Below are 107,192 nucleotides of genomic sequence, written 5' to 3' on the forward strand. Positions count from 1 at the left end.
AGAAATTCCCCATCCACAGCTAGGAGAGCTCAGATTCTTTCTCCACATCCCCTCCCACAGGGCCCATGGCCCAAATGAAGCTAGTGGCAGGGGGAGGGGGGGCGGGGTGACCAGGTAACACCCCAAACATGGACAGTCCACTTCTTCCCAAATGAAAGTCATCTTTGCCTGTGCTACACATAACAACCCTGGAGCTGATAGAGAAGTTTCATTTATTTTCTGAAAAGACAACTCACAAGAAAAATGAGAAAAAAGACAACTGGGCACAAGGAAATCATATTGTGCAGGTGTCACCTCCCCTGGCCCTGCCCTTCTGCTGACTCACTCCGCTTGCCTCAGAGACAGGAACTCTGCTCGGGCTCAGAGGTGAGGACTATGGGCAGGACAGTGATGAGTTTGCAAGCCTTGGCCTGGAAGCCTAGCTCAGAGGCATCCTCTATCATCACGCCATCTGGGAGAAACACAATTCACCTATCCCTGTTGATTTATAGGAGGCTCAACTTAAAAGAATGAGGACTCCAAACAAGCCAAAGTCCAGAGAAAGAAATATCCCAGAGCCCCCCCCCAAAAAAAAGCACTTTTTTTTTTTTTTTTTTTGTGGTGCTGGGGATCGAACCCAGGGCCTTGTGCTTGCAAGGCAAGCACTCTATCAACTGAGCTATCTCCCCAGCCCCCCAAAATGCATTTTTATGGGTCAAATTTCACAGACTTTGGAGACGGAAAGGAGCTGATCTAATTGTCCCCATGAAAGCAGGGTAAGACCCGTGAGCTCTTCAATGGCCCTTCCACACATTTCTGAGTTGGCAGCTCGATCCCAAGACTCTTAAATTTGTACCTCAAAACTAACAAGGAAAAGAAGTGACTTTTGGACTTCACTGCCAGGTGACTAAATTGGAAGAGACCTGCAGCCACAATAAAAATCCCTCATGCTTCTTTTCTAAAGAACTGGATACAGAGTTTCCTGACTCCAGTAGTTATGGCTGTGATCCCAAGTAATCTTTCAATCCTTGGGTCTTCATAAAAAGGGAGCAATCCCTGAGCATATTTGACAGAGACATGTCTTAGATGGATTGGTTGGCAAGAAGAAGGACCTGTGCCAAGCTATATTTTGAGGGCCTGCCATTGGAACTTACATCACTGCTAGCAGAGCAAAGCAATAGTTGAGCAAATTCTGTCCGTTCTACTTTCAAAATATATCTAGAATTTGACTGCTTCTCTCCACTCCTACTATCACCACCCAGGTCAAAGACATGGATTCTAGCTCCATAGCAATACCCTCCAAGTAGACTCACTCCTTCTCCTGGAATCCTGCAGTCTGTTCCAGCGCGACCCTACTAAAACTCCATTCAGATCACGTCACTCCTCTGCTTACAATCCCCCAATTGCTTCTCTCACACTCAGAGTGAAAGCTAAATTCCTTACTATGAACTACAGAGTCCAACAAGATTTGGTCCTATGATACTGATTTCATTACCTGACACTCTCCACCTGCTCCAGCAACATTGGCCTCCCTGAGAGGCCCTGATGACGCCAGGCAGCCTCCCACTTCAGGGCCTTAATACTGGCTAGTCCCCTTATTCAGAATTTTCTTCCCCACCCACCCCCAGATAACATGGCTAGTTTTATAAATTTTTTCCCAAGGTCTTTAATCAAAAGATACCTTCTGCTAGGCATGGTGGCACACGCCTGTTATCCCAGCATCTTGAGATGCTAAGGCAGGAGATTGCAAGTTCAAGGCCAACCTGGGCAATTTAGCAAGACTCTGTCTCAAAATTAAAACATAAAAAGGACTGAGGATGTTGCTCAGTGGTAGAGCAGCCTGTATTCAATCCCAGCACCCCGCCAAAACAAACAAACAAAAAGACACCTTCTTAGGCCCTCTTGGCTACCCCACTTCTCCCACCTGTCTGACATTTCATACATGTAGTTCTCACTTTATTTCTTCTTAGCATTTAGCGCTTTTCAGTATCTGTTTTATTTGTCTCATTTATTGTTTTCCTTTCCCACTAGAATACGAATATGGCTGAATCTCCAGCACTAGAACAGTACATTGCACGTAGTATGGACTCAACTAAAGAAAGAATGAATGAAAGGATGGTTTAGGCAGCCATCATGTGGTAGCAGTGACTTTCTCTCCACCTGGGAACTAGGAGTCAGGCCCCCTGAGCATCCACAACCCCAGTTGTTGGCAGCCCTGTTTCCCTAGATAGATCAACAAATGGAGCCACATTCCAGTACTCAGACCCCTTTGGCCTGTTCCTCCTGTTTCCTTCCCTGCTCAAACCCACCCCACCTCAGGGATCATCCTATCAACTCAGTGAATCGTACCTTAAATAATAGCAATTATTCAACTAATGGCGGCACTTGCCATGTATTGGCCACGATGCTAAGCACTTTATGTAGAGTTCTTATTTATTCCCTTCTGAGGTAAGTAATATTATCCCCATCTTGACATGATAAATTGAAGCTTAGAGATGGCATTCAACAACTGAGTGATTTTTCTCTTCTTTGAGAAACTCTGACTGACGCCCAAAGGTGGGCTCAGGCCAGCCCTGAGGAGTAGAAACCAGACCCAGCAGGGCTGGTCCGTTTCCTTTTCCCAGAAATGTAGATTCAGATTCAGAGACACATGTCCTCATTTGAGGTCCTTCAAAGAGTGGGACCAGAACACCCTAGGCTGGTGGAGAAAGAAAAGACTCCAAGTGTGTTAAAAACCAAAGACGAAGAACTTTGCAACTCCAGAAAAAGCAAATAAAGCCTTGATCCACAGAGGCTCACACCAGACCTTGACTTTCAAGACCCGCCTGAGTCTCCAGCTCTCAGTTTTATGAGACTCTCTTATTCTTCCAATTAAATACTCCATTTTCATTAAGATAAATCAAGTGACTTTCAATGATTTGTAACCAAAGAAGCTTGTCTCAGAGAAGTGAGTCCTTCCCTGACCTCACAAGAAGGATGAGCGGGGCTCCAAAGCTCATTCATTTCTGTAAACACCAATTCATTCAGACTTGATCTGCTTCCTCGTGGCTGGCTGGAGGTTGTGGGGCTTCCCCACCAGATCCCATGGCCTTATTTTACCTCTTTCCACACCTAGTACACCCACTCCAACTGAGGTTGGAATCTCCTGCAGGGCAGCCTCAAGTGGGATGGGAAGTTCACGAGGAGAACGTGGAGGAAATAGAGAAGGACAGCACCATTCAGGTAGGGGTGGGAATCCCAGGGCGACTCCATGTTTTACTGAGTGTGGGGTCTGAGGGAGAAGGAGACACAGCTAGACCCCCCAGTGGGTGAAGAGGGGCGTGGCCAGGAAGGAGGGTGGCGACGGCTTAGCCTCTGGAGTGGGGACTTCATCCATGAGGCTTCCAGGTCCAGCTCTTTCCATCACCTGCATTCTTCTCATTCAGACTCGGTGCAAAGATGCCTCCAAGCCAGATGAAGCCCAGAGCAAAGTGGGTCACAGGCTTCCCTGGGCAGAGCGATTAGCGGCAGCTGCTCCCTTGGAGCCACTTGATGTCCGCAGCTGCTCCCTTGGAGCCACTTGATGTCCGCAGCTCCTGAAGCTCTGTTTATTGACTCTGTTTATTTCTCTAATTTGTCAAGTACTGTCTGCAAGCTCCAGCCTGCCTCCTGAGCGCTCGGCTTCTCTTTTGCCTCGCAGGCTTCACCAATTTGATTAGCACGCTCTGCACTCCATCTTTCAAGTCATTAATGAAAATACTGATGAATACTAGGTAAGTCAGTTCCCTGGGGCCTCTCCCCCACCCCGTCCTCTTCCTGTCTAGCTAACAATCCTCTTTTCAGATAACCTTGGCCCATTGTTAGAGAATTTTTGTTTACTTACTCATTTATTCATTTTCTAGGGCTAGAGACGGTGGCATAATGGTGGGCACGTGGACCATGCTTAACGACAGCACACTGTTACAGTTCTGAGCTGTGCTGGGGAAGCAGAGAACCTAGGACAGACTCCAGCCCTCAACAGTAAGACTGGGACTTAGAATAACAGAGGCCACTTATGAAACGCTTACTGGGCTAAGTATGGTGTGGACTTTCTCCATCCCTTGCTGGACATTATCCACACTAGGGGGGCAGCTGCTGGTAATAATTCTAAAGATGTTAGTAGGGATTCTAAAGTCAAAGTTCCTATTCTGGCTCTCCTACTTATTAGTTTCTTGGCCTTGGACAACCCTCTGTAAAGTTAGAATATTACTTACCTCATGGGGTTGTTGAGAGGATTTGAATTATTAAATAAGATGATACAGAAAAGGTACTTGGAGCACTGCCCAGCACATAATATGCATTCAACAAATGCTGGTGATTATTCATGTATTTCATGTAATATGATTACCCCATATGAGGTAAGTATTATTATCTGTGTTTTACCCACAAGAAAGCTAAAGCTTGGAGAGAATAATTTGCCCAAAGTCTTATAGCCAATGATGAGACTAGTGTCCAAGTCCAAATCTGTTTGATTCCATATCCCACTTGCTTTATTGTTGCCACCTGGAAAGAAAGAAGACATGCATAAATAATTATTTTATAAACTAGAAAAGCAAATGAGGTTGTAAAACACAAAATGTTTTCATGGCACATAGTAGGTTCTCGACCAACCCTACCAGCTGATGATGCTGACGATGATAAGATTCCAAGTGTCATACTGAACTTTAGAAAGAGTTTTAGGGTGTCAGAGGACAGAGGGAGATTATTTCAGAGCAGAGGAACAGTTAGTGACTGTCATGGCTGGGGAAGGTGGCATTTGAACAGAATGGGCGTGAGTGGGACCCAGTGCTGAAAGGGAACCACAGGCGCAAAGGCACGCGGGTGGGAATGTGCGGGTGTGTTTGAAAAGAAGCAGCAAGAAGTTCCATTTGGCTGGTATGTGGCGTATGAAAGGCACCAGTTGAGACTGAGCTAATTCAAAAGGCACCACAATGGCCTTGATGAGCCAGGCCTTGACCAAAACACTGGCCAAAGCAGAGGGGTTTCTCACAGTCCAAGAGTCTCTGAAACTCATACTGGGCAAAGAACCACAGAGGGCTTGGGAGATAAGGCACGGGATCTCTTTAATGTTCAAGCAAGTAACTCCCAGCGTTCCTACACAGGCAGGGCTAACATTCAGCCAACGTGTGTATAAATATAGATTTTTTTAAAAATATTCAAGCATTTTTCTTCCAGGCTGGTAAATGGCACCGCCCTGAGCCACCGGAGACCCCTTCCCCTGGACTTCAGGTCCTCCTTGATACACTGCCATAAAATGATTTTATGTCTGGCACTATTATGAAAATCACCCCAGGGGCCAGGGGACTTGGCTTGAGTATACTTTTGCATGGCATTTTAGTTGAATTGAAAAACACAACAATCCTATCAATGAACGGGGAAGCAGGCAGGGCTTTGCTGAGGCCGCGTGTAAGAGAGGCAGACCCAGACCCTACACACTGGCCTCAGATATTCCTCAGGTTAGGTCCTTGCCAGGAGCTCTCTCCCTGCTGAGTCACCGGGGCTGGGGCCCAGCCCTGCCCAGCCACATGACTGTTATGTGGGAGTCTTGTTCCTTCCTGAGCTCAGAGAGACCACAAGGTCTATTTCAGGACACAGATGCTGCCACCACGCTAGGTGCACACCTAACTGTTCTTGTGAGCTCCTGGTTTTCCTGCAATTCTTGGCATCACATATCTTGGATCTTGCCATTAGTTTGGTGATGCTTTAGAAGGTGCTGGAAAAAGAATCCTAGAGTTGGTTCTTGGGAGTTTGGGTTGAGGCATTTCTCTTCCTCATGAACCAGTGGTGGACTGGTTCGGCTGTTCCTCAGATCCCTTGGATGCCTGAGGTGAGAACAGGGAAGAGGAAGGAAGCTGGGATCTGCTCTTTCCTCGGCTACAACTTCTCCTGCCCAGAGCAATGGCCTCTCTCATCCCTGCAGTTCAATTTGATTGCTCCCACTAACCACAGTCAGCTCCTCTTACCCACAGCCCTTCACAAAGAGAGCAGTAGCAGGGAGGAGAGGATTCCGCAGGCGGAGCCCTGATGAGGCAGGGCCCACAGGTAGGTCTGCTCTCTGGGCAACTCCCAGGATCATGGATGTGGGTGATGCTTCAGGGTGAATGAATCCTTGAGTGCCGGCCCTGTGTGCCATCTGCTGCTCCACCCTTGGGAAGATAGCCCCATCACTGAGTCAGGGACACCAGAAAGGATCTCCAGCAGCTGCCCTCCTGCTGGATAAAGAGATTGTTTTCTTAGTGAAAGTCAGAACTTTCCATCCCTCCCTTACAGCGAAAGCAGAGAAGACACAGGGACACCCTGACCTCCTGCACTTCAGGAGGGGCTGCTGTCAGCTGTCAGAGGCTTTTGCAAGGGGCTTCTCCAGAGAGTGGAAACAAGAGCCCCCGGATGATATTAAGGACCTAATCAAGGGCACAAGAAACAGAGGAGGCATGTATAACTAATTAGAACACATTTTTTAAGATTAAAAAAAAGAAGAAGAAGAAATGGAGGCCGGAAGAGACACCTGAATGGTCTTCATTAGCAATCAGCCCTCTGTGGGCCGCAGTTCTGGCCTGCTCATCCTCAAGCAGGTTCCTGGGGCCACACACTCGGCCATTCAAGTCCTCTTCTTGCAACAGCCTGTGCTCCCTGTTCTCCTAGGCTGCTGGGCCTGGTGGTGGCCCTGTGGTCCTGGATTGTTGGAATAAATCAGCCCTTTCTATTCCTACCTCAAATATGCTTCTTTTCGAGTCTACTGTGCTGACTTGGGCACTGGCTCAGTCTTTCCTGATCACGACCAACATTGGCCTGGCCATTCTGACGCAGCAGACACTGATCTGGCCTCCCTCCTCCTCATTCAGGTCACCCTGCGATGCCCGTTGATTCAGATGCCATGGCTTGGAAGGGGACCTCTCCTACCAGCAGGACTCCTTATTGAGCCATAACACATCAAGTGTTTTTAAATTTAATTAATTAATTTATTTATTTTTGTAGCACTGGGGGTTGAAACCCAGGGGTGCTTTACTACTGAGCTGCATCCCCAGCATTTTTATTTATTTATTTTTTTTGAGACAGAGTCTTGCTAAGTGGCCCAGACTAGCCTTGAACCTGGGATCCTCCTGCCTCAACCTCCTGAGTCACCAGGACTACATGTCTGCCACTGTACCTGGCTTGACCAAAGTTTCCTAAAGGCATGAGATGCCAGGAGCCTCTCAAAAGGGCTACCCAGGTCCTGGCGAAGAAAGGAGCCAGAAGCAGAGCTGGGGACCAAGTATGCACACTACTGCCACAGGGCCCAGCATGCTGGCTCCCTGGCCCTGAAGCAGGCGGCAGACTGCTGGGACAGGCACAGACCAGGGGCAAGGAAAGGGAGGAGGGCCACCCCCACAGCCCCTGGGTCGCCTTGTCAACAGTGTCCTTTGGAAAATGCTCCAGAGAAAACAGCAAGAGTGAGACAAAGGATTTCCTTCCTCTTCCCTCATGTTAGGAATTCCCTGGAGGTTCTCTCAGGAGCCATGCGTCTGTCTTTGTAACAATCCTAGACACTGGTCAAAGTTTGAAACCACCTTATAAACAGGAAATGGAGCAAGAAGCCAGATAAAAAAGATGTGCCAGAGTCCGCTGCCCTGGGAGCTCACTGGTTCTGGTCACGGTGGGCAAGGCTGAGGAACAGATTTTTCCATGCTGTGTTTGATGACGTGGGAACTTGCACTCACAGTCCGGGGTCAGAGGAAAATGGAGCTCACCAGTTAGGGAAAGGGAGAGTGGGAAGGAAGATAGAGAAGCAGAGGCAGATAGGAGAGGTGGGGGTACAGAGAGGGAAGAGGGAGGCTGGGAAAGGAGGAGAGAGAGGAGGAGGCCGGGAGGAGGGAGGAGTAGAGACATGGACTCATCCCTGCCGCCTCATTCTCTGGGCTCCCCGTGAGCAAGTTCCTTACTGGCACCTATGTTCTCTGTACTCCACCCCTCCAGGTCCTTCCTGTCTCCCCCCTGGACCTGTCCCTGGATTCCACTAGTCTTCTTACCTTTGGTTTCTCTCATGTCCTGCTTATCTTTCTCACCACTCTAGGGTGACTTCCTATAATAATTTTTGCATGACATTATTTTTATCCTATAATTATTTAATTCCTAACCTTCCCCTTTAATTCCCATCTCCCAATTTGGTGTCCTAAAAAGACACGAGCAGCCAGGCAAGGTGGTGCACATCTATAATCCCAGCTACTAGAGAGGCTGATGCAGGAGGATTGCAAGTTCAAGACTAGCTCAGGCGACTTAGCAAGATGCTGTCACAAAATAAGAAATAAAAGGGGCTGGTGTGTGGCTCGGTGGTAGAACGCCCCTGGGTGCAATCTCCAGTACTGAAATTTTTTAAAAAATAAATAAATAAAAAGAGATGAGTGTTTCATAGGCTAGACCTCAGGTTCCAACCTCAGCACTGCTGACATTTGGGATGGATGATTTTTATCACAGGGGCTGTCCTCTGCATATTTGGATGTTTAGCAATATGCCTATCCCTCCCTCACTACTCCCACTTGTGGCAACCAAAAATGTCTCAGACATCAACAAATGTCTCCCGGGGGACAACAATGCCTCTGGTTAAGAACCCCTGACCCAGATTCAAATTCTGACTCTGTCACCTACTAACTGTGTTCCCTGGAGTGAGCGGCATCATTTCTCTGAACCTGGTCTCCTCAACATGAACACAGGGCTAATCACACTTACCTGGTGAAGCCGGGGTGAGAATTAAACAAAATCATTCTAAAAGGTAACACACCTAACTTATTTGTTCTTTTTCTCAGTCTCCATTCTTCCATCCCAAAGGCCCTGGTAGTAATCATCACATAAAGTACAATCAGAGAGTCTACCACAATCTAGCCCTCTCCTGCAAGTATTAGTTAGAATTTAAGTTCACCTGTTATGATAACAGGTAATAGAGCAGTGGATTAAACTAGACAGAGGTTTTCCCAAGTGGAATAGAGAGAGGAAATTGAGCCAGACTCATCCTTTTTTATCAGGAACCTGCTTCCATAATGATGGCATTAGCCTATTCATGAGGGTGGAGCCCTGGTGGCCTGATCACCTCTTATCTGTCCCCACAGTGCAGTTCAGGTTCAACGTGAGCTTTGGAGGGGCTGCTCCAACCGTAGCAGGCTTCCATGTATGAACCGGGATGGGGCAGGCGCAATCTTCAAACCCACAGCAAGCACACTGTAGATGCCCAGGAAATGTTTCTTACCTGATTAAGAGACAAGATAAGCACGCTGGACTAAGGGCTGCACACAGGACCTCCTGCTTGAGTTTCGACCTGGCTCCTCCTCCTCTCGCTCCTCTTTGGTTTCTCAGACTCTGTTCCCATTCAGTGCTTCTCGTTCTTCTCAGGCTGCTCCTGCTTCGAGTCCTTTATGAGTTCCTCTACCTCTGACCATCTTTTAAAAACTGAGTGTTCCTCAGCGCTCTTTCCTCCTCCCTCTCGGGTCTCTCCACGTTGATCTCATGTGCTCCATGGCTGCAGCCATCCTTTGTATCCTGATGTTCCCAGATCCCTCACTTCCACGCCCACCTCTTCTGAACAGCTCATTGAAAGCATTAACGGATCTATTTGGATATGGTACTAGCACCGTCACCTCAATATGCCCCAAACTGCAGCACTTACCAGCACCCTCTTCCATTCTCTCCACCAGGATAGTCCATGTTCCCAGCACACAAGCGTGCACACGCACACACACACACACACACACACACATACACCCTTCTCTTGAGCTCCTCAACCCTAAGCACTTCCTCAGGGTTAAACTTTCCCTCGCTCCTATATCCAACCCCCCAGTCCCATCAGTTTTACCTTCTCCATACTTCTTTCCATCCCTCACCATTTTACTTTGGGCCACTGTACTCTGTCACTTAGATGACAAAAACAACCTTCTTTCTAATTCATTTGCTTTGAATCCACTTTCCTCTTCAATCCAACCGATACTCTAAAACATAAATGCAATTCCGTCACTCCCCTGATGGAAAATTTTTAAGGACTTACCATTGACCTGGTACAAAATTCCAAATTCCTTAGTCTGGCAAGAGAATTCCTCGTGCTCTTAGCCTTCTCCACTGCAGTTCGTCTTTCTCGCCCAGAGCTCTACACACTGAACACTCCCATTAAATCACATCACTTCTGGTTTCCCAACAAGTCGAGGCTCTTTCAGCCTCCAGCTACTTCGCCTGCCTGGACTCCTCTCCTGCTTCCTCTTCTTCCTAGTGGAGTCTTATGCACATGTAAGACCTCAGTTCAGACACTGCTTGCTCAGAGAAGCCTACTCATCACCTGAGAACCAACTCCTCTGCACACCCTTCCTGGATCGGACTCCGTCCCCTACCTTCACATCTATCCACACGCTCCCTGACAGCTCCTTTCCTACACCTGAGTTCCACTTACATCTGTTCATAGCTTCACTAAAGCCTTTATCATGCCGTAATTAATCTTTGCTCTGCTGTCTCTCCTGCTAGTATGTGGGCCCCTTCAGGACAGAGCCTACTACGTCTGATTTCTGTGCTAGAAATCTCTGTCCTTCCACATCCCCTCTCTACCCGTCTCTGTCCTTTTGAGCCCCATGAGGTTGACCCACATGAACTACATCAAGAGAGAAAAGAGCTGCACACTGGAGAGAAGAGCATAGCTCAAGGTTTTCACATCACCTGCTAGATGAGACCCTCAACTATAGGTCACAGCTGACTTCTCCACCTGACTCTGCTTCAGGACTCTGGAGATTTCCTCTCCTGATCCCCTGTGCCTGGATTCTGCACTAGCCCGTGCTTTCCTCACGGGTTGGTAGGGTTTTTGAAAATAGTCTCTTGCTGAAGCTCTCCTTACTTTACAAATTATCCAATTTAAGTTGGCCAAGACCCCACCAATTTCTTCTTTTAGTCCCTGGCAAAGAGTCCAGTGCCTAAGTGGTGAATGATTAGATGAATGAATAAATGAACAAATGAATTGAGGAAAACAACCCAGGTCAATGGCTCACTGGCTTATTCAACCTCCATTTCACAAAAAGGAGAAAGATTTCTCAATTTAGGATGCGGCACTGAAGTGAGAGAGCTTTAGGGTCAGCAAAGAAGGGGATCCTCAGGACTCCGAGCAGGTGGTATGTCTGGGGAATTGGAAAGGTACTCTTTGGCAGGTGCCCGTCTGTACATGCAGACCCTAAGGTTTCCAGGGGACCAGACTCCCAGGAGGGGGAGTTCATTTACTGCAGCGACCCTGTGTCAGGAGGCTGGGAGGGCTCTCATACCTTCCTTTTCTTTCTCTTGGTCTCAGTCCTAGAGAAGGGATTGGAAAAATCACTGGTTTGTGGCCTCTTCCATCCTCCCCCTCAAATCCAGCAGCCTGAAATTCAAGCTCTAGAGGTGTGGGAGGGGAAAGGCCGGCGGTCATCAAAGCAGGGTAGACGGCTATGGAGCAGAGCCGGCAAGGCCACGGCCTGCGGGCAGGAGTCTCTGTGGTGACTCACACGCCACACAACCCGCTGTCCTCTGACATTCCCAGGGAGTTGGGGCTGGAAAGACCTCAGTGCTCACTAAACCCGCAGAATCTGGCGCCTGGGGAGGAAAACTATTGTGTAAGATTGCCCAACAAGTTAGGGGCCAAGCGATGTCACATCCCAGGTCTCCCCACAAAATTACCACCTCATTTGCCACACGATGCTGGCTCCTAAGGACAGGGAGACTTCCAAGATGTCAGGTTTCAATGGAGGGGTCAGGCCCACAAAAGAAGAGGGGCAGACAAGCACCCAGGTCTGCTACACTGTGTAAAACTTGGACTCAGTACTGGTTGGGCTGAGGTAAACCCGGGGCACGGGCCACACAGTGTCAGGGTTAAGGTGCTGGCTCTGAGCTCACTCAATAGGACCTGACCTGTGTGTGACCCTGAAAGGTAAGTCAACTTCTCCAAGTCTCAGTTTCCTCATCTGTAAAGTGAAGATAAAAAGAATACTACCTCAGAGGATTTTTGTGGAATTAAATAAAGTGATCCTCGTAAAGCACTTAACACGATTTAAAACCAACACTGAACAAGCATTTAATATATGCTATTACTTATATTTGTAGCAATTGTCTTGTTTAATGACTCACACTTTCCTTTTAAGAGAGGAAGGTCATGAACTCAAGTAAGTCACTTGTTGAAATGTATGTATTCATGTGTGTTAAGCGTCCGCCACAGGCTGGACACTGTGGAGATACAGCAGGAAATAAGGGCAGCAAAAATCCCTGCGCTCAGGGAGCTTACATTGCACTGGGGAAGACCACAGACAGAAAACAGAAGTCAATGGTGTAAAATGCCAGAGAGTAATTCCTACCGAGAAAAATAAAGCCAGGGAGGGGATGGGTTGAGGGAGGGACAGTTGCAGTTCAGAAGGAAAATGATCATGCGTCCACACGGGGCCATGGAAAAGCCTGAAGAAGGCAAAGGTACAGGACCATAGATCCCTGAGGGAAGAACATTCCAGAGAAAGGGAAGCATAAGTGCAAAGGCCCTGAGGCATGCACCAAGTGTGGCTGCTCCTACAGCTCCATGGATTCCATGTCTTCAGCCATGGGATTTAAACAACCACGTGTCAAAAATACTTGGGGAAAAATGCATCTATATTGAACATGTATAGACCTTTTTCTTATTGTTAATCCTTAAACAATACAGTGTTAACAACTACTCTTGCATAGTATTTTTATTGTATTAGTATTGTAAGTAATCCAGAGAAGATTTAAAAGTAGATAGGAGGACGTGCGTAGGTTATATGCAAATATTACACCATTTTATGGAACGGATTTGGGCATTGGAGGATTTTGGCATCCATGTGTCAGGGGACAGGTCCTGGAACCAACTCTTCACAGACACTGAGGGACACCTGTATGGTAAGGAAAGACTGGAGGCTAGAGTTCTGAAACAGAGGAACACAGGGAGGGGTATGAGTAAGAAAAATAGCCAGTGCTGTAAAATGTGGTGCTAGGAACTGATTCCTAAACCCTCGCCAGAGAGGATCTCGTGGGGCTCAAAAACAGTTAACAGGAAGGATGGGGGGAATTCCATTTGCAAATAAGTATGATATCTCTATCTTCAAGACCAAGAATCCAAAAGGTAAGTTTGAAGAAGGACAAGAACATATGAAGAGGGCCAAATAGAATATTTTAAATGAAGCATCCAAGATATCCCAGATCTTAAGCAGGCACAAATGCTTTTTGATCCCGAAGGTCTTCAGATATTTTATCTTTAGCCACCTCTAATAAGGCAGCTCCTTCATTGACCTGGGAAAGGGGAAACTAAGGGTCTTAAAAATCCTTTACCTATCAGAGCAGCAGCAAGGTCCAAAGCCTAGGTGCAGAAAGCAGAGCAGGTGGTAGGTGGCCAGGGGGTCATAGTCCTTATTCTTGGGCAATCTTAGAACCCCCTATCTTATGGTTTGGATTTGAGGTGTTCCGAAAAAGCTCACATGTGAGACGATGCAAGAAGGTCGAGAGGAGAAATGACTGGGTTGTGAGAGCCTTAACCCCAGCAGTGAATTAATCCCTGGTGGGATTAACTGAGTGATAACTGAAGGTGGGTAGGGTGTGGCTGGAGGAGGTGGTCCCTGGGGGACATGCCTTTGGGGTATATATTTTATCTGGCCAGCGGAGTCTATCTGTCTCTCTGTCTCTCTCTCTCTCTCTCTCTCTGCTATCTGAGCATCATGCGGGCTGCTTTCCTCTGCCACACTCTTCCACCATGGTGTTCTGTTTTATCTCAATCCTGGAGAAATGGAGCTGGCTGGCTGTGGACTGAGACCCGTGAAGCCGTAAGCCCCCAAATAAGCTTTTCCTCCTCTACAGTTGTCCTGGTCAGGTCTTTAGCCACAGCAGCGGACAGGTCGACTAAAACACAGTGTGCGCTGGCTTTCCTGTCCTGGGAGGAGGACCTCCCTCTTCCCACCCACCTCAGAGGATGTCGGGTGGATTAAAGAACCTCTTGAAAGGGTTGGCTTCCACTCCAGATAATTGTCAGGTAAGTGCACAGGGTCTTCATGGTGGCACGGGCCTGTGCAGGCAGGCAGAGCTGAACAGAGGAAAGGGCTCCCTCTGGGAGGGCAGGAACTCTTACAGGCCATTACGCGCCCCACTAAGTAAGTGGCGACCTTCGCCAAGGTGAGATGGCTTAAAAAGTGAACTGATATCTACCCTTTCACAAGGCTCTTTGGTTACCTGGGCTATAATGTTCTCTTCTCTGTCCACGAACCCTCTACAGCAGCATCACCTCACTTCTAACAGAAAGACTGGAAAAACAAGCACAGATTTCAAAAAGCATGGGGAGGGAATTCAGGGAAAAGGAAGGGGGATGGGGTGAGTGGAGAAGAGGTTGCCCTAGAGCCAAATGAGGGGCCTGGGGGTATTCCAGAAAGGGCCCTGTGCCCAGGATCCAGTGCTAGTCATTTCCAAACACCACCGTCGCCGGCGAGTGGCCTTGAACAAGTCAGTTCATGCGACCAGCCCTCAGATTTCTCAGATAGAGAGTTGAAACATAGTTACTATGTTCATATGCAGCTCTTCAATCCTATGATTTTAAGCAGAAGAAATTGCATGAAGCATTTGTAATAACCGGGATGGCTAATAACTGGGCTGAGATGCTCAATCTGTTTTGGATCCAGAAACTCCTCCAACTGAACGTCACTGCCACAGCCAGATTTAGACCTAGATAGTAAGTGGCGACCTTCGCCAAGGTGAGATGGCTTAAAAAGTGAACTGATATCTACCCTTTCACAAGGCTCTTTGGTTACCTGGGCTATAATGTTCTCTTCTCTGTCCACGAACCCTCTACAGCAGCATCACCTCACTTCTAACAGAAAGACTGGAAAAACAAGCACAGATTTTCACACAGACCACACATGGAGACACACACACACACACACACACACACACACACACACTTATTGGGGTTGGCTATTTTTACCTGGAACCTGGGGGCCCCAGAGGGAAAATATACAAATAGAGCTGGGGACACCTCCACACCCAGCCCCTGAATTTTAATATCAGAGGATCATTATCTTAAGCTGCCTCAACAATTCGGTATCCCAGCTGGTGCCAACTGAGCCCTCTTGCTTCATTATGTACTTATAGCTCCACCATTTAAAATCCTGGCAACCGTGTTCTCTGCTATTAAAAATAAACTAACCACAGGCCTTCGTTGTGCCCCCGATACTCTGTTAGAGTTTTTTACTGCTGATCCCCCTTTTCCCCATGACACTGCTGTCGCTAAACAGCCTCTGCCCCACTTCCCAAATGCCTGCCGTTTACTTTCCAACCTCAGTCAACAGGCCAAGGGTCAGGCTTTGCTTACTCTCAGCCAGGGCCTCCAGGTCACCTTCCTCCCATTTTCCTCAATTGAGAAACACAAGATTCCAGAACTAGGTTGGCACTGTTGAGTGGATTTGTATCACCAGTGACTTTGAAGATTGAAAGTGAGGTGTTAGCCTCCAACCAAGAGGAGCTTTCATTCATAATCAGCTTTTCCAGGTTTATGAGCAGAAACTGGAATTTAACAATCCTAAGTCACCACTAGCCAGATTCACGGGAGACAGAGAACCCTGAATTCAGAGCACTTACTTCCACACATACCCCCAGAGCAAACATTAGTCAGTCCCAACTACAATGTTTTTTTTTTAAAGATTGGACCTAGGGCACTCTACCTCTGAGCTACATTCCAGCCCTTTTTATTTTTTTTGTTTTGAGACAGGATCTCACAAAGTTGCTGAGGTTAGCCTCGAACTTGTTATCCTCCTGCCTCAGCCTCCGGAGTCACTGGGATTATAAGCGTGTGCACCACAGCGTTCAGCCCAACTACACATTTTTTGGGAGCCCCTAGGAAGCAGAAATGTGATCAGGCTTGAAGTTTAATCCTTGAGCAAATGTTTCCACTTCACTGGGGAGGAAAGGAGGCACTGTGTATGTTTAAGGATGGAATCTCCACATCAAAACCATCAGCACATTATATTGTTATATTGTGCGCATGTACAAATATGTAACAACAAATCCCATCATTAAGTACAACTATAATACACCAATAAAAAATGTGGAAAAAATTCATCAGCACAACCTGGGTGCTCTATTCCAAAAATGATGAACACTTTTCTCCTCCTTTTCATGTCTGGTGCCAAGACTTCAACCCATCATTATTTCTTGAACTTCAGATGGACAACTGCATGACCTCTCACGGCTGCAATGACTGACCCTCCAGCCAGTCTCTCCTCCACTCTACAGCTGGAATGATCTTTGCAAAAATCAAAGTAGCTGATGTCACCCCTGGCTGAAAATGTTGGTCACTTTCTACTTAGAACAAAACTCAGATTCTTTACCAAGGCCTACACGACCGTGGGTACTCCTTTCTTGATAGATTCCACATCTTTAAGATCTTGGCTTCAATCAGTGGTCCTTGGGACTAATTTCTCCCCACAAAGGACATTTGGTAATGTCCAGAGACATTTTAGGCTGTCACAAATGAGAATAGGGGGTGCTATTGGCATCTAGTGGACCAAGGATGCTGCTAGACATTCTACAACAGTCCCCAACAACAAAGAATTGTTTGGCCCCAAACGCCAGTAGTGCCAATATTGAGGGATCTGGCTTAAATTCATTCTTCAGAGTGCCTTTATCTGACCTTCTTTATCTGAAGTTGTTTCTGTATCCTGCTAACTACAACCTGTAGTTACGTTTTTCGTTGTTGTCTGCATAGTGATTATAAGCTCCACATCTCAGGCTACATACAGCTCTTGTTCAACTCTGTTGTCTCAGCACCTATCACTTAGTCGATGCTCAATAAATATCATGCAGAGAAGAGGGACAGGAAGGAAGGAGAAAGGGGAAAAGACAAGGGAAGTCACGGTGACACAGCATCCCTACCCCCTCTGAGCCTCTCCTGGCATCGTGTGCACCTTCATCTGCGTGTGGAAAATGTGCCATTCAACTCGGCCAATTGCACTGACCATGCTTTACTAGACAATAAGCCAAGTGGACCTAGAAAGCTTTCTGCATCTGGGGGCGGGTGTGGGAGGATGGGCATGAGGATGTTATTTTTTTTTTTTTTCAGAATTGTTTTTTTTTCTCTAACAGGTGCACTTGAGAGAAGAGTCGTGTCTATTTCAGTCTCCACTGTCACCCCAGCACCTTGATTCATGCCTCCCACCCAGATATTAGGTCCCCCAAAATATGTCTGAGTAAATAGAGAGGAAGACACACTTAAACCCCTGGCCTGCCGAGGAGGGGAGGGTCCCACATCACACCCACTTTTCTGGCAGCTCATGAGCTGATTTATGAAGCCAGACCCTGAGCTCCAGTGCTAGCTCTTTTTACTGGTGGCCCTTCCAAGAACATTGCCAATAAAAACTTCACCTGTGGAAGAGAATTTTGTCCTTTGTCACGTATTTCAGACTGCTTCTGAAGGGAAAGCAAATGTGGCTTCAGATTTTCCCAGTCTGAATCTTTGACAAAGTCAAAGTCATTTTATGCTATCTTGCCACCAAGAGGCCTAGCTAACTCCCTCAAAAGTTAACTCTCCCGCCCCCCACCAGCAGCCCGCACCCCAGCTGCTTCCTCCCCACCCAGCCTTCCAAGGGCCCCTGAGAACAAGCTGCAGGCTGCGGAGGTTTCTACCAAGCACTCCTTCCAGGGAAAACTGTCAAAATTTCACTTTTAAACCCCAGAGATTAATGTTATCTTATTAGCAACACAAAATGGGAAAGACTGAGCTCTTTCAGTTTAATCTGCTTAGTTTCCAAGGCTGCAGGGAGCTTCTCCAAGGAATGTGCTGAGCTTCTGTTAGCGGGAGTAACGACAAAAAAAAAAGGCCCAACATATTATTTGGCATAAACCTATCTGTCTAATTTACTTTGTAGAACGTGAATGATTAAGCCCAGGTTTGTACCTTTTTTTCCCTATAGATTCTACAAATATCATTAATATTAGGAAATCTTATATTGTACAGCTTAGGATCACAAATAGCAACTTTATATTTCTCTCTCTCTCTCTCTCTCTCTCTCTCTCTCTCTCTCACACACACACACACACACACACACACACACACACACACACACACACGCTCTGCTCTTTATTCTCATCAGCACCATCTAGTGGTGTTTTGCATGTTCTAACACTCTTATTTTTTGGTACCAGGGGCCACATTCCCAGTTCTTTTTATTTTTTATTTTGAGACAAGGTCCTGCTAAGTTGCTTAGGGACTAGCTAAGTTGCTGAGACTGGCTTTGCACTTGTGGTTCTCTTGCCTCAGTCTCCTGAATCACTGGGATTACAGGTGTGCACCACCATGCCCAGAATATTCTAACACCCTTAACAGTTACTGAAGACCCCAAAGAGCATCTGTGTATTGTTATAGCTATCACATTACTTTATCCTATTCGAAAACACAACTCAAACACTTTTTTGTAATTTTATTCTTTATTTATGGCACTGGGAGATTGAATACAGAGCTTTGCACAGGCTAAGCATGGGCGGTACCACTGAGCTACACCCTCAGACCTATTTATTTATTATTTATTTATTTATTTATTTTGTAACAGAGTTTCACTAAGTTGCCCAGGTTGGCCTTGAACTTGAGACTGTCCTGTCTCAGACTTCCCATTGTTGGGATTACATGTGTATGCCACCATGCTTGGCTATTGATTCATTTTTAAATAACAGTAATAAATCCACTAAATGTTTAAAAGAAATATCATTTAAATGAAAAAAAACCTTGTTTTCTAAATCAAAAAAATTATGAAGAGTGACATTATTCTATACTTTTGCACATCTCTTTGATGTCTGGCTTAATAAAGGATCCCTAAATTTCCATGTTCAAAGTGTTTCAATATATTGTTTTAGTTGAGACATATGAAGAAAATCCTCACACCAATGTGTAGTTGGAAAGGGGAGGGGTATTTTAATAGCCTTTTGAGATAATTGTGGAGAATCAATTCTCTTTTGAGATAATTGTGGAGAATCAATTCTCCTTTGATAGGACACCAAAACTCAACAAGTGTAGTTTCATCAAGCTTAGTTGAACTTTTTGTACTATATTATGTTAAAATTCACTGGTCTTGGGCTGGGGCTGTAGTTCAGTGGAAGAGTGCTTTGCACATGTGAGGAACTGAGTTCAATCCTCAGCACCACATCAAAATAAATAAATAAAGATATTGTGTCCATCTACAACTAAAAAATATTTTTTAAAAAATTCAATCGTTGGGCTGGGACTGAGGTTCAGTGGTAGAGCACTTGCCTAGCAAGTGTGAGGCACTGGGTTCAATTCTCAGCACCACATATAAATAAATAAAATAAAGATCCATCGACAACTAAAAAAAAAATCTTAAAAAATTCAATCGTCTCTCTTGGACTTTAAATGGATTTTTAATGTATGATTTTGTAACTCCATTCATCATCATTTGGGAAATATTCGTTCTTGGAGTCATACAGCTCTTCCTAATAGTGACACATTTCATTATATGACATCCACAAATCACGTTCCTTAATATCACTAGCAGTCTCATAGAAAGTCTTTGAAGTATCAAGAAACTGTCATGCTCATGATACTCACACTTTCCAAAATCCTAATTTTCACTTGTAAGCTTGAATTTTATCATTGGTAACAAATAGAGTTGTTTTTCTTCATTTTCAAGAAAACATATGCCAAATACTTGAGTCTGAATAACCATAGTTTGCTTGACAATTATTCTTTCATTTCTTCCATGTAAAAATAATGTTCCATGAGAAAAACAAAAAACAAACAAAAAAAAAAAAACAGCCAATGCAGTCCACAAGTCCCTCCATCAACAGGGGCTTCTCCCCCAGTCAGCCTTGTCCTTCAGTCTGCAGCCTCAGTGTTTGGTGTGAAAGTTGACACCATGTGCTGTAGCCAGGGGTCAGGATTTCGAAGGTCAGGTGACCTTGAAACACTACTAAGTACTTACTGCTTTATCAGCAACAGTCTTCAGTGGCCTGATATCTCCATTACTCACAGTGCCTGGCAGTGAAGAATACATGGCTAGGTGGGTGCGCCTGCCCTGTCGAGTGCTAAGGTGCCAGGAGTTTTCCCTACGGTGTCAACACAGTCAAAGAGGCAAATGGTTTAGTGAACACAGTTTTGTCCTCACATATCCTCAGGGATCAATGGACCAAACTTTGAAAACCATTATTCTCCTAAGACAAAGTTCCCCATAAGATGGGTTGTGGGCGCAAGGAGGAAGGGGTAGTTATATTTTGAGTTCAGTTTCATTTGCTCAGAAATGGGTGCAGGGAGCCACCCACGGCTTGTAGGTGAACCCAACTTGGTTGAGCTATTAGACAGGAGGACCTGGCCTGAGTCATGTGGTTATCCTGCATTGGTTCACTGCCAAAGTTCAAATGCAAGCCCTGGATGTGGGAATGACCCGCTAGAGCCAAATGGCTTGCTTAATTCCACCCCCTATCCTGTTTTTCTTGAAGAAGCTCCTACCAGTCCCCTTTTCATCTGTACCTCTATAAATAAAGCAAGCGCAGGCTCTTTCCTTTATTAGCGCCAGACCCTTCTGAATGGCTCAATCGGTCATGCCCCTGCCTTTAAGATAATTCTGTCTTCTGTCATTTTTTTTGATAAATAAATGTCATAGCTTTTATTTCACAGCAGCCTATCCCTCCTATAAGAACCCTTTCCCTCGCCCACACCAGACATGGGGTGAGAGACAGGCCCAAATAAAATATCCCCATGCATGAAAGCCACCCCTTGAACCCCTCACTCCACACGTTATTTCCCATTGCCCACTTCCCTTCCTGGTTCCCCATGAAGTCTCCTTAGAGACACCTATTTTCCTCACCCTGAGGGGGGATTAAATAGAGCAGTTAGCACCTAGCTGGGAGCACCTGCTCTACCTGCCACCTCTGCAAAAATTTGTCCTTTTCTCTCTCAGTTATTAGCTAACCTTAATCACCATGATAAGAAAAAGCTACCAGAACAAAGTACCCTGCAAGATGAGGAATGCAAGATAAACGAGCTGGCAAAAGATTTAAAACAAACAAGCAAACAAACATTTACATGGGTTGTTCCCAAATACTTTGCATTCTCATTATCATCAGCACCCAGGAGCTACTTAAATCTTACACACCCTTCAGGGCTCAACTTAGACATTACCTCTCACCTCTGTCTCTCTGTTGATTTCTCTTTCTTCCTCCCTCCACATAAGGATTTTCATAGAGGGTTACAGACATTTAGATACAGATTCTTAGCACCTTAACTGCTGCCTTTCCTGATTTTTCCCACTAGATGGTCAGCTCCAAAAAGGCAGCACTCTTTTACTGCCTCCTTCACTCTCACGGGTTTTAAAACACAGAGGTGACCTGCTGATAAGCTTTGGTTTCAGGTGGAAGTTTGTAGATGGAGCCTGCCTCTCCATGCATCTTACTGCCCTAAGAGTGCCTCACCTGTGACATGTCTGACCCCAAGCAGAACTGGAATTGCCTAGCATCCCACATCCCAGAGAGTAGGCCTCAGTAAATATTAATGAGAGACTCAAAGGGCCATGTCTTTTCTTTCCAGATTGTGTAAGGCTTAGAGCACGATGGGGATCCATACTTGTTTAACTGGCTTTCGCTAACCATGGCACTCAGGACTTCTTTCCATTTGCAGGTGTCCCGTGGTGCTTGGTAAACATCTTCATTGCATTCCAGGGAGACTGCCATCTTCCAAGGGCAGAATTGGACTTCTATTCCATTCTTCTCTTTCCCTTTCTTTTCACCAACTCTCTCTTTCCGCTTTCTCCCAAAGTCCACCACTTAATTATGTGACCACTTAATTAGGCGATCGTCTGCTCAGATACCTCAGTGGGTAGCAGAAAGTGCTCATGAGCAGGATAACCCTCTCTCAAGCAGGAGGCCTCCATGCCGTGGAAAGCAAGTCTTACAGGAAGCAGAGAAGGTCTCAGTATTACTGGTGGCAAGGATTAGAGGCCAGGAAATTGTAATAGGAGTTTGGGAAGGTAGATAATGTAGAGCGGTCCCTCCAGGTCCTGCTGGAGGGTGTATCCCTTCCTGCAGGCACTGGGGTGTGACATGATCAGACCTGCGTTCCAGGAGCATATAGAGTTCCTAAGGTTGATCTTCTGTCCCAACCGTCCCCCTAATCACGAAGTGACTGAGTGGCAATGTGTGATCGTGCCAGGAGGAGGAGCCAGGCAGAGCAGATACCCACCCTTCACTGCCACCCCACCCTCTGTGCCAAAACATGTTCTCCAACTTAAGCTAGTTGGACTAGATCGGGTGGGGACTGGAGGGCTCAGAGGATTAGGACATCAGTTCCAGCCTTGAATGAAGCACATTCCATAGTCAAGTAAACAGGGTGTGGTGACCCCAGACCCTGATCAGCTTCTTTTGTGGAGGTGTGTGTGCTTGTGTTCTGATCTGGGGCCCTGTGTTCCCACCCAGCTGTGCCCTCTGGGAGACCTGCGTGGCTCCTCCTCCCTTAGAACCTTCTCTGTTCAGGAGTCCTCACTGGATTCTGCTGGCAGTCTGCAGGTAACTCTTCTGGCACCATCTCTCCACTAGGTGGCAGGGATGAAGAAAAGGGGGAAGGAATTTCCATTAGGATCGAGAAGCTGGTTCCAGCCTTGGCCCCAATTGTACTTTTCAAGACTAGGGCTTCTGGCATCACTTATTTTTTTGCGCAGGGTAGGAAGCAGCCTTGAAGCAAGTGGCCTGGGCCTATGGAACATCTGTAGAAGAACCTAATATTCTGAAAAAGTCTCCCCAAACCATTTCATTTGCTCTTGTTTTGCTGAATAAAAAAAGTAACCTATGGCCAGGCACGGTGACACACACCTGTAATCCCAGCAGCCCTGGAGGCTGAGGCAGGAGAATTGAAAGTTCAAAGTCAGCCTCAGCAACTGGGCAAGGCCCTCAGCAACCTGGAGACCCTGTCTCAAAATAAAATATAAAAAGGGTTGGGGATGTGGTTCAGTGGTTGAGTGCCCCTGGGTTCAATCCCTGGCACCAAAAAAAAAAAAAAAAAAAAAAAAAGTTTGAAAAGTTCCAAGAGGTCATTTTTAAACCATCTGTGATACTTCTCCACAAAATAATACCTGACTTTGTCTTTTTCCTACCAAGTGTATTTTTTTTAAAGATGAAAACATATTTTCTGTATATCATTAGAATCAAATTGTTTTTTGAAGATCTTTGTTATCCTGCCTTCTAACTTACACTTTACTGTTTCCTCAATCATCCTTGAATAATCTAAGTTTAGTGACTATATAATAGCTCATTTGGTTGATGATAAAACCAGAGATAGGAACCTAGGGTGAGATACTGAGAGTTTATTTTTTTAAGAGAAGAGTGTTACCTGATACTGAAGCCAGAATTAAGGACAGGTAGTTAGTGTAGAAATAGGGAATCAGGTCAATTCGAGGAAATGGAGGCCATAAAGTCATCTGCCTCTGGAAATTGGAGACTGCCCCTGGAAGAATGGAATGTCAAGGATCTCCGGAGTCCATTGATTACCAAAATTACCTGCCTTTATCAAGGACTGCAAACAAGGGGCTGCTAATTAATGCCCCCTGGGCCCTCCCCCTGCCTATGGTTTCTCAGTAATGCAAAATCAGGCCTAGTCACACATAGGCAGGAAGGAGAGATAAGGGGGGAGAGAACTGGAGAACAAAAGAGAATTTAACCTATAAAAGATGTAGGGTGCCCTCACTTCTTGGGACTTTTAGAACATCAGCCATGGCCCCCTTCTTCCTGCCGGGAGAAGTCTGTATTATTACCTTTAAATAAAACCTGCTTAATATGCTTGCCTTGGCGTGCTTCTCTAGTGTTCAATCTTCAACATTAGAAGGAGCAGAACTTGGCACCGGTAAATGGCGGTATCAATACAAGAGGGAGCAGTTTTACCATCTCATACCTCCACACCCCTTCACACTCTAGGCCTCAACTCAGGTGCTGTCTCCTCCATGGAGTATCCTGGGGAGGCCAGCTCAGGCTAACCCAGCCCACGTGCTCCCACAGCACCCTGAGCACACGACATTAGAGCACTGACCACATTGTATTAAACAGAGTTCTTTATATTTCAGTCTCCTCCATCAGATCATAAGATCTTTGAGTGGCATGGCTCCATCTGAATGAACTATAAATTTCCAATGTCATCTGACACCAGACAAGAGAAGGTACTTCACCAATGCCTGGTGAACGGGAAGTCAAAGCACTGTCCCATTGCAAGGAATTCGAACTGTTCCTTAAGTGGTCATGCTCTCTCTTTCTCATATTCTTATGTTGAGTGAGGAAGAGGGTAGAGATAGACTGAAGAAAAAAAAAAAGGCCTTGAGTCACTAATAGTAATTTCAATGCTCTTGTAAATAAATGTCAGGTTGACTTGTAAATAAATCTTTGTCTGCATCTGACTCTGATGACACAATTGTAGATGCTAGAATCAGATAAATCCCAGCTCCATGATTTGCTAGTGTTTTCCTGGGCATATTGACTCTCTGACCCTCATTGTCTTCACTAAATTGGAGATAATAATGGATGTTGAGATGTTGTAAATGAGATCATGTAGTGTTATGGTTTGGATCTGGAATGTTCCCAAAAGGCTCACGTGTTGAAGGTTTCATTCCAAATGCAGCAATGTTCAGAGGTGGGATCTTTGGGAAGGGGATTGGATCATGAGGGCTGTAACTTCATCAGCAGATTAATCCACTGATGGATTCATCATTTGATGGCAGTATTGGGAGGTAGTGGAAATGGTAGGAGGCAGGACCCAGTTGGAAGAAGTAGGTCACTGGAAGGATACATCTTATCCCTGGCCCCTGCTTCCTCTATCTCCCTTCTGGTCACCATGAGGTAAGCAGCTCTGCTCCATCCCCTTCTCTACCATGATGCTCTGTCTCACCACAGGCCACAGCAATGGAGCCAGCTGACCATGGACTGAAACTGTGAGCCAAAATAAATCTTTCCTCCTTCCATTTGTTTTTCTCAGGTATTTTGTCACAAAAATGAAAAGTTGACCAACACATGTAGTTCAGGTCTTAGTGCAGTTCTGGCATATTGGACTAGTTGTTATTATAAGAAATTACTGGGCCCATGTTAGAGTTCTCGGGACAACATGAGCAAAGAGCTTTCCAGAAGCACGCAGCAATCGTTACCCATGCTAACAGAGTATGGCACCTTTCCATATGGTGCTAGCAGAGTTTGGTCTGCTTTATGAAAGTTATCTGGATCCTGATCAAACTTACCTTGAGGTTCAGCGCACAGTCCCAGCATCCTGCACAAAACTCCGCCTCAGTCATTCTTTCCCGGGTGTCAGAGAATGGGGCAAAGAGGTTAGGACTGAAATGAAAGGTCACAGCATTAAAGTACAAGGTTGTCTTAATTTTTAAGTTCAGAAGCTGTTTTTCTACCTCTGGTTGAATGATGAAGTAGGGGACATAACGGTAAAAAACGGGCCCCAGCAAGAGTCCTCCTGTCTACTCCATCCTCATCTCCACCCAACCCAAAGTCATCGAAAGCGGCAGCACAAAGGCTGCTTTGTGACCAGCTTGCTCCAGAAGAGGAAGTGGCTCACCCAGTGTCACACAGTGTCACACAACTGTCATTAAGAGGATCAGAGACACAGGAATCCTTGACTTTCGGCCAGCAGATCTATCTACCTGTCTACAGCTTCACTCGTGTTTGTCCTCCTAGTCCCACAACCTCACCAGGAAGGTCAGGGTATAGGAAGGAGCAGGAGGTAGCACACACTCATGAGGGGCTCAGAAAATCCAAATCCATGACCTATGGTAAAATCAAGTGTGTGAGAACACCGGCATCTGGACAGGAGCCGCTCAGCAGCTTCTCCCTCAAGGCCATGGCCCTGCTGGGGCTCCAGGGACCTCAGAGAGTCTGCTCACTCGCATCTTTTCTGCATCTCCATCTTGCTTCATTGTTTTTAACCTACGTATAGGGATTCTTTAGGAACAACCCAGTTACTTGGACATCTGGTTTAATTAAACAGAAAAGGGAAAGGACAAGTTTACAAAGGACCATGGCAAACCAGAAGTAATTCATTATAACAGTTTTATTCAAGTCTCTGTGTGCTCTGGTGCGGGGACCAGGCTGAGATCAGCATTACACTGTAATACAATAAGAGGTTTAGCCATTGAACCAAGCCTGCTTGGCATCCCTAGTTGACAATTTACAGTACCTTGAAAATAGAAGGAAAAAAAAAAAAAAGAAAGAAAGAAAGAGCCAAAGGAAAGAACCCACTAAGTTTCCTTCAGGACTTTTCCATCTTTAAATATTGTTATGGCACACAATAACTTAAATCCCAAAGCAAAAATGGGAATTTAGGACACAGGGTCAAGTCACGTGGATAAGACATTGGTGCAAAGAAGATCTAGGGATGAAAACGAGTTGCTAATTACAGAGGAACAAGCAAACACATATATCAACTTTCACTTTACCTGGACTCAAAGGCCCTAAGATGAAAATCTCAAAGAAAGCATTTCTGTGAATTAAGTAAAATCCATCTCCAACTCATTTCCTTAAAAATCCTCTAAAAAGGAGTCTTAGACCATGCTATGTCTGTGGGTGGACATGTGTGGTTGCAGACAAACGTGCAGAACAGGTAGTGAGAAGAAGCAGAGGGGAATGTGAATGAGTTTATCACCTGCTTGCTACAGCTAGGTACCAGGGGCCTGTGGCTCACTGTGACACAAAGGCGGCGGCCTGATTTCAAGTTCCCCAGGAGGAGGAGACACACTACAGTAAGGCTTCCAAGCTCAAATGGGGATAAAGAAAAGTGGGGTGAAGCTGTAATGAAGGGCCACAGCGGGGCAACTATGGGCTGGAAAGAGGCCCGCAGCCTTCAGGGGTGCTGGCAGGAGAGCTACAGAATTGAGCTACATGTTCAGCTTGTTGCGGCACAAATCCCTGAAGAATCGTGGAGAGGAAGTGGAGTAGACAGCTACCAAGAACAGAGAAGTAGCTGCGCTGTGGGAGGCGGCGAGTCCAGCCACACAGGCAGATGGCAGATGAGCCGAGGGACACAGCTCCTCCTTGGACAGAGGACAACCTCAAAGCCTAGACTGGCCTGAGCAAGGCTAAGTTCATTTCACAGCTTCTGAACAGTGGCCTAGAAATGTGCTCAGAGGAGAAAGAGAGGACATTAGAACCACCTAGATCAGCAACTGGCTTCCCAGCCCCGTGACTCAGGCAGGTCATATAACCATCTGAGCCTCAGTCCACATAGCCTCGAGTGGGGGTAATACCTAACTCCCAGAATTACTATAAGGAGCCGAAAAACATATGTGTAGAAATCCTGAGGACAGTGTCTCCCACATAGCAGAACTTTAATGGTTTCTTATCATTTATTATTAGCCCCTATATCTAGGCCAGGATAAATCCATGCCTCACTCTGACAGCGATGAAGAAAAGGGCCACAGCCAACATGGCTTTTGAAACTTGTGGTTGAATAAGTGGTGAGAGTGAAAAGATGCCAGAGATAATTTTGAAGGCTCACCCTCGGGCACAGTGCTAGGTAGGGATTGTGCTCTTATCATGTGAGGGCCGAAAACCTCCATTCACTGCTGAACCCTTGAATCCAAAGACGCCCCAAAGAGGTTTCAGATGAGACTCCACAGGACCCTCTCTGCAGTCATCATCCCAATCTCCTACCCAGAGTGGCCTCCGAGAGCCTGAGGAGCAGCCAGAGAACACCAAGGAAAGGTCACCCCGAGTTACAGGTCCCAAGTGGAAAACGGGGTGCTTCACTGAGGTTAAGTCAACGCCTTCCTATCAGATGTGAACATTCCCAGAGAGCTTCCGGCCTCACTTGGGACTCAGGGGAAGGGAGTCCAGAAAAAAAAAAAAAAAACGAAAACACATACTGTGCTTCACGATGCTGCCGAAGCGTGGTTCACAGGTCCAGGGGAGGGGCAGGCAGGGCCAGAACTAGCGGTACTCACCTTAGAGGTAAATTTAAGGGGTCATCAAAAAACTAAGTAATCAAGGGATAAATCATATTTCGATGCAGTACTCTAAAAAAATAAAAAAATTAAGGTAAAAATCCATGATGAACACAATATCAATACATTACGCCAGGCTCTGCCCAGATAGGTGTCTAAGTAAGGACTTCAGACATGTGGGCAACACATTAACTTTTGAAAACTGACCTTGAACTTCAGCAAGGACAGAACAAGTAACAGCACATCCAGCGGGCCGTTGCTTGCCAGGAGTCCTCTTACAGCCATCTGACCTGACTTCAGAATGCCAGGAGGTCTATCTACCCCACGCATCCCAGCAGGGAAGTCTTGTCTCTGAACCCCTGGACTACAATCCAGTATCCCAGCCTGAGACATCCATCCAGTTGTCACATCCACGTCTACAAATCAGTCTAGTAAACCAGCCAGTGGGTGTTTGCAGGGAGGGCAGGTCAGACTGGTCAGGAGGGAAGATGGGTCAGGGGGAAAGCGGATCTGTTTCCAAGGGGAAAAGAGAGGTGTGGAAAGGCTCCCAGCTCTGCTAGCCAGCTGGGCTCTGAGCCTCCAGTTTTCAGCTCAAAGTCCAAAGCAGGTTCAATATAGTGGACGCAGGGAACCACAGGTAGAAAGAATCAGGAAGGGCCAGTCCTACAGGCTTGAGCTCGGGGAAAGAATCCAACATTCTAGAGAGCCAAGACCAGGACTCCCCAAGCGGCTAGGGAGGTCAGGGTCCTTCCAGCAACACACAAGGACAGAGTGGGTGGAGCCTGTCAACACCTCCTCTGGATGAACCAAAATTCTTAGATACAATCTGAGAAAATCAATGAGAGACTTATCTGGCCTGAAGAGCCAGTCAGAAGCCCTGGGGTTGGGTCAGGCTAGTTAGGCATCTATTAATCAATCAGTCAGGATTTCAGCTCACCTCCCACCTTCCAACACCAGCACCTGAGGTGGAGAGCACCCAGGTGGCAATGCCAGGAGATAGCTCTCCTCAGAAGCAGCAGTGGGGTTTCCTTTATATGGGGTTTTTATTAATTTGAATTAATTATTTTTTGTACTATGGATTGCATCTAGGAGTGCTTTATCACTACGTTACATTCCAGTCCTCTTTATTTTTTATTTTGAGAAAGAGTCTCACTAAGTTGCCAAGGCTGGCCCAAACTTGTGATCCTCCTGCCTCAGCCTCCTGAGTCACTGGGATTATAAGTGAGCACTCACACTCCATCTTGAATTCTTGATCTAGGAAAACACTGTTTTGCCTGAAAGAAGAGACATTTGGAAATGCGTTCCTAATAATAACTGTATCTTGACAAGAAGTCATTCTCCAGTCAAGCCAAGGAGGCAAGTGATACCATATGAAGTATGGGTGAACCATATGAAGCCACCAAGATTGGACGGTTTTTGACCCATGACAATACATACATTCACATACATTCTTTTCTCCACCAAGGGAAGCGATCTAGCGAGGTGAGGCTTATCACCATTGGAGCTCCAGGACCATATATTTAAATGACAAAGTCTTAATATATTATTTTTAGGCTGATCCCTAACTCCTGGGCTCAAGTACTCATCCTACCTCAGCCTCCCAAGTAGATGGGACTACAAGTGCATGCTACCGTGTCTGGCTAGAAGTTAGAAGGGTTTCTTTAGCTAGGGAAGGCAGTCACATCCCAGTTCATCTGGGCTCCTGAGGCCCAGAGTGGGAAAGACATTTGCAAATTCACAGCTAGTAAGTGGATAGCTCACATCACCAGGTTCTTACCACCAGGTTTATTTATGTTCATAATGCACTGGGGGCTACGCCCGCCTCTGCCCCAGGTTCCCAATATGGCAAAGTTCTCAGGAAATGTTTAGACTGAACAAACAGCAGGACTTGCTTCTTCCCCTGAGTCCTTCCAGAGGGCGTGAGTGTCTCTAACCATCTCTCCTCAATACCTCATTCACAGGCACAAACTCAAAGAAACACACCATGAAAAGTACAAGGTTCTGCATTCATGGGGGCCACCAGACAGATGGCTATTTCAACCATCCACTCTTCGGTCCCAGCTGCTCTTTGCTCTAGGAAAAGTAACCCTGGGCAGGGCACAGTGGTGCATGCCTGCAATGCCAAGGACTCTGGAGGCTGAGGCAGGATGGTCACGAATTCAAGCCCGGCCTGGGCAACTTAGCAAGACTCTGTCTCAAAATAAAAACTAAAAAGGGCTGAGGATGTAGATCAGTGGTAGACTCCCTGGGGTTCAAACTCCACTACTGGGAGAAAAAAGAGAGGGAGGGAGGGAAAAAGAGGTGAGCTCCATGAGTTAGGAATGCTCAGGAGGTTATCTTCTTTGCCTGAGGGGGTCGTTTCCAATGTGGGCACTATGGAAGGTCAAATCAAAGGTCAGTTCTAGATGTAAAGGTCAGTTCTAGATGTGTCCCTGAACAACACTGGCCTGGGGGGCAGGGGCTTTGTGAGGAACCCCATACCCTGATGCATGATATCCCCCAGGCAAGGGGACCCTTTCCCAAAGATCCTCCAGTAGGAACTGGCCTTATGATACCAGACTGTGGCTCTTGTCAAATCAGACTGTAGTGCTGACCCCAAAAAATTAAGAGAGAGCAAACTGTCACTCTGATACTGGCACCAAACTGCCACCTCCCATTTCCTCCTCTGTAAGACACAAATGGTGAGGATGGCCACCCTGCCAGGTGAAGTGGGGGGTCAGGGAAGGATGTGGGTCAACACCAAGTGCTACACAGTGTGGTCGCAGAGCACATGCTGGCCATGGTGCCCATCAGTCACACCGAGTCAGCTCCAAACCACTCCTCTTCCAGAAGTCAAAGGATAAAACAAAAGCAAAGTCCCCTGAGGCCAGGGTGGCAAGAGCCACTGTCAACTTCAGCCAATTCATCCTGCAGTGATGGAGGAAGCTTCCTCTAGGGGCGGCAGGGAGCCCTGCCTCACTGACCTTCTTCCACTGCCCTTGTGAGGGAAGCGTGTGATAACGGCTTTCAAAGGAAGGAAACCTGAGAGGGGTTAAGGGGCAAGCCTAAGGTCACGCAGGGTGGCAGTATGGAGCTACCGTGCTCAGCCTCAGAGCCTGGTGGCTGACTCGACAAGCAGTCCCCACAGCCTTTTCATTTCTCTTCGCTAGAATCATCTTTAGGCATTCTCCCCTTCTGTTCCAGAAAGCATATCAAACGTAGAAGGAGGCAAAGCTAGCACTATTCCTTATTGCTCGAACGTGGGACGTCGGTGTTACCATCATTACTGCCAGACCCTAGGGGCGCCAAAGGATGCTAAGATAAGAGCAGCCACCAAAGCCTATGGGAAAGAAAACCTAAGGACAACTTAGACATCTGTTCAGCTCCTGGCAGCAGTTTGGATCCCCAGGGGGTCAGTGGAGGACAATCAAGTTCAGAATTAGCAAGAGGAGCTGAAGGACCCAAGGGGATGGTGCGGAGAATATACAACCTACTCCTGTCACCATCTTCCATATAGTGACACCTGGTAAGAGCAGGACAGTAGTCTCTAAGAAGAGGTGAGGGAAGGGAAAGGGGGAGGCGGCTATGGCTGCTCAAGTGGCCTCATCCGCAGTTTCAAGCCTACTCCTGGCCACCATCAGAGAGCAAGGAAACCTGAGTGGACAGAAGCCCACTCGAACCGCTACTCTCTAGCTCTTCACGCCCTCACCAGCCTTGCCCCAGAGTGGCAGGCAGGGGCCAGGCTTGGAGGACCGACAGGTGGTGACTCCTCCCTATCGCCCTGCAGGATCACAGCAACATCTTCAGAATAACCCAGCTCTCACTTCTTCCAGGTTCAAGTATTTCCTTAGTAAAGACCCAGCCTTCCTTTGTCTTTCCCCTGGGTGGACGAGTAAGAACTGGATTCAACCCTCACTTAAGGGCAGGTGCCTGTCTTGCAGTTTACGCTGTATCCATTACACTACGTCTTTCCAAGAAAGACGGCCACAAACTAACAAAGTGACAAAAAGTAAAAAATGAGCAAAGGAAAAATCCCTGCCACAGAACACAGTCTAGAGCCAGCATGATTTGGATGGCCTGTGGGCTAAAGCCTGTCTAAGGGCTGTTTAGTGGAGCCAAGGGCATACAGGTCACATTCATGGCTTAGGGGCTGAGGCTCTGGAAGGCCCAAGGGAAGCACACAGCCATTTTCCCCAGTAAGAGTGAAGAGCCCTCACTGGGTTGGCTCGAACTGCTCATAGGAATCACATTTTTTCCTCTCCTGACTGAGGAGTAGGGGTATGGGGGAAAACGTAACCTCACACAGGGCTGGGGATGTGGCACAATGGTAGAGCACTGGCCTGACAGGCGTGAGGCCCTGGTTTCAACCCCCAGTCCTGAAAGAATAACAATCACCTCACATATTGACTTCGCTGAACCAAGAGAAGGAGAAAGATGAGATGTAGTAAAAATCCTGGGTGACAAAACCAGGAGCCAGGGGCCCTCAAGCCTCGGTGGGGGTCCTTGAACCAAAGGGCGAATGGGCTCATAAAGCAAGGAACACTGAAAACCAAGGTCCCCTCTTGAGTCCTCCCCAGGGCAAGACTTCTATCATAGTTACAGAGAAAGAGCAGTGACCAAATCTGTCCCATGTGCCAGTCGCACCACCTCCCCACCCTGGCATCCAGACAACAAAGGAACCTGCCGACTGACCTCCAACATCACCAGAGAATATTCCATGAAAAAGGCAGTAGAGCAACATTTACAGTCTTGATGGAAGAGGAGCAGGACCTGAGGAATGTACTTCCAGTCAGGCTGTCACTGCCACATGAAGATCACTGCTCACATACAACACGAGAAGCCTCAGAGGAGGACAGTGAAGAAATATATGAGACGTTTTTACCAAAGCTCAACATTCAAGTTCAGGACACAAATACGGGACAAGTCAGAGTTGGCCTCTGTTGTCCTTTATACCCAGCTCACAGTGCAGAGCCCAGCAAGAGGGCTACCTGTACACAGAGGCAGAGGTGGCCTAGGTCAGTTTCCAGTCCTTGGGACTTGACGGCTATTATACATCAACAACTCACTGAACACCTTAAAAACAGCATCAATTTGCCACGACCATTTACAGCAGGTATTACGAATGGTGTCACAAAACGAATGGCTCGGTTGAAAAGGAATCCCCACCTTTCCAACTCCCAGTGTCTAGGACCTACCCCGTGTGCTATTCTGGTGCACGGAGGAGAGATCTACCAACCAACCACAAGACCTGAAGCCCATGAATTCCAGGGATTGGAGGGAAGACCAAAGGAAGGGAGTAACACATAAAAGATCTGACAACCAAAGAGATGAACACAGAACTCAGTCTTCAGAACTGGCACCAGAAAGCACACCAAGAAGCTATTCCTGGGATGAGCATACATTTCTATCAGCACATGGTGTGACCGTGTTCTGACCCCAGGAAGGCAGATGGGGGCCCTTCAACAGGTGCTGGTTTCTGCCCTTCACTGTTTCCAAAAAACAAACACGTATAGACTCCACCACCCTCCTCACTGTAACTTGACTACACTTCCTCCTACTCCCTCCCCTTCCCTCGATTCTCACTAAACCAGTTCCCCTTACCACCTGTAGGCTCAGATACACAGACGGGGCACCTGGAAGTGCAGGTAGGTAGTGCCAGGTCCGTCAGCCCTTATGGCCCTACATTGGGCTAACTTGTCCCCAGTCCTCAGTTGGCACAAAAGGATTTGGGACACAGGACAGCTTACACCAAATGAGATTCCATTCATGGGTGCTGGGGGGGACAAGGGAAGAATAGCAAAATCAATCACAGAACATCCAATACTAGTGTGTGGGAAGGTTGAACTCAGGGCTAACAAAGAGACCCCCAGGACAGCTCTGGGCATACCCAGCTGGCTGAGGAGAAGCAGCAGACAGATTTGGCTGGATGACTCTGCAGGGTCACCCTAAAGGCGAGGAAGACTGTGGAGGGTGGGGGACATGCACGCACCCCTCCCTCCCCTACACAGCCAGAGCTGATGGCTGCAGCCCCTCCAGTGGACATGGGTAAAAAGGTCCTGCAGGGCAGGAGACCCTCTGAAGTGGCCCTGTTTCCATCCCTTCCATCTTCAAAGTGCATTTTCAGTGCAAGAAGTAGGGCTGGATCTCAAGAGGCCCCACTCTGAGAAAGGACTGTACCAGCCAGCTCCCTCTATCTCCCCCTGCGTCCCCCTTGCCTGCCCCTCCCCTGCCCCTTTTCACGCTAAGACCAGAATTCCTGCTGGATCTCGTAAGCAGTAGGCCTGTGTGTGTTCAGTTCGGCTCTGCACAGCGGCACAGTACTGTCCTGACTCTGCCCCTCTGCGTCCAGGTCCAGAAGCGTCCGCTCTGCGGGGGGCAGCGGCCCTGCCTGGAATGGGAGCAGGGCCGGCAACCCAGGCCGCTCCTCCACAGTGCTGCTGCTGCTAGCAAAGCAGGAGTCCAGGTTGCTGGGTGTCTCGGTGCTGGAGCTGTTGGCTGGGGAGGCGCTGCGGGCATGGCTGGGGGACACAAACCACCAAGGGTCTAGCCGTTGCCGATTGGCAGAAGGACGTGGCCGAGGCAGAAACTCCAGAGTCTTGGGTCTCTCCAGGGTAGAGTCCTGCTGTGTGTTCCAGCGCCTTGGGGTTGGGGGAAAGACCACATTAGGGTCAGGGAGCCGGGGGAATTCACCTGGGTCTCGGCTGGGACTGGGGGTTTTCAACATTCCTGGTCAAAAAGACAAAGGGAGAAGCATCAGATGATGGCACCATAGTTCTGGGTCAGAGGTACACTGCTCTCCCCACCCCTACCATCTCCCCATGCGCTTGGAATAACAAGAATTAACAAACATTTACCAAATACTTACTGTGTACCATACAACAGTACCTAGGCCAAGGTCCCTGTATCCAGTAACAGTAATGGGACATAAGAGTGTCCTATCTATAATGAATTAACTAAAGGCAGGTGCTGGCAAAAGAGCCACAAACTGGTCACACATGTTTGTAAACCAAGGCTCACTGGAACACATTGTGGATACACTCAAGGCCTACTTTTCAACCGCAGCAGCACAGCTGAGTGGTCACAAGAGAAACTGCACAACCTGCAAAGCCCTAAATATTTACCCTGTACCCAGTTTGCTGATCCCTGACTTAAGGAAATATCTGTCCTTCACTGTTCATCATTTAATAAATGTGATAGGAACAGAAGCCTAAGTAATATGGAGTCTCTGTTCCCAAGGAGGTAAGATACCTGAGTATTGAAAAGCCTATGAGAGGAAGGGCAGGTCAGTGGTAAAGTGTAATTGTCACTGACATCTGATCTCACTGAGAAGGTACGGCCATGCCCCCGGCTCCCCCTGGACTGGAGCTGACTCTGAGTTGGTCTTAGGTATTCCAGGGAGCAAGGTGTTGGCAGGGGAAAGCCGGGTTGAGAGTGTGTGTGCCCGGGTGTCCGATGCAGAAGGAAGGGTGTGCACGTGGGCAGTAATTCACCTGGACATGTCCCCATGTCTGCTGAGGAGGTGAGTCAGGATGAGTGCTGACAAGCGAGCAGATGGACAGAAGCTTACCTTATGAGTGTGCTTGAGCTAATGTCATAATGCGAGACCAGCAACCAGCTACGTGGTGGAAAACACCCCTCCCACGTGCAGCACAGCATTCCTTCCTAGTGCCTGTAGCACCCTCAGGAAATAACCAGAAACTAGACTCCTGCCCTTCCTGGACCCTGCCTGCGCAGCAGTGCTCTACCCTGACCCAGGGCCTGGACGTGCCAGTGCAGTACCAGGTCTGATTCTTCCTAGAACCCACCTGTCTTCTTTCAGTTGCCAGGACAGATCCCCACCCTGCGGCTCCATCCAGCCCTGGTCACCTCCCTGACCTCAGATTACTATTTCTTGCTTGGCAGAGTAAGAGGTGGAACGGGACTTACTCAAATCCAGAAGTGGAAGGAAGAAATGAGGTACCTACACCCTCACTCCCTGGGAGGCACAAAAGACAGAGAAAAGAGGAAGCAGCCAGGACTCACCTGCTCCAGGGCTGGGGCTCAACCCGTTGCTGGAGGGGCTCCTGCTGGCTAGGAGAGCTACAGGCTTAAGGGCTCCATCAGAAGGAGTCCGCCGGTGACCACTGGGCTGTGTGGGGGCCGTGAGGGTGACGTGGGTGGGAGTCAGGGACTGGTTAGGGTCTCGCTTGAAGCGCTCCACCCGCACATTGACCAGTGGGTTGTGGGTGCACGGGGTCAGGGGTGGGGCCTCGACGGGGCTGACTGGCATCTCGTACACCACGATCTCATCGCTGTCAGAGCGCAGTAGGGAGCGGGTGGAGTTGCACTCGGAGATGGAGGAGAGAGAGAGCAGGGTCAGGGAAGCTGAGGGGTCCCCCAGCAGCAGCATGGGCTCTTCCTTCTTGAAGAGCTTTCGGGAGGGGGGGCTGGTGCTCCGTCGAGGACGGCTGGCCCTCTGGAAAAGACCTTCACGCCTCTTCTTCTCCTCCCGGGCTGGCGGCTCGGGCTCCTCTGGGGGAAGCAGCTGGCACCTGCCAGCTTCCAGTAAGTCAAACCCTAGGCCTGTGGCTGCCAGAACAGCCCCACAGCCAAGCAGAGCCACCTCACAGCGGCGGTGGTGTGCCCCACTGCGTCTGAGGCTGTTGGTTGGTGTCAGCTGAGGGGTACTGGTGGCTGAGTTGACTGGGGTGGGCTCCTCATGGACTCCGTCACTGGGGGGGCCATCCCCATCCTCCCCACGAGGAAACGGGATACAGAGGTAGGACTGGTCAGGTGAATGCTGTAGACGACTCTCTCCACTCCTCGGGCCTTCGCTGTCCTCATCCTCTGTGCAGACCAGAGGATTGGAGAAGAAAGAGATATGGATACAAAGCAGCAAGAATAAGAATCTGGTCCTTTCCCCCAACCCAGGTCTCCCGACTCAGTGTCAGCGACACCAAAGTCAAACAGCCTGACTGAATCGGTAGGACTTGGAACTGACATGGAACCAACAGGGCTGTATTCCCTAATATTCAGCTGTGACCAACACAGGGAAATTAATCCACACATTCCAGAGCCCATTTTCCTACTTGTAGGAAAGAGGATTTGCTAATTTGCTACTTCTTTGGTACCTCACCTGTGTGTGTGTGTGTGTGTGTGTGTGTGTGTGTGTGTGTTGCTGGGGATTGAGTCCAGGGCCTCATACGTTAAGCAAGTGCTTTATCACTGAGCCCCACAGAAACCCTTAATACAATACACAGCATGAGTCTCTAGAACACTGGATAGAACAGAAACATTCCTAATGCTTTTGTATCTTAAAATTGGAAGGACTTTTGGATTTCTAGAATGACAGTCTTAAAGACTAGTCTCCACGAAGGATTAGAATCCACTACAATTGTCTCCATGGAATGACTTTAGAAATCTACAAAGATAAGAATACTGTCTGAGAGAGGACCTGGAGAAGAACTTACCCACCATGCAGTAATCAGAGGATGACACTGGTAAGCTTCCTGGAGGGAGGACTCCAGTGTCTTTATCACCACCCCCCACTTTGTGGGCTCCCCACAACCATACATAAGGAAACAAGAGTCAGGGAAGGGAAATGTCTGATTCAAGGCCTCACCCTCTTCCTGCCCTAAGGAGTCTCTAACTGGCCTCTTGGGATAGGAAGCCATGACAGCAGGAAAAAAATGCGATTTAGAAAGACTCAATGAAATGGGGACAGAGCACACAAAGAAAGGACAGAATGGGTGGCCAGGAGTTAAAGATAAAAGTAAAAGATAAGACAAACCCCATGAAGTAGTATTAGGGGCCCTTAAATAGTCCAGGAAATGGCCAAGAATTCCCTGAGGGAATCGGAAGGGAACAAAGACAGGAGCAGTGCTTACCCATCTCCATGAGGCTGGTGAACCCTGGCAGTGCCGGGCTGCTCCTCGGGCCCTTTCCCAGGTTGGGGGCACTGGACGACCACTGTTTGTATCCATCTACCAGGGATTTGAGGCTGAAGAAGAGGAAATGAGAAGACCATCAGAAGTGGCCACTTCCCTCACCCCAGTCTCCAAGGGCCTAAGGAAATGCCTTTCCTTGTTTGCCTGACCACAATGAAGAGTCCTGGGGTACAGGCAGCAACTCTTACTGAGTCCACCTGCTCCACAAACAGCTCTAGGGAAAGAAGAGCAGCAGTCTGACCCACCCACTTCACATGCTGTGGAACTGTGGAAAAAGCTGAAGGGCAGATAGAATCAGGACTGCCTAGTGAATGGGGGTCCTGTCTGATCCCTTCTTAAGGGAGAAAATCCACAAACACTGAACACGACCCACTTGTGACATTAGAAATACTGCAATGCAAAGATAACACTTGCAATTCAAAGCAAGCATGGGCAGATGATCCAGCAGAAATGGACTAGGCTGCTCCACTCACGCCACTGCTCAATCCCCCTTTCAAACTTCTGGCATGCTTAGGCAACTTCCAAAGCCATCCATTTTTCAAAAAGAAAAATCAACCAGCAATGCATCACCAACCGAGTGCACTTTGGGACAGACCTATGTGGGTAGTACGTTATGCTGTACTCCGGCCCTCGGCTTGTGTGGGGATGGAGAGAAGAGAGTATCAGCTTGCTTCCGAATCCCTGCAATCAGCTCATTCAGCAAGCTGGTAACTCTCCAAGGATAGACTGGGTATCCCACAAACCCCCTAATATCATGGGAGAATCAGAGGCCAGGAGCACTGGTCTTCTTCCCTAGAGGACAGTAAACAGGAGCATTGAGAAATCCATACACTGTGGTGGTTTGGGGGATCCCAGATTATAATCAGAGGTGGCTTTTTTTAATGCTGAAGACCCATTCAGCAAAAGTCCACTCTCCCCAGAGTCCCAGGCCACTTTGAGTACAAAAGGACTGACCTTTCCCCTGACCTTCATAAGTTGTTTCAAGTGCTAAAAGAAATACCAGTGGATTAAAATGCACTCCAGCATCCACTGGCTTCAACCAAAATAAAGAGCCAGGGAGAAGCACACTGGGAAACCCACAGCCTGGGACTTCCAACTGGTAATTTTATGATATCACTTCCAGCTCTGGATCCAAGGAAATCCAGACCAGAGAGTCAAAATCAGTGCTCAAGACTGAAGGATAAACAGCTATGTATCTTCTCCCTAAACTAAGGATGCCAGGAGTCCCCCAAATACTGGAGTGGTCGAGAAAGTGACAGATCAACACAGGAATTTTCCCAAAGTGCACAATGGTATTGCTCTTAAAAAAGAAAAAGAAAAAAAAAAAGTCAGCTCTGCCCTTGCGGTAATGAGGCCTGATTCTGTGGGGTATGAGAACAAGGAAATGGAAGGGCGATCGCTGCCAGCCCAGCTGGTGAAAGGGTGAGGATGAGACTCACCCCAAGTGGAAATGTGGAGATTCTGATGGGGTACTTAAGCCATTAGCTCTCTCCCGCCTCTGAGGGGATCTTCAATGAATAAAGAGAATCAGCAGTGAGCTCAGCTTCTCCCACAGTCCAGATCCCAAGGCTGGGCTTGAGCTGTGTTGCTAGTCACCCTCCCCCTGTCCAGTCAGCAAAGTCCACACCAGGAAAGAAACTGAACAAGATGGCCTGCTTGAGCTGCTTCAGGCCCAAGTCCTTCTATCTGTAGGGCGGAGGTCCCAGGGCCACTGCAGTGGGGGTCTGTGACTCCAGATAACCAAGCTGTCCAGAGACAAGTGTGTGTGTTTCCTACAGAGGTATACATGTGTTAAAAGTAGGAAGTGAGGATACACTCACTTAACATTACTCAATCCAAGAGAGCTTACTGCCATTGCATATTTTCTTCAGTCAACAGGCACTAAGATTAGAAAGACTCTCAAAATTTCCTGTAATCCCAGCAGCTCGGGAGGCTGAGAGCAGGAGAATTGTGAGTTCAAAGCCAGCCTTAGCAATTTAGCGAGGCCCTAAGCAATTCAGAAAGACCCAGTCTCTAAATAAAATATTAAAAAAGGGCTGGGGATGTGGCTCAGTGGTTAAGCATCCCCAGCTTCAATCCCTGGTACCAAAAAAAAAAAAAAAAAAAAATCTGACATCAGAGAGATTTTTGCTCAGGACTAGATGGAATACACTTTTATTTCTTTAATAGGAACTGAGAATCACGAAAAATTAAACCATATATTTTTAATTACTTCAAGAGTTATGAGGATAAATCTATGTAAGAAGAAAAGTGCAAGTTAATATTCTGTAATGTGAAATAAAATTAATTTACTACCAAGATAAAAGGTACCTTTGTTCCCTCTTTGGGTAGTAGGGATTGAACCCAGAGTCACTCTACCACTGAAATACATCCCTAGCCCTTTTTATTTTTTGAGTCAGGGTCTTGCTAAATTACTGAGTCTGACCTTGAACTTGAGATCCTCTTCCCAAGTAGCTGAATTACAAGTGTGAGTCACTGTGCCCAGCAAAAAATTTTTCTTTTAATTTTTTTTTTTTTTGTACGTGGAGATGGACAGAATGCCTTTATTTATTTTTACATGGTGCTAAGGATTGAACCCAGTGCCTCACACATGCCAGGCAAGCACTCTGCCACTGAGTACAGCCCCAGCACCCCCACCCCACCAATATCTTTAAATGAAGCAGAAACAAAGAAATAACTGGCATCCACAACCAGCCTGGTTAACTCCATTTGGAATTATAATGTCAGGAAATAGCAAGTGACTGAGGGTCACTGAGTTGCTCAAACCCAGCTCAACTCTTGTCTAGCCCGGTGCTCGAAGAACCACCTGGGAAGTTCCAGCTCCTACAGGACTTGGTAGAGCAGAGTGGCATGTCTAACTTTTCTCTTCACAGGCATCCAGTCATTTCTAAAGCCTGGTTGCAGAAAAGTCAATCCTTCATTTTCACCCTGAGCTCAGATCTGACAAGGGAAATGGATTTTAGACATGGAATTTTAGTATCTAAAAGATTAGCAAAGCCATTTACAGGTTCAGGGCACCCATAAACCTAATATCCAACCTTAGACACTCTTTGGAAAGTCACTATAAAATGGTGAAGAAGACTGCTGGTTACGTCACACTTAGAAAAGTCAGCAAACACTACTGGTTTAGAGTCTAACACTAAGAAGTGAGACAGCCATGCGTTGGGTATGTGAGGAATACTCACCCTGGCCAGTATGTACACGTGTTCCCCATGAGCCTGTGAATCATCTAAGTACTTCACAAAGATGAACTCAGTTCATCCTCACATTAGCTCTGTGGGATAGGTACTGACATCACCCCCATCAACAGAAAACACAAGCTCGCACAGCAAGCCTGGGGGAGCCAGACTCACGTGGGGTGGTCTGGAGTCAGCCCTCCACCCCTCCACTACTACACCATGAGTGCACTCGGGAGAATCTGCCTCTGGCCTCAAGCACTGAAGTGAGGACACAGCACATTCATGATGCCAAGGACCCCTGGGCTTTTCCCATTGGGGTGTAGTCAACGTGACTCTGGGGTGAGGCCTGAAAGAAGTTCTAGTGGCCCCACTGTTACTTCTACCAGGGCTGGTTACTCTGTCTGCCCCTGCTTCAGAATGAGCCTCCTGTTAACCTCTGCTCTCTCTTCTCTTTCCTATGAATAGTGAGCCAGGTAGGAGTAGAACACTCAGACAGAACTTCCTCTATTTCCTCCATGCTTGGGCTACTTGCTGAGCATCTATCTGTAGGGATCAGCAAACTATACTTGTGGTTGACATCCTGCCAACCCCTTGTTCTCCTAAAGTTTGACCGGAATGCAGTCACGCCATTCATTTACATATTGCCCGTGGTCCATGGATGTTTCTGTGCTCTGAAAGAGGAGTTCAACTGTTGTAACAGAATGGTATGGATCTCAATGCCTAGAATATTTATTATCTGGCTCTTTGTGGAAGAAAGCTTGTCAACTCCTACCCTAGGAGGTTCCTGGGAACCAGGAGATTGGAAAACACTGCTGTAAAGACCAAGAGGTTTATAATTTCTCAGAAAGCACTGAAACACACAACAGAAAAAGGGTGTTTCATTTTTTCAACACTGATGATAGAACCCAGGGACACCCTGCCACTGAGTTACATCTCTAGCCCTTTTTTCCAGCCCCCAATTTGTTTTTGTTTTTGTTTTGCTTGGTTTTGTTTTGTGTGATAAGTTCTCACTAAACTGCTGAGGCTGGTCTGGAGCTCCTGACTTCCTACCTTGCTCTCCTCAGTAGCTGAGGTTACAGGCATGTGCCACCATGCCTGGCTTGTCAAAGGTATTTCATATGGTATTTTTAAATGATGCACCCATCTTCACACTAGGGAGAATTTCACAGCATCTGGCTCTTACCCTTCATCCCCCGAGGCAAGCTCCTTCTGCCCAAGGGTCCCTGGCCCCCATGTTCGTCCCTTCTTCTTTGGGGCCCTCTTCTCTTCCTCTTCCCCTTCCTCTTTTGGGATGACTGAGCTCCGGCCCCAGGTTTTGCTGCTTTCACCTGGTGTCACTGTGAATACCAAGGTTATATAAGATTCAGAGAAAAAAACAGACAGGGCCCTCCAAAACTAGCCTCCTACTCCATCAGACAGTCACAAACATACTTGGAGCTGTAGGGAAGTTAGACCTCATCAGAAACTCTGTGCCTAAGTGGACTCTTCCAAGAAAGCAATGGAGTCCTCAGCTACCAATCATTTAACTCTCAAAATAAAAACGTGGAAAAACCTCAAGTGTTACAAGTCCAATATAAAGCTGGAGCTCAGCCAACCAGACACCAGAGTTCCAAACCGAACTTGTGTTGTTGGGGGGAATGGGATGGTGGGGGAATGAAGAGGTTGCTGTTGGGGGCAGGCGGAAAGGGTAAGGAAAATGTGGAAGAACAGAACTTTCAGAAAGACAGGATAGAAAGGAAGAAAATAAGGCGTTCCAAGGCTAAGGAGAAGGGGGTCAGGAAGAGGGGGAGAGGGAAAGGAATAGAAAAGGGAGGAACACTCTTCTGACATGGATACCTCAGAGAAAGAGCTGAGACACACAGGCCACGGGGACGAGGCTCATATGAGAAATGAGTGAAGTGAGCCAGCTACCCAAAAAAAAAAAAAAAAGAGAGAGCTGAGGCCTCTGAGGCAAAACAGGAAGCATATGGAAACTGCTGTCAATTCCAGTCAACTCTGGTCACAGGAAAAAAGGCACCCACTGATGGGATCTGAATTGTCAAGGAAGGTCAGAAACCCAGGATTTTTAAGTGAAATCTATCTTCAAACTGGGAAACAATTCATTCATATATACCCACATTTACATATATAAACACAGATGTGTATATTGTTTTAAATAAATTTTATAGTAAAAACAAAATAAGCCTCAAAACAAGTGGCCCACTATGCAGTTCATGACACGTTTTCTCTGGATCCATGAAAATGACTTTGGAAAAGCCATTCTTTGGGAAATATGAAAAAGTGAAAAAATAGTGTCCCAAATAGGGCAGAGAGTACACTAGGTCTCCAGGCCAGGGCACCAACCTATATCTACCTCATATACCAGTTTCCAAACTTGTAACTCTCTAAAGATCCTTCAACACCCACAAATCCCTTTGCTGATATTTAACCAGGAGTGAAAGGTAAAGAAGGCAGCAGCAAAGTCCCTAGAGAGAGGCAGGGGTAGTGCTAAGGGTCTGTGTACACATGTGCACAAACACACACCGGGCAGAAGCTATGGGTGGAGCAGGCCTGGACCAGCTGGTGGTGCCCTGGTGTGTTTGGGGCCCCATTTAATTTGAGAAACAGTCTCACACTGGATGGCTCGAAGGCGGGGAATGATGGTGGGGCTTGCAGGAGGGCTGGAGCGGCTGTTGATAAGACTCTTCCTCTTGTCCATGGTCGGGGAGGCCTGCACCGTGAACTTGTGCTGGAAATCTGCTTGAGGAAAGACAAACACATGAGTATGCTTTAGACTTATCCCACCATCAAACTCATTTAAGAGAGCTGATGTCTCCTGGCACGCCTGAGAGACAGGTCCCAGTTCCCTGAAAAGATCTGTTTACCTGAGAAATGTTCTCTTGCAGAACCATCTCTTTTTCCCGAAGGGACATGGCAAGATGAATGTATGAACTGATGGAAAATCTACTATCTGAGTGAACGTCATTAGGCAATCTTTATAAAGCTCTCTATTTAGTGTATACAGATGAAGCGACTACATATTGAGAACAGCTTTTAGCTCATGAGAACTTGTTGATTATTCTAGGGAACAGAACTCAAAATTCTCTATTTCAAGTGATCTTCTCAACAACCAACACAGGGAGACTGATGTTTCTCATTAAGTGTGGGCAGAGCAGGGAATCCAGGGACCAAAGGAGATGGGTCAAGTGGCCTTGATTCCAACATAGTCCAAAGGCACAGAGAATGTAAAACTCACTGCTCTGAGTGTCTGAGTTTCAGTCCCCTCACCTATAAGAAGTATGACACACAGCTCCTTGTCTGTACCCTGGTCTCCCCACTAAACTGTGGTCCCTTTGCAGGTAGGACTAGAGCTTCTACACCTGCATCCCAAGTAAACAGCAATATGCTAGCACAGGCTAGATGCTCCAGAGGTTCCTAAAGACTCTATGCTATCTGAAGAGAAAAAAATGTGCACCAAGGAAACCAGCGACTGTGTCCTGTGAGCACATTCTCTCAACCTCACTGAACCAGTTCCCTTGTCTGTGCCTAGGCCACCGTCCTGAGGCTTACCATCCTCCACAACTGCTCTCGGCAGGCCATTCTTCCTTGGTTCCTACACTTCTAACAAGCTTGCTTCCTGGGACCTGAAGGATTCAGAGCATTTTTATCTACATAAACACACACTTAAGCACTGACCTCCTTCAAAGGACATATGACACATCACCAAGATTCCATTTCCTATTTCTCTGCATTTTCCCCGAGGCTACAATATCACAAATGATGTACCTTTATTCATTCAATGCATTTCTGAAAGGTTATGTGTAAATCTTAAAATATAAATTCTTACACATTAAACCTAATCTCAACTATCCTCACAGAACTAATTATTTAAAGAAACCTTGAGGTGAGGGGTTTTACAGAGCCAAGACTCCTCTAATTTCACATACACAGTCCTGGGATTTTCTCCCTGGGGTGTAAACCTCCTTCTCCAGGTTTGTCTACAGTGGGATGCGCCTGGGTGGGCCGCCATGCTGCAAGCAGCCTGGACCTGGCGAGTCTCTTCATGTTGTGTTCTCCGTTCACCCCGTCCCCAGCAGTTCCCCTGGAGTAGGGGAGACTTTCAGCAAGCCGGTCGGTCCACTGAACAGAATGGCCCATGAAAACAGGTGACATTCAGCCACAGGTCCCACGAACTCCTGCCACCCCAGCTCCTCGCCCCACTCCCACGTCAGGCCCCCAGCCACTGACCAGAGGGCAGGCTGATGCGGTTGCCATCCTTGAGCTTCAGCCGGCTCTTCCTGAACTTGCCCTTGCGTTTCTTCACCCGGGGCTTCTCCTGGCACAGCTGGTGGATGATGATGTTGAGCTCCCGTTCCAGGATGTCGATCTCCCGCTCGGCCAGCTCCTGCTCCCGACGCCGCAGCAGCTCCTCCTGGTTCTTCTGCTGCAGTGCAGCCCGTGTCAGCTCCTCCTCCCAGGTGCGGAGCTCCTGCAGAGTGGGAGGGACCATCAGGAGGAAGAGTGGGGTCCTCAGTGCAGAGGGGCTCTGGGGTAAGGCCTGAGAGCTCTCCAAGGGCTCATGCTCATGGCAGCCTAGAGAGCCCTCCCATGATGCCCGGTGGAGATAGGGGGCTGAACTGTGAGTTGGTAAGTCAACATCTGAGCATCCTGAGTCATGGGGAAAGGAAGGCTCAGAACAGCCACTCGGAGATACAACCCGAGAAGCTAATGCTGAGGGCCAAGCTCTAGAGATGGGCGCAAGTGGAGCAATGAGCGCACCACAACTAATATGAAGTTAATAGCACTGACATCATAGAGGACAATTATTATATTTTTGCATAAGACAAATAATATAAATTATAACAGAGTAGGCACAGACTACTGCTCTTCAAAAGCTAGTTATTATGGCTTTGACTCTTTCTAGAATAGTAGTGCCCCCTTGACCTTGGGGCTATGTTCCAAACCCCAGTGAATGCCTAAAGCCAGATAGTATCAAACCCTATGTATACTATGTTTCTTCTACAGCACATGTCTATGAAAAAGTTTAATTTATGAATTAGGCACAGTATGAGATTAACAACACTAAAAATAAAATAGAAATAGCAATATAATAAAATCACCAGCATCACTACTCTAATGCTTTGGGGCCATTATTAGGTAAAGTGTTATTGAACATGAGCACTGCTAGACAATGAGCTGATCTGATAACTGAGACAGCTACTGAGTGCTGACAGGCAGGTAACGTACACAGAGTCAGAGAGATGGCTGACGTCTCAGGTGGGACAGTGAGATTTTACCCCCCTGATGAGAATGGCATGCAATTTAAAACTTATGGATTGTTCACTTCTGGAATGTTCCATTTAATATTTTTTGGACCATAGTTGACCATGGGTAATTGAAATCACAGAAAGCAAAACTGTGACTAATGGAGTGGGGGTGGGGTGGAATACCATAGCTACTTGCTGACAAAATATGGCTTTTGTTTTTCTTACTGGCATATACAATTTATAATTATTAATATTATGATTTTATTGACCAAAAGAAAGGTAACCAAGAGTTACTGGTTAAAAATCTATAAAGAGGGACGGGGCTCAGTGGTAGAGCACTTGTCTAGCATGTGTGAGGCACTGGCTTCAATCCTCAGCACCACATAAAAATAAAAAAAAATAAAACAAAGGTATTGTGTTCATCTACAACTAAAAATATTTTTTTAAAAAATCTAAAAAAAAAAAAAAAAAAAAAAAAAGCCAGCTACTCTGGCAGTCCTAGCTGGAATAGTTGTGATAGAACAGCGATCATCCCATTCAATGGCCAGTTCAGATCCAAGGTCTCTAAACATTTGTCAAAAGCTCACTCCACTCCCCTGAAGAACACTCAATATTGGACTTGCCAAATTGTATCGTGTTCAGATTGTCATGTTCCATGAGTCTAATCTCTTCAGATCAGCTCCAGAAATTATTTGTAAGTCAGTTGTGCAGGGAACAACATTGATACTGCCAAGAACACAGATTTTAGAATCAGAAGGCCCAGGTTTCAAGATCCTGCTATCCCACTTACTAGCTCTGTGTCGAGGATGCCCCTGACCCTGAGCTCTGACATGGAAACAATAATACCTTCCCTACATGCTGGTGACAGGACTCTGGATAAAAAGGATAAAAAGGTATCATCAGATCTCCCAAGTGATAAAATTGGGACCAATAAAGCAATGTACAATTTTAGCTATATACAATTTTAGCTGTCATATTGCTGGTAACTTCCCAGCTTCACATAGTGCAAAGCGAGAAGGGAAAAAAAGAAATTAACCAAGTCTCTGTGGACAACCCTCAGGTCCCTGTGCTGTATCCCGTAGACTTAGGTGTGCCCCTACAGCTAGCCACATGACTGCTCATGACTGGCTTTGCCTGTGTGGACAGTGACTGCTAGAGACATAGCAAAGAGGTAAAGGGGCTATTTGAGGAATGGCCACTAAAGCAGAAAGGTAGATCTCTAGCAGGCCAGGAATCTCTGAACTCCCCAGTTGGTTTGCACTTGGAATGCTTTCCATGAAAAAAGGTCCCACAGATTCAGACCCATGGCATTCTTAGCCCATATTCTGTTTCCAAGTCTGACACCAAGACCCTGGGCAGGATATTCTGACTGGTGTTCTCATGCTGAATTATCCCTATATGAAGTTGATGTCCTTCTGAACATTCTTCTTCCACTGTAGAACCAAGAGACCTTCTCAGAAGCCTCTCATATTTTTGGCTGGCAGGTTGAGATACCCCATGAGCAGCTGCCCAGTAGTGCTCTTCCTGTGGCTTGGACAATTAAATAGATACCCAACAGGAAGGTGGTCAGGGCAGGTCAGAAGCAGGGTGGTCAGACCCACTTCGTCCAGAGGCCCCGGTGGAAAAGGTCCACGGAGCCAGAGCATGCCTTTTTTCTCTTTTACCTTTTCTTTGGCCCTGAGTTGGTCAAACATCTCCTGAATCTCATGTTTCCAGTCATCCTGCAGGCAGTGGAAGGAGTCCTTGGGCATTTCAAAGAAACCAGACTCCTCTATGGTGGTTAGCTGGTCCAGGATACTCGTAAAAGATGGTCGTGAATGGGGGTCGGGATTCCAGCAGTCTGAATGGAACATGTGAGAAAGCTTGAGTGGACTGAGAGGAACAGAAGGCTTAGGATTATTACATGACTTCATTTACCAGAAAACTATCTCTTCTTTCTCCTTCCAGAAACAGACTGGAATTTAGGTAACCTCAAGTAGGACTCAAGAAGGTAAGCAGCCTGCCCAACATCACAACTGTAGAGCGCAAAACAGGAAATCAAACACAGCAGCTCTGCGCCCATCCATTCTGATGTGAATGGAGCATAAGGAAAGCAAACCCAGAGTTTTCTGTGCAAAGTACAACTAGCACAATCAACCCTGTTACTACGCAATTCAAGTCTTGACAAAGGGTAACTACACCCTGAGCCTCAATTTCCCATAAACACATGAGGGGCCTTCCTCCACCTCAATAGAATGAAGAGAGGGAAAAGGGAAAAGTGGGAGTCAGGAAAAGCCATTAACTAACAAGGTGGTCAATTATCCACTTAACCTCCATCAGCTTTGTATTTCTCACTTACAAGATGGTGGCATTTGACTAGAGGACTTGAGAGTTCCTTTCTTCCCCAGTATTCATTTCTATACGTAAGACAGAGGTCCTGAAATAAAACTACTGTAACTTCTTATTTTATAATAATAAGATACTGAAGTACTGGTCAGCAGGTTTTAGTTACTAAATTACCTTCTACAGACACTGGAGATGAGCAGAAGGGACCTGCCTCTGCAGGGTGCTGCCATCCTTGGAAGTACTTCTTCCAATTGCCCAAAGGACTCCTCATCGGGTGACTAATACGTTCTCTCTTTCTTTAACTGATCTTGTGAAACTGGCCAACATCTATCAAGTGCTACGAAAAGGTAAACAGTCTCCAGTTTTGTTCAGGCCAGGGGCTACTTACCTTCCATGAGTTTGGCAAAAGGTTCTGGGCAGGTAGAAGGAATAGGAAGGGCAAGTTTGTTCATGGCCACTCCGTAAGCCACTGCTAAGCCATCGATGCCTCGGAAGGGCACCTCGCCAGTCAGCAGCTCCCAAAGCAGCACCCCATAGCTAGGGACAGGAAGAAGACAAGCAATGTAATAACCACAGCTACGACTTCACCGAAATAGCTCCCAAGGTTGCATCAAGCACCCCATGTTCTCTCCAACCACAGGAACGCTAATGAAACAGACCAACCAGTTTAATAGAAAAGGGAAGCCACAAAGCCTACCGGCTAAAGCAAACACTCTGGAGTCAAGCACACTTGGTTTCAAAATCTATTCCATCATTCCCAGGAATGCCACCATAGGCAAATTACTACATTTCTCTGTAAGCCTCTAATTACTCATCTGTGAAGAGCAAATAACATTTATCAGTCTCAGAAGACTGTCACAAAATTAAAAGACCTACTAAAACTGAATAAGTGCTCAATGTTCACAGCTATTTTACTGTTGTTAATGAAATAAACTAAGAGGAGGGGCAATCTCCCTAACATAATTTTTTTCTGTTTTAAGAAAATGTCAGTTTTTGTAACAGATACACTTTCCGGTTTTTTTTAGCTTTAGAAAAGCAAACAGTTCACAAGTCAATATAGATTTTGCTCCTGTAAAAGGTTTCTTTAAATGCCCTCTAGGTTAATTAGATTCCTGCCCCCAAATCAGTATGAGTGGGTCCTTCACAGAGACCTCTGTTTCACCAGGCACAGCACCTGGGTGGGGGCAGAGCAAGCAGTGTGTCAGCTGTGAGAACTGCAGTATGCCTTCCCTATCTTTCAGGTTCATGTAAAGAATTTCTCAGGTCCTAATAGAGAACGCGGCACAGAAAGCTCAGTGGAAGGATTGTTCTGTGAGTTCATAAAAAATCAGGCAAAATCACATAGCATTCAATTCTTTTAAGAATTAAGTCAGAATGCCTGTAATCCCAGTAACTCAGGAAGCTGAGGCAGGAGGATCCCAAGTTTGAGGTCAGTGTGTGCAACTTTGTGAGACCCTGTCTCAAAATAAGACATTAAAGCTAGGTTGGGGGGCTGGGCTTAATGATAGAGAACCCCTGGGTTTAATCCCTAACACTACCATGAAGGAAAGAAGGAAGGAAGGAAGGAAGGAAGGAAGGAAGGGAGGGAGGGAGGGAGGGAGGGTCAGAACAAGAAATCATAAGGTTATGAACTGCCAGAAGGCTGAAGAGTGAAATGTCCCTCACTCAACACCAACCTCAAATTTCTTGTAATGCTCATCTGTAGTGTGCATCCAGCAACAAAGGTCATATTAATACAAAAAATAACAAATCTAGTAGATTAGCAGTGCGCTAATAAGGCCCTTTAGGAATGTCATCTTGAATGCCTACAACAAGCCACTGAGGTGAGTACTCTCTTTATTGGGCAGATGAGGAAAGGAGTCCTAGACAAGTTCAATGGCATACATGAAGCACATACATGGAAGACATCGCGGTGGACCCTCAATTCCCTCTTTCTAGAATGCCCTTCTACTGTTTCTCTGCTTGGTAATGCTGAACATCTATCTTTCAGGATCCAACTCAAATACCCCACCCTTCATCCATTCATTTTAAACATCTAGTAAATATTTTCTAGGCATAAAGTTCAATGCCAGGCTCTGGGATACAAGATAAAAGACACAGATCTTATCAGAAGAGATTAGTGAGGACAGAAAGGATGACAGCTAGAATACAGACTGATGAGTCACAACAGAGATCCTGGGACACGAAGGAGGATCACTTAAATCAGACCAGGATGGGAACAGGACATGGCCCTTGAGCTAAGCCCTGACTGCTAAGTGAAGGAGGACCAGAGCCAGGGACAGGGGTGAGCATGTAGAGACAAGCAATCCAGACCATGGTTCTTTCTTAAAGACTCCCAAGTGATCTAGCCTGGCTCCAAAGAACAATGTGCCAACCGATGTGCAAGGGCATTGGAGTTGGAGGTCACCATGGACCATGGCTTTACCCCAGTAAGGCCTCCAGAGAGCACCATTTTCTTTATGTATCTAGACAAGGAGGGGGATTTCAGTGCTGGACACGCTGGGAAGCCTTTCCCGACATCTCTTGTGTGGGCCTCCATGCACTGTAGTTGTTTAAAGCCTGCGGGCTCCTAGAGGGCAGGGGAGACAGTTTTTAATCTTGGGATTCTCAGACGACCCTGGATCTGGTACACGGGTGCTCACAGATGTGTGAGTTGGTAGGAGGATGTGGGAAAGAGCACATCACCAGACGGTCCTGCAGGCTGCTCTGGTGTGCCACAGTAAGCCTTACACACCCTCAAGAATTGCACTAGTGTACTTCCTGCCAAACCTTTCATGTGACTTATCCAGACAGTGGTCACATGGGCAACTTCTACTGAGTGACCTTGAAGAAACTTCAGCATTGCTGCCCAGCTTCCAAGGTCACAGCCACTCCCATCTTCAGCTGCCTGCTCTTAGCATCAATGCCCACTCCACCCTGGAGAACAAAAACCGAAGTCCCACAGATCTCCCATCTTCCATCCAGTCTGGGACAAGCAGTGTCTGAGGCCTGAGTACCTGGAAAGACAGGGGAATGTTTCAAAGGCCCAAGCTTTCCCTGTTTGTGTACTGTATCCCTTTTGTGATGGTTTTCACATTGAGCCCTGAGTGTCCTGTAGAGATGTCTCAGGCCACCCAGAAAAGGGAGGAGCCTGGGATTCTACCTTTCTCAGCTTCAACAGGGCAGCTCTGCTCTAACCGGGCTTGCCTGTCTGCATTCTGTTCTGCTCAAAGGGCTCTACAGCTAAGAGAAGCGTGTGGACTGCTGCTTGAGTGTGCAATGCTGATGCAGAAAGATTTACACACCTGAGTCAAATGCCCATGCTACCACTTACCAGCAATGTGCCCTTGAGGAAGCAAGGTCACCTCATCTGTACAACAAAGACTGCAATATCTACCTTACAAAGTAGTTACAAGCAATAAATAACAGCACAGCCACTCCCCACCCCAAAATCACCATCAATGGCTAGTAAATATGTGCGGTTTCTACTCGGAAAGGGTCTGAAACAAGGAAGAGTCTGGAAATGATAAGGTAGAGCCTCAGAGTCTGGTGAGAGCCTTGCTGAGAGACACCATTACTCAAAGAGGCAGCCTTTCTGGAGATGATGTAATCACTCAGATTTCTTGTGCCAAGGTCCTCTTTGTTTTTACAATGAATAAATGAAGACTTGGTACTTCTTTGGCAGGAATAGGGTCCAAGAAAGAAAGTGGAGAAATACGAGTTAGGCAGATCTGAGTACTGGAGGTAGCAGGGCAGGAGAAGTCAATGTGATTGAACTCAGGTCAGTAGAAAAAAGGGGAAAAGGTTCTTCATCAGCAGTTTGGAAGGGCCAGCTCAGCTAAATCTGAGTCCCTCCCCTCAAGGTAGCACCACCGGACCCCTCACTGCCGAACCCAACTCTCTGTGAATTCACTCTTGGATTAATAATTAACCACCTCCAGAAGTTCAGTTATCCCTTCAAACATTACAGAGGGAGCGTGTGTGGGGCGGGAGGGGTGTTCAATTTTTCTGAAAGTGAGGAAAAGACGAGAGTGGACACAGCCCTTCCCAACTAGAGGCACAGCATTTCCCCTTATTAACCTGGGTCATCTCTAAGGTCGCTAGATTGGGCCATGCTGTCCAAGTAGAGCATTGATTTCCCTTGAATGAGGAGGGTGGGGAATTTCTTGCACTTGCTAATTGTCTGATCTCACAGTCCAGGAACCTTACTGATTACCTAATAATCTTTGGCAAAGAATACTGAACTAATTCATGTGAAAGCATTTTCAAAACCGTAATGTAACATACAATTTTTCTTCAGGTTGTTAGTTATTCAAACCAATAAATTGTTAACACATATATGTATGCAATATGTGTATCTACTGATGTCATAACATTCATTTATGTGGTAATATGTTCCTGCTATATTACATTTAAAGAACAGCTTATAAAACAGAATGATCCCATTTTAAGGGATGGGTGTCTCAGCACACAAATAAGGGCAAACATTGGGTTAGTTATACTCCATGTATGTATGATATGTCAAAATACAGTCCACTGTCATATGTAACTAAAAGGAACAAAAAAATTAAAAAAAAAAAAATAGGAGTGAGCATACCAAAATACTCATATAGGCTAGCTCTCAAAATAGTTTTAGGGTGATTTTCTTTTCTTTTTTTTTTTTTTCTTTTTTTTTTTTTTTTTCTATTTCTAATTTGTTTCTGTAGGAAATGTTTTATTATTATAATTTTTAAATTATTATTGTAATTTAAAACTTAAAATGACTAAGAAAATGCCTCCACCTCATCCCACACCACAGGTAAGACGTCTTGCAAGATGAGGCCCTTGGTTATAATAACTGCTCTTCCTGCACAGCATGACATTCAGGAAGAGGGTGCTCAGAGTACAGGAACAAGGATATACAGTAGGTGACACATTAACAGGTCTAAGATTGCCATATTTTCTTTTCTTCCTTTCTTTTCCTTTCTTTTCTCCTTCCTTCTTTCCCTTCCTTCCTTCCTTCCTTCCTTCCTTCCTTCCTTCCTTCCTCCCTCCCTCCCTCCCTTCCTTCCTTCATACCAGGAATTAAACCCAGGGGTGCTTAACAACTAAGCCACATTTCTAGCCCACCCCCACTTTTTTTGAGACAGGGTCTCACTAAGTTGCTTAGAACATCGCTCAGTTGCTGCGGTTGGCTTTGAACTTGTGATCCTCCTGCCTCAGACTCCCAAGCCGCTGGGATCACAGGTGTGCACCACTGCACCCAGCAAGTATTGCTGTACGTATATCAATGGGTGCACATTTTCCTCTGGTAAAGGTGAAGATCTTTTGGAGCCACTTAGATGAGTAGGCTTGAGGAGAGAGGGCTTAATATCCACATAATGGGTTCAATAAAATGTGTCTTGAAGAAAAGCCTATAGCACAGAAGCAGAGAAAGCTGGGAAGGAGGGTGAATTATGTTTTTTAAACTATGTTCATCAACCAAATTGGATCAGGAGGCTTAAGTCCTTGGGACAATTCTAAATCAGAGACCCACTGGTACACCAAAACAGAAAAAGAGACAGTAACAAGTGTCCAGAGGATGTGGAGAAACTGGAACCCTCACAAACTGCTCATGGGAGCGTGAAATGGGACTGCCATGATGAAAACGGTTTCTGGCTCCTCGAGAACGACGAAACTGTCACGTGACTTGGCAATTTCACTCCTTGCACGTCCCCAGAACTGAATCTATGAACACAAAACTGAATTCACGCTCACACACACAAAAAAACTTGCACATAAGTGGCCACACTCTTATTCATAAGAGCCCCAAAGTCCATCACCTGATAAACGGAGAAGCAACTGTGGCCTATTCACATGTTCATACACTTAAAAACCATCAAAAGAACAAGTTTCTGATGTAAGCTGTGAGATGGGTGGACCTTGAAGGCATTAGGCTAAATGTAAGAAGTGAATCACAAAAGAACACGTATCGTATGATTCCATGAATGTGAAATGCCCAGAAGAGGCAAAGCCACGGACAGAAGAAAAGCCCATGGTTGCTGAAAAGCAGCGGAAGGACAGATTGGAGAATGACTGATAATAGATACGGGGTTTCTTTTCTGGGTGATCAAAAATGTTCTGAAAATAGACCGTGGTTGTAGTGAGTTGAATGGTGCCCTAAAAAGATCTTGATGTTCTCATGTCTAGAATCCTTATTGGAATTAGGATTGTCTCTAGAGGGTGTGATCCTGCTGACACCCACTTCAGAACTATTAAAAAATACATTTCTGTTGCTTTAAGTCACCTGGTTTATACTAGTTTTGTTTCTGCAGCCCTAGGAAGCTAATAACAGCAGTGATCAATTCACAACTTTATATATACTTTAAAGAGGTTTTAACTGTATGTGAATAATACCTCAATAAAGCTGTTATTTTAAAGAAAATGTACACATACACACAAAGAGATGCTTACAACACATCAGGAAGAACTGACTTCATAGACTGATCCGTGCTGAGAAACTGTAGTCCTTGCTTTTGGATACCAAGGCAATACTGCTGTCCAATGGCCATGAGGATGTGCAGCCTGTAGTTGCTCGTCCTTCCTCAATGAGGACAAGACTTTTTAGATCCCTGTCCTTATGCCTCTTGGACTGATGCTTACTAGGGAGACGGTTGGTCATGTCTAGTCTGTAACCCTGCAGTTCTTGGGGCACACTGGGGGGGGCATCTTTTCCCATTTCTAGATCAATGTCCAATAGACCTCTAGAGCCTTGAGTAAAAGGTCAACTGGATAACAGGAAAAGGATCATTTCCAAGCCACCAAGAAAAAAAAAACAGATTTTCCAAGCTACCAAGAACAAAAAGAGACAGTACAAAGAATATTCATTGGATAGGGAAATTACAGAGAGGACACTGGATTAAACACTCCCCAAGTCCAACAGTAATGGCCACTGAAGTTGAACAATCTAGGCTTACCCTGGGGAAGATCTCCAGGAGAGACCAGTGTCCTTAACATCCAACAGGTCAGAGAGGGGAGAACATGATGACCTTGCAATCTACTGGCCTTTCCATGGGAGCAATTTCCAACACAAAAGAACCCACAAAGAGGGGATGTTTTTATCTATCTATCTATTTATATATTTATTTTGGAGGTACTAGGAATTGAACCCAGGGGCACTATACTAAGTCCCTAGTCCTTTATTTTTAATTTTGAAATTAAGGGTCTCACTAAGTTACAGTCTTGCTGAGTTACTTACTCACTAAGTTACTTACAGTCTTGCTGAGTTGCTGATTCTAGCCTCGAACTTGGTGATCCTCCTGCCTCAGGCTCCTAAGTCACTGGGATTATAGGCATGCAGTACTGCACCTGGCTCAAAGGGGTGATACATACCACATGGCACTAGAGGAATATTTTTTGTAGATGAAAACATCTACCAAAACTGTCTCTTGGCACCATGGAAATTAGTACAGATTGCTCTTAGGGTGTCACTCAGATCTACGAGGGATGCCTGCTTGGGGTAACCTAAGATCTCCAAGTGTGCAGCCAAAACAGCCCTGGGGAGCACACCCTCTGCACCTCAGGTCCTTACCTCCACACGTCACTGCCTTTGGAAAACATAGAGGCACGAATGACTTCAGGAGCCATCCAGGCATATGTCCCTGCTGCACTCATCTTGGTGGTTCGGTGCCATTCCCGAGCCAGGCCAAAATCAGTGATCTTCAGTATTTTGTTGCTTAAGTCTCCATTCTCCACCTTCTGCAGGATCAATACTAGACAAGGAAAGGAATACAGAAGAAAACAGTCTACATTAATCACAGGGAAACCACTAAACCCAAAGCCCTCCTGCCGTCCTCCTGGCCTCTGCGGTAGGTTCCTCATTCTGCTACCACAGACTGATGGCAGGAGCCGCCATGTGTTAAACATCTACACTGCATTCACTTTTGAGTCCCATATTTTATAGGCACAAATATAAATATGGTAGAGGATTAGAGGTGATGTCTCACAACAACCTTAAAAGGCAGCTACTTCAGGTTGAGCATCCCTAATCCAAGTAGATTTAGGAGTGCTCAACCAGTGGAGTCTGCACATATATTCTCAAACCTGAAAAAAATTCAAAATCTGAAACACCTCTGGTCCCAAGCACTTTTAGTACTCAACCAATGTTGCCATCTTCATTTCACAGATGAGGAAACTGTGACATAGAACTATTAAACACATCATCAAGGTCACCCAACTAATAAGCCAGGACTGAGTCCCAGGCGGCCTGACTCCAGAGCCTGCTCTCTTAACCTATAGCCCATTCACATCTTGTGAAGAAAGAGCTTGAATCACTGATGACCCTCCAAGAAGTAGCTACTTGGACTTCCTGTTTGCCAGGGTACCCCTGGGTTATAACCACTAAGAGATCACAGGGACTGGAGGCATGCACTGGATTTTCAAGGTTCTGGACAGTCTCTGGACAGTATCCGCAAACCTCTCCACAAGGAATGCTGTTGATTGGACAGCGAGCAAGTTCTTTGGCCACGTGGAAGCCAAGCCTCCATTCTCACAAACGGTATGGTTCCAAAGTCTCCATGCAAGCACAGCTGTTCATGGGGCAGACACTGGGTCACCTGGAATTCCGGACTCCATACGCTGCTGTTTAGAGAAAGGAGGAAGGTTCCCTCCTCATCCATGCCATTCAAGTCCAAATGGCAAGGGTAACAAAGGAATCTACTGCAGACAGAACAGCAACAAGAACAAGAGTTGACTCAGCCCTATCCAACCAGATCTATCCAGAGAAACAGCGAAGAAAGTGCAAAATAGTGCTCAGCCCTACATTTGCCTGGGTTCTCCAAAGGGCTTCCCACTAGCTCTGACTCCCTCAGCTGATTACCCCAGATGGCCTCCCAAGAAGGCTTCACCTTTACCTCTTTAGAGGTATTTGCATTAGAAGACTCAGTGTTCAAACTCTTATGTATCTAAAGAAAGGAATCCATGATGGATTCCTTTGGATGGGTATTTTAGGGCATGGGTTTGAGGCAGGGGCCTCAAGTCACAGCAGCAACAGGCCCATTTAATTGTTTTATATTGAAAGAATGTGGGTCAAAGGTCTGTGTCCTACGTGCTTCTCAGAAAAGCAGCAGCGCAGAGGGATTACCAGCAGCTGTAGAGCTGAAGGTACAAAAGAAAACAGCCACTCCTTAGACCTAATGGACTAAGGCTCTTTCCTCACACCCTCCCCCTCCTCCCTAGGCACACCCCTCCCCACCCCAGGCTTCCAGCATCCTGAGTGGGTACAGGCCTCCAAATGCTTGGGCAGATTTTTAAAAAGAAAAAAAAATCTTTCTGTATCTCACCTATTAACAAAAGATCTTTCCAGATTCTTCTGTGGCACAGATAATAGACAAGTGGACATTCAAACAGAAGGCAAGTGACATTAAGGAAACCCTCCATTCCCTCTCCAGAGCCAGCCACCAGCTACTGACTGTGTCTCTGAACACCCATAACAGAAGATTCAGGGAAGTCCTTCCCTTCCCCTTACATACTCAGTGGGGTTGGTACCTGGCACCAAAGTGGCTGGGACAGGGCACAGCAGGAGGAGGATAAAGTTTCATATTAGTCCAACCGTCAGCTTAAAAAGGACGGCAAAAAGGATGGGCCAAGTACAAGCCAGGGACGGTCTGTCTGAATGAGAATGTCTTCACACAGGATGGCTACACTTGGTTCCACCTAACTGCCACTGTCCCTGTTGCCTGACACCCAGCTGACCTGCTGAGGCCCCTGAAGGTATCTGACTTAGGAATCCCTGGTTTGGGAGTCCCACCTTTATCAAAGAAGAGAGTGTGTAATCAAAAACCAGTCAGAAGTCTTGGCAGAGGGTCACAGACTATAGTGTCCTGGAATACTGGTAGCTACGAAGCATCAGTTACTAATAATTAAAGCCCGTAAGCTTGTGAAAGCTTTCCTCTTTTTGTTTTCCTTGACTTTGTTATTGGGATGAAATCTGTACAACATAAAATTAACCATTTTAAAGTGAATAATTCAGTGGCATTTAGGATATTTACAGTGTTGTAGATCCATCACCTCTTACCTAGCTTCAAAACATCCTTATCACCCCGAAAAGGAAGTCTTATACCCATTCCCCATTTCTCCCCTCCTCCCTGTCCCAGCAACCACCAATGTGCTCTGTCGCTATGGATTTACCTTTCTGAATAAAATACAATATGACACATCTGGCTTATTTCAGTTAATAATGTTTCAAGGTTTATGCACATTATAGCTTCTATCAGTACAGCATTCATCTTTTTTTCAGTCCTCTATTTTATTTTGAGACAGGGTCTCATTAGGTGGCACTGAACTTGCAATTCCCCTGCCTTAGCTTCCTGAGTAGCTGGGATTACAGGTGTGCCCCACTGCACCTGACATTCAGCATTGCTTTTTATGACTGAATAATATTCCATTTTGTGTGTGTATGTGAGAATTTGTTTATCCATTCATCCACTGACATTTGAATCATCTCAGCTTTCTGGCTACTGTGAATAATGTTGAATATGTATGAATGTGTTTATGTGCCTATTTCAATTTTCATACCTAGAAATAGAATTGCTGAGTCACATGGCAATTCTACATCTAACTTCTTGAGGGACCACCAAACTATTTTCCACAGCAGCTGAACCATTTTACATTTCCACCAGCAGAATATGAGGGTTCCAATTTTTCCACATCCTCACCATCCTCACAACACTTATTTCCACCATCACCACCCTAGTGCATGTGAAGTAGAATCTTGCTGTGGTTTGGATTTGCATTTTCCTAATGGACTAATGATGGTGAATCTTTCTTCGTGTGCTTGTTGGACATTTGTATATCTTCTCTGGAGAAATGTCTATTCAATCCTTCACCCATTTTTTAAGCAGGTGGTTTGTTTTTTATTGTTGCATTGTAAGAATTCTCTATTCTGAACTCTTATCTGATAAATGATTTGCAACTATTTTCCCATTCTGTAGGCTGTCTTTTCACTTACTTTATACTTTTCTTTGATGTACAGAAGTTTTTAATTTAGATGAAGCCTACTCTATAGTCTTTGTTGCTCATGCTTTTGGTGTAATACCTAAGAATCCAATGCCAAATCCCAAGCCAGTAGGATTTGCCTCTATGTTTTCTTCTAAGACTTTTATGGTTTTTAGCTTTTATACTTAGGTCACTGACCCATTTGTTGTTAATTTCTATGTATCATATGAAATAAGGGTCCAACTTGGTGTGGTTATCCAGCTGTCCTAGCACCGTTTGTTGAAGAGGAAAGCTTTAAAACACAGAGTACAGTTTTCTTCCAACATGCTATCCTGTGCAGGCGGCAAAGGTTACATTCCAATAGTTTACACATCTGTATCACTATTATGAGTTTCTACCACTGATGAGCAGCTGTGACAATAACAAATTATTGTGCTTTTCATGTCTTAGAAACCACACACAGGAGAGTGTGTTGTGCAGCCCTCACTCTCGTGTTCAGGGCAGTAGAGAAAATACTGAGAACAATGAACGATCCCAGGCCTGCATCAAGAGGAGCCTGGCCAGGGTCAGGTGAACAAAGAGGAAAAGATGCATTTGAACCAAAGACCCGGTGATTGCCATAGATAGGAGCTTGATGGAGAACAGAGAAGTCTCCAGCCTTTTGTGCTGGCAAGAATGGTGGTGGTTCAACTGGAAAGTTGAGAAAAAAGCCCAGTTGAGGAAGCCAACTTCGATTCTGGCACAAGGTGGAGGCTGATAGTAATAAGAGTCAGTATAAAACAGGGAAGGGGAGTAGACAAAGGGAGTCCCAGGCTTGACACTATGTGATTCCAGATGAAGCCATAAACTCTATCTCGATTCCTCCTTATAGAAAATGGGAATAAAATTTAAATGCAATATAGTAATACAGAATCTAGCAGAGTGCCTGCCACATAAACAGGCACCCAGAACATGTTAGCTATTATTATTACGATTAAATACATTGTAGGTGGGACTCTGCCCTCAAGTATTTGCTGGGGGAAGCCTGGCAGTCCCTGACACATAATAACCACAATAAAGTCTTGCTGCATAAATAAATGGAATGTTTGATTAACGCTACCTGCTCATCACTTATTACACAGCTGCATGGTGCAGTTTACTTACATAGTCCCTGTTGATCCTTAAGTCAACCCTGTGAAATGGGGCCTGACCAGGCCAAAACAGACACAAAAAGTCAAGGCAGTTGTCTCCAGTTAGCAAGGGATGTGGAGGGGAACTGCATTCAGGTCCCTCTGATCTCAGAACCACATTCTCCACCCCTATGCCGCGCGATCCAGGAGCCAGAAACACGTTCTGTGTCGGTGAACGCCGTCCTCGGTTTCTGCCTGACATTAATGCTGTCCTGGCTGTTCTCCCTTTTCCTTGATTCTTCCTTCAGCCGAAACCAACTCCACACAGCTGAACACCAGACACACTCCTCCAATCATCCCCAGCCGCTGCCCCAAAGTGAGTCTCACTTTCTCCTCTAGAATGTGATGGGACCTCATTCTCTCTCTTCTGTATCCCAAGCCACACCCCCTGCAGGAACCCTGCGCAGGACCCGGCGTCCAGAAAGAACTCTGCCCTGGCTGGCCACAAACTTGACTGGAGGACCCTCTGCGCATCTTCTGAGACTATCTACTTCCCCGTCCTTTTGCTGCCAGGCATGGGGGGAGGCATGGGGGGAGGCATGGGGGGTCATGGGGAGAGGCTAGAGAATGAGTAACACCCCCCGCAGGGGTTCACCAGTGACTAACACGTCCAGTCCGCTGGTGCGAGGCGGGGGTGAGGGCTCCACAGAGAAGGAAGGGCTGCTGATTCCGCCCTCAACGGCCTTCCACCTTCTCTGAGGAAAGATGTGTGACAGAACTGAATAGCACGTCAAGACCAAGAGTGTGAGTAGGGACCAATACTTCACTACTAGTAAGATGATCATGGTTTTCCAAACTTCAGTAATCCAAGGACCCTGCTCTTATTTCCAGACCAGAACACAACCTAAGGCCTTTATTTGATATTTTTCTTTAGAAATGGACTTTTTAAAAATTACTTAAATTTTAGATTAGTATTGATAACTGGATAAACCATGTATCCGGACATTATGTAAACTGCAAAAATAATTGTTGACTTTCCATAGACCCTGCTACTTGCTAGTCAGAGTTCCGAGCCTCAGGCCTGCTTTCTCTGTTAGAAAGGAAGACTGGAAGAGTCCGGTGGGCACCAAATCGGACTCCGATCCTCTGCACACACAGGCAGCGGGTTGGCTTTCCACGGGAGCAACATAATTCAGTGCTGACCACCCAAAATGGCCTCAAGGCCATCGGCTGCTAGGAAGCAGAGGAAGAAACGCAAGGGGGCGGTTGAGGTGTCCGCTTGATCTGAGCTAAAGGCCTGGCTCTCAAAACTTGGCATAGCTGAGGACACTGTCCTATCAGGTCCTAATGGTAAACTCAGCATTGGCAGATGATTTGTCAGTTTGAGGTTTCTTATCTATTATTCATCTCCATTAGCACGGGGTCCTGATTTGCTAAATGCTTACCCTGGCACCAAGGCTCCTGTCCCCAGGCTTCCATAAGGTTTACGCAATTTGTTTGGCCCCCTCTCTCCCAGACGAAGCAACTAATCTGTTTTGAGAATTGCATTTTGTTTGATTTGGTCTAATTTGTTAAATGTACTAAAGTATTGTGCACATAGAAGAGTGAGGCAGAATCTGGCTAAGTTGCAGAGACAGTTGTTTGAGACAGAGTCTGGCTAAGTGCAGAGGATGGCTTTAAACTTGTAATCCTCCTACAGGTGAGCGCCTCCTTACCTTACTATCTTTTCTTCTCCCTCTTTGTTTTTCTTTTTGCTCTTCATTCTGAGATATATCACTCTGTGTTAATCAGCTTTTCATTGCTGTGACCAAAATACCCAATAAGAACCAGGTAGCGGAGGAAAAGTTTATTTGGAACTCATAGTTTCAGAGGTTTAGTCCATGGTCAGTCAACTCCTTTATTCTGGGCCTAAGGTGAGGCAGAACATCATGGCGGAAGGATGTGGCAGAGGAAAGCAGATCGGCTCATGGCAGTTGGGAAGCAGAGAGAGAGAGAATGGGAGGGGCCGGCACAAAACAGGATCCCTAAGGGCATGCCCACAGTGACCTACTTCTTCCAGGTACACCCTGCCTGACTTGCAGTTACCACCTAGTAGCCCGTTCAAAGTATCAAGTGGATTAATCCAGAGACGAGGTCACAACTCTGATAATCTAATCATTTCACTTCTAAACATTCCTACATTGCCTAACATGAATTTTTCAGGGAATATGAAAAATGCAAACTATCAGGGTCTCCTAACCCTTCTATTGATTTTTTAATTTCCCTATCATGGTTCCATCATTTCTAAGAGAGCTCTTTTTCAATTCTCTAGTTCTTTATTTTTTAAGCGTGAAGCACAAATGCAGCTGAGTAACATCTGTTCTGGCAGTACGGGTCTTTTCCTTTGCCTACATGTATTACTAATAGCTCTTTTTTATTTCTCTGTTCATTCTCTCCCAATATAGTTTGTTTCAGCTGTTTTTTCAATTTGTGTTTTGATCTCTGACACACTTTTGCTCGGAGGTATGGTCATTTTTGGTGGTCTGCTCATTATTGAGTACCATAACTGTGCTTCTGTTTAAAAAAGAATCCTTAACATTTTAAAGGTACATATTGAAATATTCACAAATATTACCGATATGGGTCGAAGTAGGCCATGAGGAGGGCGGGATCCCCGGCACGGGGCAGGCTTCAGTGTGTGGACTGTTACTTCCTCTCTCCGCTTTTCAAAAAATGTACCCCTATTATCTACTGCACTTGGTATCTCCAGTGTAGAAATCTGGTTTTACCTCTTCCAGAAGGAATGGCAATCAGGAAACCACATGGAGTGGAGGAGGAAGAGATCTGGGGGACCCAACTGTACTGCATATGATCTCTACCCAGTCTTTTTGATTTTAGCACCTTCTTTCCCCCAATCCCAGCTGGTCCCTAGACTTCTTAGGTTAATTGGTTTTTGCTTTCCCTGCTATCAGCTTAAAGTTACCTTTCTTGAAGGCCCTACATCTGTTACCACCCCTCCATCTGTTTTCCAGTTTCCAAAACTCAGGTGCTGTTGCCTCTACTCAGGTGTATCTAAGAGTCTGCTGTCATTTCAGGAGAGAGCAAGGGCAGATGTATCATCTGTGCATGTTCCATTTGCCACCCCGACGTGGAACCTGCCTCAGTTTTGCTTGTTTTCTTGGAGGAAAGAGAAGGAAATGAGAATGGTCTGTGTTCGGGGAATCTGCGAAGTCGTCTACCTTTTATGGCATGTTCTTCCATCTTTCCTGATAGACAGACTGTACTGGGGAGTGTAACAGAGGAAGGCACATGTGTACTCCTGCTGGTTCTTCCAGAGCCCAGAGTTCAAACACCGGATCTATGCCACTGCCTCCTCTCCTGCCTTAACGAGAACCACCTCCAAGTTGCAACAAGGCAGCAAGAAAACACCAACTGATGTGGGCCAGGATGTCTGGGGTCCACTCCCCACTCTGCACAGTCTGCAATAGGACTCCATTTCCCTAGTGACATGCTCACAGTCTGTAATTCCCTGAAAAGAGTGCCAGGCTTTCCCTGGGGCCTGCTCAGCTCCACCTCCCTTCTGAGCTGCTGAACAGCTAAACCCAAGGGCAAAGAGGAGTTAGGCAAGGTGACTCTAGCCCAGAGAAAAAGCCCCACTCCCCAGACACCGAAGCCTTCAGGCGCCTGAGTCAGCATTTGAGAGTTTGCTTCTGGCAGCACGCTGTCTCCAGTGAAGGAAGGAAGATGATCTCCAACCCCATTCCCAGCCAGCAGCCCAGAGTGCCAACAGGGCAGCTGCTGCACGGAGCAGGCCCCTGTGAGCTGACTCAGCAAGAGTCACGTGAGAAAGCCTGACTCATGGGCCACTACCATGCACGAGAGCACGGCCGGCATCCCCCAGCCTCTCCTGGCCCTGGCCCTCTGCCACACCATCCCTCCCAGCAAGGCAAAGAGAGGCCAGACTTGCTTACTGAGGCAAATGATTCACCACCTAGACACCCTGACTCCTGGCCTCAGCAGAGGTGTGGTGTCGCCTGGAGACGGGAGATGCCAGCAGCAGCTGAAGCCCCAGCTGGGTTCTGCGGTGTCAGCAGGGCTGCACCAGGTTCCACTGGCACAGCTAGCAAAGCTGTGCTTTCCCACAAGCATTCAGGCAAAGGCAGGCAGAAGGCCCTCAGGAGAACTCTGGAAAGGTGGAGAAAATTGAGTCCTTAGGGATCTAGGATCCACCTACTCTTGGTATAGAAGATAAAACCAAAGCAAATGGATGTGTGCAGAGGTAGCTCTCCTGGCAAAGGCAGAAAGCATTCAATTCAGCGAACTTTCCCTGTGCACCTGCACCAGAATAAGGCTAAACTGTCATGGCCTGTCTATATCTGTAACCTAAAGAGGCAATAACAGGTGCTCAATAAACATTTGTCTTGAATGAATAAATGCAAGCCATCACAAAGCATGTCTATCAAATCAGTTCAGGCACAGAGCTCCAAACACCTGTTCAAGGGCTTTATATCAAAAGAGTCTTCTATCAGAAGCTACATAAATGATTTTCCAACCTTTTAAAATAGGTTCTTTTGGCTTTAAAAAAAAAAAAGTAACTATGACACTAGTTTTACTTTTACAATGTACATTGGCTGATGAAAAGAAAAAATACCTACAACCATTGTTTCTGAGGCTTGAGTGTCAGGTCCTGGGCTAAGTGTTTACATCCATGATCTTATTCAAAGCTCTCAACAACTCAGGAAGGTAGGTATATTACTGTACCCAATTTCAAATGCGGAGACTGAAATTTAGATGGGTGGGTCCACAGGTTTAACAGGTAGAGGTCAGACACCATCTAGGTCTGAATGAAATCACATTTGGGCAGAGATCAGCATGCCATATTACACAGCCCCAAGAGAAGACTTGCAAATGAATTTGAATTTTATCAACACAATAACACCCATGCACATTTGAAAAACAGAAGTATAAATATTGATACTTTCTATAGATCGTAGTCCCTCCAGGGGAACCACTGATCTCAATACTGCGACCACATTATGCAGAAGGCAGCAGAGCACTGCTCCTGAGGAAGGGCTCCTCTACCTGTCTGCTGCCTTCTCACATCCAAGCAGGTGTCTCGAGGCCTCCAATTCTAGAGCAGTGAGCAGAGAGAAGTCTCCAAGTAAGGGTTAAAGGGGAAGGGCAGAGTCAGCTGTGTTTGTGAGCAAAAACAAATTGAAAACAGAACAGAAACAGACTGCAGCCCTGGTGGCACATGGTGGAAGGACTAACAAGGAATTAATGACAGGAAAACAGCCTGAAATCTGCGATCCAGACTGCTAGTTGCAGTGGTCATTCTTCACTCCTCTCACAGGAACAGCATCCACGACTTCAAGATGGGCACTCAGCCATGCATTGACGACACTTCCCAGTCTCCTCGTTCCAGGATGTAGCCAGGCAACTAAGGAGTGGCATGTGGCTGCTTTCTGCAACCTGTCTTAAAAGATACCAGCTCAGACCCTTTGGCTCTGGGTCTTCTTCACCCCTTCCTACCCTGTGCTGCCTGGAATACTAATGTGATGGCCAGAGGTGTAGCTACCATCTTGGACCACAGGGATAGGCCATGCCCATGAACTGGCAGAGCTGTGCACAGGTGGGAGTATGTCATGGAACTGACATGTCATGTCAACCATGGGTGACCCCCCCCCACCACCAGGTTTTTACATTCAAGAGAAAAAGACTTCTCTCTTATTTCAGTCACTATGACTTTCAGTGCCTGTTTCTCCTAGCAATCTAATTAATTTAGTGTTCAATTCTAACACTACAAAACCTCTTTAAGGCAAAAGAAAAATAGATATACTAAACTTGCAAATCTAAACCAAAAGTCAGGCAATAAGATCTCAGTATAATGTAGCCAAAGATTTGGACGGCCTCCCAAGATGCTATAAAATGAACCAAATTGAAACATATGTTTCAGCAGCATATTTTTAAAGTACTAAATCACATTCTATAATAAGTATTGACTTAACCCGTTCAAAAAAAGAGCCCACGTGTACAAAAAGCCCATATGTATCAGGCACTGCGTGTTCAAAGAGAAATCAAACCAGCACCTCCCCTCACGGAGATGACTAACCAGCCGGGAGGAAGTCAGAAAGTAAGAAGGGACAGAGCAGGGACCCTTCCTTATTTATTATAACCCTAATAATACACTTGGCTTTTAAAACTAGATTATGTGCACCTCACAATTTCGAAGAAGTTATATCCAAAAATAGTCAATAATGTACTGACTAAATTATAATAAAACAGTAATATACAAAAATACATATTTTTTTGTTTGTTTTAAGGATATTTGATCATATGAAAAATCACCTGAAGGATATACACCAAAATGCTACCAAGTGGTGATCTCTGAAAAAGGAGATTATAAGTAACAAGTTTTTCTTTCCATTCATCTGTATTGCTGAAATCATCTATGTGTTAAACATGCACGTCTGTTAATATCAAGAACTCATTCCTTTAAGGATAACAGTAGCAGCTACTATTTCTCGCATGCCTTCTCCATCCCAGGCACAACCTTAGGAACTTCACACACACGCTGCCTTACTCACTCCTCGTGGCAACCCTGAAAGTCGGCAGTATCCCCATTTCACAGGTGAGAAAGCTGAGGCCTGAAGGTTCAGTAACTTTTCCACATCCAGGAAGAGGAAAAGTCAGAACTGGATCCCCTGGATCCCTGCTCTGGCTTCTCAGCCCACTCTCCTTCCCTTATCCCATGCCGCCCCTCCACAAGCAGTTACATCTCCACAATACCCTCCGCTTCTCTACAAAACTGGTCTCTTACCCGCCAGTGTATGAAACACTGTTTGTCTTGGGGAAGTCTCAGATTGTAAACTAGCTGGACAGGAACCTCCCCTGATCCTATGTCCTGAATAGTCCAGTGACCACCCCACTGCTGGGCACCGTGTCAGCACCAAGAGTGATTTTCTTCCTTTCTTTTTACTAAGAGTGGTTTTCTTTCTTTCTTTTTTTTTCCTTTTTCTTTTGGTACCAGGGATTGAACCAGGGATACTTGACCACTGAGCCATGTCCCTAGCCCTTTTTATATTTTATTTAGAGACAGAGTCTCACTGAGTTGCTTAGGGCCTTGCTAAGTTGCTAAGGCTGGCTTTGAACTCGCAGTCTTCCTGCCTCAGCCTCTCCAGTCATTGGGATTACAGGCATGCACCACCATGCCCGGCCCAAGAGTGGTTTACTATAGAGACAGACTAATTGATAGATTCTTCTCACTGGCAGGGCCAAGGAAGGAAATCTGTGTCTGTAACAGACGAGAACTGGCAGGGAAGCTACCAAAGCTAGTTGTCAAACCTAACCTACCTCCGCAGCCCCTTCCCCTGGAACCCAGGGTGTCTCTGGAACCCAGAGTGCTCTTACGTATCCTTCTAGGGAAGTGAACCAACCTTTTATATTTAGATGACAAGCTTTGTAAGTTAAGACTAAATCTCTGAGAAACTCACAGACATTCAGGATCAAATTAGGACAGCTCTGGCAAGATGTGGTGGTAAAAGCTTGCTGGCAGGTAGTGTCTCCACGGGCATAATTAAGGACAAATGTGCGCTAGGAGCACCGTGGCTGAGAAGGTGCATTAGTGTGAAGACTGGGGCAAAGGTTCTGATGGACAGGACAAATAACCCTTTCCACCAGGTCTGAATCCACTTTAGAGGTTTTGAGTTTTGCTTCAGGGTCTGTATAGGCTGGACCCTGCGAACTCAACACCACCCTGTACAGGCTGACCCTGCAAGCTCAATGTGATCTTTGATTGACATGTCTACTGACATGCTGGTATACCCAGGCAAACCATCAGTAAGGTCAGCCAGAAGGCTGGAAGGCAGAAACTTAAATGCTCAAAAGTGCGAAGATAAGAACTAATAATGCAGAGGAATCCCTAGGCTCCAAAAGCTCTGCCCGCTCCATTAGAGCTCTACCCTCAAGACAGGTATCACAGTATTTGGTGCTAGCAGCAACAGGTAAGCCTGACACAGTCGATGGGGGCAGAACAAAGCATTCTCAATCCAGAACCTCTACTTTAATTTCCAGAATGCTCTCCCATCAGCCCTTTAAGACACTGAGCTCTAAGAACTGTGAAAGGCCTGGACCAACCCACCTCTCATTTCCTACCCATCAGCAGGGTCCCGTGACCTGGCCCAGGGCCTATCTCACTACTCCCTTCATTGGGATTCCCTGCTCCCACCCATACCAAATCAGCACCCACTTATCTTTTTTCTTTTCTAAAATGTGTGCCCTATGCAATGATTCATCTGCAGAAAGGGCCTCTAGAGAGTTGTAAGAAAGGCTGAGATTTGCACATCAGAAAGGTAGTGTGTGTCAACTCCCAAACCTCCAGACCTCAGCTCCACTGTGCATTGACGGCTTCCGTCAACCCTGGGGAAAACATTACTCACTGCTCATTCTCCCCAGGAAAGGACAACCATTCTTCTCACCCATGAACAGAGGAAAACTTCTTTTACAAAAGAAGACTCTCCTTGCCTCATCACAGCCTAGGATTCCCCTATTCAACTAGTCTGATGCTATTAGAGTGGTCAAGGGTGGACCCCTGAAGCACAAGGCTCAGACACTGACCAGGCTGTCACATGCCCAGCAGCTCAACCTTTGAGACACTGGGCTTTGCCCTCAGAAATATATGATCAGAACATCGAGGCCCCACCCTGACTGACTGCAGCCTCCACTGACTTTTCTGGGAAGGAGGTCCCAGCATCGTGGGTGCTGGGTGGTCAAGCAGGCACCTGGGAGAAAGGGATGTGGGGTAGATAAAGTCTCTAAAGTACAACCCACATTCCAGATCAGAATTTTAACCAAGAGAGATTCCATATTGTTACTCCAAGAAATCAAGACTCCTCCCAGGCAACACTCATGCCTGAGGATCTACAGAGTCTGGCAAGTAAAAGATGCCAAGGGCTTTGGTTACTGGAAGAGGCCAGCAGTCACCTGCAGAGGCAAAGGGAGAGCAAGAGAGGCTTACAGATGATCCTATAAAGGAGAACAGGATGGGGGGCTGGGGAGATAGCTCAGCTGGTAGAGTGCTTGCCTTGCAAGCACAAGGCCCTGAGTTCGATCCCCAGCACCGCAAAAAAAAAAAAAAAAAAAAAGAACAGGATGGAACGTCCCATTCACGCTGGCCCTCAGGCTACACCTGCAGCCATGGCCGCCACTACTGCTAGTACTTACTGGGCACTTACTACATGTCAAGCACCAAGCTAAGCTTTTTACATGCACTACCTCATTTAAAAACCTCAAAAGACATGAAACTTTAACCTTTATTGAGAGATGCAGAGGCTGTGGCTGAGCTATTACAGCCAGGAAGTGGTTAAGCAGGGACCATGGGCTCCAGCTTCTGTGTTCCTCACAATGACCTTATTCTATCCTATCTGCCCTTCTTGCTTGAACACCTGCTGTGGAAGACACTGGAAGTAGCAGATGTACACAGGAAAGGAGAAGAGAGTCAGAACATATAGTCGCTCCCTGAGCTATAAAGGAAGGACAGGGTTTGATCCAGGGAGGACAATCAGGAGAAGACCACTCTCAGCAGAGGGTATGAGGTGATTCCAGGCCAAAGACAGAGGGGTTGACATATCTAGGAAACAGTCTGTAGCTGGAAGAGAATCCACATGGAGAGAAGATGGAGCTGAAGGGCTGGGGCAGGACTAGAAGACCGCAGGCAGCACCAAGGGGCTTGGAATCTACCTTTGGAGTCTTCCCAGGTAGTTTTAAGCAGGAAAGTGGTGTGATCATTGTGTTTCAGCAAAACAACCACAATGCTGGCAGCAAGGACACTGTAACCTAACAAAACTGTCCAGATGACGATGAAGGACTTGTCACTAAGGAATGAAGTTAGGGATCATGGGAGAATCTGACAGTAATTAATTTCACCTACAGGGAGAGTGACCAATGAGTCCTAGGAAATCTGTCATCACCTCACCTATTCACTAAGGCTAGATACCCGCATGTCATCAGTTGCACAGGAAGCTAATTGCATTTAGCAAGTAGGACTTTTACTGGTCCCACTTTTCTACCTCTGGGATAATATCTACCCACCAACTCTTCTCTTCCAACAGGCACTGAAGTTTCCTTTCCCTCCAGCCTCCACAACCACCTAGGAGCTCAGTCCACTCATTTTCAGTTGCAGTCACCAACTCACACATTCCTGACGGCACTGAGTGGACCAGATGCAGTTCCATGGTTCCAGCATGTTAAGACCACTGTCTTCCAAAGCAGCTTCATCCTGCATTCACCTAAGACAACTGGCAAGCCCCCAAATCTTCAGTGCACTGTACTTGACATTGTCAGTCAAGGGCACATAGGCAACTCAGGGGATGGCACAAACCAAGAATGACACTAAAGGAGATACATCAATAGAAGAGCTTTCCAGGGCTGGTGAATGACTACCCCAGTAGATTCAGTCTTCAGACGGCACACTGCCCAGGCACGCTGAGTACTAACAGGACTGGGATACTGGAGCCTCATTTCAAACCCAAGAGTGTCCAGGGTGCCAGGTCACTCCCAATTCTGGCTGGCCATGAATATGTGCCATGGGGAGCAAAGGGAAAACCAGATGTATACACGTGGACCAGAACACGAGAAACAAATCAGAGCACTGACCTCCATTATGCACCCTCACCTCTGTTGGCCACATGATTCAGCAGCACTGATGTGTGGATTTCTGCAGCCTTACTGGGCTGGAGGATGGAAGAAGGCATGATAGGGAATGAACATATTTATAGGCCTCTATTCATCAGTCTTGAAAAACGACTCCTTGAGCCAGCCCCAGCTTCCCATGGGAACTTCACTCTTATCTCTTTCTTGGATACTGTGCCCCCTTTACACAGCTCCCATGCTGCTGAGTAAAAGCTTCTTGTGATTAAAACAGAAAAATAGGTGCCATTTTCCTGACCAAATCTCCCAGCATGTGTTTGCAGGATACCCTGCTCTAACATCCTAAAATATGACTACTTCAAAAGACGTCGACCTGGACACCTACAGTTACTGCCATCTTGTGCAAATTCAGTATGGATAACACAGCTGGGACTTGAGCCCTGAGCCTGGCCAGACACAAATGTCACCAGCAGGAAACAGCCAGAGGCATAGCTTTGGTGCAGCTACTGCCCTAACTAAAGACTCTGCCCTCAAACACCCACCTGCCTAGAGTTTGCCTACCTTACCAGTCACATGAACTAAAAGGAACTGCCAGGTCTCTGCCAGGCCTTGGACACACCCAGCATGTGCCAGACAAAAATAATACAAAAAGAGGAAGCACATTAAGCCCTTGATGGCTTTGTCCTTAGAAAGCAGCTCTTTCCTGGCGGGTGGACATGGGGCGTGCTGCCGCACAGTTCCCAGCTCTCATATGGCCAAGCTCTGCCTCAGCTCCTTGGTGGGCATGGAGGAATGTGTTTTCAGATTTGCACGTGATATCTCCCATGCTATGTGCTTTTCTCCAATGTAACCCTGGCACTTCTTCCTCTGAGAGGTGGGTCTGTCTCCTCCACTTGGATCTGGTTAGGCTTGAGACTCACTGTCACTAAGAGAATGTAATGAAAGTGACACTATGTGACTTCTAAAACACATTAGAAAAGATAGTGCAGCTTTTGCTTGTTCCCTGGAATGCTAGTGCTTGGAGTCTTGAGCACCACACAAGGCCAAAAGTCCCTGGGATAGCGAAGCTCATGGAGGGGATGCATGTGGGCAGTGACGCTGTCCCGACCTTCAAGCCCTCCCAGCCCAGGCTCTGGACCTGTGGGTAAACGACCTTCAGACAATTCCTGACTCCATCAGTGGCATTTCGGTGAGCTTTCCCCTCTTTCAGCTGAGATCCAGATGTTGAGAAAACAGGATAAAGTCATCCCTACTAAGCCCTTTCCAAATCCTGACCCACAGTCTCCATAAGCATCATAAAAAGGTTCTCATTTGAGGTGGATTATTCTAAAGCAAGAGTAATGAAAACAGTAGGTGACAAATTTGTGAGTCTAGTCATGTCTGCTGCTACCAGAGAAGCAGCTGCTCCTGGAAACAGAATCTTTAATAAAGGAGAAGTTACCTTTCACCGAGTGGTCACGCGTGGCACCAAGCTAAGAGCTTACATGCATAACTCTGTTATATGCATAACTTCATTCAATCTTCATTATAATACTCTAAGCTAATAGGAGGAGTGTCTTCATCTTACAGAAGAGGAAATGGACTCAGAGGTCGAGGATTTTGCCCAGTGATTCAGAGCCAATGGCACTATGCCGTGGTACACCCTCTGACCGTGTAGATCGAGAAGCTGTTTCTACATGGAAGACTCACTACCTGAGGCATGGTGTTTCTGTTCAATATTCCAGGCCTGGGAATTTCCTAAAGAAGTCAGGTGATGGGGCATAACACCAACAAATACCTGACTGAACTAAGGTAGGCCCCTCCCCTGGAAGGTCACAGCTACAGCCCCAACCAGCCAACTACAGCACTTCCTGAATCCAACTCATATTTTAAGGCCTGACTCCTACATCCAGGCCTTCCAGTGAATCTTGCCTTCTCCAGAATCCCAAATTGCCTGTCCCTGGTCTGTTATTCCATATTGTGCCATACTTTTCTGGTTGTTTGGGGGTGTTTACATAGTATGGCTCCAGAAGATAGAAAGAATGCAGTGGAAATGACATCTATATTACATACATGACTGACGTATCACATTTCCTACAGCATTGTACAGTAGCAGCTACATCCAATTCTCATGAAGACCAGCTAGGTCTTTAAAATGATTGAGATTCATAACCCACACATCATGCAAACACTCCAGACTCTGTGACCTGCACTTTACAGAGGGTTCCAAAGAAGAGAAAGGATCTTAGGGCAGAGGACGAAGCAGCAACACCTGCCGTAGGTATCACCTTCATCTCATCACCTTGCAGGGAAGGAAGCCCACAGACCACAAAGGCTCAAAATGCTGGGAGTGGCTATTCCACACCACAGCTCCTTAATGGCGTTGGAAAGCTACAAAACACAGATTAAAGTTTCCTATGAGTCACCCTGATCCTCTCCATCTAAAAGCAGGGAGGGACCAAACTTGAGCACCTCCTCAGGCTAAGCCTAGCACTGTTCTGACTCACCGTCTCTCAGACTACGTCACGGAGGCCTTTCTCACTTCCTCCCTCCCACCTCCATGCCCACCAGGGAGGAGGACAAGGCTGTACCTTCCTGACCTGCTCCAAAGATTACTCCACAAATCCTCTTCCCCATGAGAGTTCAGACTCTCACCAGGGTTAGGCAAACTTAAAAACCTCAGATTCTCAAGGCAGTAAACCTTTGTTGCCAGGGGAAAGCCAGTCTGTTCCTTTCCTTCCCTGCTCCCTGGAAAAGCAGGCCTAACAGGAATACCTAGAAACTGCTGGGAAAGTGCTCAAATGCCTTATTCCCAGCTCTTGGCAAACTCCCAGCTCAGGGAAGGCTTTGGAGTATCCCTTCCTGAGCAGAGACAGTCTTACTCTTCTCAGGAGGTCATTATCAGTGACCTTCTCGTTCTCAGGCTTTTCTCCAATATACTACATATCCAATAAGGCACCAAAAAGCTTAATAGGCACCTAAAATTGGCCAGATTCCTGGCCCATGCAACCTAGAGCCAAGCACATAAACCAAAGACTCACATGTCAGAATAGGGAAGAACTGTGTCCAATCAGGAGGAAGGGGGAAGACGGCATCCTAAAATCAATTAAAATGAGTCGGACTCTTATTTTTCTTCAGCAATCTAAGGAACCATAGGGTCTACAACACTTCTTCAAATCCCCCTTTTAAATCCTACTCACTGCCCTTACACAAAGAAGCTCATAAATTTCATGCTCAAGATTCCTTTTATTTCTTTTTTTGTTTTGTTTTGTTTTTGGTGCTGGGGATTGAACCCAGGGTCTTGTGCAGGCAAGGCAAGCACTCTACAAACTGAGCTGAATCCCCAGCCTCAAGATTCCTTTTAAAAGAGTGTTTCTCCTGGACCGAGTTTGCAGGATTCTAGTCAATGCACCCTCCCCTTTCAATCCACCACAAAAGTTCCAGTAGCAGCTCGGCCAAGATTCTTAGTGTGGGACAGGAAGAAACAGCCAATAGACTTGTCTTTGATAGCTGGGATGCTGTTCCACCAGTCATGGCTCTGAATGGAAGCAATGAGGAACAAATGGTAAAGTGAAGCGTGTCTGTCATGCTATTAATCTAAAAATCTAAGTGGGCACCACACAGCATGCCTAGCTGCCCTCCATGGGCATGACACTGTCACGCCGGTCAGACATGGCCCATCTGGCAATACGCTCAGCAGCAAAGGAAACGCCCCAGGAAGGCCTGCCTGCTCACCTCCAAGGTGAAGCAGAGCTGAAAACTGTGGCATCAGAATAACCACAGTGGACTCTGCCATTAGTAAGCATGTCCAAACCATTTTTCAAAAATGTTCACATCACTTTTCTGATTAAAAAATGTAAAATTCTCATGTCAGTCAGCATTTTTACCACTGTGATTAAAAGGCCCAACCAGAACAATTTTAGAGGAGGAAAAGCTTCTTTGGGGGCTCACGCTTTCAGAGGTTTCAGTCCATGGACAGTCAGCTGCATTCCTTGGGGCTCAAGGTGAGGCTGAACATCATGGAGGAAAGTGTGGCAGAGGGAAGCAGCTCACATGCTGATTAGGAAGCAGAGAGAGAGGTCTCCACTTGCCAGATACAAATCTATACCCCAAAGCCACACCCCCAATTCCCACCTCCTCCAGCCTCACCCTACCATTTCAGTTACCACTCGGTTAATCCCTATCAAGGGATTAATTCACTGATTGGGTTAAGACTCTCACAACCCAATCATTTCTCCTCTGAACCTTGCACTGTCTCACACATGAGCTTTTGGGGGACACCATGTCTAAACCATAACAGTTCTATAAACAATCATCTGTGAATTTATGTGAAATCTGTATGCTTTTCCTTTGTTTGAACAAAAACAAAACCACAACACAAACACAAGTAAAATCAAGAGCCCAATGAAGTGGAAACTTCTATTACAGCCCAACTTCTGGACAGCTGTATATAAGCATAATGATTTTGGTTTAGGACAAATACTAACAAGAAGGAAAGCTGAGGTTCAAATTATGCTTTTGGAGAGGGCCTGGGAAAGGGAAAATGAGAAACTAGCTCTCAGGTCCCGTGCATTTTAGATGTCAGAGGCTCCGGAGTGGAGCAGTGAGGGATCCCCCAGCTACAATTCCAGATGTGGGAATGACATACCCCACAAAGACACCAAGAGCAGGTTTAAAGTCAGATCTAGCCCCGTCATACCCAGACTCTGGTGAGTCCAGGGTCTGACCTGCAGAAATAAGGCACTAGGAAAGCATCTCCTAATGTGGTCTTTTTCCAAGAACAGAGTAGAAAGAGCACCACACAAGCACTCAAGGGCCCAGGATGCAAGTTCAGTCTCCACCATTCTTTACCTCTACTCTTAGGCAAAGCATTAAACATCTCTGAGTCTCAGTTTCCCCTACTGTAAAATGGGGATGCCAGCACCTTTGCCCAAGTACCTCAGTTAGATACTGTTTGAAATAAAATTTTGGAACACCCTATACAAAACATGATTATTATTTTTTTTTACTTTGTTTAGGTATTGATAGACCTTTATTTTATTCATTTATTTATATGTGGTGCTGAGAATCAAACCCAGTGCCTCACACATGCTAGGCAAGTGTTCTACCACTGAGCCACAACCCCAGTCCAACATGATTATTCTTCATCTCTATCTCCAGAAAATGGGTGGAAGGATGAGTCCCATTTATTACTGCCCCCATGAACAATTATCTAAGGAAAAATTAAGATAGTGTCACATTATTCTAATAAAGTTAAATCACCTGAGAGAAACTTACTTGGGGGGGGGGGATGTACATCCTTAGTTGATTTTCCACCACTAATTATTAGATTTGATAGGCATCTTTCCTTGTCACCAGCTGCCATGCATTTGGGAGAGGCAAACCAATTTTGTTATTAACTTAAACCAAGTAATTAGAAAGGGTAGGTCTCCTATCCTATGACAAGGAGAGGGAAAACAAATCACACAACTGTGACAACAGTAGAGAGATTATTATTGATCCACTCCAAGATTCCTGTCCCTAAGCACAGGTAGCCAGGAGTCCACTGCTTGAGAAATAAAAATTGTTTTTACTGTTTTTTTTTTTTTCCTTCCTAAAAACTATACCATCTAAAAGAGGAATCAACATGTTATCCTTCATAGCACAGTAAAGAAAATGATGAAGCCCATGTAAGTAACCAAGAAAGACACCCAGACTTCGCACCCAAACTTTAACTTCGGGGCTTATGAGCAAAAGTCCTGATTTCTCAGATGCGTTGTAGATCTTTATTCCACTATGTTTTGCAATACTTGGGGCTCAGCTGGAGCACGGGGCAGAGTAACAGATGCAGGTGCTGAAAGAAAGAACATTCTCATGAGAGGATTCTCATCAGCAGGACCTTCAGCAAGTCACTCAACCTCTCCTGACTACAGCTGTGAGGTTCCATAAGCTCTTGTCATATTAATAAGTCCAACACAAAGTTAAGAATGACTGGAAACTAAGAATGAATTGGACATTATCACCCAATGTGCACATATGACTACATGACCAGCGTGTTTCTACATCATGTACAACCAGGAGAAGTTATACTCTGCTTATGCATGTGTCAAAATGCATCTGACTGTCATGTATAATGAGAACAAATTTCTAAAAATTAAAAAAAAGAATGACTGGAAACTGGAGACTACCATTATCTTTCCTAACCATGCTCCTTTTCTCCTTCCTCTTAGATTCTTAAAGGTTAATGGAATGCAGAAACCAAAAACCATAAGTGTTCAGACAGCATATACACAGAGACTTGAACAGTGGGAGGAGATAACTTAGGTCGACAAGAACAGGAGAACCAAATATAAGGACAAAAACAGTTATGTTCACACAACAGAAACTGGGACATTTTTTTTTCAATGATACTTTTTCCTGTTACATTGCTTTATCATGCACATTTGCTTGCAAATAGTCAAAAAGGATTTGCAGAGAAAGGGCTAACTTCTAAGATCAGTCATTGCAGGGCCCTGCTGCTCCAGTGCCCCCAAACCTGCTCTAAGGGAGGAGGGGACAGTCAGAGGCTCCACAGCTGCACAATTCCAGAGGCAAACAGGCTTCCGACCATACAAGCTGCTCTAAGGAACACTTTCCTCTGGTGTCCCAGGCTCCTGAAAAGTTTATGAAATGGATAAATAAAAGCAAGGACTTAAAGAGAACGGATGCAACTTGTTCAGTAAAAGACTTTGAGTCCATCCAGAAAGGAAGTAGGGACAAAGTAAGGGCAAGATTTCTTAGTAACAGTGGAACTGCTGACAAACACTTGGACTACGTTATGCAAAGTCCTATATTATGTATGAGGTGGGTGGCGGGAGATAGGGAGTAGGGGAAAATGAAAGGAAGAAAAATAGTAACACTTTTGTTGTCCCACTGAGTTTCTTATGTTTTCATTAAAAAAAAAAAAATGATTGAAGGAGAAAAAAATTCAACCACATTTACTTCTAAGAAAGAAACAGGGTGGGAAGGAGACTTTGTTTTTCATTTCTATACTACTTTTGCCCATGTAAATGTATTACATTTTTAACTGCTAAAATCTACAGTGCAATTGAAGAGAACATGATTAAAACATTAAGAAAATGCAAACACAAGATAAAGTGTAACAAAAGCACAGCATAAATTGTGATCTAAATACTAAGAGAGCAAATGTACCAGCCAGAATCATACTCATGATGGTCAACATACTGAGCCCCTACTAAGTGTCAAGCACCACTAAAAGCTTCATCTAGATTGTTTTATTTAATCCTCACTTATATCCTATAAGATAAGTAGTATTATAATTATCCTATTTCACATTTGAAAATACTCAAGCACAGAATGTCATTTTTTTAAAAATTGTTTTAGTTAGTTATACAAGACAGTAGAATGCACTTTGATACATCCCACATAATGGAGTATAATTTCTCATTCTTCTGGTTATACATGATGCAGAATGCCACCAGTCATATAGTTATATATGTACATGGGATAATAATGTCTGATTCATTCTACTATTCCTCCTACCCCCACACCCCCTCCCCTCCCTTCACTCCCCTCTACCTAAACTAACTCTATGCTTCCCTAGCCAACCCCCCCTTGTGAATTAGCATCCAAATATCAGAGAAAACATTAGGCTTTTGGTTTTTCCGGAATTGGTTTATTTCCTTTAGCCTGATATTCTTCAGCTCCAACCATTTACTGGCAAATGTCATAATTTCATTCTTCTTTAAGGCTGAGTAATATTCTATTATATTATATAACACATTTTTAATCCATTCATCTGTTGAAGGGCACCTAGGTTGGCTCCATAGTTTAGCTATTGTGAACTGAGCTGCAGTTCCCAGCTAGCTAATACTAGCCAGGCAGGATGCATACCCAGACTCCGTGGGTCATCTCCAATGGAAACGGGGGTTTGTAGCCTAAATGTGGGCTCTAAAGAAGAGGTTCAGCAGTGTCTGAAGAATGTCTGTAGAGAGAAGTGGGATGCATGGAAAAAGACACAGAGCTGGAACCCACAGTGATCAAAACTGTACAAACACTTCTGGAGGACCCACTAAGTGCTGGGCACAAGAGACTTGGGAGCAGCTGCTGTTCAGTTGTTATAAAGAGTGCAAATGGGGCTAACTCTCCTCTACCTTCCAAACCAAGACCACAAATCTCAAAATAAGAGCTCTTGAGCCCACCCGGAATATTCCAGAGTCCTAAAAGAGTCTGTGCAATATGCATGCAGAGCTGCTGTGGGGAGCCGGGCGAGGATGTGCAAGAGGCACTCCCTTTGACCTCAGCAGCAGACTGCTGCAGCGGGGAAGGGAGGGAGAGCAATGTCCTGCCTTCCTCCTGGGGCAAAAGCATTTCAATTATCAACTGAGAGTCCAGCAGGGCCATAAACTGGCCAGCTGTCCAATTCAATCAGGCCAAACGTCCTAACAGGGCAAGGCAGCATTTTCCAGGGGCCCAGGCACTTGAAGGCTGGGTCCCCAGGGAGTGAGAGGTACAGGCCTTTTGCACAAGAGGCTCTTGCAGCAGCTGGAAGGAGCTGGTGGGGACTGAGCCCTTTCAATGGCTTCGTCTAAAATAAACCTGCCTGTTTTAGTGGGAGGGTTTAAAAATATGCCTGGCTGGCTTGGGGTAAGGTTCCCAAAACCCCCAATACTTTAAAAAGTAAGATCCACCCATATCCTATATGCACCTAAAGAAACAAGGAACAGGACAAAGTTTCTCCTTTGTAAAGAAGAAAGAGAGCACAGCACCATTCACTGAACATGGTGTCTGGGCAATGCCTGGCTGATACCATCTTAAAACAGGGCTGCATGGGCTGGAGTCGTGGCTCATGTAGAGCACTTGCCTGGCATGTGTGAGGCCTGGGTTCGATTCTCAGCAACACATATAAATAAACTGAATTAAAGATCCATTAATAACAAAAAAAATTAAAAAAACAAAACAGCGCTGTTCTTTTCTGTGTTGTCCCCATTTTACAGGTAAAGATTCCCAGTGCTCTGAGAGTCTAAGCACATGACCAGTGGCAGGTGCTCAAGAAGCATGTAGCTTAAATCCAAACCTGTCGAACTCCTCAGCCTGTGTCCTTTCCATGAGACCACAGTGGTTCCCAAAACCAAGCCTAAGGAGAAAAACACTTTTTTTTTTCTCATATCAAAACCTCCAACTTTCCTAGGAAGAGCAAAAGCCCTGAGGAGGTTAGGGAAAGGAACATGCAATCCATAGCTTTTAATACGGCCAATCTCTATGTCTCTGTCTGTACACTGCAGTTTCCTGAAATTTTATTAGTGAGTGGGAACTCTATAGGAACACAATTAAAACCACCTGCATGGTCTTGAACCCCATCTGAAAAAGCTGTGTTTATTCAGAAAAGCAGGCAAGAGGCAAGTGTAAGTCAAGCAGCAACAAAAAGAAATCTGGATGCCCTTTGCTCAGTTCCAAGGACAGAAGTGGCATTCAAGTAACTGTGCCTTGCATCCAGGATGAAGGATGTCCTTGGTCTGTTGTGAATCCCTGTCATGATTCATGTGACCGGAGCATCTTCTCTCAGCAAGGCCATCTGTCACAGCCTGGGCAGCAGTGGGGGATGGGAAGCACCTGCAGGTTCCTGTCAACTGTTTCTCCACTAAATCACTAGGCAAAGAGTCCCTTTCAGGAGGTTGAGACCCTGAAAGAAGCAGCCTGGAATGGGGGAACCTGGGCACACTACAGCCTAACACACAGATGCAGACAAACCATGTTGTCACTACCAGCTTCCAAACACACTGACATTCAAACTTTAAGTCCCAGAAGGACCTCAGACACCATCTCCTCCAAACCTCTGACTTTACAGATGAAGACTCCGAGGTTGAGAGAGATCACAAGATGCAACCAAGGCCATCGGGTCAGGTGGTATCAAAGACAGCACTGGGGCCCACATTCCTTCCACTGCCCCAGTTCACCTCTTACATGGACACCCAATTTAAATTCTCTTAAAACAGTGTGGATTCCTAACCTTCTTTGAGATTTGGATTAATGAAAGCTCTGGCCCTTTCCCTCTAAAATGAACCAACCCACATTTTACAAGGATTCTGTGGAGTGCACAGTCCTTGTGTTAACAATCCTTTCTTTCAAAGAGGAACAAAGTATGGTTCTACAAGAGACTGCCACACTACTGAAGTGGACTCCAGGTGGACTGGGCGCCTAGACCTGGGAAAGAAGCTACATTCTTCTCTTGACTCCACCGGAACACTGACATCCTGGTTTTGTGTACTAAGCACAAGAAACCCTCAACTACCTCCTCAGAATGAGGTGAAGGGCTAGGTAAAGGAAAGGAAATGTTTCCAAGAGATGTGGAGGAAAGAACAGAAAGGCAAGCTCTTGTCTTCCTAGAAATCCTTAAGTACAAATCTTGACCTTGAGCCAAGACAGGACCACAGCCTGCAAAAGGTGATCACTATTAGCTACCGCCACGTTTGCTTGCAGAGGTATCTAAGCAAGGAAAGACATAACAATGTATTTAACTTCCAAGGTAACAATAGCTCAATCAGAGGAAATAGAGGAAAGGATGATAAAGGACTTGTCTGGAGGGCTGGCGATGTGGCTCAGTGGTAGAGCACTTGCCTGGCCATGTGTGAGGCGCTGGGTTCAACCCCCAGCAAGCCTACGCACCTTTCAAAGTCCCTGTGCTGAACCAGACAACTCTCTGAGACTCAATCCTAGTCCAAAAACCCTTCCCAGGGTCATTCACATGACATGACATAAGCTTCTGCTTCAACACCATTACAAGCTCTATCAGTGCCTAAAAGATGCCCAGGGTCCCAAGCCACTTCTTATTCCACTTTGTAAACTGCAGAGAAGCCCCTGAAGGGACCACATAGGATGGAAAGGTAGGCAGGGCTCTAGAGCACTTGGAGAAATGAAGGCAAAAGTCCCACGAAAAGGTCAATTTCCCTCATGAACCCTCCTCAGTGGTCCCTCAGCTCCACCAAACACAGGAAAGGGCTGAGACAGAAGAATCTGGAGGGAACACCAAGGACGCCATTTGCGGCTGTTCTGCCCCACTCCTTGCCCCACTGTCCCTTTCCATTTGTCTCACTGACCCGCTCTTTGCTGCTTCAGATCACACCTGACACAAACTGCTCAGGCAGCTCTTCTGGAAGGTCCCTGCCAGGGCATGTCCCTCTATCAGTCATTCTCGTGGCCCCAACATCTCCTCTCCAGGGTGCTCATCAGTCCTGACTTTACATTTTCATATGACTTTGTTTTCATCAAAGTCCTTTTCCCTGACCCCACAGGGGGCTCCTTAAGGGCAGGGCCTGCGTCTGGATTTGCTTTCTGATATTTGTAACACTACATGCTCAGACTCCACATAAAAGGAAGCCATTGGGGAAGTGTAAGTGTAGAAAGAAAGAAAAGAAGAGGGCCAGGGAGGCCAAAAGGAAGAGGAAATTGAGGTCCCCAGGCCACACTGAAGAGCTGAGATGCTTGTGAGTGGGACCCCTGGCCTCACTGGTTTCTTCTGCAGAGTCCCACTCCCCTGGCTGACTGCTTGCTTCATTCTGGCTTTATTCACATGTGTATTTATTTTGGCTCTTTATTCACAGAAAATGTTTCCCATCACCTGAACACAATGCTCTGGGCAATGCCGTTGACTTCAGCTAACCTACAGTATACCTGCAACCAAAAGACTAATTCCAATTCTTTGATCACTTTTGCTCAGATAAATCCTCAAAACACGTTCATCGTCTTCCAACCCTCTATAAGAAGGAGCTTGCAAATAAGCCCCATGAGGAGAATTATGGGTGAAGAAGAGATTCAGAAGGACTCGAGTCAGGTACATGGGAAGCATATCATTTGAGAACGCTTTCATGAGACATAGAAAAAGTCATTCATCTACCTCCCAATAAGATGGGGAATTGGTTTCTCTAGCTGATACTTCACTGCCTTCCAGATACACTCTGGGAATGTTTTGTTGTTTCTTATTTTTTCACCTGTGGGAAAAACTGCTCTATGGCTTCTCCTCAACCTTTTCCCAGCAAGTCTGATGCCACTTTGGCCCTGCTAGCATGCCTGTGCCTTAACTGCTTTATCCAGAGGCAGGAATGTGCTCTGACACACATGCAGGAAGAAAATGCTAAAGAGCAGGATCCATCAGGTCTCAGGGTACCAGAGCTAGCAGCCAGCAAACTCCCAACCATAAGAAATTCTACCCAGAAACCCAGGCAAGAGCTTTGGCCAATGTCCAGCCCAGGTACGCTCTAGGCTTAAAACATTAGAACCAGCCAGCTGGGGCCAAGAGGAAGTTGGAAGCCCTGCCACCCTTGTGTTGCAAGAAAAGTTGTCTCCAGCTTTCCAACCTGGTGAACTCCAAGGGGAGGCTGGAGATGGGTACAAAGCACAAGTAGGGGTGAAAGGGGGTGCTATGTGGGCCTCAAGTTATAAGAGGAGCAGCCAATCAAACAACTCAATGAAAATGTGAAAGGCACTGGGAAGACCATCATGGGCAATTAATTCCCAAGCTGGAAACCAAAGAAGCTCTGAGCTTGGGCAAACTGGCAGAGAGTTGGGCCCACAGTGTAGCGGCCTGATCCCACAGCTCCTGGCAGTTGCCATCTGACTCCCATGAAAATATTGGCTGGTGATGTCTCCCTGCCATTCCCAGGGCTGGCATTTGGGAACAGTGTGGAGACAGAAAGAAGCAGAGGCATTCAAGGTTGGTAAAGAATGCACTATTAAATGCCATACTTGGGCATCCAAAACAGGCTGACAGACAAGACAATCACAAAGGATCAAAGGCCTGGGGAGTATAAAGAGGATGAAAAGCAAATTCCACACAAGTGAGGTATGAATGGCATCCTTAGATAAGAAAAATGGAATTTTTACACTTTGAAATCCTGTAGTAAAACAGCTGAAGCGATGTTTCATTCACTCATTTATTCAATCGTTTATTCTATTTATTCTATAGATACATTCATGAAGGGCACCTGGAACCACGTTAGGAGCGAAAGACACAAAACCTACTTGGAAACCTGAGGGATGCTCCTGAAATCATGGCCAAGAAGAGAGGAGACCAGGGAGTGCAGTGTGGTGACTACATGGCTTGTAGGCCAGCGCAGTGTTTTGATGTGTTTTCCACTGTTCTATAAATACCACAGGGGAGCACACGCGTTCCACCATGGTGCCCACCAAATACTCCACCTGCACTCTAGCTGCTGACTTACCCCACCTGGAAGGCATCTGACATGCAACTGCTGGACTAGTGGCTATAGCCCCTTGTTGCTCAAATATTCTTCAACATACCATCAGGTGATCCACATTTAGCAAATGGCTACTGAGCAGAGACTACAGCAAGGATCTGTGGTGGGCTCTCAGCAAGAGGAGCAGCCAGGTTTAACTGAGCACAGAAACCTGGGTAGGGCTTGGGTAGGCAGAGAGATGAGGTGAGAGCGCTCCTGCAAGCACAGCTGTTCCCACCTCAAGGGCCTCGGGCCTGGACTACAGGGTGTGTTTGGGACAGAGAGGAGACTAGTTCCGCTGAAGGGAAAAAGCGCCCCTGGAGGAAGAGGGAGAGAAGGCAGCGAAGACTTCAGGACAACTTCAAGCTGACACCTGACGAGAGGATGGTAGGTGTAGCCAGTTCCAAATCAAATAGAGGTCACTGTCACCTCTGCTCTTTTCAGCTACACATTAAGAATGAGTTGCTGGAAAGCTAAGGAAGGTATAGTCAGGAGAGAAATCGACCTTAACAAAATTGAGTGGAATGACATCATTCCTACTTGTCGGCAGGGCCACACAAATAACACAGCTGAAATACTTCAGCTGTCTAGCAGGAGTGTGCAGGCCATGGTGCAGCGATCAGGAACACAGCTGACAAAACTCGACCGGCAGCGAAGAGCGGCCTACGAGCAGTACGCTTATTAGGATATGTGAGCAGTGACAATATGTGCAAATGCACAGAAAAATACCATTTTTACCTTTATGTTTTTGTTTTCTAAGAGAAGGAAAGAAAAGGAGAGGCTTTTTACTAAGACTTTATAGTAGCTGAACGTTTATCACCAATTACTTCCTTTTCCCCATGACAGTCCCATGTGTTCATACTTTTTGCTTTATTACTTCAAAGTCTGCTAACATATAATTCGTAGTGTTATGCCCTCACATGACAGGGACCAAATCCAACTCTCTGGAATACCTATCAGTTATTTAATAATAAAATAAAAGTAATAATACTATCTTCCCTATGGGAAGACTTAAGATTTTTCCAAAGCTTTTTCATTTTTTCATATTATCTAACTATTTATTTATTTATTTCTCCTTTGGCAGTACTGGGGTTGGAACCCATAGCCTTATGCAAGCTAGGCAAGCACTCTACCACTGAACTACACCCCCAATCCTACTAATTTAACTTTTCTTTCTTTCTTTTTTTTTGGCCCCAGGGATTAAACCCAGGGGCACCTAACCACTGAGCCACATCCCCAGCCCTTATTTTGAGACAGGGTCTCACTAAGTTGCTGAGGCTGACCTGGAACTTAGGATCCTCCTGTCTCAGCCTCCAGAGCTGCTGGGATTACAGGTGTGCGCCACCACGCCCAGGCTACTTTTAAAAGAACTACTAAACTGCTACTCTGCCAAATGCCTTCATGCTAAACCACCTGCTACACAAAATCCTAAAATCCACTGACCTATCCCCAAAGGACAACCTTGCCACTAAAAGATATCCTTCACCAATGCCTTTACTAACAACCAAATTACTGGTTTCCCCCCGAATTTGATGAAGCAGGGAGATATAAATCCACTTTTATAGCCAGTGGCCTTTTACAAATAGTTTTAAGATGTGATGTTTAAGTTAAAGATTTGATGTGGTAAAGCAGTATAAGTCATTAGTTAAACCAGGGGTCTGAGCCATGTGTCCCATGACCCAGCTAAACTTATTTGGTTGCGTGATGCTAAATATCTGAGCAAACTGTTTTTCCCAATGCATATTCTTCATTAAGATTCCATGGCAAAGCCAGGCCTGGAGGCACAAGCCTGTAATCCCAGATGGTTGGGTGGCCAAGGCAGGAGGATCGCAATACAAGGCCAGCCTAGACAACTTAGCGAGACCTTGTCTCAAAATAAAATAAAAAAGACTGGCTCAGTGATGTAGTATCCTGGGTTCAGCCCCAAATACCACAAAATAATAAAAAGAGCCCATGACAAGACCTCTGGCTGCCTCCCAGTCCAGATGTGTTTGTCCTTGGTATCTGACCCTGATTATTAGCGGAACTCACCACCACCCAGCATAAAGCCTCTATTTCTGGCCTCCTCTGCTGTTAGTCACACTTAGGCGACCATGTTGTACTAGACCTCTGACCTAGACGGGAGGTCTCTAGGAGCACCTCAGTCTGTGCTTCTGCTTTTCCTCCTCCTTCAGGCCTGTACTTGGGTCCAATAACGGTCCTCCAGTAGCATTCTTGGACTTGGAGGCTATTGTGAGGATGAAAGTCACATACTGGGATGACAGAAAAAAAATAGGAGCCTGGAGCCCTGACGACACTGTGGAGCTACCCTGAAATCCTCCAGACTCCTTTTCAAAGACAAACGTAAACCTTACTTTGTTTTTATTTATTTATTTATTGCCGCACTGGGAATCAAACCCAGGGCTCTGCACATGCTAGGCAAGGTCTCTAACCCCGAGCTCTGTCCCCAGCCCTACCATCATTTTCGTCATTGTTACTTTGTTATGTTTCTTAGGTTATGTACAGTCAAACCTAAACTCAACTACATTATGTACCAACAATGTGTATGTGCCATACAGGTGATACTGCCAGTAAATAGCAAATGACTGTTTCAAGTAGGTGATCAGGATGATAAAGCATTTTAATATGTCACTTTTTACTAAGAGTTTATAACAGCTGTATGTTTATCACCAACTACTTTCCTTTTCCCACAAAGACGGTCCCCATATATTTATACTCTTTTTCTCTTTTAGTTCAAAGTCAGCTAACATATAATTCCTAATATTCTGCCCTCATATGAGAGTGACCAACTCTCTGGAATATCTAATAAAAACCAAGGAAACAGGACAGTGTCTACAAAACACAAAGAACTTATGATTCCTAAACTGAAGGCCATGGGCATGGAATGGCATAGCATCTTTTTTTTTTTTTGGTACTAGGGATTGAACCCAGCACTGAGCCACATCCCCAGCCCTTTTATACATTTTATTTAGAGACAGAGTCTCTCTGAGTTACTTAGGGCCTTGCTAAATTTCTGAGGCTGGCTTTAAACTCCAGATCCTCCTGCCTCAGCCTCCAGGGCCTCTGGGATTACAGGCGTGTACCGCCACACCCAGCTGGCATAGCATTTCTAAAATGCTTTTCAAATCATGCGCCCACTGCAATGGAATGAGAATGGTCAATGAGGCGGCCACTGGATATATAGAATCCTAGGCAAACATCCACCCCAGACTAATGTCAAAGAGCTACTCTAAGTCACGTGTGAGATTTACAGCTGGCATCAACATCAGTACCGACCATGAGGTCCAGTGTACCAGGCTCACTTCTGGTCATGTCTTGACAGGTCCTTCAAAATACTACCCTACATAGAAATCCTCTCTCTCCACAACATGCTGCCTGGAGGGTCCTCCAAAGGACTTAAGGACAAAGAAAAGATCAGAGCACTGTATTCTGCAAAACAGAGTGACATTTAGGCCTCCTGCCCTCTCCTACCAACAGCAGAACTTTGGCAAGGCAGCTTTTCCTTTCCAAGAGTCCAGAGTCCCAAATGCAAATCTTATAAAAGGTAAAATTTGTACAGCTATTTTGAAATGATGCTTAAATTTAAAACTTCATCAAGGAACTAATAAACTTTCACAATTTTATTATCCCAGCCCAGCTTTCTAAATAGGCTCAATTATGTAACATTAAAGCACTTTTCCTAATTCTCCCAGTATGATAAGGATATATAAGAAAAAATAAAGAAAATTCAGCTTCTATATCGCATTTTCTACCAACACATCTGCTGCTTCTTATATATCATACAAAGCAATCTCTAGGTAGAATACATTCTTTTTTGTTGTTGTTTTTGAGGTGCTGGGGATCGAACCCAGGGCCTTGTGCTTACAAGGCAAGCACTCTACCAACTGAGCTATTTCCCCAGCCCTGGTAGAATACATTCTAACAAGAGGTCACCAAAAGTTTGAATTTATTTAGCATATTTAAAGAAGAGAATTTGGGAAGCGGGCTGAGAACATGATAAAGAGATAAAATAATGGCTAAGGGAAAAAGAGAAATCAGATTTTATTTTATATAATTTAAAACCTCCAGTTGGGGATACAGCTCAGTTTGTATCCCCAACTGTCAAGCACAATCCCCAGCATCGCAATAAAAAAACAAAAAGTTGATGCTTTAAAAAAAAAACTCCACACACAGCATACTAAAAGGCATATCTAACATCCCATACTCTGGCTAGGAAGAAGTTCCTATATTATAGGGGTAGAGAGTACACAGGTAGAAAAAAGTAACAAAGGCTATTTTAAAGGAAACTGGAAAGTATATTTGTTTGTAAATATATATATGAATATACATATGTGTGTGTATGTGTGTGTGTATATATATATATATATATATACACATATAAAACCCCTATATGATTTTAAAGTCTAGAAAATATGCTAAATGTAAGAATTGATCTTGCAAAAGGAAAACACTGAATAAGCTCTCTCTTCTGTGTATCTGTTTCTAATTTTTCTATAACAAATACTACTTGTATAACTTTAAAATGCCATTTTTAAAGTAAACTGATTAACAAGAGCATCAACAGAAAAATAACCACACCTGGAACAACTTGGCACAAAACAAGGTCAGAAGAATTTCTGGGCTTAAAACAGAAGAATGCAGAGAGAATGAAATTCCTGGGGTCCGTGTCACCCCAAAAGTCCTTCAACTCAAATGTCCAGCTCCCTGGGATAGGATGCTCAAAGTGATCTTAAGCACACTCCTTTAAGCAACTGTATGCTCTCTACAGTCAGTTTAGGCAGGAGACAGCACAAATCACTCCACAAATAAAGTATAATCCTAGGTCCTCTGATTCAGCCTAGGTGAACTATGGAAATCACCACCAACTTGCTATTTAATTATACCTAACACTTGCTTTACAATCCAGTTTATGGATACTGGGTGTTTAATAAACAGTTACTTCTCAGTTCCCTGCTATTAAACACCAGGTAGTTATGGGATTAATTAATACCACCCCTGGGCTACCAGGAACTCCATAATAAGACCAGCCAGGTCATGTTCTCCAAACTGGCACTGCCACCTCAATCAGCTCCACAGTTTTCAAAATTAGTCCCTTCTTCTAATGGTCCCTTCTTGGGTGGGTACCTTAAATTGAGGTGTTTAGGCAGAAATTCAAGTAGGTGGTACAGGTCTGCTTTTACGTGCTGTCCCACAAAAAAGAAAATCCCTTTTTGATTACGTATACACTTCCCTCAAGGGGGAAAAATGTGTTTTTGCAGAACATACCAGAATTATACTTTGCCAACTGCTAATAAAAGTTCGAAACCATCCCAAACCCCTCAGGAGCCCCTCTCTTCCTAAACCAGTCTTCCCTGGCACTCAGTCCACTCCTGCATCCCCACTCAAGAGTGGAAGGTTTCAGGCAAGGTTCCACTGGGATCCACTCCTACTGAAGCCGTGGCCTCAGAGCGCAGGTGCCCTTAACCCTCCAGCCCGGCTCTTCCTACTACTCACTGTTGCTGGACTTAAGGTCACGGTGGATGATGGGGACGATTGCCTCATCATGTAGGTAGTTCATCCCTCTGGCGATCTGCACAGCCCAGTTCACCAGGATGTCCGGGGGGATCCTTTTCCCAGATAACACTCTATTCAAAGGCCCTCCACGAGCAAACTCCATGACTAAGCAGAGGTTGGGTTCCTTCAGACACACCCCCCTAAGGGCAATGATGTTGGGGTGCTTCAGCATGGCGAAGAGCTTGGCCTCTTGGCGAACGTTCTCTATGGTCTGGCTGATGTCCTCATCGGGGTCGTGGCGAGCTGCTTTCACGGCTACCTCATCGCCTATCCAGAAAGCACGATAGACCTTCCCAAATCCCCCAATGCCAATAATCTCTTCCAGGGTTAGCTCCGCAAAATCAATCTCTAACACTGAAAAGGAAGAAAGAAAGAAGTCAAGAACATCCCGAACATGTTTACCATTCATTTACCTCAATAGGTGAACATAACAAGTTTGTCCTTTCTCTGGACTTTTCGGTCTCCCCGTTCATTGTGAGGTAAACTCCAGAAGAGCAGGCACTGCCATCAACCTCTTTTCATTTGCATTGTTCTTAGTGACTAGCACATAGTAGACATTCAATAAATATTCACAGCATAAATTTCATGTGGAAAATCAGGGAGAATCCTCTATCAAGAACCAACCATTTTAACTACAGGGAACCTCAGGGATCCTTCTCTGAGACTTATTCACTTGGTGGTGAGAAACACATGATTCAGGGCCAGGGCAGATACACAATAGTCACACCACAGTTTGAGAAAAGTGTTTACAGAAGTCTGATAAGAGGATGAGAAGAGTCACTCACTCCCACACCAGGACAGGGGACTAAGAGAGTGACTGGGAAAAGGAGTCTCAAGGAAGACAACACTTGAAATGGGCCCTAAAGAATGAATGGAAGGCATGTCATCAGATGATGAAGGAGATCAGGGTGAAGGACAATCAGGCAGGGGGAAGAACATGAACAAGAACATGGGGCATGAGGGTATATGATATATTAGGAACCTGAGGGAGTCCAGTGTGCCTGGATCATATGCACTCGGATAGAAGATGAGGCTCAAAGTCTTTTGGGGAGTAACCAAGTAGTAAAATGCTTTCAAATCATTCTGAAGGGCTTGAACATCAGGCTGTAAATGACAGGAGTCACGTCATTTTCAGGAGGGTAGTGCTGTTTGACCTGTGACTTAGAAAGGACAGCAATTATGGCAGCCAAGTACAGTATAACCTGAAAGGCAAAAGGGCCACCAAGAAAGCCACGGTAGTGACCCAAGCGTGCTGAGCCTCAGCAGCAGTGAGGACGGGGGTACGGAGTCCACCTGGGAGACTTACAGAATTTGGTTCTACCAGGACCTGATGACCGAGATGTGTGGGAAAGGAGCCTCACAGGAGACATCTGACTCCAGCAGACACCAGCCCCAGCTCAATTCCTGATGCTTCCGGTATCACCCCAAACACTCATTCTCCTTCCCAAATCCAGAGTCTGAACCTGAGGTACTTGATTATACCTTTAGCTCTGTTTGGAAAGGTTTTCATGGGTAGATAATAATAGCTACCAGTGATTATAAATCTTGGGCTAGTTATGGTGTTAAGTGCTCTATGAGCAAAATGTTATTTTCTGTTTCTCTCACAAAACCCTATCCTCTGTCCTCTCCATCTCATTTGTCTTTACCTGGCTGACTTAAATTCATTCCTCTGATCTCAAATGTCAATTTCACAGAAGAACTTTTAGCCCCATGACCAAATGAAGTGAAGCTCCCCTACACGCATTGAACCCTTTACAATAATCTCCATTTTGCAAGAATCATCAAGGTTATAAATTACTTAATTACTTGTTGGATGACCATTTTCCTGCTGGATCGTGAAAAAGAACAGAGATTCTGTCAGCCTTTTTCACTACTGTACTTACCGTGCCAAATGTTTAGTAGGTGACCAAGAGATCACTAAAATAAAAATGAAAACAGCATCAACAAAAATCTACCTCAGCAGGAAATAAACCAAATTCAGATCTGCAAAAGTGAATTGGGTCATCTGAAACAAATACAGAGAATTATCACACTTTACTTAAAAAAAAAAAAAAAAAAAAAAACTAAGAAAACAAAGATATATTTCTGAACTTTTGGCAAGACCAATGGAGGAACTGCCCACTGCTGGCTGTTCTCTTCCTTACTTGGCCAGCCCCACAACACCCCCGCTCTCCACTCGGAGGCTGGTGGTGTTCAAAAATCTGTTCTTGCTTAATTATAGTACTTCCATCCTATCTGGAGCTGATATTCATTTGTGTTTTGCAATGCACTGGCAATCTGCACAAAGGAAACTCTTAGGATATATCAGATGAACTGCCTTTAGGTATATAAAGAGTAGAGACCATCTTGACCCCAAAAGTTCCAACTGTTATTATCTTGGGGCTGGGATAGAGCTTAGTGGTAGAACATGTGCCTAGTATGCACAAGATCTTGGGTAGAGTCCCCAGCACGACACACACACAAAAATGTTATCACCTCATCTGGAAGTTTCCCTGAAAAATAAATGGTATGGCAGATACTGCATCTAGCCACCAGCATCCATTCCAAAATCCTTCTAGCATGCAGATGCCAGAAAGTTAAAAACTACATTTCCCAGGCTCCCTTACAGCTAGAGTTCTGGGTGCAAATTAAAATTCTGCCAACTGGATGTACAGGGTTTGCAAGGCAGAAGTGAGGTGGAGACCATCTTCTCATTGCTCCTTCTGGTGACTGTGGCTGTCTGCAATAGCGTGTGAGTGTCCAATCACCAGCTCTGTAGATGTAGGAAGGCATGTTTCATAGCTAAGTGGTTGCCTAATCTCTCAGTCACAGATACAGCAGGGTGTTCTTGACGTCAACATCTTCTATGGCAGCTCCAGATTCTGTAACCTTCCCAATTAGAAAAGTGGCAGATCGCCTGCTAGGCCAGTTCTGCAATGTTCTGGGAGTTCTTCCCAGAGGTCCAGCCGAAAGCCTCTACTCCCAGAACTTCCAACAATTCTGTGAGCACCTAATTTTCTGTGCAAAATCCCTATCTTGCTTAAAATAGTTTGAGTATTTCTTAGTCCTGAAAATGAATCTTGACTGATTACTAGTTTTTGCCTCACGTCACCTATGTGAATGAAAAAGACACACCTATGGTAATGAGAGATTAGGAATCCTCTTGGAGAAATACATAAGTTAAGAGTCTCTGGCCAAAACGGGAATCATTCTTCTTCTTCTTTTTTTTTTTTTTTTAATTCCCTACCAGCCTTCACACTGATAAAAACTATGTGTCTTTTCAACAAATTTATTATCTTATTTCCTCAACTGAGCCTTTGAATTCTCCTGAAGGAACTGTTGTATTTTCTTTTACAGTCTCCCTTCTTTCCTCTGGTCTGAAACATAGTTGTAAACACACAGTAGGTGATCAATATTTATTTAAAAGCATGAGGCTATAAAAGATGTGATTCAGGACCAGGGTGCTGAAAGGACAGCTCCTCCAACAGCATCTCTCACAAGGCAGGAAACCTCTTAGGGTCAAACATAAAATCTCAGGGTTTTTTAAATGTAGTTAAGGAAATTTTATGCAGGTCTTCAAAAAAAATTATAGAACAAAAGTATAGCTTTCAAACATAAAAGACAGAAGATGGGGGGTGGGGTTGTTTTTTTCTTTTCTGCTTCCCTAAGAAGTTCCTTCCGATAGGAGTTAAGGAACTGGACCTTCAGTTACAGCAGCGAGTATGTGGGGCTCTTCCTCCCTTCTGCTCCAGTCAAGACCTGGTTTTAAACAAGAATCAGGTCAACCTGCATTCAGCACATCCTTCAGTTTCTGAGGAAGGATATTTCCAGGAATATCAGGAACAAAACCTTATTTCATTTTTGGTGTTAAGATGTTATTCCTTCTCAAGTGCATGCTTAGAAACAATGTATAGGCACATTCTGGTGGGTTTGGAGTAACTGAGTGCTATATATATTGTCCATTTAAAAATCTTACATGCACCTGAAAATATATCCTATTTCTAGCAGATGTAGGAAAAAGAAATGAACATTAATAGTGTAAATCAATGCTGACCTTAATGTATGCCCTACTTGAAAGCAGACACAACTCTCTTGTAAGAGAAACTCTTTCTTCAAATACTTAGGACTGTATCTCCCAAAATGATACATTTGGAGCTATACATTTGTAAATCATTCACTAAAATAAATAAGAATGTGTTCCCACATTATTTATATTTGTCATGCATTCAGAACTAAACTCTAATACTGACATTGGAGGGGATAAAAACACTATGTAAATGAAAGATGGTTTATAATATTACTATCATATATTTTCTTTGACACAAGATTTAGTAATTTCATCTTTAATTCTGAATAAAGTTTGAAACAAAGCTCTTGCTTTGAAAAACAATACTATAAAACTAATCCTGAACACACTACTGCTTGACTTCATGTCTTCCATTCATGATCCAAAATGTAATCTCATAATATGTGCCCCAGGTTATTTAAAAGGGTGACTCTGCAGAACAGTCGTCAGTGGCTCAATTTTATTCTCAGTCTTTGGAGACAAGGTTTGTCAATCACCTCTATTTTCTGAGCGATACTAACTGAGCTGGTGGACAGAGCATGCAGATGAGAGATGTACGTGTCCGCTGGGCACAGTGGCAGCAGGCCTGTAATCCCAGCACCTGGGGAAGCTGAGGCAGGAGGATCTAGAGTTCAAAGCCAGCCTCAGCAATAGAGAGGAGCTAAGCAACTCAGAGAGACCCTGTCTCTAAATGAAATACAAAATAGGGCTGGGGATGTGGATCAGTGGTCGAGTGCCCCTGGGTTCAATCTCTGGTACTCAAAAAAAAAAAAAAAAAAAAAAAAAAAAAGATACCCAAGTGAGGCCAAATCAGAGCACTTACTGGCACTTTCAAACACTTGTTCTTCAAGTCAATTTTTTCTATAAGCACAAGGTACTGCCTTATTTCCCATCATTTGGGTTCTAGATTTAGGAATCCATTCTATCCAAGGTAACTTTTGCTACAAAAAAAAAGATAAGTCCAGGCCACCTTACAGGAAAGGAGCTCCTATAGGTAGGAACACTGTTGACATGTCTGGCTCTCTAGACACAGTCACTCCTGAGTGCAGACAGCCAGCAGCACAAGACACTGAAGAAATCAAGTTCCTGCTCACAAACTTCACAGAGCTCTTCTACTCTGACATTAGCTGCCCCTAAAAATAAAATCATAGAACTTCACCCACAAAATTTAACTTACATTTAAAACTACACTGTTTCCTAACATGCCAGACTATTCATATGTCTTCTAACATATGGCCATGTTCATCTTCAACACTATTTCAAAACACTATGCCAGGACCTTTGCATGGTCTTCATCTTACCAGTACCAGAGCCAAGAAGATGTAGCTCCCAGAAACAATTTAAAGTAATGTGCCACTTACAGGCATTATAAAGATCAAGATGAAGTTTTAAATTGAATGAGAGAGAAAAGAAATGAGAAGTGAAAATTTGAACATTATTTGGACAGTCAAAACACCAAAAGAAAAAGAAAAGCAGAAAAACAAGGAAAAAGGTGATGTTTTTGATATTAAGTGCTGGTATTTAAAACACATCTTAAGACAAAGTAACACAAGTTTTCAGTTGAAAATAAGCTACAGGGCAAGAAGATTATTTATGAATGAAAATTTAAGACTATTCAAATTCAGCCCTTGGGATGATTTTTTTTAAATCAACTAAGATGCTCAGTATACAAAATATGGGGGAAAAAAGTAATCACTATATATTAGCAATACTTTGTAACAAGGAAGAAATTATGGAAATTATCAAATACAAAAGAGTGTAAACTGCACTAACAGGTACTTAAATCTTTCTTCTAAAATGACCAAGTATAATTGATTATGGGATTTTAATAGCAATTTAAATCCTTTTAAAAAAAAAAAAAGGAAATTTCATTACAGGGTGTGGAACAGGGGGCTCCTGGGAAATTGATGAAAACCAGGACACTGGGAGAAAGGCCCTGGGAGGGAACCCTGGGCATGGACCCCTTGAGATTTAACCAATTCCAAATATAGGTAAGGATCTAGGGTGAGAACAAAACAGAAAATGTATTGTCTAAAGCGTGACTGGGACTTAGCCACGGTACCTGTGCTCCTTAACTTTCAAGAGGTAACGACATACTTTTCCCTTTCTAATCATTTCTCCACCCATCACTTGCCCCACCCCGTTTCTTAGCACAAAATTCAATATGATTCCTAAAGGTACAACTTCTGAGATACAGGATCAGGATCCCAGAAACCAACACGACATTTCAAAGGCACTTCTGGCCCTGAGTTCACACACGCTTCCGGGTCTTGTGAGCCAGCCCAGCCCTGCGGGAGACACCTCCATCTCTCTCAAAGCAAATACCTTTAAGAGGCGGGGACCCACAGATGAGGTCGGTAAGGTCCCTGACTTGGGAACTAAGGTTATGACAGTAACCACCAGCTTGCCTGAAATCCTTCCAGATTTGGAGGACAAGTAGGAAGAGGAAGGGATTGGGAATCGGGGAGACTTTCATGCTGGGGCTTCAGGATGTAGAAACCAGGAGCTGCTGCTAAGGTAGTCAGATGAAGGTTAAGAAGTCCAATCGCCTGAGTTCCAGGCAGGGCCTGCGGCTTCTCTAGCTTATCCAAGGCATCAGCTAAAGACCCTGAACCCCAACGTGCGCGCATCCACCCATACCCAGGTCAATCATTCCCTGTACCCGCTTCCCACCCCTAACAGCCCTCATGAAGGGTTCTCCTTCCTCCTCAACCACCCCAGGGCTCCATCCTTCCACCTCCCCGCCGGATCCCCGGCCCCGCCTTCGTCTTACACTGAATGGGCGGGTAGCAACTGGGGTCCTCGCCGCCAGGCTGGCAGCGGCTGGAGAAGGCGCTGCGCGGAGTCACGTAGTTGCTGGGGAAGATGCCCACCCGCTGGTTCAGCTGCCCGGTCCACCAGCCCTCGTCGCCGGACACCTGCGAGTCCTTGGACAGCACCTCCACCACGTCGCCCAGCCGCAGGGTCAGCTCGTCCTCTCCCGCCGCCTCGTACTCGAACACGGCCGTCCAGTAGGGCAGCGGTGCGTCGGAGCCCAGCTCCCCAGGGGGCGCCGCCGCCTCCTCCTCCTCTTCCTCCTCCTCCTCGGCCCCGGTCCCCGTTCCATCCTCCCCCGGCGGGGCGGCAGCGGCGGCGCTCGCCAGGCAGCCGAGAAGCGCTCTGGAGGGCTCCATGGAGCGGCCGATCCATAGGGTGCGGGGCTGTCGCCGCCCGCAGGAGCCGCCGCCGCCTATTGTTCATGCGGCTCCGCAGAGCTGGGGGGACCCCCCTCCCCCGACGGCGGCCGCAGGTAGGGCCGGGGCTGGCTGGGCGGGGAGAGCCGGCTGGCCCCGGCTGGCGCCGCGGAGAGACGAGTGCTCCGGGCACGAAAGCTCACCGCAGCACAGGGGCGCGGCGGGCCGGAGTCCCCGCCTGCCCGCTGGCCCCCGGGGGGCGGCCTCGCCACCTCAGCCGCCGGTACCTGGAGCGCCGCCGGTGCCCGCCGCCGCCCGCCGGCTGCCGCTCCCCTCTCCGCCCCGCGCCGCGCCCCGCCCCCCGCACCGCCCGCACGCCCGGGACCACCTGACGCGGGCCTGGCTCCGCCCCAACCCTGCGGACCCGAGGGGCGGTGCTGCGGGCCCGGGCCCGCCCCCGGGCCAGCCCTCTCTCCCATTGGCCGCGGCGGCCAGCGCACAGGTTCCTCTCGCAGTGGTTGGGGCAGCCTCGCCAGCCGCCTCGCAGGTCCCTCCGCCCCCTGCGCCTCTGTCGCACCGCCCCCTCTGCGGGCTCTCCCATTCTCAAAGCCCAGGTTGACCCAGCGCTCTCTCCCATTGGCCCGCCGCAGCTGCCACCATTGGTCCACGGCACCTGTCCATTTCCTGGGAGAGTTCAACACTCGGCAGGAGGAGGCTCCGGCCTCATTGGGTGTGTGAGGAGGGAAGACTGGGTCCTGGAAGGTAACGCGGAGAGTTCATTCAGAACGAAAAGGCAGGAAGGGAGGCCGCTGCCATTGTTTGCCATGGGTGGGTAGGGGCCCCACGGGGCAGCACCGGTGTTCTTCATCGCAAAGGGGCTTTTGAAAGTCAGCAGAGGAGAAACGAATTGGTTTGCACCCCCGGAGAGAGCTGTCGTCTCCAGCTTCCTTTTCAGTTGATTCTCTACCTCTTGGGATCTACCTCTTCCCTAGTGCAACTTGGAGGACCAGCTTTCGTGCTACTCCAAACCCGCCCCCACCACTCCTACCCCAGAGCCTTCCAGCTCCTGTTTAAGCTTTTCAGGACCACTGGAATGTTCTTTAGAAGAACTCTTTAAACTACACTTCTGGCCTCAATGAAGACTAAGCACGGGTTGCCCTTTCAGGTTCCTGTAAGAAGAGATTCCAATACCGTCACCGTTTTAAAATTCAGAAAGGCAAAAGACAATCCGGGTGGTGCTGTGGCGCCGGTCTGTAATTCCAGGTACTTGGGAGACTGAGGAAGGAGGATCCCAAGTTCAAGGCCAGCCTCAGCAATGTAGCAAGACCCTGTCTCAAAATTTAAAGAAAGAAAAGAAAGGTGCGAGATCACCTTACTGGGGTTTCACACTGCGGGTGGGAAAGCTGTCATGAAGTGGGCTTGGTATCTCTGAAGATAATTAACTTTTCTACAGCCCTTGGGTTTCACTTGACTAGTGAAATTGCCATCTTGGATCGTGGTGACGTCTGTAGGGATCAGATCAAGAAGAACCAAAGCAGAGCACACATAAAAGTTGGTGCTGCTGCTAATTCTCCAGGGCCAACCTTTCCCTACATTGTGCTTCCCCTTGTTATGCTGTTTTTTCAAAAATTAAGAAAGAATGAGATAGGTGGCCCCTAACGTTTCTTCTGTGCTTTAATCCTGTCAGAGTAATGTTGACTTGCAAGAAGCAAGAAGTCTGGTATCTACCAAACTGCATTACTGTTTCCCTTTTGGAGGCAGGAATAGATAGAATTTATTTAGCAAGAGTTGGTGCTTCACTGACTATTCTTTTGTGTAATTTTAGTTGGGGGCTTATTATTAGAAAAACTGAAACAGTTTGGAAAAATAACCAGGCAGAGCATGGGCTTGGGCAAGTGCTTAACATATACTGCAGCCCTCTCATCCTGAAGGTGGGGGCGTAGACTGGAAGATCCCCTGTGGTCTAGTCTGTGGCTCCTTGAACATGAATGTGGGTACACTGTAAACCTAGACAATACCACACACTTAAGTCTTAAAGAAGAGAGGTGAAATGGTGTTCTTCAAAAGAGCATCCAGGCTGGGGATGTGGCTCAGTGGTAGAGCACTTACCTAGCATGCCCAAAGCCCTGGGTTCAGTCCCCAGCACTGCAAAACAAAAGAGCATCCAGAGGAGGTCCTAAAATTCCTGGGCCAGGTGTGGTGGCTCGTGCCTGTGATCCCAGCTACTCAAGTGGAACATAGTCTGAGCAATAGTGAGATCCTGTCTCAAAATAAAATGGGTTAAGTATGTAACTCAGCAGTCGAGTGCTTTCCTATGCACAAGGCCCTGGGTTCAATACCCAGTACCACCAGTGAGGGAAAATGTCGAGAGAAAGGATTCCTGAAATAGATGCTCAGAAACCATGTTTGAGTTCTTGCTGTACATAGGATCAGTGAACTGGAAAAGATATAGATGAGTTTGAGTAAATTTTCTAGGTTTTGTTTGTTTGTTTTTGTTGTACTGGGGATTGAATCCAGGGCCTCAAACATGCTAGGCAAGCTCTCTACCACTAAGCTAGCCCACCGCCTTTTCTCCCCTGGTACTAGGGATTGAACCTAGGGGTCCTCTACCACTGATGTAGCTAGGGATTACAGGCATTCGCCATTGCTCCTGGCTCTAGATTTTGTTGAAGACAAAAATCATTTCATACCCAAGCAGAAGAAAGTCAGGGAGTCAGGGTGAAGGTACTTTATGTTTTTAAAAAGACCATAAAGAAAAGGATTTCTTGATAAAAGTATAATCGGGTCAGGGGAAGGAGTCTTACAAACTGGGTGTACACACAGAGAGAAATAGCAATAGAAAACACTGGAAAGAAAAATGTCAGTTGTGGGTCTCTAGTAGGATTATGAGTAACTGAATAAATTTTTATTTTCACTTCGCTCATCTGTAATTTTCTATGTTCCACTACACAGTTTCATGGATTCCCCTCCCCGCAAAGAGAAGAGAACAATCCTCAATCCCTGTGAATAAGAGAACTCTAACTCCCTGTACCATTTAAATCTTTAATGTCTTAGCATGTGTTTAGGATCTCACGAAGAGTCACTCATCAAACATTCCAACAAGTCATTCAGTAAATATTTGTTGAATGGATAAGTGCTAGGAATTCAAACGAGGGAAGATCCTTCAGTCTCAAATTGGCTGACTGGGCTTCGTGGAAGAGGCAGAACCAGAACTGGTCCTGGGGGGATTCTGGGTGAAGCAGGAAAGAGCCTGTGTTCAGAAAAAGAAGGAGGGAATAGACTCAGCCTCAGGGTGGAAAAGCCTGGAAAGATGGACCCATTCAGATGGCACGAAAAGGGTGAGAAAAAACTGTGAGAAGATAGACTGAGACCAGATTGTAGAGGGCCTGGTAATTACTTGATTCATACTAGTAATTATTTAATTGATTATTTGTAATTATTTAATACCGAGTGTGTTCACCTTAAGGGCAGAGACTGGTCTGTCCGGTTCTTCAGGGTTCTCCTGGCACCTGGAGAGTGTCTGGCACATCATTAACTCTCAGCGCATATTTGCAACTGGATGACTGACTCCAACGCCAGCCTAGGAAGTCTGGGTTTATTGAGCAGAAAAAGGGTTGTGGCTGGAAGGTTTTGAGCAGGGCTGCAAGTGAGGACGAGAACAGCTGGAGCACGGTGAAGTTGGGCATTGAGCGGTATCTGTCAACTGGAAAGCAAGGGAATGGAAATTAATGTTAAACGTGGAGCGATGGCAATTCCAGCCAGAGGAGAGGAGCATGTGAACAGGGGAAATAAAACCAACGTGGTAACAGAAGGACAGATTTACTAAATAAGAGACTTCGAAATCCAGGTGGAATTACCAAGATTTCACCCCGCTTAGGTTCTTGAGCAGGGGGTTGACAAATGTCACCCAAAAAAAGCAACATTTTCTCTACCACACTGAAAAGTATAGCAGGGAGAAAATTATGGCAATCAGTGACACAAGCTGGCAGTAGACTTAGGTCAGAAGGTCATGGTGCATCCTGGCTCTAGCCTTTAAAAAACATGTGACTTTGTGCAAGACACCCATTCAAACCCGGGTTTCCTCATTTTGAAATAGCTATAATAAGAGAACCTGCTTTTGATGGATGTGTATAGGACTAACTGAGACAAGGCACACAAAAGCATGCTGCTTGGCACCCAGTAAATAGCATCTTTCTTTCCTTGCTGAATCACCCCCATAACCCTTTAATGGCACCCTAAAAATCTGCAGAGGTCTCTGGACTGGCAGTTAAGCCTAGTATTTTCCCCCTAAAAAAAGAAAGAAGGAAGGAAAAAGGAAAAAAGAGGAGAAGAAGAAAGGAAAAGGGGCCAGGTGTCATGGCACACACCTGTGATCCCAGCAGCTCTGGAGTCTGAGGCAGAAGGATGGTGAGTTTAAAGCCAGTCTCAGCAAAAGCGAGGTGCTAAGCAATTCAGTGAGACCCTGTCTCTAAATAAAAGGTTGAGGATGTGGCTCAGTGGTGGAGTGCCCCTGTGAGTTCAATCCCGATAACCCCCCCAAAAAATAAGGGAAAGGAAGGGAAGAAGTAAGGAAGTAAAAGGAAGAAAGAAAAAGAAGCAGGAAGGAAGGAGGGAGAGAGGGGGAGAGAGAACGCTAACAAGCAGTGTAGACTGGTGGACATGATCTTGGGGCCTTGGATTCTGATTAATTTAAATCCATGCTTAGTATGTGCTGTTAGACAAGTTAACTCCCCCGTACCCCAAAACCCTTACCTGGGAAGTTAGGGATAATAATACCTATCTCTCTGGCCTCCTGGAATGATTAAGGGGCATGGTATATGTTAGATGCGTAGTGCAGAATCTAGCACCTAGTTATTATTTAATATTATTATTTTAGCCTAAAATATGACTTAATAAATGAAAATCACCCTCCCCTTGGTTCTCTTGGGAAATTTTTAAAATCAGTACTTTGGGCTAAAATTCCTCTAGCAGACATTGACCTTTTCTAAAGAAGTCAGCCCACCCATCTCATTCTCACATTTCAGGAAAAGAGTCCTAGTTCCTGATTCATAAACTCCATTTGCACCAAATATAATTCTAAGTGAATGGTTTGAAAGAGCATGCAGTGGGGCCAATGGAATAGAAATTTTGGAGCCAAACAAACTCAGGTTCAGATTCCTGAACAACTAGGCATGACTCTGGGTGAGACGCTCCACCTCTCCCTTTCATCATTCATAAATCAAGGGTGTTTAAAATGAGTTGTTGCAAGGATTCGATGAAACAAGGGGTCTCCGGGCAGTACCTAATGTGTAAGTGCTCAATTAATTTGTAAATGTGCTTATTGCAATTGGAAGTATTTTAATTCCTGTCTTCTGAGAATCAGCACTGCTTGATGCATCAAAATGGTGAGAAAGCTTTTCTCCTTTCTTCTCCCTCCTTCATGGCTCCCATGAAAGCCTTGTTCAGTAAAGGGACAGACTGTGGGGGCTTTTAGAATGTCACATCTCTAGAGAGCGAGTTTAACAATGGTCAGGGCCTTTAATCAAGAAGTGAGGTCAGACAGAATTTTTGCTTCAGCCAGTCTGGTGACGGAGTATGCCCGTGGGACAGCTGTCTATGAAATTACACTGCTTATGACCATGCAGGTCTGCAAGGACCTCATTTAAGCCTTTTAGTCAAAGACTCCCAAAAGGTCAATCAAATGAGAGAGATCCCATTAAAGAGATTATTCGTATAATTAGGGTTTGTGAAAGGATGTGTAATTACTGGGAAAAGTATCACATAAAGTGAAAAGAAAAAATCATATCTGTTATAAATTTAAAATACTTTTTAAACATAAATGGGATAAATCAAGAGGAAGTACCATACATGTAATGTAGTCCTAATTTTGTGGAATTTACATGCATTAACATTATTGAGAGAAATACATCAAAATGCAAAGAGCAGTCAACTCCTATCTAGATGAAAGGATTAGAAGTACAATTTTCTTTGCCCTGCGCTGTTTAGTATTGCCTACCATTAAAATGTATAAATTTTCTAGTTAGAAAAGTATGTTAGATTCAAAAAGACAAATACCACACAATCTCACTTATATGGGGAATCTAAAATAAGAACTCACAAAACAGTAAAATGTTGGGAGGCTGGAGGCTGGGGGAATTGGGGAGATGTTGGTCAAACCACATAAAATTTCAGTTAGGAAAGAGGAACAAACCTAAGAGATCTATTTTATATCATGATGAACATAATTAATAACAGTATATTGTAAACTTGAAAACTGCTGAGAGTACATTTTAAGTGTTCTCACCACCAAGGGAAAAAAAAAAAAAAACTATGGAGATAAAACATACTTTAATTAGTTTGATTTAACCATTTCACAATGCATACATATCCAAAACATCATGTTATAGTGTTAATATATAAAATTTCTGTCAATTAAAGTAATAAAAACGCAAGGCTACCAAAAAAGAGCAGCATGTTAATATCCATGATGATTACAAAAGTCTTCAATGATGTGGAAATTTGCACAATATAACGGTAAATGAAAAAGTAGTGAAAAAACCTTTATGAAATATGATCACAAATGTGAATATAGGTGTGTGTAGCATTGAAATCTTAACTGTCTGAGCAAAGTGGTAAATTATGGACAATTTTTCTTGCCTTCATTTTACTTTTATTTCCCACATAGTTAAAATACCTACGTTACACTTCTGTAATTGGAATGTAGAACTACAAAATCATTTTTTAACCAATGAAATTAATTTCAATTGAAAGCATTATTGTTATCTGAAGAGATAGTGGAGGAAAGAATAAACCCAGACCGAAGATGACAGTGATAATAATACCTACTATTAATTGCAGGCTCACTGGGTGCCATGCACAGCTCACAGTCTTTTTTATTTTATCAGTGTTTTCAAAGTTCTTCCAAGCAAACAAAGGCTCTAGAATGCAAACACACCATGCATTCCCTAACCCTCCTACCTCATGGAAGGAACTTCTTGGTTGGGTGAAGACAGATGTGTGGACTAATTTAGCATAGTGTGGCGCTGTTCACTTAACACTGACAAAAGACTCTTGATTCTTCAACCTTTCAACCTTGGCATTAAATGATATTGGTAAGAAAGTCTTAAGCTCAAACCTCAACTCACTGTTTTGTTTCTGAGATATATGCCTTCTTATCTGAAACAATATCAGTTCAGAGATTTTTGTTATTTGCTATTTAATCAACCCATAAAATCTGATAGATAGCAATGCTCACAATTGTCTCTGAACAGTACAGTTTTACAGTAGCCACAGTATTTTCCTAAAGGACTTGGCACAGCTAAATTCTCTTAGAGACAAAGGTAGACAAATGCACCACCGTGTGGTTATGAGAGGTATGGCGCCTCTGTATGTTTTCACATTTTTTTCCTAGTTTTAAGTGCAGGAAGTAACCTTAGAGGTTGCTGTGCGGAACCCTTTCAATTTGTTAGTGTGGAAAATAAGACCTAGACAAGTGATACTACTGGAGCTTGAACCAAAATCTTCAAACCTTTTCTCACCAACTGCTCCCAGCTTTTCAGGTTAACTCAGGGACATCTGCCCCTCAACTTAGAGCTTATCTAATGCACTCAACCTCACAAGCAAAAAACAAAGCCTAGCAGAATAAATAACTTGCTGAAGGGTCCATAGCTAACTTGGGGGTCCCTGGTTTTTTTATTCTACTCATTCATTTGTTCAGCAAATATTTTTACATATGAATACTATCTGTAGAAAATCACTGGAGTTAGTCAGAGAGGTGGTACATGCCTGTAATCCCAGCAACTTGAGAGGCTAAAGCAGGAGGATTTCAAGTTTGAGGCCAGTGTCACAATTCAGTGAGATCTGTCTCATAATAAAAGGGGCTGGGGATGTAGGTCAGTGGTAGAGTGCTCCTGGCTTCAATTCCTCAAAAAGAGGAAGGGAGGGAGGAAGGAAGGAAGGAAGGAAGGAAGGAATGAAGGAAGGGAGGGAGGGAAGAGAGGGAGGAAGGAAAAGAAAAGAGAGAAAGAAAGGGAGAGAAGAAAAGAGAGAAAGGAGAGAAGAAAAGAAAGAAAGAGGAGAGAAGGAAGGAGAAAGAATATTACTAGAGTTACAATAGTGAACAAAATAGGGGAAAAATCCCTTCGTAAAGCTCATGTTGCAATGTGGGAAAGAGACAACATAAGCAAGTAAAATACAAAATATAACATTTGAAAGGGGTAAATACAGAGAAGGAAAAAAGATGGGGAAAGGAAATATGAAATGCTGGGAGGGGTTACATTTCAGAGTGACCAGAGAAGTTCTCCTTAATGAGGTGAGTTAGACCTGAAAGAAGTGAGCGAACCAGACAGAGGTTGGGGTGGGTGGTGGAGGGCATGCCGGCAAATTTCGCAGAACCGTGCAAAGACCCTGGAGCAGGAAAAGCTCCAGAAAAAAAAGAGCCAGGATGAGAACTCAAGGGTAGTAAGAGTTGCAAGGGGTAATGGGGGTCTATTTCATGTGGGGCCTTTCAGGTCAAAGGAGGACTTCGACTTGTGCTTTAACTGAGTCAGCCCATTGAGGAGTTCTGAGCAGAGGAGTGGTGTGGTCAGACTGTAACAGGATCCCTCAGCTACCGGGTTCACAATGGACTGCAGAAAGCAACCACAGGGACTGGGGCAGGCTATTCGATAATCCTGCCAAGAAATATGAGCAGAGTAGACCAGGACAGAAACAGAGGGGCGTGATGAAAGGTGGCTAGGATTTTTAAAATATATTTTGAGGGTAGACCAACCAGCTTTGCTGATCCATCTGAAAGGGGCCAAAAGAAAAAAAGGAATTGAGAGTGATACTAAGGTTTTTGGCCTGAGCAACTGAGAGTCTAGCATCACCATTAATGGAGAATGGGGAGAAGTTGATGTGGGGGAGACTCAGCAGCTTAATGTTAGATGTGCTAAGTTGGAGGTTATTGTTCTACCTCCCAGGGTGATGTCAGGTAGGCAGTTGATTACATAGGTCTGGAGCTCAGCCAAGAACTGTTGAATAGAGGAGTCACTGGAGATATTAACTCCATAAAATCACTATGGGCTCAATAATGATTAGAAAACACTCAGACTCAAACAAAAAAAAATGCTTTTTAATTTAGCATGTGGTTTTCAATATTTCTACTCAAAGAAGATTTTTTTTTAATGGCTCTATCTCTCCTAGTTGAAAGCTGTTAATTTTTTGCTCAGACCTAATACCTGAGTCTCCTGACATTAGTCAGACCTTTAGGATGTTTGCCTGTTCTCTGGGCACAGGTCAGGTGCAATTGTTTATAGCTGTGGGATCTGTCTTTTTATTATTTTATTATGGGATGGCAGAGCCACTGAGAGCTTATTGAGTAGCAGGCCATAGGTTAGGCGTTGATACAATGCCCTCAATTAATGTATACGAAGACAAAGTCACCTACCTACCAAGTGTACCATTGATTGTAATAACAGTCAACATTCAAATTGTGTTTTACAGTTTGGAAAACACTTTTACAGACAGGTGCTAGTGTACTGATTAGGTGCATAGACTCTGGAACCAAACTGCCTGGGTTTCAATCCCAGTTCTGCCATGACTTGCTGTGTGGTCTAGACCATCTACCTAACCTTTCTGTTAAGTCTCAGTTTTCTCAAGGGCAAAATAGGGATGGTGGGGAGAAACATGAACCTCCTAAAGTGGTTTTAAGGAATAAGGTAATAATTGGGCAGCACTAAGAACATAGTGAGCCCTCCAAAAAAATCCTATGAGATAGATATTCTTTTTAATCATGTTTACTAACACAGAAAGTGAATCTCAGAGAGGTTATTCAATAGGGCCTACAGTAATAAGCAGGGGAAGCACACATCTACTCAAAGGTGCTTGCTTCTGACTCCCGAGCTCGGCCCACTTGGAATCTTCTCATGTTTGAATATTTGTTTCCCAGAACTCATGAGTTGGAAACTTAATCCCCAAACTCACAAGTTAACGGTATTTGGAGGTGGGACCTTTGGGAGGTGACT

The 107,192-nt window shown here is 45.6% G+C and overlaps 1 protein-coding gene across 2 annotated transcripts; it reads right to left on the reverse strand.

The window, feature by feature from the left end:
• Positions 1-26,052: 26,052 nt before the first annotated feature.
• On the reverse strand, positions 26,053-97,531 carry Map3k9 (mitogen-activated protein kinase kinase kinase 9). 2 transcript variants are annotated; one of them, XM_047540725.1, is made up of 12 exons: positions 96,810-97,531; positions 89,932-90,345; positions 56,110-56,290; positions 48,970-49,118; positions 47,921-48,096; positions 45,238-45,478; positions 43,624-43,746; positions 42,194-42,347; positions 39,271-39,339; positions 37,772-37,884; positions 35,928-36,731; positions 26,053-34,631 (listed from the first exon to the last, which is right to left on the reverse strand). In XM_047540725.1, the coding sequence occupies exons 1-12, from the start codon at positions 97,207-97,209 to the stop codon at positions 34,147-34,149; spliced, it is 3,309 nt and encodes a 1,102-aa protein (XP_047396681.1). In that variant the 5' UTR covers positions 97,210-97,531; the 3' UTR covers positions 26,053-34,146. The 2 variants fall into 2 exon arrangements, with proteins under 2 accessions (XP_047396681.1, XP_047396682.1); XM_047540726.1 differs by lacking the exon at positions 39,271-39,339.
• Between the last annotated feature and the right edge of the window lie 9,661 nt (positions 97,532-107,192).

This window comes from Sciurus carolinensis, chromosome 2 (genome assembly GCF_902686445.1).
Source record: "Sciurus carolinensis chromosome 2, mSciCar1.2, whole genome shotgun sequence".
NCBI lineage: Eukaryota > Metazoa > Chordata > Mammalia > Rodentia > Sciuridae > Sciurus > Sciurus carolinensis.

What these genes read in the sequence shown, in the direction of transcription:
- Map3k9 (XM_047540725.1), bottom strand. Translation starts at nt 97,209, where the DNA reads ATGGAGCCCTCCAGAGCGCTTCTCGGCTGCCTGGCGAGCGCCGCCGCT. An exon ending in TCTCCACATTTCCACTTGGG is followed by an intron (nt 37,885 to 39,270) that starts GTGAGTCTCATC and finishes CCTCTTCTTCAG; the next exon opens with CCTCAAATCCCTGGTAGATG. An exon ending in GAGCCCCAGCCCTGGAGCAG is followed by an intron (nt 34,632 to 35,927) that starts GTGAGTCCTGGC and finishes CTTTTTGACCAG; the next exon opens with GAATGTTGAAAACCCCCAGT.